Raw genomic sequence first — 136954 nt, forward strand, 5'->3', positions numbered from 1 at the left:
AAAATGCCCATCAGTAGAAGACTGCATTAAGAAACTGTGGTACATTTATACAATGGTGTATTACACAGCCATAAAGAAGATTGAAATCTTACTGTTTGCAACAATATGGATGGACCTAGAGAACATTATGCTAAGTGAAATAAGTCAGACAGAGAAAGATAAATACCATGTGATTTCACTTATATGTGGAATCTAAAGAAAAGAATAAATGAACAAACTAATCAGAAACAGTCTCAGAGATATAGAGGAAAAACTGAGGGTTGCTAGATGGGAGGGCGGGTGCAGGTGAAGAAGAAGGTGAGGGGATTAGAAAGCACAATCAGTAACCACAAGATTGCCACTCAGTTTGGGGAATACAATCAATAATTCTGTAAAGATTTTGTAGGGTATCCGATGGACACTTGTCTTATTAGGGAGACCACCTCAGGGTTGATGTACATGCCTGATCACTGCACCGTATACCTGAAGCTGAAGAATAATGAATGTAAACTATAATTTTATACATATATATGTATGTATATATATATATATATATATATGTATATATATATATATATATATATATATATATATATATATACATACATACATACATACATATATATTCACAAGAAGTCGAGTACAGCATTAGGAATAGAGACAGTGGAAATGCAACGGCTGGATGCAATGTCAGAGGGGTAGTAGATTGGGGGCAAGGGGTTATTACTTTGTGAGGGACATAAATGATAAATGTCTAACTATTACATTGTTTTGTATACCTGAAACTAATATTAATTAATTAATTAAAGTTGGTGGCAAAAATACTTTTCAGGAACCTAAAGAGAGGATGCATATCTACCATGTTTCCCCGAAAATAAGACCTAGCCAGACAATCAGCTCTAATGCATCTTTTGGAGCAAAAATTAATACAAGATGCAGTATATTATAAATATTATATCATATCATATCATATCATATCATATCATATCATATCATATCATATTATAAGACCCGGTCTTATTTTACTATAAATTTTTGCTCCTAAAGACACATTAAAGCTCATTGTCCAGCTAGGTCTTATTTATGGCGAAATACGGTATATCCACTTACATGGAGAGAAAGTCCAGGATATATTACTGAGAAAAATAAAATGAGTCATAGATTGCATGTGTATATAAAGCCATTTACATAAAATTATATATTGAATGCTTTGTATGTATACAGAGGGTGCCAAAAAAATGTATACACATTTTAAGAAAGGAAAAACTATTAAAATTGTAATACTCAATATATACTGATAACAAAAGATGAATACAAGTCACGTTTGACTTCTGTAATTACAAGAGGTGCTCAAAGTGGTTACCATCAGCTCTAGATACTTCTGATTATGTCGAACTACTGATTGCTCAACATTGACCAAAGTGTCCACTTGTATACATTTTTTTGGCAGCCCGATATATGTATAAAAAGAAGAATGAAACAATGTTTGTTAAAACAGTAATTATTATTTCTAGTTGGTGGAATTTTAGATATTTACTTTCTCCTTTATACTTTCTTGGATAGTTTTTTAAAGTTAGAAAGTATCTGATTTTTTGCTATAATAGAAGTTATTTGTATAAATAAAAAATAAGAATAAAAACAATTATGAATATTACAAAACAACCTGGAAAAATGTGTATGATGTTTTATGAAAAAAAATCACAATCGAGTTAAAGCTGCGCTATGATTACATCTTCAAAATAGGTGGGCTTACTGGCAAGGAATAGAAAGGAATAAAAAATGGAAGGAAATAACTGGTATGTTGTTTAACTGACACAGTTGATTTTTCCTTTCTTATAAAAATGTCAGCTATTGTTATGTTACTTGCTAAGTAAACATTTTAACAGAATTTAAGTATTTTAACAAACAGATAGGACCAACAAAGGAAGAACAGCAGATTAGTAGTAGGAGCTAGTGGTTTCATTGGTGAAAAAGAAAAGCAATCAGAACAAGGTTGCAAACTGCAGGAAATTTGGAAGAGATGTGGCATAGTCACAAATTGTATAACCTCCAGCACAGCCCCACAAATGTGTCTATAGGGTTATTTCTTCCTAGGAGTATTTAGAATAGCATTAACATAGAGCTGAAATGGTGAAAGAAAATATCTACTAATTTTGTAACTTTTATCTAACCCTCTTAGTGGAAAATATTTCCAATAATGAAGACCATAGAAAAAACACTACATATGCTCATTTAAATTTGTCAACACTAAGCTCTTCAACATAGCCTCGATCTCACAAGGTTTCTTACAAATCAGTTATAACTCACAATGGATTTTTTTCAGCCTAATTAAACAAACTCTGCTAGACCAGCCCCTGTGTATGTCCATACCTAGAAACTCTGTTAATGAATTACCCATTAAATATCTACATATTATCTAATAGTGTCATGAATGCCCTATGACGAAAGTCCCCTTGGGACGGAACGAAGAGCTTCCAGATCCTAGGTGAGAAGATTATCCTGGAGCTTAACAGACACAGCCTTCAGAAAAGTCTTTGTATCGGGCATAATTTCTCCGCATTTCAATCTTCTGAGCCTAGGAGGGTCTCTGAGGCTTCATCAGAAGGAATCCCAGATTCCTGACCCAGAAAGATACCTCATAGTCTGCCACTGTGAGATGCTAGCAAAATGCATTCCTCTCTGACAGCTCAACCTTTTGCCTACAAAAGGGGAGAATCAGGAAATTGCAGAATGTTAGCTGTACAAGCAAGGAGAGATCACAGCCCTAGAAACTTCCTGAAGGGTGGTTATAGGGGAATTTTTTTGAATTTTTGGTGGGTGATTGAGGCAAATTAATAGGAGCTCTCTGCTCTCCCACTGCTTTTGTCAAAGCAGCCATGCTGTGACCGGTTTTACACAATGGACTTCCTGTAGGATTTGGTTTGAGGTGTGGGGGAAAATTGTGAAAGACTTTGAATTGGATCAAATAATCACTGGAAATAGTTAATGCAAAAGAAAGCCTTGTCTAACACATCCTGAATTATCTAATTCTATGGGGACTTTGGGACTTTACTGGACTTTTGAGCTATTTTACAACTCTGATAGCAGTATAAACAGCACTTGTCCACAGGCATGCAAATTCTCTCCAGTGGAGGGACAACTGATCCACTCTCCCCCCAAAAAGACAAGTTTTGCATCTATTTGTAAATCAATTTCCACATACCTGATTCAACAATAAATGTGTGGTATTTCCAATTATCTGTACCAGTTGTAACATCTTACTGGTTCTCTCATTACGTAATCAATTAAATAGTATCTTTGACATGTGTTCATTTTATATTTGTATGACAGCCATGATTTTGTACTTTTAAAAATACTTTAAAAGAAAAAGAAGGATAATATTGAAACTGAGTCTAGCCGAAATCCCCATATTTCGTATGCAAAGGAATTGAGGCCCTGAGAGGTGAAGTGATGAGCAGAGATAGTATCTAGTTTTTTCTCACCAAAGAAATCCTCCTTATTAAATGAACAAAATGAACAGATAATGCTGTTTACTCACTTATGCTGAAAAGTGATTGTTTTTAGTAAATCTCCATATTTTATGATATATGCGAGTATATACAAGTATTAGGGCTGAATTACCAGTGAAAGATTCTGGTGTCACATGAATTGAGTTTAATTCTCAACTCTCCTACTTCCAAGCATATGAATGACTCAAGCAAGTTACCTTTTCTTCGCCTCAGCTTCCTTACCTGGAAAATGGAGACAATAATAGTAGTTTTCTCTTAAGTTTGGTACAGCATTAAATTGGATAATAATTAAGCTCTTGAAACTGTGCCAGGAACATAAAAAGTGTTCTACAAAGATTGTATGCTATTATCATCCATGCTCGTCTAAGGCACAGTTTGCTTATAGAGGAGTTATCATTTTGAAATACTCTAATATAAAATGTAATGATACCTGGATTTATTCTTTAGGTGTCATTATGAAAACTCGCAAATAAAGTGTTATACGTTGAATTCTATTTTAGTTTAGTAAGTCACCTCTTTTTTACAGCAATTATGTAGTGAATTACTTGGTAAAATTTAAAATAATTTTGTAAAATTTAAAATAATTTTTATTTATTACAGATTTTAATAAATAGTTTTAAGATAGACCTCATCTGTAAACAGTACATTGTTATTGGCTAAAAACAACACTTCTAGGAATGTCTACATATGGTTACTATGGATTATGTGGCCCAATAGGCAGTTTCAAATGTAATTTGGGAACAATTTAACAAAATCAAAAATATTTTATTAATATCAGTAATGAATGTTTATTTAATACGTAATAAGGAATAACATACTGTCGCCTTTCACATAAGATTGATATTTAATCATTACATATTTGATTCCATTAGTTTCTCAACAGCATTTTACTCAATACTTCAATATTCGCTACATGCATCCACCACAACATTTATACATAGTAGGTGTTCAATAAATGTAAAATAATCTATAAACTAGTATACATTATAGTTTATGCCCCGATAACCTTATGCAGCTGTGACCTGAAAATAAGAATAGGAGCTGAGCATTTTCCTGTGCACAGGGCTGCCTCTTGTTCATTTTCATTTTTCATTATTATTCTCCCCTCTATGCTCCCTTTTCCTCTGCAGTTCTAGGATGCTCTATAATTAGAAGCCAGCCAGGCATCAACTACTTCCTCTGGGCAAGTGTGTGCCTTAACACCTCTTAGTGACCTTCCATGCTAATTAAACTACCGTGTGAGAATAAAGAACATTGGTACTTAACTGAAATAAAAAGCAATTAAGTGGAAACATTTGGAGATGATTGTATGTTAATAAGAAATCTTAATCAATGTGTATACCTATGAGACTAACAGAAGCACCTTTGAAGAATTCACATTGTCTAATCAAACAAAATACAAACTTTCTTGTTTCCTAAGATGTGCACAAGCTCAGAAAAATCCTTGATTTGTTTCATAGACAGAGGGAAAAAATTACTTTCTCTGTTATTCTCTTTGCAGTTTTCTGGAAATATCCCTGAAGCAAAATTTACTTTCTCTAATATATTAACTGAGAATACTCTAAATTTTAACCAAGAAATCTAAACTTGGGCTTTTTATCTTTCTAAATCTTGGGAGTACATTAGTTATTTGTCTTGTAAGTGCAGATAACAATAGATTAAATGCAGCAAGTTCAGGTCAGGGGTTAGGAAACTATAATCACAGGCCGTACCTTTTTCTGTACAGTCCAACAGCTAGGAATGGTTTTTACATTTTTAAGCGGTTGTTAAAAAAAAAAAAAGAAAGAAGGAAGGAAGGAAGGAAGGAAGGAAGGAAGGAAGGAAGGAAGGAAGGAAGGAAGGAAGGAAGGAAGGAAAGAAAGAAAGAAAGAAAGAAAGAAAGAAAGAAAGAAAGAAAGAAAGAAAGAAAGAAAGAAAGAAAGAAAGAAAGAACATGAGACAGGGAGTATAGGTAACCCACAAAACCTAAAATATTTACTATCTAGCTTTTCAACAGAAAAAATTTTCCAACTCCTCATTTGGATGACAGTCTGAACTGGAAATCTTAGTACAACCCATGTATATAAAATCATCCTAATTACAAATAAAATACAGTTAAAAGTCTAGATTAAGGCAGTTAAAATTTAATTTACTCATTGTATAATAAAATGAATTCAATAAATATTTATTTCATTCCAACCATGTTCCAAAGAATGTTCATACAATTAGCTCATTTACTTCTCACAAATGCCTAAGGAGGTACTCGTCATCTCTGTTTTCATCTGAGGAATGAGAACCAGGGCTAGTTAAGTACGTTACCCTATGTCACCCTTGACTGAAGCTGATGTGTCTCTGATGCCAAAGACTGAAAGATTTTAATTATATCATACCAACTTTGTTACTGTAAAGAACATGCAGGCATACTTTTAATGACCACTGGTGTTTAAGAACGTGTTTTGATTAATAAATAAAAATGATTTGAATAAAACATGAAATTTTAGTACAAAATGTTTTTCACATTTTGAAAAATAATTTCTTTCTTAAATAAGAGAACTTCCCACAAGTTTTATGCACTGTGAATTGTCCTTTCAAATCTTCTTCCTCTTCTATTCCCCAAACAAATAGGATACACTTAAAAGCATTTGACAAGGTTCAAATTAATATATTCTCTGAATTATTCAGTCCAAATTAGTGAGGTTGCTCATACCAACCACAAGAATTTCAGCATGTTTTATCCAGTCTATTCAGGGCATATCATTCTGTGTAGAGTAACTATAACAGTGTTCCTGACCCATAAATGAAAATTTCCACAGCTACAAATATAAAAAGAGGACTTAATAACAATCAAAATTCTCTGAGATTTCTGCAATAGTTTTGCTAGAAAAGTTTGCAAACCCCAGGATATTACACAGAAAACTCTTAGAATTAACTCTCATTCAATTAAATAAAGGAAGACTTGTTTCTTGACAGGAGAAAGTCAGTAGAGTGCCAACTGTGCTCAGATAAACTGAATCTACTATGTTCTACAATCCTGTATTTTAGATACACATGGACCCCTCATATGTATTTGCAGACCCTGTAGAAAAACAAAGAATATTGCATATGACATGCCTAAAGATAAATCTTGGCTGATCTGATAAAGGATAATATTGGTCAGTAAAATTATGCATTACTCTCCCTTTTCACTTTAATTAAACGTTTTTATTCCCAATTTTTATGAAATGTTGACTACATGCCTATCTTCTATTTGCACAGTGGTATTCTAGAATTATACCAAACAGCATGGAAGGAATACTTCGGGCCCTCTGGGACCTTAAGATCTACTTCTGGAGGCAAGTACTTTAATATTTTGTTGATTCTAAGATTTATATTTTTTTCAGTGTTAAACATCTCAAATTGAGATATGTCAACCCCAAATTATAAGGAACTTTATTCCAATTATTGTATTATTATTATTATTATTATTATTATTATTATTACAAAGAGTAATGTGTGTTTCCATGATAAATAAAATTACCCTTTTGGCAGAAGGAATAGGAATGAACACTCATTAATATCCCTTATTTCCCAAATCTTCCCCTAAAATCTGTGCATTGGGGGAAATATTTTTGCTCTACACCTTATGTTTCCTTCACATGAAGAAAGTTCACATAGCCAAACTCCTCGTCTTCTGCTCCTTCCTTCATTCCACCTTCTGGGGGGATGCTGAAGGCGACTACACTGATGGCTAAATTTAACAATAACATCTGGGTATTCTCAGCTCAGCACTGCTCCTCTTCCTCTTGGTAATGAGCCTCCTGGCAGAGAGCCTAAGTCCTCCCTGTTCCTCTACACGATGCGTCTCTCCTGGGCCAGCCACCTCCACCAAGGGAGACCTGCAACCACACAGTACTAGGCTACCTCATTCTGAATTTATTGATCAAGCTAGTCTGTCAATTTTTTATCATGAAGATGATATTTTGACCTTTATCTTCATTCTCATATTTCTCAAATTGTTTAGAACCTGTGCTGGGAAAATGGGCACTATTCACTTAGAAATGTATGTGTTATACAATCCAATATCTCCCCATTTCCACTGCATTATAAAATGCACATATACTTCCACAGTCCCTGTTTCTTTTATGCCCTGCCCTTTAAATATGAACAAACAACATGAGTTTGCGCCCTTTCTTTCCAATGATTACTAGTTAGCTTGAATAACAAATTAAGAATGCCTCCAGAATTTTCAGCTGTGCTTTAGAGACTGTTCTGAATAGGGTATGCGGTTGGGGGATGGCAATATTGAAGAAAGTAAAGTAAGAAAATTAAGACTTCGAGACCCTCACCACAGATTCAAAAAGGACAGTACAAATTTTACTGTTTAAGACACTGGTTTGCCATAAAAACATATGTCTGAAGAAAGTTTCCATTAAAAAAAATATATATGGCAGGTTAAAAACTACTATCTCCTATAATCTTTTATGATTAGGTAAATATTTAGCAGAATATTACTGAAAAATCATGTTATACGTCACAAAAATCTGTCTTCTCTGGAGAATTTTCCCCATTGTGTTTAGTATGGGAGCAGTAAGCGAAGAAACTCGATTAAGAGTTCTAAAATGTCAAGTCTGGAACTAGAATCTTAGGAACAGAGTACTTTTAGACATAGATGTTCAGTTTACAAATTCTACCTTTTAGTTACCTTTCCTTTTAGTCATCTTAGAGCTACTGAAGTCGGGTCACGAAAGATTCTGGGAGTCAGTCTCTTGCCCCTGAATTGTAATGCGTAAAGAGATTTTTAAAGACTTAAATTGGATCTAATGATATATAAATAATTATAGGGCAAATGCTGAGTGAAAATCTGAATGACTGAAAACTCTTACTCAGCAGGAACATGTTTGCTCTGTGTGAGCCTTCTCAGAAGTTACCTTTACCAGATTTCAGACACAATAAACTCCAGTTGCCGATCTGCTGACTAAAAACTGTCGCACATATTTTCTAATCTCCGACAGGTCAGATATGATGTTTTAAATCCTACTCTCCTGTGTCATACATAGCAAAAAAAGACCCTTTTGGCTTCTTACTGGCAGCCAAAATTGTAAAGTCTACAAGTTTACTATCCTGTTAAACCAAAGAGGCAGTTTGAAAGAAAAAATAAAGTTTGTGGCCAACTATCTCCAGGAAGCTTGCCAAAGGAAATGTTAATTACCAAGGGACTTTGTCCTAATTGCAAGGAAGAGCTAAGTTTCATTTAGCAACCATGGCTTCTTCCTGTAATCCACTCATATCATACAAAACCAATATCTAAGAATTAAAAGGTATTTTTACTTTAATGTTTGGTGAATACTATTTAACAACAACAAAAAAAGCCCAAGTATCGTATATTTACATTCAGGACTAGCTACATAATTTGCAAGGCATAGCACAATGTGAAATTGATGGGCCCCTGGCTACACTCACATGCATGAGAAAAACATCCGAGACCACTGAAGAACCATAGTGAAATAATTTTCACCGCCTTTTACCAGGCCTGTCCCTGAAACAGTCATGCTGAAAAGGTTTTCCCATCTCATTTTCTTACTTTCATGTCTGGTATTTGAGTGAACTCCTTCATAATCTCCATCTTAGCCACTGCCAAATTAGATATTTTATCCTTAATTTATCCAAAACTTCTATTTTGCATGGGTCTCTTCATGCCAGTCATGAGAACTAGCATTTGGCTCACTTCTCAGGTCCAGCCACAAACAGGAAGGCTCTTTGTTCTCAAGGACAAGTTGGCGGGTTTGAGGAAGCGGGACTGAAGTTAAATCTGACATGAGTACAAATGTTCTACATAAAAGAGGGAGAAGAATTTTATGTTCAAGGAAGAATTTAGGAAGGGTAGAACAAGAAGAAAAAGGATAGGGCCGGCCTGGTGGTTCAGGCGGTTGGAGCTCTGTGCTCCTAACTCTGAAGGCTGCCGGTTCGATTCCCACGTGGGCCAGTAGGCTCTCAACCACAAGGTTGCTGGTTCAAACTCCTTGAGTCCCGCAAGGGATGGTGGGCTCCACCCCCTGCAACTAAGATTGAACACGGCACCTTGAGCTGAGCTGCCTCCTGAATGGCTCAATTGGTTGGAGCATGGGCTCTCAACCACAAGGTTCCCAGTTTGATTCCTCAAGTCCCACAAGGGATGGTGGGCAGCGCCGCCTGCAACTAAGACTGAACATGGCACCTTGAGCTAAGCTGCTGCTGAGCTCCCAGATGGCTCAGTTGGTTGGAGAGCGTCCTCTCAACCACAAGGTTGCCGATTCGATTCCCGCATGGGATGGTGGGCTGTGCCCTCCACAACGAAGATTGAAAAGACAAAAGACAACAACTTGACTTGGAAAAAAAGTCCTGGAAGTGCACACTGTTCCCCAATAAAGTCCTATTCCTTTTACCCAATAAAATCTTTAAAAAAAAGAAAAAAAGAAGAGAAAGGGTAGATGCAGGAAACAAACTTTATCATGTGCAATATAATTCTTTTTCTTAACCCCCAAAATGATCCACAAGATCTGTGTGGATGTTTGTGGACTCAGACAAAAAAAAGTGGAGTGCCACCTTGGATCTCTGTGGCACAGAGCAGAGACTACTAACACAAAAGAAACTGAAGGATAACTAAAGAATCTTGAGAGCATGAGAAACCTCAGAAATTAGTCTAACTCTTAGAAGGAGGAATGGGGACTTTGGACTTCCACAGGCCATGGAATTAGCAGACTTGAGCCACATTTTCTAGTTCCAGAGGCAATGAGTGCTCTGAGTTCCCAAGTGACTCTCACATTAATAATTATGAGAGCTTTAGCATGTGCCAGCCCTCATGGTCACCACTCCCCATGCATCAGCTCATGTAATCATCCCAAAAAGCCTATGAAATAGGGATTATTTTCAGATGATGAGAATAAGATACAAAGAGATTACCGGATTTTCCCAGGATCAGACGTTTACTAAGTATTGGAGGTATAAGGACTGGAAACCAGGCAGTTAGCTTCCAAAACCACTACTTGACCTTGACTACTCTAAAACTCTATTTCCTGTAATGTCTCCAGTGGTCCAGGAAAGTAGATGCTATCATTCAGAGTTTATAAGTGACGTAAATGAATTCAGAAACATTAAGTAACTTATCTGAGGAAAGATAGTACGTGGCAGAACTGGGATCAAACAGGATGTGGTTGATTCCACCTCTTTGTTTTTCATCTAAGCCCTTTTGGCTCATATGCTCATAGAGCTTAGGTTCAGATTCTAGCTCTGCTCTTCACTGTCTATGCAATCTGAGCAAATTACTTAACCTGCTGGATTCTTAGTTCTCTTATTGGCAATGTTACAATTATAAATACTTGGAAGTGTAGTTTTAATGGAATATGAAACAACACACATGTGAGCTGGGATGCATTATGCAAATATGAGGCATATTTACTGCTGTTGTTTTGGAATGCAAGGACAGTTCTTCCTATGATGCTATTCACTCCCCCATTGCTCACTGTACACAAAGCAGAAAAGAAAGAGATATACCTTTTGAACAATGTTAATTTCATTCCACGGTGTTTTGATTATTCATCCCTCTGAGTGATCCAGTCTCATCACATTAAGTCATTCGCTCTAAATGCTTGGCAGGCATCCAAACAGTTATTTGTTCAACTTAATAATCTAAGTTTATTGTGTTAAATAAATCACACCTGACAAATAATGTATGCTTCCAAATGATCTTTAAAAGTGTGTGCTAAAGTGACATTGTCAATTCCAAAAATCATGGATGATTTTACGGCTTTTAACAAAACTACTTAAAATCTTGACATTTTAATTTATTGCTGTACTGCTTCTTGTAACTGTACTTTGATTGGTTTCCACTACTTACTAAAGCAATAATTTTTTCATGTGAAATATAATTTATACTTTTAGACGAGAGCAGCTATGAGCAGAGTAGGCAGGGGCAATGTAAATATAAAACTCTTCTTGGAGATCCAATGCTTTGCTACATTTAATTTTCACATTTTTAACATGTTATAATAGTATCAGTGGCCACAAACATATAAAGAGCTGGATATATTTAATTTCCACAAAAAGATACTAGAAACTCATTTGTATAATTGTGGAAGCACACTGAGGAGTGTGAAAAATAAATTTTGCATTATATGTTATAAAAATGAAAAGAAAGTAGATTAATAATATGATCCTGTCATAAATGCTAGACTTCAGAAGCTATACTGAAAAGAGATAAAGTAATATAACATTTAATCAACATATTTGAATAATGTAAGATTGAAATCAATTAATAAGTACTCAGTAACGTTTATCATTTCAACAAAGGCAGACTTATATGTTTTAATGGAGGACAGTATTAGCATGAACAACCCAGAGGAGTATATCATTAAAACAATTTATATTAAATGTGTGAGTACTTTGCTCTTTATTTTGAATATAAATTTTGGGAGCAACTCAATCTTGTATATTCATGATATTATAATTAAATATATGCTGAGTATATGCTAAAAATATCCAATTAAGGAGAATTTATAAAACTGATGCAATTTCCTGTTGTTTTTCTCCAGCTCTTTACTCAGTTTCCTCCGTTATAATAGGACAGAGAATGTGGTATGATTAATCCAAAGTACCGGCTTAAAACTAACCTGGCTTCTCCCCTAAATGGCTTGTTAACCTCTTCCTTAACTGATCAGAAGTCAATATAAAAATAGGTAGGTTTATTGATTTTTAATTATTTTTTAAGATTAAATACTTTAATCAACTATAATAAATCAATTATATATTATATAAAAATCCTGATTCATGCATCAGATTACATAAATTTTACAATTGCTACATTATGCAATGCTTACATACTTTTGAATTTGTACCACAGGTGATTCACAGGCCTAGTTCCCTCTCTGGGTAGGTTAGTTTAAATGCTTCTCTTTTTGATCTGCCCTCAAATAATCATCAACCTCATGTCCAGAAAAGATAGAAAGTAAGCAAATTAAATTGCAATGTAAATACATTGGAAACAAAATATGCAGTAGTTTATGTGCCCGCAGATAATTGAGAACAGAATGCGATATAATTAAATATAACACATGCCATATGATCAGTGTTATGTTTCAGTAACCAGACTTCTAGAATAGAAGGACTAGCTATAGTAGTCCCCCTTTATCCGCGGTTTTGCTTTCCGTAGTTTCATTTACCCAGTCAACCATGGTCTGAAAATATTAAATGGAAAATTATAGAAATAAAAAATTCATAAGTTTTAAATTGCATGCCATTCTGAGTAGTGTAATAAAATCTTGCACCACGCTTTTCCATCCCTCCTGGGACTTAAATCATCCCTTTGTCCAGGGTATCTATGCTGTATATTCTCCCCATCTTTTAGTCATTAGCAGCCTTCTGCGTTATCAGATCAACTGTCCAGGTATCACAGTGCTTATGTTCAAGTAACACTTATTTTACTTAATAATGGCCCCGAAGAACAAGAGGAGTCTTCCTAGCAATTTTGTCTGGCCAAAAAGAAGTGTTGAAATGCTTCCTTTAAGTGGAAGGGTGAGTAGAGTACAATAAGATATTTTGAGAGAGAGAGACCACATTCACTTAACTTTTATTACAATATAATTACTTTTACTTTATTAGTTATTGCTGTTAATCTCTTACTGTGCCTAATATATAAATTAAATTTTATCATGCATATATAGAAAAAAACATAGTTTACATAGAGTTTGGTACTATCCACACTTTCAGGCATCCACTGGGGTCTTGTATCCTCTGTGGATAAGGGGGGATGATTGTACAAAAATAAAGCCACTAAGTTACTTAGAAACCCATTAACAATATTGAACATTCCTATCAGGATTCAGATTGTGATAAATTGACTTATAATTTACATTATTAGTTAAAAATAAAATATTGATAAAAAAGGTTTTCAAACATTTTTGTCCATCAATATTTGCCTATAATAACTAAAGTACTAAATTGTACTTCTATCACAAAAATAAGTACTTATATCATAAAAATAACAATTCAATATTATTTTTAATACCTTATTGATTGTTTAATTTGTTTTCTTATTCAATCACCTACAGGGATTCCTGCGTTTCTTTAGAATAAATGCCTTTATTCTACATAAAGGTATTTCAGGTCATCCTTAAGAAGTAAGACTTTATCAGATGACACAGTTACCTGGTAGTTTGGGGACCATCCACCCAGAAAAATCCAAGCAAGGTATGTTTTTTTCTTTAACTTGAAATTATAGGGTCAGCTGAGTGCAAGGTCCTAAAGGCATCGGCTAATTAAACAATGTTCTGCTACCTTGGGGCTACCTAGCAATTGCATTTGAAAAGTAACCTATGGATCAAATTGCAAAGAACTTTCCACACACTCACACAAACATGCATGCAGACACACACAGAGATACATGAGTGCAAGTAAAGACTGATAAAAAATGAAGAAGATCTGGAATCTAGTTAACAATTGCTGTATTAATGTTAATTTCCCCATTTTGATATTGCACTGCAGTTACATAAGACGTCATTAGTAGAGAAAAGGTTATTGAAGGGCCTGTGGGACTCTATGTACTATTTTTACAACTCCCTGTGAGTTGATAATTATTCCAAAATAAGTTTTTTGTTTGTTTGTTTGTTTGTCTTTGTTTTTAGTAACCTTTTCAATAATTATGCCTCAGTGAACTGATGCATTGCTATATGTAGAATGCTGGATCAGTACCACAGAAAAAAGATCTATAAGAAAATTAGTTTAAAACTAGGCAATAATTTATTATCATTTCCATAATTTTTCATCTAAAGCTTTAAAAAGAAAACAACTAAGTTTAGATTAGAATCAGGGTCATAGTTATCGGTGTGCTGGTAAATGTTTAACAACCAGCTCTTGAGTAGCAAGCGCTTTGCCATTTTCCAGAGTGTAAATAGTCCACTATGGCCAATTTCAAACTACAAATGTAATAACTGGCTCACAAAATTCCTGAAAATTCAGCATAAATTCTCATGTGAAACTCTTTCACCAAGAAAGAGAATGGACTCTGAGTGGGTATATATCCTCTTGGCCCATTTGACTCATCCCATGGGGAGTGGACAGCAAGGCAAGGGCCAGAGTTGGGTCGCTACAACTGAGGTCCTCTATGTCTAGATCTATATCATCATCCTATATGCCAACTTTGTCCACCCAATTTTCTTTTGTTCATTCACTTTATAACTAAACCAGATTCAACCAAGTTCAGAAATATTTGATAAAAATTGGAGAGGACATGCTTATTACACATCCCTTTGTGGGATAATTTCTATATCAGTGGTTTCCCTCCACATCACATACCTGAATCACGCTCTGGGCTATTACCAACTTGCTTATCACTGATTTTAGAGAATCAAAACACCTTCTTCTGTTAGTACCCTGTTTCCCCGAAAATAAGACCTAGCCAGACAATTAGCTCTAATGCATCTTTTGGAGCAAAAATTAATATAAGACCCGGTATTATGTTATATTATATTACATTATATTATATTATATTGTGCTGGGCTGGGCTGGGCTGGGCTGTGCAGTGCTGTGCTGTACTGTACTGTACTGTACTGTACTGTACTATACTGTACTATACTATACTATACTATATTATATTATAAAGACCCAGTCTTATATTATAGTAAAATAAGACTTGGTCTTATATTAATTTTTGCTCCAAAAGACGCATTAGAGCTGATTGTCCGGCTAGGTATTATTTTCGGGGGAAACACAGTACATAGTATATTCCAGTAATCACTCCTGCAAATGAATGATGAGAGCTTCTCTGAAGATTCTGTGCTCTTGACTAAAAATTCATTTCTCTTCTATTGGAGAATCATGCTCTTTGATAAAACATGTGTCTTTGTGGGATAGGACTGCAATGTAGCAGCGGGAAAATAAAAGGATACTTAGCTAGGCAACCAGATTCTTGTTAATATTGATAGGTGGTGATTGATGCCAGCCATCAACCCAGTCATAGCTGACTGGTCCAGTATAGAAAGTTCACTACAAAATAAAATAACAGCTTAAAATATAATATAGGTCACAAAGACTGATTTAATAGCACATTTTAAACAATGACTGAATTTTAAGACAAAAAAATTCCAGGAAAACTAAGACAGACAAAATTAATTTTAGATTACTTGGAGTCCTGATTTGCTTTTTTATTCTTTCTAGACAACATTCACTAGACAAACTATGAGTGTCCTTATTCCCAAAGAAGTGATCCTACTCATTTCCATAATCTGCCTAATCATTTTGGAATCAATCAAACTTGCCAAAAGTGTGATTTTGGCTTAAAATAACAATAGAAGTTTTATGTTACTCGTTATTCAATTCATCTCTTCCTATGATTTTCCTATTAGATTAAAATAAAATTTAAACCCATTTCCATGGCCTACAAATTACACACTCATTTGTTTTTCAGACTGTAGATAAAATTAATTTACTGAATTGTAACTGACATATTTTAAGGAAAGGAATGGAATAGAGTAGCATAGAATAGGATAGAATATCCGTTTTTCAAGTACTGCGTGGAAACTATCACCCATAGTTGCAATCTTAAATTTATTTTTTGTATAATACTAGTAATAACTTAAAAAGTAAACTGCACAGCTGTAATTTTGGTACCCTCCTCTCTGACTTCATTTTATATTTTGTTCTATTCTTTACATTCATTTTCTTTTTTAAATTTAAGACCTTTATTAACAGGTGCTTGCAGTTTGTTGACTTTTTTGGGAAAAAAAATCAAGTTGTAAAGTTTTATTACAAATTAAAAATAAAGTTCTTAAAAATTTCACCTGGACCAGATGAAACAATTTAAAAACCTTTTTAAAGGCTTTTTTAAAAAACATGTTTGTCATTAGCAAAAAGAAACATCTTTAAGTAATAATAATAAACTTGCTGCATATATAATGCAGTTATTTCTAGTTTTAACAAGCACTTAAAGTCTTCAGCTCCAATCTTTCATTCATTTATTATTTGCTGGCATTTCATATTCATTTCTTCTTGTTGAATGACTACCCTGGATGATGGTAGAGATGCTAAGCAGGCATTTACTCAGCCCTGCCCTGCTCAGCCTCAAGATCAGACAAATTCTCAGCTGGTGTAGCCGCTGCTTGTGTCTCCTTGCCATCTTGCGGTTTAGGGTCTTCTTGGCATCTGTGTTGGTGATGGAAGTTATGGCAGTACCGACACTGAGGTGGCTGTTGACCTTAGGTCTCATCTTCTTAATTTTCCTTACCTTCTTCATTGCCGTCCTCTCTAAGGTGTCCTGTCTAGGCTGTGTGTATAGCCCCATACATACTCTGTCTCACTGTACCTTGTTGTCAGCACCCTCCATCACTTCTCCCTGTACAAGAGGATTGAAATACGGTGACCAACACCCATAGGGTCTCTACAGGAAGTAAGGTGGGAATCTTCACCTGCGGTACGGCAGGGGCTGTTGGGCATGGCCTTAGGGAGCACTCTCCAGTCCTTCATTCATTTTCCCATTCTTACCATTCGATAATTTTGCTGATAATTTCTTGGAGGACCCCTGTTATATGGATAAATCCATAATGGTTACACTGGGCTGCATATTTACTGCCTTGCACTGGAACTCCATCAGGGCCTGTAACATTTGCTGCCCCTGCACCCTTTTCTCCTTCAACAGCATCAGACTCCGCAGTCTCTCCATCTCCTATACAGCGGAAGTACTGTGGTTGTTCTTTACGGCAGTCTGGTGTACAAATACATCTTCCTTGGTGTCATTCCTGTTGAAGAAACCATATCCCTTTCTTACACTGAACCATTTAATTGCTCCCCAAACTCTCATTGAGAGGACCTTCTTGTCCCTGCACACAGGCACTGCCTATGTGAGGCCCCCTGGGCAGCGGATTCCTGTGCCCCTGCAGGTGGTGCTGGGCCTAGTGTCTACAGCGCTGAGGGTGGCGGTGGCGAGAGGCTGCTGGGTCTCTGACTCACCACTTACGGTTGTGGTGATGGTGACTGAGGCCGGCTGCAGAAGCTAGGGCTCCGACCGTGGTGTGATGGTAACTAGGCGGGCGACGGCGGTGGGGCTGGCTGCTCAGGGCTCTCTGGGGTCTGCTCTCCCCTCCCGCTACCATTCAAACTCTCTTTGCATTCCTTTTATCTTGTTGTAGTTCCCTCTGGATATTTCCTGATGACTAGCTTGCATTTGCTTAACCTGTTTTCTGCTCTGCCTAATCTGCTCTTAAACCCACCCAATAGCTCTTAATATTACAAATAATGCTTTTCCGCTTTTAACATACGGTTTTTTGCTGTGGATTCCAACTCTCTTTCAAAATTCTCCAAATTTTCATCCATTTTATGTTTTCCTCTATTGTCTTTAACATATACTTAATAGCTATTTTACAACACTTGTCTGCGAACTCCAAGATTTAAATCATCTTCCATTGCTTGTTTTTTTATCAGTCATATTTTTCATCCTTTTTTATACCTAGTCATTTTTGTACTTATATGCAAGAAATTGTGACTAAAGGAATTGTGAAGACTGATGTTAATGTTATTTTCCTCCAGAGATATTTCATTCTTAACTCTATTGGGCATATGGAGTGGGGAGCTATTTATCTTAATCCAATGAGGAGCTGAGCTGAGTTTACAGATGGGCATCAGATAGACTCTCTCCATGTCTGGTCTCAAGTATCTTAAGCATGAGATCAGTCTTGGTTGCAGGCCTCTCTATCTAGTGGACAAGGAGACTGTGGGATATTTGACTTAGCCCATTTAGCCTTGCATCCAGCACCCTATCATATCCCAGAACTAAGCAAATTTTACACAGAGAAAATCAGCCAAATGTTTAGGGATCCTTTAGATTCTAGTTCATAATGCCAGTCCACATAACAGTCCACATAAAAATATTTACTGGTTTCCTTCTCCCATTAGAGCCTCTATGCCAACGGCAAACTCAATCCTCAACCTGTGCCCAGACCAGCAATTGCCTCTAGATATGCATATCTCAACCCATCAGAAAACAGCTCTTCAAAAAACCCAACTGAAAAACACGGACAAAGGACTTGAATACATATTTCTCCAAAAAATATATACACATGGCCAACAAGCACATGAAAATATTCTCAATATCATTAGTCACTAGAGAAACGCAAATCAAAACCACAAAGTGATAGTACTTCATACCTCTTGGATGGCTATAGTTTTTTTAATAAATGAAAATTACAAGTATTAGTGAGGATGTGGAGAAACTGGAACCCTCTTACATGGCTGGTGAGAATATAAAATGATCTAGCTACTGTGGAAAACAGTTTTGTGGTTCCTCAAAAAATTAAACATAGAATTAACAGCAATTCCTCTCCTAGGTATATACCCAAAAGAATTGAAAACAAACAAATACATGCACAAGCATGTTTATAGCAGCACTATTCACAATAGCCCAAATATAAAAACAGCCCAAATGTGCACCAGCTGATGAATGGATAAACAAATTGTGGTATATGTATACAATGGAATATTATTCAGCCTTAAAAAAGATTTAACTACTGATGCATGCTACAATGCAAGTGAACCTATTATGCTAAGTGAAAGAAAGCAGATACAAAAGGACAAATATTATGTAATTCCTTTTATGTGAAATACCAGAATAAGTAAGTCTGTAGAAACAGAACACAGATTGATTGTATCTGCTGGTTAGGGGAAACAGAGGAATAAAGAGGAACTCCCTAACGGGTATGGGATTTTCATTGGGGATGATGAAAACGCTCTGGAACTAGATAGAAGTGGTAGTTGCACAACATTGAAAATGTAGTAAATGCCACTGAATTATTCCTTTTTAAATGTATAATTTTATGTTTTATGAATTTCACCTCAAAAAAAGAGAGCTTTCGCCTAGGGGAGTTTAGTTCATATACTCCTCTATGCTTTCATAGCTCTACAATGCATTTTTAAAAATGATTTTTAAATTTCTCCACTTCTTTCTAGTTGTTACAGTGAAAAGAATGTCCTAACCAGAAGCGAATTCTGCACATTAAATTTTTAATTTTTAAATCATTTACTACTTTTCGAAATTATTTTGTTGATTTACTAATTTCCTTCTTTGCTATCTGCTTGCAGTGATCCTTAGACCCCATTCCCAGATTCCCCTGCAGACTCTAGCAGAGCAGGGACCTTGTCTATTTTCTTCACTGCTATATCCACACATCTAGCACAGGGCTCAGTTCACAGCAGGCACTCAACAAATAATTCCCGCATACATTAAATGTTTTCAGGAGAAACAGTGCAGTTCTCTTTTAATATTATTTCATATAAAACTCCCATCTATCTTTGTCCCTGAATTAATTGATAAATCTATGTTTACTGGGTAAATCTATGTTTACTGGGGTAGTGGCGGGAGGTGTCATATTTCTATTGTCTCTAAAGTAAAATTGGGAGGAAGGAATGGAGAATAAAATTTTCAATTCAGTAACACCAAAGATTCACAAACAAGTAAGCTGAACAGCTTTCAGATGCAATTTCAGTGAAGACAATTTGCTATTATAATCCTAGAGTATCATAAAATCCTTGCAACCTGGGAGGCTCTATAAAAACGATTGCTCTGGTGACTAGACCCCAGTATGAAGTGGCACAAATTAAAGAAGTCATATCAGTTGCCATCTTGTCAAGCAGTTCTTGAGATCAGAGGGTGATAGAAAATATTTGCTTACCTGATCTCAGCTGACTGACCAAGGTCTGAAGTACCAAAAAAAGACCATCCCAATCAATGAACCTGCTCTGAGCAGTGGCTTTCAAGGGCTTCTCAGCTCTCCTTTAGATCAAACTGCAACATAAAAACAGCACCAATGATATTCACCCAGCCTTCCTTCATTAAACGTTATCGCCAAATTTAGCTCTCACTTCAAGTGCATGGGCTCTTAGGTTTCCAACCGCCTTGACAATTTTGGAATTTATGTAATAAGTACCATTGACTTCGTGGGAAGTCAGACTTAATATTTCTGAATAAATAGGACTTAACAGACGAGAAAACGGCTAGTGAGTCTTCTTGGAAATCAAATAGCCCTTTTGGAAAATGGACACAGCTTGCATGGACACCCTTGAAAAGTGTCTGCAATAAAAAAACAAAATTCCAGTTCCTTATGCTTACTCATTCCTCTCTTGTACAGTCTATGAAAGCTTAACAAGGAAGCTAAGAATATGAAATTGTAACTGTTTCTTCCAAGATTCGACTTCTATGTGGCTTGCACCAAATAATTTTTTATTTTCTCATGCTTTTAGGTATATATTTTACCATTACCTATGCCAAACTCACTCGGTTCAGGTTTATTGTACCACAGATAGCGAGCAACACATTCAGAACAGTCTATAAATAGATTTCATGTGGTTACTTCAATCTGTAACTATTCTTTTAGAATATGTGCTTGTGTGTGACTTATATGTAGTATTTTATATGTGAAGTACCTTCAGGTGACCAAATGAAAATGTATATTAAAGCGTGACAATGTGTTTACCTTACCATCTTAATATCATTAATTTCTTTGGAGAGTACTAATTCTAGATAAAACTGGGATTTTGGCACATTTATAACATTCTGACAATTATATCAGTTTCAATTCAGTGAGACTAAGTTTATTTCTGTAAAAGCTATGGGCCTTGCAGGCAATAAGCTCTTGGAATCTTAAAATTAATAATAATAATAATAATAATAATCATTTAGCTTGGGTTTTTTCCTCTTCTCAAGAGAGCCACATTTCATTGTTTCCCAAAATGACCCTCAAGTCTTGACATCAACATCTCAAAACCTCATTCTACAAAATAAAAATTACTTCCTGAACAGTGGTGTGAGAGTTCTCTTTTCATTCCCATTCTTGCCTGGTAATCTTCACTAGGTTAGTAAAAGAGGTATTGATTTTATCTACAGCTTCAAAAAGAATTGTTTGTAGAGTCCTCAGTTTAACCCCCATTGGCATACCTTCCTCATTTTATTTACGAATGGCCTCTGCATGTATACGCATTTAGAAAAAACTGATCCCAAACTTGGAATATTTTGCTACTGTAGAAACAGGTAACAAAATTATCCTCTCCATCCTTTACAGGACATTAATCCTCTGACCAAGGGGACCTACATGAAACTAGCTCACAGCCTCAGATTGACATCAACTCCCAGCTACAGCATTGAGTAGTTTCTCTGACATCCAGCGGATCTGGAGAACAGTGCCCAGGAGAGGTGTTTGCACTTCAGGTTGTTCCTAGGTGAGCAGATGCTGCCGGGCAGGAGTTGGTGAGTCCACCATCTACCCAGAGGGCCACCAAGAGGCCACTGGGACAGAAGGCACAACAATTTCTGCAAAAGAACATGGCAATGTGGGGGTGGGGGTGGGGGTGGGGGTGTATCATTGACCCAGTCAGTAATTTTCTCAGTTGAACCTGGTGGTTTGTAAGTCAATGTGTCCTCTCTTGTACAAAGCAAAACTGACTTCTTAAGTGCTGGGGGCAGTAGGTGCTGCAACTATAGACCATGGTACCTGAGCGCCCCAGTCATGAGCCTTTCTATGACATAAGCTGCTGGAAATTACTGCCTTTTGAACACATGCTGGCTTTTTCTGTGCCTTTAGTTCGTCTATGGAGACAGTTCCTTCTAGTTCTTTTTTTTTTTTTTTTTTTTTAATGAGGTTGATCTAGAAACAACTTCTATTCTTCCTTCAAAGTTTAAACTTTTTATTGTAATTTCACTTACATAAGCTCTTTTCCTCATTTCTGATTATCTATTTTTTGTGGCTTTTTATCTTTCAATGCAGAAATAACAGTATGTTTGATAATCAGGTGCTTCCCCAGATTTCCCTGGAGGTAGTGGGTAATATACGTTGCATTATCTATCTAAAATTGGAAAAATGATGAATTCCAAGAGTTTAAGACTAGCAGAGCCTTCTGCTGGCCTGTTTTTGCCATGTAGCTTGAGCAATAAGTAAACCTTTGCTGTGTGCACTTAACTTCGGAGTGTTTATTTATATATCCCATCCTGGCATATATGGGCCCCAACCCAAAAGCTTCATATGTCAAAATAAAGCATCCTTTTCCATACATTATTAATTCATATAAATTAAATGGTATGTGTTACTTGTTAAATAGGACAAATGTTAAATCTACCTGTAAGTTATCTTTATTAAATGTATTTTAAATACAGCTTAAAGTGAGTTATTTGAAATATGCTGATCCAAAATACTTTTAATTAAAATGGTTAGGTGATTTTTTTTTTTTTTTATCTCAAGGAGGATTCTCCGGGTTGTGTATAACTGGAAAAGAGATTTAAAGGTCAGTCCATGGTCCCAAACTTTCCTAACAACCCTGGTTTCCGGGATGCTGCTCTTTGAAGAAGGTCAGGGCAGAGGCCTCTTGTAGCTGCCACAGTGGCCTCTAACATAGGGATGTAAATGAAAGCAAGCCCTCATCAGTTTGGTTGAATCCTGATAATTTTCACTTCAGTAACCTGCCAGTGCTGTAGAGTAATTCTTATGAAAATTACTACCTGCCTCTGCTTACAGTGCACAGAAAATTCAGTAGTAGACGCATTCAAAGAAAGTTCTCTGTGTAAAGATTTCATTGCTAGTACAAGATATATTTATTAAGAAACATTATCACTGTTCAAGTTTAACTACTTCCTTTTAAAAGTGACTACCATGATTTAGGGTTCCAGCATTAGACTGCTTGATCAGCAAGACAAGGTGTGTGGGAAGGTTCTTTGTACAAACACAGTGAAGAACTATGAGATCAAAGGGGGGTTTCAAGGCTCAGAAATGTTGGCCCACTAATTTCCTTTCCCCTGGAATCCCCACCACCAGAGTTAAGTGAAGTTCTCATGTGTTGCATCAGCTCCTACAACTTGCCCAGCCCTAAGTTAGTTGTTATGGGCATTGCCAAAAAACATTTAGAAGGCAAATTTTACTAAAGGTATCAACAGTCATGAAATATTCAGAACTCTACAATTCTACTGCTAGGAATTTATTCAAATGAAATAATCATAGTTGTGCCCAAAAATATTTCTATCAGTTTTGTTTTCTTTTTAATAACATCACTGAAAAAGCTGGGTATAACCTAAGTTTCCAAGAACAGGAAATTGTTTAAATTAATTTCCATATAAAACAGAGTCAATAATAAGTTAAGAGCAAGGCTTTGGAGCCACATGTAGTAGGATCAGAATCAGTGCTTCACTCCTTTCTATTTGTTCAATCTTGGGCAAAATACTTAACTTTTCTAACAACTATTTCCTCATCTGTAAAATAGGAATAACACCTACATTATAAAAAAACAATGTGGAGGAGTTGAATTATGCAATTTAGACATAATATGTAGCACAGAGTCAACCACATAGTAAGTATTCATCATATAATTATCATTTTTGTAACAATAAAACTATATGTAAGGATCAAAGTTATGCTGTGAAACAAGATTTTGATATGAGAAAATGCTCACAATTTATTGTTAAATCAGAAAAACTAGTAATAAAACAAGATATAGGGAATTATCTTAATTTTTTAAAAATATTAAGAAACGTGTTTGGGTATAAAATAACGGGAAAGATACAACATATTTTAATAATGTTTACTCCTAATAATGATAGAATTATGGGTGATTTTTGCTTTTTTCTTGATGTTTTGCTTAATTGATATATTATGCATTGCAAATTGAATACACATGTTTTTTGCAACATGTAAAAAGGTGACTGCTGCCATAAAAGATAATAATAATTTTCTATAAAAAGCAGGAGAGATTGCGTCCATCTAGGGGGATCAGGGAAAGCTACAGGGAGGACATTGCACATAAAATGAACTCCAAAGTATATGCAGGATTTGGTCAGGCATGGACAAGGAAAGTATCTGAGGGAATATAATAGAAAGAAAGGAAATGCAAAGGTATAAATATTTTAAGCTTATTTAGGGAACAGCTCATGCAGTTCAGTTTATATGAAGTACAGGAAAGGGTTTCAAACATCCAGATCTGAAAAAAATTTAAAGGCTAAGTCTGAAAATTTGGGCTTTGTTCTAAGTCCAACAAAATGTTAATAGAACTCTTAGAAAAAGATCTGTAGTTATATAAGTTAAGGAAAAGCTTAATGTTTTACCCTCTTCAGATAGTCCCAGTGTGATTTTAGTATATTAAAGTCTTTGCCAAATTGCACCTTTAAAAGACAGAAAAACAAACTATATTTAACTTTGTTTAACCCAGTATTTGTAGATGGTCTAAAACATTATTTCCCTATGCTACCTTAAGAATGACATGACGTGTAGATGAACTTCATAAAAAGAAGGAAATGAGAGAAGGTTCAAAGTTTCAGAGTTCTGTCCACGTAGAAAAATTGTGAATAAAACATTTCAGGGAGGTTTTTAGGACCTAAGAAGCGGAATGTTAGCAAGAAGCACACCAAGGGATGGAAGGGAGAATGCAAAAGAAAAACTTTATCTCCCTCCCAGTCCTACCTGAGCTGACTTAGTCTGCAATATACTTACCCAAATGCTCCACTGTGAAGCAGCAGGCGGGAAATCTTCATGAATAAGATGCAATGGGAGGTCTCCAGGAGGGGAGTCTAGGAAGAACCAAACACTTTGTCTCAGCCTAACCCATCATTTACAATCCCTCACTAAACACAATGAAAAAAGGAAGGTCAAGTTCTTCCACTGCTGACCAAGTGAAAAGGAGAAACTATTGTTGTAACATACTACTTAGCTCTCCATGTCCTCTTCCAACCTGACCTTCTTGTATACCATTACCATTACTTGTATGGCACTTTTCACACATGTCATTTCATTAATAAAAATAACTCAGTTGAAGCCAGTAGAGCAGATAACCCCAGTTTACAAATGAAGCTTATTAAAGTTAAGACTATAATGAATATAATACTAAGGAGACCTTTATCACACATAACCACAAGGCAACTATTTAGACCACAAAGTTCTACAAACATTTACTAATGATGATTAATAAATACTATCAAATATAAACACACAACATAAAAATACAAAAAAAATGCTAGCAAATATAAGCTATAAGATGAAAATACTAGCATTATATGTGTAAAATGTTCAGAAACAGTGTGAAAAATACGGTCAAGTTTGACACACAATGGAAGAAAGAAAACGTTCATCCATCATATCAAAATCAATTGATTTCTAAAATGTGCTTAGTTATATCTTAAATAACAAAAGAAACAGTAAATCTAAATAGACTTATACAATGTCAGAGGGGCAATAGATTGGGGGGATTACTACTTTGTGAGGGGTGAAATGTCTATTACATTGTTTTGTACACCTGAAACTAGCACAATAAATAAATAAACAGACAAACAAAAGAAACAGTAAGAAGGATTGCCTTATGGTTATCCCACATTATTCAAACACTTCATACATTTTAGTTTTTTTGTTTGTTTTTTTTAATTACAGCAAGTACCAGTGTTCTAACAAATCCATCTGGTTTCTTTCCCATTGCATGACTCTACAGTGTCAAAATCTATTTTACAGACAAAACGGGAAAAATGGTCTGAGAAACAACACAGCAAACTCTTGCATCCCATGCAATTTCCTTCTCTAGAGATAAACACAATTTGTCAGCCTCGTATGTAAACTAGAACTATACAGATCCTCAAAGATTCATTGTTGAAATTTTTCTGGAATGAAATTGAGGCAATATTTTGACTAAGTCTTAGGGGAAAAGAGAGTTTAGACTTCGAACTCGGATTTAAATTATTATATAATTGTTCATTGTTCCACAGAAATTATAAAATAATTTGAATTGCAGCCAATTACAAATTAATTTTGCCAAATGTACTTCTAAAACACTATATATACTGGTCCAGGGCAAGTAACTATAAACCAGAAACACTTTAGTAATGCTTAACGATGGGGAAATCAAATTTATTAGGCCTCATCATAAGCGCATTAAGCACATTTTACAATGATTCTTCTAAAAAATCCACTGCAGTTTAATGTACACTTCAGAATGTGAGTAATTAACTTCAGGTATCAGAAACAAAGAAAATGGAAAGCTCTCCACAGCTAAAATGAGATTCAGATTTCTAAATTTTATCTAATCTCTAGGGAGATTTGTGTGTGTGTGTGTGTGTGTGTGTGTGTGTGTGTGTACACATACCCACACCCATGTATATGAAGAAATGGAGAGAGAACTAAGGAGGGATCACTGTAAGCTGAAAAACTGGTGGGAACATAGGAGATGGCAATTACAAGTATTTCCCCTCAAGATATTAACAAAAATCATAAATATATTTTAACATATCAGTCATTATTCTAAATTTACTCCAACAATACTTGAAAACAGTCCCTTAAGTTGGAATATTATAGTATCCTTTTTTGTCTGAGTTCATAGAATCTCATGAGGTTTTAAAAACTCATTAGCTAATAGAATTGCTCTAGATCTGGAGGTTCACTAATAAAATTAAATTCTCTAGTGTTTAACTAGCAAATTGTACTTGCTAATTGGTTCTTTGTAAATTGCATTTTGATGCAAATTGTCCACAGTTTTTTTGATGGAGGGGAAAACAATATGTATACGGGTATATATAAAATTCAGTGTCCATATATTTATAACATGAAATAGCTAAAATACTGTTTCCCAGATACAATAACTTAATAAAACAAACAAAAAAACAAACAAAATACAAGGCTATATATAGCACTCAAGTTTGCATCTTATATATAAATATGTCCTTTAAATACTTGGATGTCATGTATTTCTTCTCTTGATATAAATTTGGATGATTTACATAGTCAATACTTTTAATAAGAGCCAAATGCAATGGACTGGATCACTTTAAATGGAGTGACTAGTTTTTCTCCAGGATACATCTAATCCTCTCGTGAAATCTAGAGATGACTTCTAGAGATTTAACAAATCTGTTGACCTGGAAGGAATAAAGCTACAGTTGTGTTATTATAGAAGACTCATGAGTCCCACCCACCTGGAAAGTTCTTGTCTTCGACCTTGATTGTTTGAGAGGTGAACAAATCATTTCTGTTTTTTTATTTCATGTAATGCATTCTATGTTAACCTGACTAATTTATACAACTTTACCATCAAACATCGTTAATCTGCTTATTAAGGATACAGTTTTCTGATCATGAAAAAGGAGGGTGTATTCCCTAGAACGTGGACATTTTATGAAATTCATTTTCCTTATTTCCAAGTGATTTAAGGAAATCCATTTGGAGAGAATACAACTTATGCGAAAATCCTATACTTAGAAAAATCTGGTAGGATTGTCTTCTCTCAGATATGAATAAATGTAAATATTTATACTGTAATATTTATATACATGCGCATAAATGTATATAAATGTATGTACAATAACAAAATGTACTTTCATTAATTTATCAGCAATAACTATGTTTATTTTTAAAACTTCGGCAATTTAAAACTTAGTCAGAGAAAATGACCAGCCAACAATGACATTTGTTTTGTAGTTCTCGTTTTTATTTCCTGTGTGCAGGTGGCAATAGTAGATTTAGTTTGGGAAAGAGAAGATTATGAGATGGAGGCATTCAATATATATATTGAATTCAATTCAACAAGTAGTCATTGAATTCCATTCACAATCAGTGTAGTAATAAGCTTTATTGTTGTGGAATATACAAAGGAGATAATATAAAGATTGGCTATGCAAAAATACTTAGGGAAATAGATCATTCTTGACATTTAGGATGGCTATAGTTTTACTTGTTTAAGCTTACAAATATATTAACTTTGATCATTTCCATTTTACAATAAATATGAAATTTAAAATTTTAGTTAATTTATGAACACACTATGTTGTAATTAAAGTGATGCTTTCAGGACTTTTTGATGCATTCTGAATTACGTGGCTCTAAATTAAATAGCCCAAGCCCTCTGCAGTGTGTGTGTGTGTGTGTGTGTGTGTGTGTTGTGTGTGTGTGTGTTGCTGTCTCCATTCTCGCTTTCAGCCTTTTGATTACCGTCTCTTACTTTTGTGAATATGTCTGCCTATAGCAGTCCTTACCTGCCTTCTACTTTACTCCTATCAACCTATGTGGCCTTGGAGACCATACAATCTGACTTGCTAAAGGTGTTTATAAAGTAAAGGCAAATAAGATCCAAGTAAGAGACCAAAAATCTGTTTTGTGAATAGTGTGAGTGTTAGCATACAGGTTTTGAATCAATTATTTTGATTGGTCTTAATAGTTTTTTCATATACTTAATGGCCCTCAGCTCTGCTCTGGAGAGGTAAGGCTGCCAATGGGTTCAGGTCTTTTCCAGTGAAATACAAGGTGTCTCAGTCTCGGTGCAGTTTTAGGTTTTAAGAACTTTATAATGATAAATGCTGATATCTTATTTTTAAATCACTTAAAAGTTTAATTATTTACATTTCTTTCATATTTGTTGAGTTTTGAGAATTTTTAATAATATGCTTTTAATTATTGTTTTGTCTCAGTCAATCTTTCCTATATTCAATAAGCAGGAATAAAATAAAAACAAATTAAAAATGTAATGTTGAAAATTCCCAAAGCTATAGTATAAAAATCATTTAAATAACTAAGTGTTTAAATAATTTGTACAAGGTTTACTAACTATACTTCTGAATTTATTAAAGCTTAACTCTGACTAAAACTTTTGGGACATTCTATATTATTTTATATAACAATAACAATGACCTAGAGAAAATTAATCTATTCTTTTCCTGGTGGTGGAAGATGTGAATTTCAGAGGGCATTTTGATCAAATCCCTCTATTAGAATGTTTTAAGAAAAAGGAGATACTGAAGGGATAGAAGAAATGTAACTGTTTTGAATGCTTACTATGGTAAATTAATTACAAAAATGGCTCAAGCTTTCTACTTTGCATTTCTTACATAAAACAATATCTCATATAGATAGATAGATAGATAGATAGATAGATAGATAGATAGATAGATAGATAGATAGATAGATAGATAGATAGATATACATATATATATATATGAGTGAATTTCAATCATTTAGTCTGTTCTTATTTCTCTATCCTTACACCAATATTATGCTGCATTACTTACTAAAGTTTCATAATAATCTTTTGATATCTGATAGGACAGGTTACTCTTCATTATTGTTCATATTCAAATTGACTTTATGTATTTTAAACATATACCCCTTCATATGAATTTTAAAGTTGTTTTCACAACTTCTGTATAAAAAATTATTGGAGATTTTGATTGGGATTGCACTACATTTATAGAATAATTTTTGAAAAATTGACCTCTACTAAAAATTAAAAATTTTGTCCATGAATATGGTATATATCCTCGTATATTCAAGTTTTATTTTGTGTTCTTCAATAAAATTTTATTGCTTTCTCATGACGTCTTGTATGTGGCTGTAAAACCTTTCTTAATGTTCTTAATATTTTAAGATCTCTGAAATGTTTAAAGTATTGCTTAATAGATATTTTCAACCATACAAAAGGGTTTCCAGGAGTCTTAAGTCTATTATGAACAAAACAGTCTGACATACCCAAAGTAATAGTAACTAAGTCTACATAGAGAGGTATATCTCAAAATGAATTGTGGATGTGGTTTCAGCACATGGAATGAAATGGATCCAAATATATTAAAAACCCACAATCTTTGAGATATCTCTTGGTAAAAGAGTTGCCATCCTGTGGTAAAACGACTTAGGCTGTTTTATAATGTAGAAAAGTCCTCTGTGCTCTCCATGTCCTATAGGCAGGAAGATAGTTGGAAAAAAAAGTTGCTCAAAAGGTATATTTTCTAAGGCCTTCTTCAGAAGAGACGAAAGGAGTAATAGAAAAGTAAGATTTTCCAGAGAGCAAAGATAGTAAGTATGGACAACAATAGACTAAGAAGCCAAAGTCAGTAAGCCAAACTGGAGACTAATTAAAGAATATTCTCCATCCCAGAACAGAAAGACCCAGAACAGAACAATATTTGACCAGTGGAATTTCAAACTTCTTAGGCGCCTCACATGTTTCAAACATGAGGGTTTACTTGGTTATGTTTTTCCTGTTTTATTATTATATGTTGGATGTGTGGTAGTAGATAACTAACCTTTTTAGTTCAAAGATACCTGAATCAAGAGGAGTCACATATGGACCTGATACAGATCATGATATTCTGGACTTTGAGCCAATTGGCTTGATTGAATTCTTTTGGGGGATCTGAGATAAAGAAGAGAATATTTTGCATTTGGATGAACTGAGAATACTTGTGGCCATAGGAACAGACAGTGATAAATTTTGTTGATGGTTTCTATTCTTTATCTTCCATGTATCCTTACATTTTGCCAAGTAACTTCAGTACTTTAACTCCATGTGAGGGGTGGTCTACCATATCCCTTTTCATGGGGCTCAATCGTTTGACTTGCTTTGGCCAATGAAGTATTAGCAGATATGTATGACATAAGCAGCAACTAGAAAGCAGCTTACTAACTCAGGCTTGCTGTCTTGTATCTTTGCTGTAAGCACAATAATAAACCCAAGCCATCCTGTTGGCTGGATAATGAAAATCATGTGGAGCAGAGATGAGTTGCCTCAGACTTCCTGGCTGAGTCCAGCCTAAATCAGCTGAGAGTTAGTGGATTACCTAGACATGTTAATGAGCCCAGCCAATTTCAGCCTAGTTGCCTAGCAAAACCACCAGCTGACCCCACATATATGCACCACAATTGTTTAATGATTTTGCCACTGAAATGTTTGTGATATGGCATCTCTGAAATATTTGTGATAATAAAGGCATTATTACGGGATGATGCCTTTAAAAATTTGTATAATTCCCCTACTAGACATTAACGTATTGAGGTAAAGGCCTAGTCTAATTAACCTTTGAATATGCTACTAGCAGAGTGTCTCATACACTTTTGTAAATAGTAAATTAATCTCAGTGTGTTTAGTAAAGTAATAAATTGTAGAAAATGTGGATTATATTGAATTGGATTATTATTTAGAAGAACCTCAAAGAGTGCTGCTAATCAGTTACCTAGCCAAAAGGAAAAACAAAATAAAACAAATATTGCTACAAGCTAACGAGGCTATTAGAACCATGGCAGAATGTAACTGTGGGTGCTCCAAAGGAGAAAAGGTAAAATAACACCCACTCACACAAATTGTTCAGTGCAATTAAACTTTGAATGGGATTTGTTAGTTATGGGCTGAAAAAAACAAATATAATTACATTTCCTTCTACTCAGCAACACAGCAAGAGCCTTTATCATCATAGAATAAGCATTACCAATATCCCTATACTAGCCCTTAAAATTATGCTATATATTTTACATATTTTTAACTACTCTATCTCAAATAAGAAAAGCCTTACTATCAATCTGACTATCAAATGTTACTGGTGGAAAAACATTAGAAAGAGTACAACGTTCCTAACCACAAAGCCAAAAGCTCCGTCATCTGATCATAGAACTTCCACATCTTGTGTTACTTTTCTTATATCCCATTTTATACAATCTTGGACTTTTTATTATGGCCAAGTAAAACTATGGCTTGTGATTTACTTTCTCTTAAGAATAAGCCTCCTCTCAGGACCTCACTTATGTTTTTCTTACTAAGACACTTCAACAGATTGACTGTGTGAATCTTTATATAATGCCAGAAAACTCATTTTGTATTTCAATAACTTAAAAATGGGTATGGCCTACCAACAAACACATTTAAAAATTTGGTACATGGACTACCACTTCCAGGTATGAATGACTTTGTCAATCCAAAATATTATCTAGAGATAAAATAGCCTTCATTTGTTTCCAGCACACCTGCACTACAAAACAAACAAACAAGCAAAAATGCCAAAGGCCATTGTTCTAGTTTAAGGGAATAAATGCCAGAGAGAAACTTGAACCTATGGAAAGTAATGAACAACAATAGAAAAGCTAAATAAGTGGGTAAGTTAAAAAGACTGTTTCTTTTATCCTTATCAAAAATTGCATTAAATGTAAATGTACAAAACATTCCAATTGAGGTAAATTTTGAGACAGAAATAACACAGCAAGACCCAACTACATGTTCCCTACAAAAAAAAAAAAAAAAAAACCATACAATTTTAAATATAAAGACATAGGGTGAAAATAAAAGGAAGGAAAAAGATACAGCATGAAACCTGTATGTATAGCTGGTATGGCTGTATTAATATAGGATAGAACAGACTTCAAGTTCAAGAATATTACTAGACATAAGAATATTTCATAATGATAAAAGTGGCAATTCATCAGTAACAAACCATAGTCCTAAATGTACATACACCTAAGTAATGGGTCTCTAAATAAATGAAAAAAAAACTGACAGTGCTAAAGGGAAAAAAATCAACATATCCAAAATCATATGTGCAGATATTTAACAACCTTCTCTTAACAATTGACAAAACAAATAAACAAAAACTTAGTAAAGGTGTAGACAATCTGAACAACCATATCACCTAAGTTGACATGACATTAGTAGAACACAACCTCCAGTACCTGCAAAATATACCTTTTTTTCAAGTGTACTTGAAATACTGACATAGATCATATGCTAGCCAATAAAACAAGTCTCAATAAACCCCAATGATGGAAATTTGGCAAAGCATGTCCTCTGATTACAAGGGAATTAAATTCAAAATCAACAATATGGTATAATGTTAGTAATTTCCAAACATTTTGAAATTAAATAACAGAACACTAAATAAGCCATAGATCAAAGAGGAAATCATCATGGAAATTAGAACTATTTTATAATAAAAACACAGTATGTCAAAATTTGTGGGATGAAGCTAAAACATTGTGTGAGAGAATATTTATAATCTTAAAACATAAAGTCTATAAATAAGTAACATTTACACTTTAGGAAGCTAGAAAAATAAAAGCAAATTAAACGAAACAATTAGAAGGAAGAACTTAATAAATATAAGAACAGAAATCAATAAAATAAAAATTACAAACAGAAGAAATAAGAAAGGCAATGCTGGTTCGTTGAAAATGTTAAGGAAATTGATAAAAACTTTAAAACATCAATCAAGAAAAAAGAAAACAAATTATCAGAATAAGTAATGAAAGACGGGATATCGTTATAGATCCTAATTATGCTAAAAGGGTAATAAATGAACAAAATGAACAACTATATGCCAATAAACTTGATAACTTAGATAAAATGAAGAGTCTTTGAACTATTTACTAAAGTTAGCTCAAGAATAAACAGAATGGCAAATAGTCATATATTTATTAAGAATATTGAATTCATAATAAAAAGAAAAATTCTCCAAATAAATAAAACTCCAGTGCTAGATGGTTTTACTAGGGAATTACATCAAATATTTAAGAAGGAATTAGTACCAATTTTACACAGAATCTTTCAGATACTAGAGAAGGGAATGCTTCTCAATTTATTTTATGAAGGCAACATAGCACTGATAACAAAATCAGACAAAGATATCACAAGAAAATAATATTACAGACTATTATCCATCACAAACATATGCAAAAATTCTCAACAAAATGTTAGCAAATAGAATTCAACAACATATGCCAAAGATAATACTTCATGACTAATTTGGGTTTAATCACATGAATGCAAGGTTATTGAAACAATCAGAAATCGATCAGTCTAGTTCACCATACTAACAGAACAAAGCAGAATAATTAAATGAACATCTCAGCACTTTCAGAAAAAGCACGGACAAACTTTAAACACCTATGTATAATAAAATCTCAGAATTCCAGAAATAAAATAAACTTTTCTTAACTTGATAAAGGGCAATCATAAAAAACTTATAGCTAATCATATTTAATAATCAGATATTGAACACTAAGAGCAGGAATAAGGCAAGAACTCTCGTGGTTTCTATTTAATACTGCGCTGAAGGTCTAGACAGGGCAATGAGACAATAAAAAAAAACACAAAGATTTTTAAAGAGTAAAATGGTCTGTATTCTCTGATGACATGTTTATCTTACTGGAAATACCAAGGAATACATTTTTAAAAATATATTAGAGGGGCCGGCCCGGTGGCTCAGGCAGTTAGAGCTCCATGCTCCTGACTCTGAAGGCTGCCAGTTCGATTCCCACATGGGCCAGTGAGTTCTCAACCACAAAGTTGCCAGTTCAATTCCTCGAGTCCCACAACGGATGGTGGGCAGCACCCCCTGCAACTAAGATTGAACGCGGCACCTTGAGCTGAGCTGCTGCTGAGCTCCTGGATGGATCAGTTGGTTGGAGCACGTCCTCTCAACCACAAGGTTGCCAGTTCAACTCCCGCAAGGGAATGGTGGGCTGCGCCCCCTGCAACTAGCAACGACAATTGGACCTGGACCTGAGCTGCGCCCTCCACAACTAAGATTGAAAGGACAACAACTTGACTTGGAAAAAAGTCCTGGAAGTATACACTATTCCTCAATAAAAGTCCTGTTCCCCTTAAAAAATAAAAATAAAAAATAAAAAATTCAGGAAAAATTCCTATTCAAAAAAATATATACTAGAATTAGTAAGTGAAATTAGCAAGACCACAAGATACAAAATTAATATATAGAAAACATTTGTAAATTGGACATCATCAAAATTTGACTTCTTGTTTTCAAGAGGTATTAAGAACATAAAAAGCCATGCCACAGCCACTGGAATAAAATATTCACAAACTATGTATGTATATAAAATAACCAAATATAGACATGAGACTTATACAGACATTTCACAAAAGAAGACACATGTGGCTAATAAGCACATGAAATGATGCACAATCGTTACTCATCATAAAAACGCACATTAGAAACCGAAGTGAGATATCATTTCACACCCATTAAATTGACCAAAATTAAAAGCATGACAATTCTAATTGTTGACAAGGATGTGGAGCAAATTGAACTCTCACACATTCCTGGCGGGATCGTAAAATGATGTAATCACTGTGGAAATGAGTTTGTCAGCTTTTATAAAGTTAAATATACAATTGTCACATGATTTGGCAGTTCCACTCCTAGGTATTTACCCAAGAGAAATGAAACTATGTGTCTATAAAAAAAAAAAAGTTCAAAAATGTTCATAACATCTTGGTCTTTAAGAGCCCCAAACTAGACATAACCAAGATGTACACTAAGGGGGGAGTAGATAAAAGCATCATAGAATGATCATCCATTGGCATTGTAGTCAATAAGAAAAAGAAAAAGAAACACAATTTTCTAAAATGTGTTGATCAAAAGAAGTCAGACAAGATTTAGAACTGGTAAAACAAGTTCTAGAGAAAAAATATCAATGGTTGGTGCCAAGAGGGAGATGGAGTGACTGCAAAGGGATACAGGGAACTTCAACAGAAATAAATGTCACAAGTGATGTGGTGGTAATCTGGGTGCATACATTTGTCAAAATTCATCAAACTATTCACTTAAATGTTCACAATTTATATGTAAATTATAGTTCCATAAAGTTGGTTTTAAAAAAGGAACGCTCTGGCAGGTATGTTGAAAATAGTAAGAGGTAAGAGAAGAGAAAAAAATACCATGAGGTACATACAATAAGATGTAACTTAGTTTACCTCTTTGACTGGAGAAAGGAAAATGTTCCTGTTACTTCAGTACTGACTCTCCATCCCCAGATAAAGACTGATGCAAATAAAGACCATTTCCAAGAATTCAATCCAACCCTTGGTAGAACAGGCATTTTTAATTTAAATAAGGAAAGAGGCCTTAAAGGGTAATGGGCCCAGTCTTATTCCAGTAGACACCCAAGTGGAAGCAGGAAAGAAGCAAATCCCTACTATTCAGAACATTAACATAACCCATTGGTTTCATGGGAGTGGAAGGCTATTTCCTGCTTAAGATTTACTGGGCTGTACTGATATATTTTCTTTCTTCAATGAGTTTAGACTGAATTGTCCTGGAGAATGAATGTTTGTTTTGGGAAGAGGTCTGAACATATGTGTTTCATTTTAAAGAAATAGATATTCTTGCATCTCAAGCTGGAGGAACACGGGACCCTTGGAGGACCCCTAACCTGGGGACCCTGCAGTTCTCTCTCAGTGGTTTTCCTACTTCCATTACTCCCCTCTGCTGTGCGTAGTAAGAGTTCCTAGACACCAATGATCCTTTCTACCAAAATCCAGACCCAATGACCTAGATTTCAATCTAGGTAATTTAAATATGGGATAAGGAATATTTCCAAGTATTTAATGTCCTGTGGGTTTTAGCATGAGGACCCCAGAAGGATGGGTTAAGAGTGTGAGGAGATGAGAAAAAAACTCTTTAAAGACACAATCCTTGCATCAGAGGAGCGGGTTAGCAAATGGCTTGATGTCATATAGGCAGCTCCCTGTGAACTCCCAGGTAAGGAATGTTCAGTAAGAATTTTTAACTTGTCCCCCATACACTGTAATTCCCATTGCAAATGGCTGCAACACTTAGGTGAATAACTATGCAATGTCGTACAAAGCATGATGAGGTGATCTTGGGGAAGCTGAAGGCACAAGTAATAAAGGAGAAGTCTGCTTCTTGTGAACTTCACGTGGCCTCTGATAGGGGCTTAGCTTAGATCTGGTAGAGTGTGCTGCATATAACCATGGATACCATTGCTAGTTTAGAGCCTGCAAGGAAATATGAATAAAGGGGAAGAAGGAGAAGCATGGAAGCAAAACGCTAGAATGATAAGAAAAGAAAAAAGAAAGAAAGATATTCTTGGGCAATAAAAAGGAAGGATGACAAATATTTATTGTGTACTGCAATGTACCTGGTACTGTACCAAGGCCCTAGGACATAAAGGCTCTTTCAGCTTCATAGTCACCTTAGAAATAGGTATCAGTATTTTACCAATGAGGAAACTGATGTTCAGAGGATTGTAATAAAATGCCAGAGTCTATATAGCTAGTAAATGGTTACATGGGGCCAGAATTAAAATTCAAGTCTCTATGACTCAGAAATAAGAATTAGAACAAAGGACAGAGGAAGCCACAGAATGGGGAAGAGAAAAGAACCAAAACTCACGTAGCTGGAAGAGGGTAGGCAATTCCTGTGATATTCACACAGCGCTACATGGAAACTGCAGAGAGGAGTAGGTGCTCCTTCTTTGACGTTGGAGTTAGCTAATTAGCTAGTAGTCACAACTCTTCTATGAGATCCTTCATTTAAATCTTCAGACTAACTGAAGCTTTTTTTAAAATCTAGGTTCTTCAAATGTGGCCACAGGTTGATAACACAGCATTATCTTCACCTGGAAATTTGTGAGAAATGCACATTCTTGGGCCCACTCCAGACCAGAAACTCAGAAACACTGAGGGTAGAGTTCAGCAAATACGTTTTTTTAGTTTAATTTTGTTTTGTTTTGGCATAAAACAACACAGATTCATTATTTTACAGTTCTGTAGATTAAAAATCCAACACAGGTCTCACTTGGCTATAGTCAGTGTGTCGGCGGAGCTGAGTTCTTTTCTGAGGACTCTCGGGAAGTATCCATTTCCCTGCTTTTTCCAGCTTCTAGAAGCCACCTGCTTACCTTGGCTCCTAGCCTGCTCCTCCATCTTTAAAGCCAGCAGCAGTAAGTTGAGTCCTTCTCACAAAGCATCACTCTGACCTCCTATCTGCCTCCCTCTTTCACTTTGAGTTATCCTTGTGATTATATTGGGCCCACCCAGATAAACCCCCAGGACAGTCTCTCTAGTTTACAGTCAACGTTCTCAAACTTGATTCCGTCTGCAACTTTATTCCCCTTGGCCATGTATATTCACTGGTTCTGGGGATTGAGATACTGACATCTTCAGCAATTATGTTTAACAAACCCTACAGATACTGCTGACCGTTTACAGCTGGGGAGCCAGCACTCTAGGCTTCAGCATTTGCCAAGGGCTTGGTCCCCAGGTCTCCACATACCACATTCTTAGAGCCGCAGGTCCCAGAATTGGAAAGAAATTCAGCCACAGCTAAAAAGCCTGTGTACAAATAATAATTCTATCAGGGTGAAATCATAACCACCAGAGACTGCAATGAACTTTTCCAAGCTATTGAAGCTTGTCACCTTCAGAAATATCATCATTAAGGACCTGGATGGTATTCAAGAGCTAATATAATTTACCAAGAATCTATTAAACAAGCCAGGCCTGTGGAGTTGTTCTGCCACATGCACATTTTTCACCTTAATGATTAGGCGGCACAGAAAAGGAACCAGCTCTCCTATCCAGACAGGCTGGCTGAGAGGACTTTTCTCAGACAACTTACCTATACCTATGACAAAAGCCTCAGACTTAAAAATAATGAGAGTCTCAGAAAAGAATAATATCGTTAATTAAAAATCACAATAAAATATATCAAAAGTATAAAAGGTGGATGCTGTGTACATTTTCTCAATGAGATTTTTCTCTTAAATTCCTTTGTACTTCCCCTCCTCCCCCAACTTGAACCTGACCTTATGTTCACCTTGATATTTAGTTGATGCTGACTGGCTTTTTTTCTTTCTTCTTTTCTTTCTTTTTTAATATGCAGTGTTCATAAGAACGTGTTGTAAGAGTTACACGTGGGTAAAAAGGTTAGTAGAGCCAAATTAAACCAAATTACAATAAGTAACAAAAGAGAAAATAAAATATTTCATTAAAATGATACATTCTTATTATGTATTATCGTGTATTTAACACAGGACTTGCTATACATCACAAGTGTGTTATTGCTATGCATATTTGGGGTAGGAAAGTAATGAAAATAATATTTCATTCTGTAATAGTAATGTGGTTTTATGGGCAAAATTTGAATGGAAAGCAGTAAAATCAAAAAGTAAACCTGATAATCTCTGCAATAAGGTTAGGCTGGGAGGGTAAGTGGAGGGAGAAGGTGTTTGAAGGAGATGAGGAAGCAAATAGATAAGAGGGAGAAAAAAATAAAGAAATTCCAATTTCTTGGCAATAAATCTGAGTTTGTGAGAGTGGAAGTCAGCCAGAGGTTTTGTGTTGTAGTAAACCAAAGCTTTAGTTCAATGGCAGAAGCAAGAAACAATAGCATACCATGGTCAAGACATTCACTACTGTTTCTTAGGCAGAAGGAGGCAGTTGCAGACAGAAAATGTGCTAAAATAAAGCAAGAAGGAAGTGGTAACAGTCTTAAAGGGAATGAGAAGAAGTATGGCAGCCAGAAACTCCAGACCAAATGAATGTGCTGCAGTATATTTACCCCAAACAAAGGCATCTAGGCAAAGCCCATTTTTCCTTCTCTTATAAAGGTTTTCTTTTCTCTGTGCATGCTGGAATAGCCTGGAAAGTCTATACCTCTGTAGTGGTTCCTGCAGATTGCTTTTCACTCTTGAGTTGAAGCAAAAGAGTACACACTTAAAAGTATACACAGTTAAGGAAGCCATGACCCAGCCATGGTAAAGATGTTTAGGAGTTCTGGGATGTGTGTGTAACTTGCATAAACACACACGATGTCCATGCATCTTAACTAAAATCTGGCGGTGGGTGAATCCCACCTTAAGCCCAGGGAAGGTATATTGCGTTCATCTGTTCACCCTAAACGACTAGAGTATAATTCACTCTGAAGTGAAGAAGAGGATAGATTAACCTTTCGGTGCCACACCTGGTCTCCGGATTTCCCAACATGTTAATGAATTTTCTGAGATGGGAGTGTCAGACCTGCTGGCAGTACATTAATCTGAGAGAGCACGAAGAAATACATCCTCTAAACTCAAAGGTGGGTGAACCAATTTAGAAAATGTTAAATCAAATCCAAGCCATTCCGTAAAGACTGTACCAACCTGCAAAGCCCAAAGACATCTGGAAAAGTCACTGTAGTACAGCTCACTCAGTTGTGGTTAGGTTTCTAGCCTCCTTTTCTTTATCCAGAAAATAAGGGATCTGGCTCTGCACCTCTCTGAAATTCCTTCCGAGTAAAGACACTTGTAATATTAACAACAGGCTATCTCTCAAATGTACCCACCCATAGGTCAGCACCTATTCTGCTCAGTATTTCCGCAGAGATAAATATTTTTGAAATGAAACGAATGGCAACAGAGACAAATATACATTTTTAAAAAAAGTTGTTTAGTCATTGGGGTAACACCCTGAGGAGGAGAATCTACTGGGAAGTGCACCTTTTAAAAATAATTTTAGGAGCTATTTTTACTGCTAAGTTTCAAAAACATATTTAAGATGGGTTGGTGAAACTAATATGTAGACAAGGAGGAAGAGGGAAATATAAAGGAATCTCATTCTAAAAAGCTTTTACTAAATTTAAACATCTGAGGTCAAATCCAGTGTGGTACAACTGGCCTAATGGGGCCACGTTCTGGAAGAGTGGGGCTGGGGACTGCTTCCTAGATACCCAGCGGTGCAGAAGGTGCCTGCAGGGTAGGAGCAGGAAGAGTGACAGGAGCCTGGGGACTTGGGGTTCAGACAGAAGTGTACGTAAAGCCACGTAACGGAAAGAATGGCAAAGAACATGCAGCCAGGTCAGGGGAAGAAGGAAACGAAATGTAGCTGCCTCAGCACCATTGAGGAACAGGGACAGCAAGCCAAGCGGAGTACAGACCTGGACCTGTCCCTACTCCAAATGATGCAGTGCTCCAAAGTCTCACTTCCTGGGGAAAGGGAAGGAAAAGGGCTGTTTTTCTTTGTTACTCTCTTCCTAAAATCAAGCAGGACAGCTGGCATACATCAGAGGGTTGATAACGGTGCAGACTAAACCAATATGACAACCATTCAACATACTGGGAAATGTTAAGTGGTGGGAACACATCCCCCAATTTTAATCTCGGTGCTTCCTTGCGTTTCCTGCCCCACGTTGCCCTAACACTTGTACCCTGAGGGCCTGGCTTTCTCCAGGAGCCCACATGGCCTCGTGAAAGTTACCCATTATGTGAGCAGCAACAGACTATAAGACTGTAGCTTTAATTTCAGGAGGTACTGTCAAATTACTTTCCAAAAAAAAGTCTATAGCAATTCACATTTCACCAGAAGTTTATGAGAATGCACTTTTCCTTGTTTCCCTACCTAAAATTATTATTCTCATTTATTTTAATTTTTGACAATCCGATAGGTAGAAAGTGAAAAATGAACGGCTGCTTTAATTTCTATTTTACTCACTACTCGTGAACATGAGCATATTTTCATATGTTTATCGGTCATTTGTATTTGTTCAACTGTGAAATACTTATTCATTTTTAAATCTATTTTTCTATTACATTGTTTGTCTCTCTGTTTTTACCAATTTGTAAAAGCCCAATTCACATGATGCATATTAGCTCTATTACATATGTTCCTAATTTGTTTCCATTTATAAATCCTGTTAATTTTGCTTATGTTAATTTTGCTTTTGTGTGTCCTCTCTGGTTTTTTTCGCAGTATTTCGCAGAGAAAAATGTTAATAAACGATGTTAGCTATTTCACATACTTATGAGTGGAGAAACGGACTCAAGACTAAATTCTGAGGGCGGCCTCCAATCCACACAGCAGAACTGGCCTGAGAGGAACATGCCAGCAACTTGCTTTTCTGTAACCACTGTCATTGCCATTGTCACGGTCAGGGAGCCGGCCGCTTTCTTTTCTGTGGGACATAATAGGAAAGCATGTTGTCCTGACCACAATTGGCAGCTCTCTCAAGATCTGAGAGGGTCACCAGTGTCAGGATGAGGCTGAACAAGAGGATGGCAGAACAGGCCGACAGAAGGAAGCATGACACCATTAAACCATTGCCTGAAACAATCTTAAGGCCCATGCACAGTACCGCTAAATTTCCTGTTCGATGAGATAATACTTTTCTGTATCGTTTAAGCTTGTTTGAGTCAGAGTTTTTGATACTTGAGCTGAAAGTGTTCTAAGAGATATGGAAACCATCATGTTCTGATACACTTCTTCACTGTAGATCTTTAAAAACATCTTCTGTTTCTATGATCTAGGAAACCATCCATTCTGTTTAGGTTTTCTAACTTATGCCAGAGGCAGCAAGTAGAATTCTCTTAAATGAATTCTATATTGTCCAATATTTTCAGATATAATTTAAATCAGCAGTGCTATTCTTTCAAATGGAAACATACACAGTGCTGTTTTCATTGAAAATGTTGAAGAACAGTCTAGAGTTCCACATTGCTCAGATTTTTGGGGGGACCCAAAGCACTAAAGTTTCACAGAGCACCATGTGAAAAACGTTGCTCTAATTCCAATACCACAGTCTAAGAATAAATCAAAGAATAGAAAGTTTACTATAATTCTGTTTTGCAGATTTAAATAAAATTTGGACAAATAATATATCTGCATGGTTCAAATACCAAAAATATAAAATGGTATTCAGTAAAACACATCACTCTGTTCCTATATTGTATTTACTCAGTTTCTTCCCTCACCACAATGTTTAATATTTCTATTTCTAGGTAATCTTTAAGTATATGAATAGAAAAATTATACATACTACACATATTCACATACACTTACAGATTTATAATTTTTGTACTGTTTTAGACAAACAGTAGCATGCTATATACATGTATGCATGTGTATATATGTATGTATATGTGTCCTTATGCTTGCGAATATGTTTATATTTTTCTGCCATCCTTTTCTTTCCCTGACAATGTATACTAGTGATCTTTGTCAGTTTATGGATAGCTTTTTCATATAGTAATAGTAATATAATGTTCCAGTATAGGCGTATAGCATAACTAATGGAATCAATCCCTTATAGATGGCATTAAGATGTTTCTGTTTTCTGCTATTACAAATAGCACTACTGTGAATAATCTTGTACATAAGTCATTTAGAGTGTATAGGAGTATATCTACAGGATACTTGCTGAGAAGTGGAATTTCCAGGTGACAGGGTAAATACATTTGTAATTTTGATATATACTGCCAGATTGGCCTCTATAGTAGTTGCATTAATTTGCATTCCCACCAGTAATCAATGTATCTTTTTCCCACTGTCTCACCAACATCTTGTGCTACCAGATTTTTTTTTATTTTCAGCAATACTATAGGGAAAGATGACATCTCTATCTATTTTTTAATTCTGGTGTTTCTTCTTATGAATGAGATTGAGCATCATTCTATGTGTGTAAGAGCCATTGCAATGTCATTTTCTGTGAACCTTCTGTTCTCCTTCTTTGCCTACTTTTCTTTTGGTTTGTTTTACTTTTTCTTACCAACTACTAGAAACTCTATATTTGGAGTGATTAGCCACTTGTCAGTGATGTGATTTGCAAGTGTTCTTGGTGCAGCATTTGTGTTTTAACTTATAGCTTTTTTTTTTTTTTTTTTTTGCCATGTAGAAGATTGTTTTAATTTTATACAGTCATCTTTATCCTTTACAAAGCTGTTTAATTTTGTGTCACCTAGAAATGTCTTACACATTCCAAAGTTAAACAGAAATTCTGCTTTGCTTTTCTTCTATTATTTTTATGGGTTTCACTTTTGATAGTTACATTTTTATCAGTTCTGTATTATTCATGCTGAATTTTGTGAAATATACTAGGATACTCACCTATCCAAATATTAGTTCCTGACTAAAACCTTTTCCACATTGATTTGAGATTAAACCTTTATCATACATAAACAATATAACTAGTAGGCAAAGCTAAAAGCTGATTCTCTGAAAAGTATTAAACTCGCCAGTCATGTTTTCAAAAAATAAAGGACGAAAAACACAAGAGTAAATAATCCAGATTGTAGGGCAATTCAAGGGATTATAAGAAACTAATTTACTTAACTCTAATAAATTTGAAAACATGGACACAATAGACAGTGTTAAAGTGAAATATAATTAGTCAAAACATACCTAAAATTAATGTTTTTGTTGTTGGGATTGTATGTCTAAGAACACAGTATGCCTATATACCTGTTTAAGTTTTTGGGGGTTCCTGCAGAGATGTTTTAAGTTTTCTTCACATAGATGTTTATTTAAATCTTAATATTTTGTGTGTTTTATCATTTTCTTATTAATGATGACACTTTTGTTTTGGGTCTTCTTTTTCTATCTTGTAGCTCTATATATTTTTAAATCTTTTAAACTCACTTTATATGAGTATTTCAATTATATTTTCTCTGTTCTCTCTTCTATGTATCTTACTGTGTTTTCTACAGTGCATGTCAGACTAGCCTTCTTCCAATTTTGTCTTATTCCATGATAGTTTATTTTTTCTTCTACTTACCTCCTGAATTCCACCAGCTCATATTTTATTTTCTCTTACTGCCTCATATCTCATCCCTGAATTTTTGCTTTAATTCTTTGTGGATTTACTTCAAAAAAGCAACCTTGTTTATAAGGTTTTTAGTTTATGAGTATGTTGAAATATTTTTTTTAACAAATTTCACCTGTCCCACAGTAACATTTTTCTGGTGAATAATGTTTGTCAATAAATTTTGATACTAATTCCTTCTTTGTTATATTTCTTAATAAATACTGTGTAAGTTCCTTTGGTGTTGCTCATTATTGAATGAGACGGGATTTTAGGGATCAACTACTTCAAGTAATTTCCGTAGGTGGGAAGGAGCAAGGATAACATTCCAGGGGAAATGGTTTTCACATTGCAGAGAGTTCTCTTCCCTTTAGTTTCCTCAAAGTAAGACAGCTTTTTGCAAAAATAACTGGTCTGTGGGATTTTTTTTTGTAGCAGAATCTCTTCTGCTTCTCTGAACCTAATTGCTTCTCTAGGGTGTGTTTTCTCTATATATATTTATATTTCTGTCTCTCTCTACCTCTAACATCTCTCTCACCCACTTCTCTTGACTCATTTCCAAATGTCTCCTGCATTAAACTAAACTTATTTTGGCCCCACTTACAGATTATTTCACATTCTCCTTTTTTCAGTTTCTCAGAAATGGAGTTTGTGTTTTTGCTTTCACATCTCTTTGTTATTTGCCTTTGTTTGATTTTCTGGAGAAGCTGGAGATTGTTAAATGTATCCAGCGTTCATCTTAAAAATCTTCCACTAGAAATTATGCCATTTTTAATTAGGAGAGACCATATAGATTATATAAACCAGTCCCTCAATTGATGACTGAATCCAGTGCTTGTTGATTTATTTCTAAAACTTTGATACTGCAGAAATGTGACAGCTTAGGAAATGATTCGACTTGCAACTGAAAGAGCCCCAGGTCAAGAATATAAGAGACCTGTTCAATCCTTCCTCTCCCACCTTCTGAGGTAGAGTGAGACAATCATCTGTGTGGGCCTCCAATTCTCCAACTGAATTGGATGAGATGATCACCACTAGCCCTCCTCTCTTGAAAGGTCAGCAGCTTTTGTAAAACTTATGACAAATTCGGGAACACGTCAGACATCAGGACATAATAACCCAGATTATTTAGTATTGTATACTGAAAATATTGATACATTGTCAAATTTCTGAAGGTATCCTCAACCACGACACGTCCCTCTCTTCATTATATCTCTTTTTAGGCCAAAACTTTTTCAATTTGGCTTTTCCAACAAACATAATTTGAAAGTGTTTTACCTTTTCTCTGCACTTGGCATTTTAATTGTTAAATGTTGTTCTAAATTAAGTTTTGACTGCGCAAGCCATGCCACTGCTAATAATTTAATTTGGAAAACAAATTATATATCATTTTCCCAACAATCTGAAATCTGTAAACCACTAAAAGGGAGTCAAGTTTGAGTGGCATGATAATTAATGCTCATAATAAAATAATTATATTTTACATTGTAAATGTCTACAAAGTCACAGTAATTCTTTAAATCTCTTTCTGCTTATTGACATTAGGAAAATAGAACAAGTTTGCTTCACTTCAAAACAATCACTGAAATTTTTTCGTAGTGGTTAAAGCCCACTGAAAAACTGAAGGTTCTTAGATAAAATCTACAAAAAGCATTGTCTTTATTAATAAAACTGTGGAAGGTCAGATAGTTGTAAATGTTCTAGGTCAAAATGTGACTCTCCCAAATGTAACCTAGAGATTTGGGAAGGTGGTAAGTCCAGTTACTATGACAAGTTAATAAGTATACATGAACTGGGCATTAGCTACTAAATCCTGTTAACATCCGGTTTACATTTGGTTACCAGCTTATTAAAGTCAGATGTAACTTGTTAGGAAATAAAAGACTGTTTACTTTTGCTTTGGTTTTAATAAATAAAGTGCTATTTAGATTCTCCTTACAAAAAACAGTTCTCATGTTAGACTTTAAAATGGAAACATACTTGTTAAGTATTCTTATCATGACTAACAACTTACCCTAAAACTGCAAATGCAAATTTTCTCAGCCTTCTTTTCCTATAGTTCATTTTAAAATTTCAACTTAAATTCATCTGTTTGATCACTTTGCTTGACAAAGCAGGTATGTAACATAAACTACTGTGTCGGAGTTTCTCAACATTGTTTCTAGTGCTTTCCAAGGTGTTCTGGACTAAATGTTTGTGTCCTCCACAAAATTCACATGTTGAAATCCTAGCTCCCAATGTGATGGTATTAGGAGGTAAGATCTTTGGTAGGTGATTAGGTCATAAGAATGGAACCCTCATGAGTGGGATTAGTGTCCTTATAGAAGAGGTCCCCAAAAATTATCTGTTCTTTTCCATATGATGAGGGCACATCCATGAACCAGGAAGTAGGCCCCCACCAGACAATGAATCTGCAAGCCCCCTGATCTTAGACTTCTCAGCCTCCACAACTGATAAATAAATGTTTGTTGTTCAAGCCACCCCGTCTATGGTATTTTTGTTATAGCAGCTCAAAAAGACTAAAATGCAATATAAATATAATTATTTCATTTCACAGAAGTGGAATTCCAGAGTCAAAGAGATGGGGCGTGAGATAGGAATAGTGGGGCACATAGTTTACTCTAGGTAAAATTCACTACTCTAGGTAAAAGTAGAGGAGCACAGATTTGCCTGACTGGGTCCAAGGCCCTGATCTTTCTACCCTTCTTCAAATGCACATATTTAAGCATTCTTCTAGGAGATCTGGGAAGTTAACAAGCAATTAGATAGGGAATCTGATGAATCACACACATTTCTGCCAGAAGTAACACAGGCCACTTCCTCTCACGTGTTTATTCACCAAAGCAAATCACATGATCACACTTAACTACCAAGCATTCAGAAAGAGGAGAGATGAACGTTTTTGGTAGGCAGCACTGATGACTGTGGCATTTACTTTGGAGATTCTATCTGTGGGTTATAAGGCTAATAAAGTCAGTTTGTATGTAATACTGAAGGACTTTGAACTCCATACTCTAGGACTTCAGGAGCCACTGAAGGTTTTGAGCAAGCATATGACACTATAATGGTTTGAGCAGCGGTCTGAATTTACTAAATAGACATGGGCTGCTACAAGACCTGCTCTTCAATTACTGTTCCAAACCAACCCAGTTCTTGATTTTCTCACTCACCAAAGCAGAACTTCCTCAGGCCAGCTTTTCCCTCTCAAGATTTGCAGCAGGATGTGATCTTTTAACACTAAAAGGAGGAACTATTATCTGGTGCTGGGTGAAAAGTCCTACCGACACCATTTCAGGTGAATTGTAGTTGTATCTGGCAGGAAGGTGCTCAAAGGCTCTCAGAGAAGACTAGCCTGCCTCCAGGGATAGGTACAATCACACAGCTGTGTCACTGAACGTGTTCCCTTTATTTAGTGGAAAAATTTATAAGCTCCCTCTCTGAAAATGAAAATGTATACAGAGACACAAAAATGTAACCCTTTACCATGTATGACTTATCTTGTTACTTTGGGGACATTCCAAACCTTATGCTCATCACTGCAGAGGCAGTTGTGCTGATTTTCTTGAGTCTAGTCAACAATATGTAGCCCTGTTGCTGTCATTTTATGTACTTTGGACTGACATTATTTTCAAACTGGTTCTACATGTGGTTGTTTTATAATGTCTAAGACAGAACCATGTAAAATTTGATATTTAATACTATAAGAAAATATATATGAATATATATCTGGCAAAAAAAATTGTATATAGAACATATAAAAGTCATACAACTCAAAAAAATGTTAAATACAATAAAATGGACAAAAGACTTAGGCACTCTATAGAAGAAAATATATGAATAGCCAACAATACATGAAAAATGCTCAATATCATTGTTATCAGAGAAATGTAAATTAAAACTCCAGTGAGATCCAGTCATACCTACTAGAATAGATAAAATTAAAAAGACTGATGATACCAATTGAACAACTGGAATTTTCATCCACTGTGACAAGAGTGTAAAATTGTACAACTATTCTGGAATTCTCCGTGGTTTCTGATAAAGTTACATTTTTATCTACCCTATCATTGAAACATTTCACTGTCAAGGGATTACCCTAGAAAAATTAAAAACAAAAAGACGTATGCAAAAATGTTCTACCTGCTTCATTCAAAAGAGCCCAAAACTGGAAACTACCCCATGTCCATCAAGAGGTGAATGAATAAATAAATAATAATATATTTATACAATGGAAAACTACTCAGCATTGTAAAAGAAAAAACAATTGGTTCCAACAACATGGATGAATCTGACAAGCATTATGCTGAAAGAAAGAAGTTGGACCCAAAAAGTTCATACTGTCCGATTCAATTTATATAAAGTGTTAAAGTAGACAATTAATGTATAGCAATAAAACTTTCATCAGTGGTTATGTATGGGTGGAGGAAGCTACTATTGACTAGAGAAGGTGCAAGGGACATTTCTGGGGTAATGGAAATGTCCAACATCTTCATGAGCATGTCAGTAATGCAGGAAATAGGTGTTTGTCAAAATTCATTATGTAAGGTTCACACTTAAGAAATCAATATCTTAGCCTATAGCTTGATTCACCTCACAGTTTACTATTCAGCTGTTTTCTTTTTTCTCCCCCCTCACTGCTTGACTTAATGACTCTGCTTTGTTCTCTTCCTCAAAGGCTAACATACTTTGCTAATTCAGTTAATTAGCACAGAGCTACAACAGAAAGGAACTAATTCTTTAGTCCTCAGGTATCCAGGCATGGGAATCCATTTTGCAAGTTCTTGCAGTTTTTACTGGTAACACATAAAGCCCCTGGCCTTAGTGGTCTAGTCCGGAGATAACATTACCTTAAAACAGACCAGACCTCAGGAAGCCATGTTTGCCCTGGGACCTGCCTGATAGACTCCCCGATTTATCTTTGTTCTTTCCTACCTGCCTGCCTGTGAAACCTCTTGATCATTCTCAGTTCAGGGAAGGTGGTTTTTTTTCTAGACATTAGCCTGCTATCTTCCCTAGCTGCCGGCATCTAGAATAAAGAATACTCTTCTACTCACCAACTCACCAACTCTTGCCTCTAGAATTTTTGGGTATCGTGCAGCAAGCAGCAATGAACCTGGGTTTGGTAACAATCTATATTTAATGTCTGTGCAATTCCCTGTATGTTACTTATATCTCAAAATATTAAAAATAGGTGTTTAATAACCTGGTCTGAATAATGACAGCTGGGATTTCTTAGGAAAGTATGAACTCTGTTACATCTGCAATACTTACTCCGATGTATTTTGGAAATTTCCAACATACAGCCTGGTATAATACAGGAATCACAAAATCAGAAAATCTGCAGTAGACAATAACCAACATAAATCAGTCAAATAGTCTGAATATAACAGTAAGGAGTGGTGGGGCCCATGGTGAACTGCAGAGACAATGACTCATCTTGTAGAAGCCTCAGGTATGGCTCCAGCCAATATTAGCTTCTAGGATATGCTGACCCAGAGTGGCTAGATCTCCTGGTTTTTCAAAGGAAATCAGAAATCTGTATATTTGTGTGAAATATATTGATATTTACATTTCGGTAATTATTTTTTAATGTAAACACCAAGCGAGCCAAATATGTTTGATATATGAGTATATTTCAAATAATTTAAAATGACACAGGTTTCCTCAGCCCTACCTAGACTCCAGCTATTTCACTACAGCATTGCTTTCCAAGATCAAAGGCTGCATGAGGAAAAAAAATCAGTGCTCACAAACTAAATGACAAGGCACATTGCAGGGCATGCTGTCTTAATCCAAACAAGCCCAGGTGCTTTCTGGTCATGGAGAGAGAATATCAATGCAAAAGGGTGCCTGGATCCCTTTTCCAACCCTTATCTTTCAAAAGTTTCCTTCTGCTTGCTAATAGTTCCTGCCACCTCCTTATGCCAGTCCTAGGAGGCACTGTATCCAATTGAAATCTCTATGCCATGTTTCTCTGTGTCTCTGTGTCTCTGTCTCTCTCTGTCTCTGTCTCTCTCTCTGTCTCTCTCTGTCTCTCTCTCTCTCTCTCTCTCTCTCTCTCTCTCATACACACACACAGACACAAACACTGCCCCCTCCACCCCCACCCCATCAAAAATAGCTGAGACCAGGGCAGCTAGTTAGCTCAGCTGGTTAGAGTACAGTGCTCTTAACAACAAGGTTGCTGGTTTGATTCCCTACTTGGGCCACTGTGAGCTGCACCCTCCACAGCTAGATTGAAACAACTACTTGACTTGGAGCTGATGGGTCCTGGAAAACACACTTAAATAAATGCAAGGTAAAAAAAAAAGTAGCTGAGGCCTGGCTTAAATCTTTAAACCCAACTTCTCTAACATTTCTAAAGAAAAAAAAAGAACATACAAAAAGATAATCTAGTTAATAAGATTCAGTTATCTGAATCTATTCTGTTATCTTCTTCAGTTTATGATGCCTGCAGACTGCTACATCTTTGAGTAGATGCTAGCCTGTGTCCATGGATCAAAGGTACAATGATTCTGATGGTGAAACTGACCTAAAATGGGTCTCTGCCACATGAAACTGACCTAAAATGGTGGCCCAAGCGGAGAGAGAAGTCCCCAGACTAAGCCCCAGCCCACTTCCACATAAACCCCTCCAAGCCACACCCTGAGCCAATCACCAGACGGCACCTACCCCTTCCCCAACTCAAGGAAGTCCCCAATCCATAAAAACCTGCTCAAAACCTTGCTAGGGGCTCAGCCTTCGGGAAGGATCCCACTGACCTAATAAAGCTGACTCTCCTAACTCTCTGAGTGCCGCTTGGGTTCTTTCCAATCCTGGTCTACTCCCTGTTGTTCTTGGGATAGTCTTGGGGTCTGCTTATTTTCATGTCATAATTACGAATACCTTCCTGTTTCACTCTGAGAAATGCTCTGGTTTGAAAGACGAATGTTATGGTCACCTTAGTCAAAATGTATCTTTTGCTTAAAGTTGGAGTAACTATCATATCTACACTCTGGGAGTTTATAACCAGGAAGGAAGCAAAGTTATTTTCTTGTCTCTTCATGGCTGATCCTTTAAGTCCTAGTTTCCTAGCCACACACATACAAATAACAAAAAATTCCACTTCATTTCTGAAATTATTTAAAAATTCATAATAAAGAAAATAAATACAGACATACCTCAGAGAAAGTGCGGGTTTGGTTCCAGATTACTGCCACAAAGTGAGCCTCTTAAAAAAGCAAGTGTCGTAACAAAGCAGTGTCATAACAAAGCAAGTCTTAATCCTTTTGCTGGTGAACCATCTTGCCTTCAATTTGCAAAACAGGCAACATCTGTGAAGCTCAATAAAGCCATGTGCAATAAAACGAGGTACGTCTGTATTTGTTTTCTTCCTGTCTCAGACTATCAATAACCAATGTGGAGGTAGGACTGGCCCTGGTGGTTCTTATTATGAATGCAAGATGCCCTTCAACGATAACCACTAGGAAACTTTGAAAAAATAAAGGCTTATTACTCACAGAACCTGAAAATTATACAATACACCTGGGGCCACACAGCCAAGTGAAGGCTGGGTAGAAAGAGAGCATGTGCCAGGGCCTGGCGTTCTGCTTTTATTGAGGTCGAGGGTGCAGGCCTAGGGTTTCATGGACTTACTCTTTATGGGTGAATGTAAAACATAAAAAGAGGAGTTTGAAACACCAGAAGAGAAAATACAAGTGGCCCAAATGGTCAGTTCTTGAATTCAAGCAAGATCTCTAAAACAAAGGAGCCTCAGTGGGGGGAGATGGCCTAGGTATTTACCTAGTCTTGTGACAAGCAATATGTTTATTTGAGATAGCCCTCTTTGAAGTGGATGCCTCTTTGAAATGGATGCCTAGGTAATCAAAGCTTAAGTCATGCATTTGCATTACAAAAAAGAATAAAAATCTGTCAGGGCTTACACTACTTTATTGAAAACCAAAGGATGTGTGGTTTGCCCAAGCTAGCCATTATAAAAAAGATTATCTGAGTCCCCAAATCTTTGATTTTAAAAGGACTGTAGTACATAGAATTAATGAGACAGGTTAGTTAGCATGTTGTTAGGTAGACAGGGAGGTCCCTAGTGGAATAAACAAAAGACAGCCATATCCTGAAACTTCAGGTTTTGAAATCACTCCTTCACTCCTGAACAAAATGTAATAGAGCCTTGAGGTTAATCATAAAATTCCTTTTGGCCTGACAAACAGAGTAGATCTGATAGATAGGAGTGGGTTATTTTGTTAATACTCTAAGGATGGGCAAACAGAACAAACTGGTTGACGAATTTCGAATTTCGTTAGAAGGTGCCAGTTCCCTTCTTCAAACAGGCAAGAGAAGATATAAGAAGAAGAGCCTTTGCCCCATGCTGGGCACCCCATTCAAGACCTCATCCCACTCTGGAGCTCTGACCCTTTGCTTTCAATAAACTATCCTCTTTTTTAAAAAAAACTCCTGCCTCTCCTTGGTCTGTACTTCCATTCTTCTGTCTCAGGAGACAAAATCATGGCACTCACTCATTAATAACAAAGATAACAGATTTGAGAAGAAGGCTTTGTGGTGTAAAAGCAAGTTTCTGACACAAAAGGAAACGAGGTAGATAACATGAGGAGGAGGGCTGGGGAAAAGAGGTCACATCCACCTACAAAGTCAAAATCTTGGATAAAGGTAGTTACAAGTTAGTGAAAACCTTCTATAGGTTTAGAGAGATACCATATCATATCTCAGGGTATAGCTGAAGGGAAAGTGTAAATCTTAGAGAGAAACCTGTACCCTTGAAGCTGTACATTGTCAAAGGCTAAGTGAGGGGTCCAGGCAGGCAGGTGTGGGCAACCTTTAAAGTCATAGGCAACCCAGGAAGTTAGTGTAAACAAAACATCAGAAAATCTCTAGGACCCCACAAGAGGGGCTTATATATGGCTGAAAGATGGCTAGTGGATCAGCAAGACCTCAAAAAGGCAACAGATGGCCTGACATGTTAACCGGAGGCCATGACAGATGGGTGGGTTATCACAGTGGGTCCAAGTTGGTGATAGAAGACAACGAGCAAATGACTAGCCAAGAAGAGACACGCCTTTATGGATCCCAACAGGGGACAGAGGACAATCATGGACTGAGCATCTCCTTCCCTCAATACCATGAAGTCCAAAAGCCCCTGAGAACTTAGTTGTTACACTGGGGAGAAAGACTAGGAGGGTAAGAACACTGGTTTAACTATGCTTATCTTGAAATGTCTGAAAAATAAAGTTGATTGAGTTTATCTTGAACCAGAGAGGCTAAGTTTTCTGCTTTGAAGCCAAAAAGGAGTGTGAAATAGAAGCTAGGTTTCATTTTTGCACATTTGAGTCTGTGGCCTGTGAAATTCATACCCACTCCATTGTATTTCCCCAGGTGCGCTACAGCTTCTTATTGTTGCTTTCTACCTGATAACATAAAAAGCAGAAAAATCTTAAGGAAAAGTAAGTTTGGTGACTAGATTTCACTGAAAAAAAAAAAAAAAATGTATTCCAATTCCATAGAATACCTGAGAAGCCATAAATCTGGCCTGTGTGTGGCATTTCAAGTAGTTGACTCATTATCCATAACAATATTGCCACAATCAGAAAATCTAATTTTTTTCATTTGTTTCGAACTCTGTCCTCACCACAATATGAACCTGAACTGCCAAGAATAACAAAATTTACAGATTTGTAATTCAACTCTCCATTTCCCCTTTCTGTTTGTTTGATGGATGTGTAGATTAGCAGTGAAATGGCCCAAGACTAGCAAGAAAATGAGAGAAAAATATCTGGTCGTGGTCTCATAACAGAACTTTACCACTACACCTTGCCAACATCCTGCATCTATGTCTTTGCTTTAAAAACACATGTGCATGCATGCATGCACGTGCACACACACACACACACACACACACTCACACTCACACTCTCTCTCCCTCCATAAAGATACTATTATCTTACCTGTCTAATATTTTTAGATCAAATACATTCTCAACTTTAAAATAAGAATAAATTATTTATACCTTTAACCTTTTTTTATTTACATCCATCTGCTTGTATTTTATTAAGAAGACTTGTCCTTGGCCTCTAAAAGCTTTTCAACTATGCCCCACACTTTTCTCATAAACGCAACAGATAGAACAACTTCCAAGCCCTCTACCTTCACAAAACAACCTTCCATCCTTTATAGGTTTCCCATCCAATTAGCCATCATCTTTCTTTCCAACCACCCATGTCAAGTACCAGCCTCAGATCTTTGCCACTGCCCTTTGCACATGACGGTGGATCTTGGAAGGCAAAGGCCTCAAATATCTCAGCTGCCAAGACACAGGTCCACTCCACTTTAACCAACCACCTGCTTCCATGGCCACATCTTACCATAATTCCTGGACGTTGCGCCCTTCCAAAGTCTGCATTTCCAGACATTAGTTTTCTCTGACCATAGCTCATCTCTTTCCACTTTTTCCTAATTTCCACACTTCCAATGACTATTTCTTATGATCATTATCACCTCCAGATCCTTGAACTCTACCATGCCTCTTAGATGGCCAACGGCCCTCTTCTGGACTCATTCAACTCTCTAACTGGCCTAGCCAGTCATTTTATCGCAATCATAGAATAATCCCTTCTATAATGTTCTACCACCTTACCTTCACAGACACCCCTACCTTTCCCTCATAATATATTCCCAGTACCAGCTGCCACAGACTTCATGAAATGCATTTCTACATATAAAACTTAACCTGAAGTGAGCTTTCCATGTTGGATCTTTTGCATATTCCTTGAGCAGAGGTTTCAAAACTTTTTCAGTCTCCTAAATCCCCACCTCCAACTCCAACTAGGACCTCTCAATTTCACCCTTACCAATGTCAATTCAATAAAATAGAAGCTTTTTCAACTTCCCTCCACCTGATCTGAAATATTTTTCTATTTAATTCCACCCCTTCCTGTTTTGCTCCAGAATTTTTCCGTTTCTCATTTTCAACCTCTCTGTCTCTCTCTGTCTCTTTCTGTCTCTCTCTGTCTCTCTCTCTCTCTCTGTCTCTCTCTCTTTCTCTCCACCTCCCGCCCTGCACCAAGCCCTTTTCAACTAAGTTAAGCATAATGCTTAATTTTTCCACATCCTAAAACATTTGCCTCCACTCTGACCAGACAAAGATCATCATTTGATGTCTCTCTTTTCTTCCCTTTTACCCTCTCTTTTCAGTAACAACTTATTTAATAAGTGTGTTACTTTCATTCTTCCCTCTGGCTCCTCACCCCCTGTCTGATCAATCTCTGCCCCATTTTTAGCTCCACTTTCTCCTCCTGCTCTCCCAAGTATAGGCAGCTTCATGACTATCCTCAGCCCAGGAATTTTCTGTTTATACCTTTTTCTTCAGTGATTTCATCCCTCTTAACATTTCCAATAGCCTCCTAGATATCTTCATTTCAACATCCCATTTATATCTCAAAATTAGTAGTTGCAAACTCAACATGTCTTCTTTCCCACATATACCACTTTCTGCAGAATTTTCTATCTTTTGTTAATATTCTTTATCATCCTTTAAGTCATGCAGAGCTAAATTTCAAAGTAATAGCCAAACCATACACCATCCTTTGCTTCTATATCCAAGCTTCATCTAACAGCCAATATCTTCAAAATTCTATGGTTTTATCTGAAGTAACACTTGTCATCACTCACTTTACATTATAGTTCAAAAGTTTACTACCTCACATTGTAACTATTCAAATAGTTAAATTGCCTCCCCTCTCATTTCTTCTCTAAGTTATCCCAGATACTTCTGTCGGACTAATCTCTTTAAAGCACAGCTTTAATAATAAAACTTCTACTCAAAACAGTCAATGGTGTCCAATGTCAACCTGATTAACTACAAACTCTGCACTCGGTACTCAAGGACTTCTACAATATGGCCCCAGACTGTTTCCCAGACATCTATTCTACTGATCCTCATGCTTTAATCATTTGAAGAAGCTAGAAGAAAAATACTGAGATTGGTTAAAACTGAAAAAGGTCTTTTTCTCCCCTCCTTTCTTCTCCCTTTGTACTAAGATTTACTTTATTACTTAAAATTACCAACTTAAATGTCTGTCTACTCTAGTAAACTATTTTATCTTTAATTTCCTATTGTTCTGAAGGTAGATTTTGATGAAGGAGGACAAAAAAACACATTTCTCAAGAAGCGAACGATTTGTGTTCCTAAATAACATTGGAACAAAACTATGTTATAGAAGAAACAGTTGGGTTTAAAAAATTCTAACACAATAGTAGCACTAAGTAAATGCTATTTATTGTTATGGCTATACTTATTCTAAACTTAGCACTTCATAACTATAGAGATTAAGCTTAACTTTTATAAACTAATAGCAATGTAAAGAATTATTGTTCATAGACATGAAATTAATTTAAAGTCCCCAACCCAGTTTTGTATCCATTTGCTAATTCATTTCAGTATCCTTGATCTATAAATGCATCTGTTCATTGGATTCTCCTTTAAACTGGTCCTAACATCTTATTAGTTCCCTCATTTAATTAATGAATCAAAGTCTTTGAAATATATGAGGTCAGACAATTAAGTTCATGAACTCATCTTAGAAAAAGTGCTACATACCTCATTGCTGAATATCACCATGGTCACCTTCAAAGTACTCCCCTTGGGAAGCTATGCACCAATGCAAGAGTCTAGTCCACCCTTCAAAGCAATTTTGGAACTCTTTTTCTGGGATGACCAGCAGAGCTGTCATCGTATTACCCTTAAGCCCTTTGGGTCCTCAATGTCATCAAAATGTCCTACTTTCAATATTTCTTTTATCTTTGGGTAAAGAAAGAAGTCATTGGGAGCCAGATCAGGTGAGTAAGGAGGGTGTTCCAATACAGTTATTTGTTTACTGGCTAAAAATTCCCTCACAGGCAGTGCCATGTGAGCTGGTGTATTGTCGTGATGCAAGAGTCATGAATTGTTCATGAAAAGTTCAGGTCGTCTGACTTTTTCATGTAGTCTTTTCAGCACTTCCAAATAGTAAACTTGGTTAACTGTTTGTCCAGTTGGTACAAATTCATAGTGAATAATCCCTCTGATATCAAAAAAAATGTTAGCAACATCATTGCAACATGTTTGTGAACTTAATTGTCAGACCTCATTCACTTCAGATAGGTATGAGAATCATGTTTCACCTCTTTATGAAAAGCATTCTTTAACAGGTACCTTCATCTCTCTGACTACAACTCCCACCAGAGAAAAAGAGCATCGACTCTGCCTGCCATCCTCAGAGAACATTAGCAGTCACTATGGAATTATAAGCATACAGCCTTGCTTAGCTTTCTGGTACCCCTCATGTTTGCAAATAAAGCTTCTATACCCACACTCATCTTTCCTTGCGGGTTATGGTAGGGTAACATTAAGTTATCCTGGGGGTAAATACAATATCTAGGAGCACCCTCACAACACCCTAAAAGCTACATCAATGTCCCATAAATTATCATATTCTATTCCTGAAGCCTATACACATAGGTATCAAGGGAGTGATTTAGGCTCTGGAAAATATCGGGCACAATATAAAGAAAGATTTTACAGATAAGGAAAATTGAATTGCAATAATAAAAAGGTGAGTCTTGCCAACACTAAATAGCAAGTTATTGTGAGAAATGGGGTGGCAGCCTGTGGCTAGAAAGGCCCAGCATCATTGGAGTCTTGCTGAGTGTACAGGCCACATGCTCTACCTGAACTCTCCCCTAGTCCCACCAAAGCTAGCAAAGGACAGACACACATGCAGAATCATCCGTCTTTCCTGGAATAGAAATCTGCTAAGAAAAGCCACTGCTGCAGCCGTGCAGAAAACTAGGAAGTCTCACTCTGTCAAGCCTGAGCAAAGGACAGTCTCGATTTAAGTGCTTCTCATTTATCAGTCAGTCCATTATCACTGCCATCCTTGCCGTGAGAAGCTGGGGATGGGGAGATCTCTGCATATGTCCCCTGTACGTCTCCAACATTTCCTAAATACTTGGCTAGAAATGGACAGAAGAGAGCGCCATGTGATGGCCACTAACTGCCTTAATCCTTACCCTTACTAGTACAGCAATGTTCTGAGTACAGACTACACACATGCCTCCTTCTAGCCTTGGACAGCCACCAAGGATGATGTCAGCAAGCCTAGTTTGAGTGGTTACCCCAAAATGATGAAATCTGACTCTTCTCCCATTGTGTCTCTCAAAGTCACTTAATTTCACCCTTTTCTCTATTAACTTTATAAATTCACATTATAAAAATATTGTTCTATTGGTGGAATTTTTTCTGCTTCATTACACTTGCTTTTCTTTCTTTCTTTCTTTTTTTTGTTTTTTTTTGTTTTTTGGACTTCCCTCCCCTATATCTGCAATGAGTGCACACCACCTCCCTTACAGCCTCTCTGCTTTTAGCAATAATTTGCACATAATGGAACAGCCAGAGGGGGTTTGATCAATGACCTCTGTCTCAGAGATGCTGTTCCTAGGGAAACACATCTGCCAACATAAAGTATTGGAGCAATCACAGCTCAGTGAACGCAGTAATAAGCAACTGTTACTCTGGCGCCATCAGTCATGTTCAGTTACAGACCTGAAAGGAAATGGCACCTCAGGGAGCAATGTCCTTCCATAAATTTGGGCAACAATGAAGAATGATTTGCAATCAAGTAATAAAAGGCCCAAAAAAGGTCCACCATGCATACTAACATCCAGTACAGCTGACAAAGGAAATAAAAAACCTTGGCATTGTTTGCTCGTTATGTAAACTACACAGCTGTCCAAGCAATTAAGATATGATTTTGGGAATTCTCTCGTAAAAATTTGCTAACAGTGCTTCCACTTGTGAAAGTGACATTCTTCTTTATCAGTAAAGTGCATTTCATTAAGGTAATGCAATTTCATCAAGCTTAATAGTAGGAATTGCTTAACCTTATGGCAAGAGTACGTAAACAACATAAAATTAATGTCGCTCCTCATGTGGGAAAATAGATTTGCATTAGTGACAGTGCTGATCAAGTAATAAAGAAAGCCGATGGAGGAGCCTTCAGGGCCAGGGGCTCTAGGGGCAAACAGCTGCATCCAAACCCACACTTTAGGAATCTGTGCCAGCAAGAAAACAGTTACATGTTAAATGTCCACGCAAAGCATTGAGCTGGAAGGAAAGAGCAGATCAAACTAGTGAACATTTGCTAGGAAAGGAGTTGACGTTAGGATACAATAGGACACCCATCTTTTATACTGAGAAGGACCACAGGCCTGATAAGCAAGAAAAAATAAAATGAATAGGAAAGTAACACTCTGGATCCAAGCATGGAGTTGTGTTGGCCCAAGAGACAAGTGTCCCCTTCAACCTATTCTACACCACATAACCCTTGTCTATTATACTTGAGGTCTTCTCCGGAACCTAGGTAGTAGCTAGTAGTAAAAAGAAGTTCTCTCTAATCAGAGCTCCATTGGAACTCTTCATTTCCATCAAATCAAGCTAAGTCGAATTTTCCCTCACAAAGCAAATATTATAGAGTTCACACAGGAGAATTAGTGCTTGAAAATCCTTGTCAATGGAAGAAAGAGCCCTTCATCTGCTATGTCAAGTCTAAAAAATATGGTTATCCTTGAAAAGTTTCAGCCTTCTTCTCAATATTGCTTTCATCAAAAGTGTTCTTGATAAACACAATCGATTCATTTCAAATCTCCTCCTGCAATCTTCCATCCATAGCAAAAGAGTGGGTGAGTGAAACAAAAGCAAATAGACTAGGTTATTCCCAGATTACATTATTAACCACCAAATGATTGCATTTTTGTCCTGCAAGCAAGCCCACTCCTTATCAGTTGAACTGCAGAGTCACTGCTTACTGTGGACTGATTTCCAATTGTGAGAAGGGTGGAGGCCCTGAGCTCAGGGAGCAAGTGGCCTGATGAGGAAGACGAGCATGCAGATAAGAGGAGAGGAGATGAATGAAATGAGCAATACTTAGACATGTGATTTGCTACCAGGAACCAAAAGGAAGATGGGTTTAATTTTGACTATGGGGTGAGATAGTGAATCCTTGTGAAGAGGGCAGCATTTGTTGATGAGTAGGCCCATCCAGAATATGACTCCATTGTGAGATCTTTTGAGGTCTTATGAATGAGACACATTGACAGACATGGCTAGACTGAGTTTAGAGCCAGATCACGGAGGGCTTTGAATGACTCAGGGTTCTTTGAGAGCCAAATGGCAAGTTCAAATGAGGTAATCAAGGAAAGCTTAATGGTGGGATATTTTTAAAGGTGTGGGCGGGATTAAGGGAAACTAACAAGGGATAGTGAAATAGTCTATGGCTAGCGACAGCAGAGTCCTTATCACCCTAGAGATTAGGGATGGAGAGCCACCTAAAGAAAAAGTGGCTGCTGGAGCTGTAGGTTTGCATCACCCAGAATGAGATACGGTCTTAGAGGGATATAGTCATTAGCAACCAAGAGGGATACAGTCCAGCAGGGCAGAAGGCAAAGGAACAAATATTTTGATCTCCCTCTGCCAAAGGTCATAACCAACCAGAAGTCAGAAATCAAGGGGACCCATTGTTCCAGTCAATAAATGTCAGAGTCAAGACAGAGCAGAGGACAAAAGGATGGAGTGCAAGGGGCAAATAGAAAATATCCAGCAAAGCCTAATCACCATGATAAGAAATTCAGACCTGGTTTACCTTTTCGGTTATATTTCTAGTAACAATTCTATATAAATTGGACTGTAAGATTCCCGTTTCAGATTGAGCTATTGCAAGCAAGGACTCTGTCTTTATCATTGTTTTATTCACTGTGACTAGCACAGGTAGGGCACAAGTTTCAATGTGAGAATATAAGTGTCTAGCAATTAAACAAGATTGATATGGGCAAGCCTCAAATGCCATGAAGAATTGTTGATTATGGTCTTTGGAAACCTACAATTGTCCCTTCACAAGAGTAGCAGTAGGTGGATGTCACAATGCATGTCATAATATTTCTGACATCAATACAATTTTAGGTCAGCCCTGAGTATTTGCACCAAATCTGGAATGAGGCTGGAGTTTCACCCCAGTCACAAGCCATCTATTGCAAAAGTCAAGCTGAACATGAGTTTCTGGGCTCTAGGGCCACTGTAACTTTAAAATACATTCTATGGTGTGCTTAATGTAGGCTGAATCCACAGAGGGAGAATAATAACACACACCCTGGCTTCTTCTGCCTGCAAAGAGCTGGAGACCCAGGCCACTTTTCCCCAGGGAGAAAAAGGGAAGATGCACGGTAGCAACTTATAGTACAAAGAATCCTGGGCTTAGCATGAGCGAATCTGGGTTTCAGGCCCAGACACCCTGCATAGGCCTAATGTGACTGTCAACAACTCTCTGAGTCTCACTGAGCCTGAGCTCTCCATAGGTCGGGTGAAGATAATCCCTGTACTCCAGCATTGTCCTGGATATAAATGAAATAGTATGTGGGAAAGCGCGTTATGAACTGCAACACAATATACAAGTAGAAGAAGCAGAAGTTATTGTTCTGGATGTTGCTGCCTGGCATTCAAAAATTATCCAATCAATTTTAATTAAAAAAAAAATTATTCAGCCTGCAAACCCCATGCTAGCCTCTGAAAATGCATTCTGTATAACTCTCCTTGCCCCAACAAGAAATAAAAGGGTAAAACTGAACAATTTGTGGGGGTGATAACAAGGTATTCTTGGACATATATTTATGTCCATATATGGAATATATTTATTACAGTGTAAGGGGAGAGTAACAAGATTTTTAAATTTTATTTTATTTGTTTATTTTACCTCTAACGAAACCTAAAAAAGATTTTGCTTGATTTCTTCAGGTTACCATGTCAGCTTTGCTAAATTTTCTATCAAATGCACGTGGTCACTGAATGTCTACAGAATGTAGTGGCTCAACATCCTATACTAGGATCCTCAAGGAAGTCAAACGTTGGAGGTGGATAGTAAAGATTTAGCTGGGAGATAATTACTCTCTAGAAAGTTTCATCAAGTATGCTGAAGAGAAGGTGCACTAGAATGCTAAAGCAGTGGTAGTTCTTTATCAGAAATCTTCAGTCAACAGTTTTCTATTTTTGTTTTTAATGAGATGCAATTGACATATAACATTATATTACTTTGAGGTGTACAACATAATGATTCAATATTTGCATATATTGAAAAATGATCACCCCCCAATAAGTCTAGTTAACATCCATCACCATAGTTACAAAATGTCTTTTTCATGTGTATGTGATGCGAACTCTTAAGACCTACTCTCTTCGCAACTTTCACATGTGCACTACAGTATGATTAATTATAGTCACCACATTGTACCTTACGGACCCAGGACTAACTTACTTTATAACTGGAAGTTGTACCTTTTGACCTCTTACCCATTTTGCCTACACACATCCCCCACCTCTGGCAACCACTAATCTGTTTTCTATATCTATAAGCTCAGTTATTTGGGTGTTTGTTTTTAAATATATCATATGGTATTGTCTTTCTCTCTCTGACTTATCCCACTTAGCATAATGCTAAGATTCAAGGTTCATCATGCTGTTGCAAATAACAAGATTTTCTTCTTTTTTATGGTTGAGTAATATTCCAATATATATGTATACATATGTCATATATTAGGTGATATACATATATATCGTGTATATTAGGTGGTTTGCATGTCTTGGCTATTGTAAATAATGCTGTAATGGGGGTACACATATCTTTCCAAGTTAGTGTTTCATTTTCTTCAGATAAATACCCAGAAGTGTTTTAAATTCTCTCCCTTTCATATACTTTCACCATTACCATGACCACAACGGGCAACCTTTGATAATAGCCAAATCTGTTGGATTAGCTTTCTTCTTGGTATCTATCTTGAAGTGGCAGCATAATGTAGTTTTAATTATCATGCTCCCTGAAGCCAGATGGCATGGGTTCAAATCCTAGCTTTGCCATTACAAACTGCATGACCACAGAGAAAAGTTATGTAGTCCCCGTAAATTTTGAGATTCTTTGCTATAGTTTGGTGAAAAATTGGTATTTTGATAGGGGTTACACTGAATCTATAGATTGGTTTGGGTAGTATACACATTGTAATGATGTTAATTCTTCTTAACCATGAGCACAGTATATGCTTCCATTTACTTTTATCACTTCATTTTCTTTCTTCAGTGTCTTATATTATAGTTTTCTGAGTACCGGTCTTTTACCTCCTTGGTTAAATTTATTCCTAGGTATTTTTTTGATGCAATTGTAAATGGGACTGTTTTCTTAATTTCTCTTTGTGATAGTTCATTATTGGTATATAAAAATGCAACTGATTTCCGAATATTACATTTGTATCCTGCTACTGAATTCATTTATCAGTTCTAATAGTTTTTTGTTTGTTTGTTTGTTTGTTTTTTGGTGAAATCTTTAGGGTTCTACATATAGTATCATGTCATCTGCAAAAATGACAGTTTTGTTCTTCCTTTTCAATTTGAATGTCTTTTGTTTCTTTTTCTTGTCTTATTTCTGTGGCTAGGACTTCCAATACTATGTTGAATACCTGCAGACTCTTCTTCATGCCTCAGTGAGCAATGGGATATTATTCACTATGAAATAGACATGATGCTCCTCTCTGGGGATCCCTACAAAGTAAAAGGACAGAGAAGATACCAAGAATACTACAACTGCCTTTAATGACAGAAGCACTAATGTGGAAGGATGCTAAATTCCAAAGCTGAGGTTATCTGCTCATTTAAGAGAGCAGCACTTAAGATAGCTATCACCATAGGCTTTTGCTCCAGTCCACTTAGTAGCAACCATAATATAATAGAAAAGCACTGGACAAAGACTCAGAAAATTAGGATTTGAGGCTAGTCTGATAAATATACATAACAGAAAAGAGTATTCATTCTTTATAATGAAATTTGGAGTATGAAAAAAATGGATGGATAGACTCAGATATGAAGGTTATGTATCTGCTTAGTTCACAAATACACCTGAGGGTCTGTGATTCATGCAGGCTTAAATTTATTCTGAGGAATTTATAGTATAGCTGTTTCCAGTTCTTAATTAAAGGTGAGAGAGGCACATCAATGAGGCACAAAAATGGCTGGCCTATTCAAGGGTTTGAAGATTAGGATATACATATCTTTTCGGGACCATTATCCTATCATACCAGTAGTGCTTTAGGGTGAGGGAGGCATTTAATGGCCTTTCACAGAAGATATCTGAGCACCACCCAGTGGAGTTCTTTCTGCGAGTCAGTCTACAAGCTATAAATGACTCTCCTACACAAAGAGATACCAAGGAGCCCTCCCATTCTCACACTCAGGACACTCAGAACCCTACTCATGACCAGTAACACCAAGGCAAAACAGAAAGATTCAGAGAGCTCAATGTCCTGGAGATGATAAATCAGGCAACTAGCCTTAAGAGTGCATATTGAGCTAAGAATCCATAGGAACTAACTAACTTAAAGAGCGTCTCATAGGAAATACATTAGACAAGGGAATTGAGGAACATAAGCTAGCCTATAATGGGGAAAATTAAAAACTAGTCCCTTGGCCACACTGTGTCAGTGCTATCATCCGTTGCCTTAGTCAACAGAAACTTTAAAGTGATATCAAATCAATGATCTCCTGTAAGGCCATTACAATGCCAGAACTCAATACCCAATGTACGTACAATAGATGTTCAACAAGCACACAAATGTTGTTGAATGAATGGATAAATGGATGGATGGATGGATGGATGGATGGATGGATGGATGGATGGATGAATGAATGAATGCTATTCTGGAGACTTTTCTCTCATAGTTATACAACTATTATAACATTTTATTTTATATGCAACATTTAAAAATTTTTTAAATGAGAAATTGATTTCAATGAAGATCAGCAGTCATTACGATGAACATATGCTATATATCAATAAAGTTATATGTTCATGTCATGGGATAATGTATATATGTGCCTGGGAGTGTGTGTGTGTGTCTGTGTGTGTGTGTACATATATGGTATTTTAGAGTGTCTTTATTAGACACTAAGGAATGCCTAATTCCTGCTCTGCTCTGTAATAAATGACAAACATATCTGCATATAGTCCAGAAGATTTAAAACCACACACACACAGAGGGCAGATAAGCAACAAATGCAGGAACCCGGCAGGATGGAAAGCAAAGTTACTGAGTGCTTGTTTTGCAACCATCACCAGGCTGGTCTCCAAAAGCACTTACTTCACAAAATTGCCAAAAAGGCACATAACTGTTTAAAACACTCTGCTAGCCAACCAAAATAGCCAATAGAACACCTCCACAGACTCTATAAATGATATGCAGTTTCCTTTACCCAGATCAGGAAGGGGTTGTTGTCTGGGGTCTCCCCAGACATTCTGTGATTCTAAAAAGTAAAGAGCTCCTTCAAAGTGGAAGCCAGCAGAGTTACAAGGGAAGCTATAAGACAGGTGATTAATTCTTTTAAAAGCAGTAAACCAACAAATCTAGGGGGAAACAATCCAATCTGTATTGCCTAATGGCCCACCGCAAAACAGTAGTGATCTATTTTATGGGAGTAGAAGTGGAAAATAATGAAACGTGTTTTAATTATGACAATATAATTTCTACAAGGTAATAAAGACCATCAGATAAAACAATTATTGAGGAGTAGTGCATGCATGCGTGTGGACGCGCACACAGTGTCATTAATTTATATAATGATACAGCAATAAGAGTTATACTTTTGTTTTCTGAGAGAAGAGGCATGTAAGTGTTTATTTCTTTCTTATAATTTTGCAATTTAGGATGTTTACAATCTAAGTTTAGGGTTAAGTTTTTAAATAACAGTCAATGTTACTGTAAATTTTTCTATGCCGTACAAATCATAAAATAAGATATTGACTACTTTAGAAAATATGCAACTAAAGATCAAAGTCTCCTAGGTCTGTGTATCTAATGAAAGATGGAGCTGAATATTGGAGGGCTTTTATTGACACAAATTTGCCCCCAAATCATTTATTCACTTAATTTTTGAGTTCCTACTGTGCTTAAAGAAGTGAATTAAACCAAAAAATTGATGTATTTGCTCTCTCTAGTATTCCCCCCACTGTCTTTTCATCAAAGACAAATTAGACTATAGAAAAACAGAGACCACTTTTCTTAAATATTTGACCTTTCCACAATGCAGATTAGTTTCCAGAGGACTCTCCATTAGGGGTACAATGCTGTGATTTCAACTAATTTGGTATCTACAGAAATTTGGGGACTGTCCATTGATTTCCCTATGATAAAATAGCAAAGCTTTAAATACCAAAGTTATTGGGCTTAGACTCCATTGCATATAATAGTCCCTAATGTTCCCAGCCTTTGATATGCCATTACCTCAAACACATAACTATGCACAGCATTTGCTAACATTTAAAAAATTATTTTTAAAACATTTTTCCACCAGTAACCACTCCTGACCTTCCTGACCCATGAAAAATGGCTTATTATGAAAGAAAACAAAAATCACACAAAAAAACACAAAAAACAGGAGTAGTGTGTTAGAAGAGGCAGTTTCAAAGACTGAAGTTAAACACAGACACACACACACTCACACACACACATGCACGCACAAAACAAAACAATTAATACATCAGAGAATTCTGCTAGGGTTTTGTAGCATTACAGGGCTTCTCAGCTATAAAGAAACATATTGAATGTTTAGAGCACAGCCCATCCTTCACTGCTTCAGTTGTTTCCTTTTGTTTACAAGTCCCTGCCATCCTTCTTTGTGAATTGAATGCTAAACTATCTCTGGAGAGATGTTATATTGCTTACAGAATGCTTCAGCAGATGGTGCGTCCTGTTGCAACAGAAGGCTGTGATTATACCTGAACTCTTCAAGAACTCTAACACTGAAAAACAAGATAAATGAAAGTCTTGGAAAGTTTTATCTCTTCCCTTACTAGCTATCTAGAGTCTTAACCACCACTGGCCCCACTCTGTCACTTCACCAAATAGAAGTAACTTCCCATACCCCATCTCATCTCCTCCAAACCATGTAAATGCCCCCTCTGTTTTTAATGGCTTACACATCCTATCAGCAGAGTTTGTTTAAGAATTACTGAGAGTATTGCTCATTTGGATGCCTGGTCACTGTGCATTCGGATATTTGTATGACCCATTATAAACAATGAAGAAAAGAGAATAGGTCTTCATCAGAAAGTGTCTATAAAAATAAATTGAAATACTGAGATGGCCACCTGGTGCCAAAAGTTCAGGGCTATAGAGAAATTTATCTCCACACATTTTGAGAGAAATTGTCCTTTTCAAAAGACTCTTACATGCATCCTTCGCAGCACTGCCGTCATCTTTGAAGCTGAACAACACTTCTTGGTGAGTTTCAAGGACCTGTCACTTTATCCTTGAAGCTCTTTTCTATTTTTCTCCTCCTAAATGTCTTTCATGAATTTTCTGCCATGATCCATTTAGTTCACCATCCAAAGCAAAGGGTAAATCCTAATTTGTGCTATTCTCCCACTGTATACAAAGGGACAGTGTTACGATATAGTAGAAACAAGAGGGGGAGACCACATACATATACACACATAGTTACTTCATAAATATAGATTGGAAAATATCAGAGTCCCTCTTTAGAATCCCACTCCCTACACAGCATCCTGAAGCTTCAAGCCCTTTCTTTGTATGATCCTCCAATCTAGCCTTCCATTATCCCAGTGATTGACCAGTGAGCCCAAAACGACTCCTCTGCTTTAATACTTCTCTCAGGGCTCTGTCCTCTCCTGTAACATTGGATGAGAAAGACTCAGGTAGTTAGTAGCTAAAGGGAAACCCAACCTTCTGGTGAAGTCCATAACATGGAATTTCGGAGCTGAAGAGGATTCCAGCAATCATTTCATTCAAAACCCTCACTTTAGAGATGAAACTAAACCATCAGATTTGATTGACATACCCAAAGCCATAAATAGAGCCAAGATAATCCTTGAACTTGGGTCTATTTCTTAAACATATTATCAGCCCTGGTCTTAAATATGCAAATCTTATAAGCACTCAAATAAGTAAAACATTCAAAATTTCAATTTATCTCTGGATTTGGCTGCATCAATATGTCCAGCCACAATCTAATACACAGGGGGTAGAAAATCAATTGACAGGCATTTATGAAGTGACTTTACTACCTGCTGTGCATCCATGGTCACTGTCAAGGTTAGGCACTGGGAACACAGTGATAATCGATTTATTTATTTGTTTATTTTCACACAGAATAATTATTAATATTTTGATGTATCTATTTCTAGTACTTCTGTCTAAACTTATACATAGACTTTCTTCCACAAAATTGGGGTTACATTATTTTTGGTCTATATCCTTTCTTTTTCTCTTTTAGCATTATATTGTGAGCATTTCCCACATCTTAAAATTGCTATTCAGCTTTATTGAGGTATAACTGAAAAATAAAATCTGTACACATTTAAAGTGTACAACATAATGATTTGATACACATATATTATGAAATGATTACAACAATCTAGCTAATTAACACATCCATGTCTATTCAGGTCCTCTGCCCATTTGTAAATTAGATTATTATTTTGTTATTTCCTGTACAGTTGTATGAGTTCCTTATATATTTTGGATATTATATATATCCTTATCAGATATAGTGATAATCAACTTTGATACTGCTCTTGTCCTCATGTAGCTTACAGTTTAGTAGGGAAGAGAGAAAATAAACTAGAAAATAAGCAAGATAATTTCTGGTAACAGTAAGTGTTACAAAAAAAGTAAAATTGTGAAAGAATGATTGGGGAATGGGGCAAAGGCAGCATTGAGGCTGTTTAGCTGGAGTATTAAGGGAAACTTCTACAAGGAATGGCCTTGGCATGGAGAGGAGAATGACAAGATAGGGCTGCCCACACAAAGATCTGGGAACAAGACAGGTCAAAGAGTCATTCAGTCATCTATCCTCCAGAGAGACAGCAATTTCTGGAGCAAACATGCAAGCCACCTCACCCAAACTCTCAGCATTTTCTCCAACTTTCAACTTTCAGAGCTGTCTCTATCACCATTGTCCAAGAGAAGAAATGTGATATACTCATATATATGCAATTTTAAATTTTCTAGTAGCTGCATTAAAAATTCCAAGGAATCAAGTGAAACTAATATTAACAACATAATTTATTTAATCCAATATATCAAAGGATGGATATTTCAACATGCAACAATATAAAAATTATTAGTGAGATATTTACCTTTTTTTTTTTTTTACTAAATCTCCAAAATCTAGTGTGATTTTTATGCTTATGTCAAATCTCAGTTCAGACTAGTTACATTTGTCTAGTGGCTCTTGTGTTGGCACAGGTCTATAGAATCTGAACAACATAGTATCTAAAATTTACAATGTTTCTTTATAATGAATTTCTTAGTTAATGAGAAATACACCAAAATAACAATGTGTCTGATTTTTTTTTTCTTCTCCCAATATGTCCTGGCCTTATGCCACCTCATGGTTTAATACCATACTGAGAGCATTTAGAAATTAAATCTTTTATTTTGTGATGCAGAAATTTTGCCTCCTCCTTATTCCTTTTATCATCTCCATAAAGTAAAACGCTTTACATTTCTATGCCCACACATATTACATATTCTATCCTCTAAAAATGTATAGGTCCAGTGTGTGCATGTTGTCAGATTCTGTGTTATTAGAGACTGATCAATTAAAAGGAAGTTTGTTAATAATAAAAGGCAACATGGCAGATGGGAGAGTCTAGGTTCATCCAACTTGGAAACTGAAGACCAAAAGGAATGTCTTATGGGGTGGGTTATATTGGAAAAATGTCTCCAAACTACACCAGCTGACTTCCTTCTGCTCCACAGTTCACCTGCACTACTGACTGAACATGAAAACTCAAGACTTACACATTAGTGAGGAAGAGCTCAAGCTAAAACATCTGTATTCATCAAAACTGCAGGATTCTAGAAGAAGATACTGTTAAATAGTCATGAAATGAAGAGGGAGAAAGGGTATTGAAGAATAGTGACAAAGAGAAGGAAAGAGAGTAAAAGAGAAAGAAAGACGAAAAAAAGGAGGGAAAAGAAGGGATGTAGAAGAACTTATATAATATGAAAGAAATACCTCTAACTTAATCCAGGAAAAAAAAAATTATCTTTCCAATACTGCCACCAGACAACTTGGGGGCCTGCACTAAGCCCTGGGTAATTAGAGGTCCCTGATCTGCCACCCTTCCAGCTGTACCATTCCTACAGGAAAATAAGCTGTGGGTGCAAAAAGACAGCCCGGCTGGAGCCTGTGCCTCCTTTTTCCTTCTAGACTATGCTGTGCATCCCTGGGAGTCTAGAATTTCCTGCCAATAAGACCCTCCCTTGCCTGCGGGTCTTGTGAGAGCCTTTTCTTGTGTCTATACACGTGCTGCATCACTGGATCACCTGAGGGGTGGCCAAAGAGCAGCTGTTTGGGATGGAGGAATGTTAAAGGTGGTTGACAATTGCAGGCTGGGGAGCCCATCAACCTGCATGCACCCTGAGGTTTGGGAGGGAGTCAAACGTGGGAAGAGAAGGGATCTTCTTGTTCTAGGCTACACAAACGTTAGGGCTTAGTAGCCTTTCCCATGTAAGGCAGTGAGTTCAATCACATGGTAATTCTTTATTTCACATTGGGTGACATGCTAGATTAGGTCCTCTTGTAATATTTTTCCTTCACAGAAGGGCCTTCTTTTCATTTATGGCACCTTATAATTAGCGATTGTCCACTTAGGTCTGTTAGTCTTAACTTCAATACACCAAAGGAAGAGTGTGCATGAACATCCTTACTTTTCTATTCATTGTTACTGCCATCGTTTATGCAGGAAGGGTGAACCAAGCCAGGAAGCTTTTGTGGTTTGAGAGCCTGACATAATCAAAATGCTATCTGAAGTCCACACGAGTCCAATCACAGTAGTCAATTTACTATACAGTTCCCCTCAGAATTGAGCTGGAGAGGAAGAAAAGTCAGAATTTTGTGAGGCAAACCTGTAGAACCCCCTTAAGACATTCAAAAAGAGAAGAGCTATCTGAGTCAGACTAAGAAAGCTTAAAAACGATTTTTAGTTGGTAAGATACTTTGGCTTTGGGGATACAAAGGTAATCAGAAAAAGATGGAGCCTTGATGATTTAAGCATATGGAATTCTGAGACATATATTCATTTTAGGTTTCTTTTTTCCCTCCCCCACAGTTTTGGAAAATTTATCTTTGCAATTGCTTTCTTGATGGAGACATGAATTATGGTTCCTGAATAGTGATGAGTAAATTTGAAAGAGTTCAGGGCTGAATGCATGAATACTCAGATAATCAGCTTCTTCTTCCTAACTCATAATTCCAGCCTTCCCAACCATTAAAATCAAATGGGTAAGCTTGTAAGGAGAGACTTGCATAAAATATAGTCATGACTTTAGTCCAATTTGGGTGAGGCCAGGTATATCACAAAGTAGCATAATAAAAGAAAGAATCAAAGCAAAAGAGAACCTCAAAAATATCTCAAGTTAATTAAGTTAAGATCATTGGTTAAATTATCTTAAAATAGGGCTGTTAATCTCTAAGAAATAGTAGTTAATTTGATCAGCATGGTATTTAGTATGAAACAACTGAATATTGTTCTGCTTTATTTTCACTCATTTACTTATTTTTCTCCTTTAAGTTTTATACGAAGTATAGAATATACTATACATGAAATGTTATAGTATACAATATAGTAGTATATTGTACTATTATATACAAGAAGTACAAAGAAAGTAAGAGATCCCAATCTTTTTAAATAACTTAAATTTTTCAAACCAGCTAACATTCAATTCAAATTGTCTCTATCTACAAAAGAAAACAAGTTTATCATTTATTGGCAGACTAAGGGGGAAAAAAGAGTATCATTTATTGCTTGTCTCTTTTATTTTCTGGTAGTGTGTGTGTGTGTGTGTGTGTGTGTGTGTGTGTGTAATACTACTTTGGTGTTTCCTTGTTTCCTTTTTAGAATAAACTCTCCAAGAAGGCAAGGACCCATCACTGTAATCAATGGGCATTGTAGATTGTACTTCTTATCCTTACACTTATATAAAGATAATTTCCATTAATCACTAAGTGCCCAAACAATGAACTTGAGTTCCATCTGTATTAACTCCAGGTAACTAAATGTAGACAAATGAGTATTATTGTATGTGTTAAATGACTGACTCTAGTCAGAAAGAAAAGAGAAGTACATGATTTAGAGAACAGGGACAGAATTAAGTAGGCATTACACACTTCATGGAGTTTATTTGGTTTCATTATGCAGTATCTACAGTTAGTCACACAGGGAGAAAGAAATAAAGGAGGAGTGTGAGTCAGGTGTTTAAATTTGTTCAAGTATTACAATAATGAGTTCCACAATTTACCCAAAAAAGTACAGTAAAACACTGCTCTAATAGCACAGCAAGCCCCATTAGTCACTGTGGGAAAAGCAAAGTGCTTTAATTCCTTCTAAACTGTCAAGAAGACAGGAAGGGATGGAGTAGTTGACAGTGCCTTTGTCAAGGATGTTACTGTTACCCCAACCAGAAATAAAGGTGGTGGTGGGCTGGAACGGGGGACGTAAAAAAGAATCCCTTCTTTGTACATCGTGTAACTCTTCCAGTTGGGACACCCTTAGTTTCCTATGGCAGTTACAGCAAATTCTCACAAACTTGGTGACTTAAAAGAGCATTCATTTCTCCCCTACAATTCTGGGGTTCAGAAGTGCAAAGTCATTTTCACTGAAAATGGGCTGAAATCAAGGTCTCAGCAGGGCGCAACTCCCTGCAGAGGCTTTTAGGGGAGAATCCATTCCTTTCCTCTTGCAGCTTCCGGGAGGGAACTGCTAGTATTCACATGGCTTGGGCTGTATCAGTCCATTCTCTGCCTCCATGGTCACATGACCTCCTCCTCTCTTCCATGTGTGAGTGTGTGTAGTCCAACCACTCTTGGCCTATCTCTTACATGGACATGTGTAATTGCATGTAGGGTCCACCTAGATAATCCAGGATACTCTCCCATATCAAGATCGTTAACTGAATGACATCTGCAAAGACCCTGGTTTGTTTGTTTGTTTGTTTGTTTGTTTTGTCATGCAAGGAAATATTCACAGCACCCAGGAATTAGGTTGTGGATATTTTATGGGGAGCCATTTTGGGGCCTACACAGACACCATTGGAATGAGTGGAAAATATCTCATGTCCTTAAAGGTACCTTCCATCAGTCATCACCAAACTATGAAAGGTGATGGAGAACAATTCCCTTATCCCATAGTAATTCTAAGGAAAGGATATCATGGGAGAAGTAATAAACACAGGTCCCTACCCCCCCGCCCCCCGCCGCCGAACTACCCTACTTGGCCCAGTATAAGAATGTGACTCTAAAGGGCTATCCAGACAAGATCAGGTTTTCCTTATCTTAACAAACCATCTCTTGCAATGATTCCCTTCATACTGTCATATTATTTCAATCATCATTTTCAGGGTCTGCATTTTATCACCACCAATCACTTATAATTTTCTAAATGTGTCTTCCATTTGTCTCCATTCCTCAACTACTTCCTCACAGCACTTCACACTTTCTTCCTTACACGGTTCTGGTCCCTCCCGCTCTCAATGCTTCTCTTGCATTTTCCCAAACTCCTCCCCTCTGGTCTTCCTCTTTAGAGTGAGTTTGGATCTCACACTCCTCTTGGTACACTCATCCCCCTCTGAGCACTCATAACCTTTTGTGGCTCTTGAATTGACATCATCAGCTGCTGGCCCTCAAGTTCTCATCCAATGATCCTTGAGTATCTCCTAGAAAACTTGATAAGGTGTAAATTCCTGGGTCCCCTCAGAGTTTCCAGCTCAATAGATCTGGAGAGTAACCCAGGAAGTTCCATTTTACAAGCACCCAAGTGATTCTAATGCATGTGGTCTGTAAACCAGATTTTGAGAAATGCTGTTCTGGAACCATATTAATAGTAGCCTCATGAACTTATTGAAATATTTCTCCTCCACCAAAAACTAAACTTGCATAAATTCAAGCACAGCCTTGCCAGACTTTGACTTTCCTGTTTCCTTTAATGCACGATCATACTTCCAGGTATGCAGGCGGACACCTTTAACTTTCCCTTCTCCTACTGTGCCCAGATTCCAATTTCACATCTAGACTACTCATTAAACACTCTCTAGGATACCTCTTACAGACCATAGAATGGTAGGATTCCAGAGACAAGAGGATTTAAGAGATAATCTAGCCATACCAGCCCTTTCAACTATCAAGAAACTGAAGCCCAAAGAGGTTATAGCAGCTGAAAAACACCTGAAGGTAACTCTAGGGGCTAGAAGGAGGGGTTCACAAAACAGATATTACAGTTCAGTGGTTCCAAATAAGCAGGGTCTCTGGAGCCACACTGCTTGGGTTTAAATCCCCAGCTCTGCCACTTACCAGCTGAATGACCTTAGAAAAGTAACCTATCATCTCTGTGCCACCACTGAAAAATGGAGATAATAGACTGTCCTACTTCAATGGTTGGATGGGGGAATTAATGGGTCAACATATAGAAAGTGCATAGAACAGTTTATAGGTAATGCTAGGTGAGTTTTAGCTCTAATAAAAGTTCATTAAAGTTACCAGGATTACCTAATAAAAGCCACCAGGAGTATCCCATAAATTAAAGCTTGACTTCTGACTCTGATACCTTTCTGCTAACTCCTTAAGTTTGCATCACAGACACACGTCTTTAGCTCTAAAGGACATCATTTGACTGAGAGAAAGTTTGCAGACTCCCAGCTGTCACAATATTTATAGAAATGAAGACCATGCAAGCCACAAGTGTCAAAAAAACTGAGGTGTATTTCCACTATTTGCCTGAAAATAAAGGTTATGTATGACACGTACTATATAGCTGGCACACAGGTATTATTATGAAATATTTATTAGGTACTAAAAAATGCTGCAGGCATTGCACAAAATATAGAATAACAGTCTCTCCGGGCCTTAATTGATTACGGACCATATATTTTTAAGGGAAGATGCTACTGAGTTACTTAACACAGAATAAAAGATTCCAGGCTTTCAAGCAAAGGAAAAATCGTAGTCTTCAGGGAGAGCAATGACTGATGGTGCGTTTAGAGGGTCTGTCTGTGTTTCTTTATCAGCAGCACCGTGTCTGAATTTTCCACGGCCTCAATACGAAGCAAGTGCAGTGCTGATCTTCACACTGACCCAAGCATGTCTTCCAATGATAGAAGTGCTTCCTACACTAAAGATCTCTCTTATTTGAGGTCAGGCCCCAAGATATGCAATTGTGTGCTGCAAATATCAGACCACAGCCACAGAGTCCATAAAAGTTTCAATTATGTTTGCATGGGATGGGTTGGAGGGAAGGAAAATTTGCAACTGAAATGAAATTTCATTGGATATTTCATAATGAGTTGCCATTTTTTGATTTAAAAGCAAAGTATTTTTATACATTGTGTCATTAGTATCTATCTAGGAGGATAACTCCCTTTGTTTCCTCTAAAAGGGGGCAATGCCCTTAAGATGACAATTTGAATAATAATATGATAAGACTCAGAACAAAACATTCAAGGCTTAATTGTTTAAAAATAAAATCTCATATCTCTTTCTACTAGACCCCTGAACACATTGCGAACAGGGTTCCTTTTAGCTATCCTGATAGGACAAAAATCTCCAAAGTCAGAGAAGGACACTTAGTTGGACAACCTAGCTATTCAATAATGAGTATATACATGTGTTCCATAATCTTAAAAGTGGCTGATACTAAAAAGAAATAAATGGGGAGAACAATGTTGAATATAAAACAGTGTTTGCATATTGAAATATTCTCACTTTTTTTCTCTTTTCCTCTTCTAGTCCATCTTTCATTCAGTAGAAGTTCACACAGTGACACCTAGTGCAACTCGGGTGGCTATGACAGCCTAGAAAAGTCAGACAAGAAGCCTGGCTAATTCCAGTTTCATTTCAGCTAAAATAACTAATTCAGGAAAACGGAAAGGCTCGCCTTTTGTTTCAGACCCCAATGTGCATGCGTATCCTAATTATCATTTGAATCTATTTAAAAATGTATCTTGCTTATGGACTATAATTCCAGCTCAGTTCATTTCCTAACCGTTAGAAACACTGGATCATTAATATCCATAATGAAGTAGAACTGCAATTAAGGGACTAAGCGAAACAGCTCCCCTCTTTCCAAGAGACTTGCCAAGATAGGCTCGGTCATTTTTGAGCTACTCTTCCTAAGCATTTCTCTGGTGTTTCTACTTTAAAATGACACCTAAAAGGTCTCCTAGCCTCCCTTCCTCTGAGTTCTGTTTCAAGAAACCTGCCAGCGACCTGCAGAGACTGCATGCCACTTTTTGCTAAGCATCCTTTTTAAGATGTTCTAGTCAAATGATTTCCAAAGAAAAGATTGCGAGGGTTGCAGAATTGACTGAAGAAGGAGAGATGAGAATCAGAGGTGCAGCTGCCTGCAGCCCAACCTGATGTCAGTGAGAACTTGTGGGAGGGTCAGACGCATGTCCTCTGAAGCGCTGGTTGCAGTGGACACAGAAAGTGGTTCTGAGTCTGGTGGACAGATTTCTGCAGGAGGGGGTGCCTACTGGAGTGGCACAGTTGGTAAGGCTTCAAGGGCCCGAGGTACAACCACTCAGGGAAGAAAACAGGGCAATGCTACAAATACAGTTCTCTGTGGCCGTTGGGGAGTACAAAAGACATACTCATCAATTTCCACGGCTCTTTGTCAAGGGGCATCAAGATCTGGGAAGGGACTGGGCTCTTGGGAAATAGGAGGCTTATCCAACAGAAGACACCAAAGGCCCATGCAGAAGCTAAACATGGCTGTCCCTCAAAGAGGGCCTCCAGTGACATAGGGGGTCAGAATGAAGCTGAACACCACTCTGAGAAAACCATGCATGGCGCCCAGTCAAGATAAGCACATCCATCAACATCAGATGGAACTAGAAAGAAGTAGAATGAGGTGGGACCGTCTCCTCACCATGTATCTGGGGCCAGTTACTCCCTGCCCCTGACACTGGAGGTGACAGGCTGAGAACAGGGAGAAGACACCGAGCAGAGCCAGGTCATTCCTCCCCGCACCACCTCCAGCTCCCCAACTCCCAGCTCCAGCGTCATAGAGATACACTGTTCTGGGAAATAAAAAGAGCCCAGCTTTGCAACTTCAAGTATTAAAATGAGACACACTCAGCCTGAAAGAAACAAACCAAAAAAATGGGACTATGGTAGTAAGAGAAAGTGATTGGAAAGGTGGGGAATCTGACAAGGGTGTCATTAAGAGCTGACACCCCAGGAGGAAAAAGGAGTGTCCGTTGAAAACTGACTGGGAAGCTAAAACTGTTTTTGCATGTATACCTTTAAAAACTAAGACTATTCAATCCACCAGTTACCTTTATGAAAAATGCACCCTGCTATGGCAAAATACTTATGATGTATACAGCAAAATAAAACAAATATTAAGTAAGAAAGGATGAGAGGGAGAAAAAGAGAGAGAGTGAGAAAGAGAGGAGATGAGGCGATAGACAGATTGGTAAAGAAGGAAACAATACACTTTCAATGTGAACCAAAGTCACCTCTGAGAGGAGTTACAGGTGATTTATTGTCTTTATAATACTCGATTGTCTGTAAGTTACTTAAGGCGAAATATGTGTAACTTCTGAAATTTAAAAAAAATAGATACTGTTATAGAAGGATACAAAGCAAACAAAATAAATGCTAATGTACGGTTTACTTTTAAAAATATGAACTTCGGTGCATGCTCCTCACCCGACTTGCAAACCGGTCCCTGCCCAGGATTGCCAACACCCTGAAGAATGCTCTTGTCCTCTGCTCGTCTTTTTAAACATCAGAATAATACAATTTTCACAGGGGTCTCCATTCTATTACTCTGTCATGTGTATTAAATAAAAGATTAAAAACAATAAGCTAGTGAGAAAAGAGCATTAAAGGAAAATTCCTTAACTTTACCCTGCATTATGTAAATCATGTTTTGTTAATAGAGCCCGTCCTGTGAGGGAGAAAGGAATGAGACAGCAGGCCATTTGGGGAAGGCCTCTGTTGAACAATATGTTTCAAACCACTGTGTCACAAAGACAAATTCCTTTTGTGTTTTTGAGAAAAATTGGGGACCTTGAATCCCTCAGTGCTAGATATGACATTGAGGTTGAATAGTGGAGTGGTTATGGACAGTGCTCTGGAGGCAGGTCAGCCTGGGTTCTGATCCAGCTCTGCCACTTCCTGGCTGTGTGATCTTAGGTAAATTACTTAACCCCTCTGTGCCTCAGTTTCCTGGTCTATAAGATGGGGCTAATCATGGTTTCTATTCAGGTTTGTCGTGAGGTTTAAATAAGTCAACATATGTAAAGTTCTTGGAAGAACTGCTACAGTCACCGCTAGAAATGATCCTCATGGATATAATTGAGCCAAGGACTCCTGATTAATAAATGATAGTCTTCATTCATTCAGGAGTGTATCATTCAGAAAACTTTCCAGGTTCTTCTCTTTGTCCATCTTTAGGAAGTTCCATGGCTTTAGCACCTTTACCCAGGAAACTGTGACTTGGATTCCTCATCACAAAATGACTATTGTCACTTGCCCCACTGATTTCACAAGATTGTCAAGAGAAGCAGATGAGAAAATGTATGTAAAAAATGCATTGAAAAAGTAAAAAGCACTATATGAGTAATTTTAAATAGACCAATAATTAAAATATGAAGATAAGACTCAAATTGGTCCATCCTATTCCTTGGGAAGAACTCTTTTAAAAGGTTAGAATCTAAATTATGTGTGGAATTCATCACTCCATGCTCTCCTAGGCCATTATAGCTATAGATAAATACATATACTGTGTTTCCCCAAAAATAAGACCAGGTCTTATATTAAGTTTTGCTCCAAAAGACACATTAGGGCTTATGTTCAGGGGGATGTCCTCCTGAAATTTTATGCTAGGGCTTATTTTCTGGTTAGGCCTTAATTTCGGGGAAACAGGGTGTATATATACTATATGCTTCAATGCCTTAGACCAGCACTGTTCCACTAGCCTCCTGTAGCCATTGAGCATTTGAAATATGGCCAGTCTAAATTGAGATGTGCTGTAGGTGTCAGACACATGTCAGATTTTGAAGACAGTAGAAAAGAAACAATATAAACTATCTCATTAATAAGTTTATAGAGAGTACATGTTGGTCCGTTTATGCTGATCACATGTCATATTGATTACTTGTTGGATATACTGAGTTAAACCAAATATATTATTAAAATTAATCTCATGTGTTTGTTTTTACTTTTTAACGTGGCTAATAGAAAATATTAAATTACATACATAGCTCACAGTATATTTCTATTGGGCAGTGCTGCCTTAGACCATAACGGATCCATTTTTAAGAAGGACTTGGAAACACAATCTCAGTAAATGAAGCCCCTGGAGGCATGTGAGATGGGAAACAGTACATAGGTTCCTTGCACTTATGTTTTTGTACCTCATCTTCCCATTGTTACAAGTTGCTTCAGCATTAAAGCATACCAGTAAGGTACATAAAACCTCTAGCAGGCCAAAAAGAAAGATTAAATTATATGACCTTTTTTAGACAAACAGTTACTGTGAAAGGATCACACCTGAAGTCATGAGCAGGTGCTTGTGGTTCCAGATAAGTACTTGTAATGAGCCTAAGTAAGACCACAGAGCCCCCAGGGGAGTCCACTGTTTGTCTCAACTGCCTCAAAGCATGTTTGAAAAGACACAGAAGGACATTTGAGCCAGACATCCAGAGACTACAAAAATCACTAGCCTATGTGATGTCTTTTATAGGCAGTGTGGTCTAAGAGATGTCAACTTCATCAAACAGAATGAGGAAGAGGCATGCCATGTGTTCGGTTCTGAAAGAACACTTTGGAAGGACAAGACAGCAGCAGGAAAGGTCTTTTCTTACCTATTCAACTCTGCCTATGCCAACATTTCTAGAGTTTCTGGATCACAACTTAACAGAACATAAAAATAGCTTGGCTCTAGCCATCAAAGACTGTGGCCAAATAACCAGCCACTTCTCCATGTGGGGTACGGTTGATGTCTTGTGCCAGTCACTAGAGTTCAAGGCACGACCAAGAAATACACTGTAGAAGGCTTAGCTATTTGCATTGGAGGCATTTGAGGCCAACTGCATGATACACTGAAGAGAAAAAGAGAAAATGTTTCATTACAGGAGTAGTCTATTTTATAATATTTAATGTTCTGTTGGTTTCACAAAAGCATCAAGGGGACCCAGAATTAGTAATGAATGCATGTTTCTGAATAGTGGAGGTTGAAAGAGAAGATTCTAACAATTAAATGAGAAGGAAATATCAAGTGTTAGTCCAGCATTTTGAGCAGGAAAAAAAAAATGAAATAATTCACAGAGCAACTACAAATATAAATTCAGAAAAATGTGTGCTTTAAATGTTCAGTCACAAGAGGCAATTTTTAAAATTTATCAAGATAATATCCCTTTCTTAAGGTATGATCAAAACATACAGCGAATGGTTAAATAAAAACTTTATTGCAATAAAAGACACATTGCCATTAATCCCCCTCAAAATACTCCCCCTCACTTCAAACACACTTATCCCATCGTTCTTGCCACTTTCGGAAGCAGCTCTGGAAGTCCTCTTTTGTAAGTGTCTTTACTTCATCCTCCATCACCACAACGTTCCATATCACACATCACTTCTGGTATGGCAATTTCTGTCAAATAAAAACATTACAGTGTGTCCTCATCCACCTTATTCACCAGATCTGGCACCGTGGGACTCCTGGCTCTTCCCCAAAGTCAAAGTGACCATGAAAAGAAAACATTTTGGATCGATTCAGGACATCGAGGCAGCCATGACAGCGCAACTAAAGAGACTCACGAAAGAGGACTGACAGAACTGCTTCAGAAAGAGGCAAGAACAATGGGATAAGTGTGTTCCAAGTGAGGGGGAGTATTTTGAGGGGGATTAATGGCAATGTGCCTTTTACTGTAATAATCTTTTTTTAAATTTAAACACTGTATTGTTTGATCATACCTCATATGACGAAGCAGACAAGAAAATCTAAATAGAATTTAATGGTACAGATTTTAGTAAGTTTTGCCAAATAGGTACAAGCATTTACAATTAAAGCTCCAAGTATTTACAATTCAAACAAAAAATAAGTGACTATTGAAAGATATATCTGGTCCTCAGGACACTAAAGATAAAAGTTTTGACTACCTTTTAAAGAAAACCCAAATGGAATTTCTTTCAGTGTTCTTCTTTCTCAAATTTTTAAGTTTGCATAAAAAGCAGATGAAAATAAATTGCATATACTAGAGTACACAGGATGTCAATGTTGTAGAACTTGTGGGAAGACCACGAATACACAGAAAGACTATGGGAAATTCATTTGAATTAGATTTTTATTGAAAAGCTATTCAGCAAATTGAGCCAGCCAAATTACCAGTTTGCCACAATCTTTTTCAGAGTGTCTCAGCTCAGGATGTTGGCAAGATTAGCAAATGGGTTTCCTCCCAGATGCTGCCCAAGCTCTAGGCTGAGAAGGACCCTGAGGTCATGTCTGTGCCATGGCTCAGCAGGAAAAAGTGCTGCCATTGATTAGTGATGTCTGACTACGAGAGGCCATGACTCTCCTTATGCTATGTCTATGCTTTCCCTACAATGGAAAGTGTAGCTGTGGCAACCCCTTCCCTACCATTCTGCTCTAGTGCCAGTTCATTTAGAAGAGATCATTTCACAAGCCATTGATTACAGTGTCAGACTGATATACTTCAAAAGCAGAGTTTAGGAGGTATTTCCTGATCTCACCTCTTCCTATTCCTCTGACCCTCTCTTCTTTACATATGATGCTTGTACTTGCTCATCAATCCTCTTTTATGGGCACATTAACCTCTTTTTTCCACCTCCAAAGCAAAATGTTCTCTCCAACATGTGAAAATGTCTCTGCTATGCATAAACTATAGAATGATGGAAATTCTGCAAAAACAAAACTCTTTTGAATCAAAAGGAATCCCATTTACCACTGAAAGGAATAATATAATGTTCTCTTTTTAAACTATTCAGACCTAATTTTTGGACTTAATGAATGCCAACCCTGCCCTTTTGCTTGCTGCCATCTGCCAGGAGTCATCTCCCAGGCAGACAGGTCACAGTGCTGAGTGTGACACAGGCACCAGTGGACAGGCGGATTCAGGCTTCCCTCCTCGATGTCATTCACCTCTCCTGCACCAACGCCAGGCAGCATCAATTGCTGCTGTCAATGTCAGACAGTCACAGATCATCAATTAGAGATGGCAAAAGCTCAACTCCATCGGAGCTTGCCTTAAAAAAGTGTCCAGATGCTTGTACCTATTTGGCATAACTTACTAAAATCTGTACAAAGTGAAGCCCATCTTTTCCAAATAGAATTATATCTGTTAATGCCAACAGCAAAATAATAAGTCAAACCACATGAAAATGCCATTTTTCTAGGCCACAGACAGTCAATTACCAGCAATTCCATATGGTTGAAACTAAGAGTATAAACAGTGGTTTGCACCAGAATTGGCACCTACTTAGCTAGGACCTGAACAATGAGTTTGTCCCTTGAGACGTGTGTAACAAGAGAACCCAATATCTTGTTTCAGAAACATGTCAGACTGTGGCAATTTCCTTATGAAAGGAAATGTAACTCTATGTCACATATTTCTTTCCTTTCTTTTTGAGGTGTAATGCAACTTCATCATTTAATTCAAATCTTCAACACAGTCTTTATTCTACATTTTTAGTATGAAAAAAAATCCACACATTAAATGGCATATTTCTTTTCTTGTATTGCCTTTTGGCATCCATTTATCAAACACCTATGTCAACTTCTTCCATGGGTATCCAATGAGGCCCATGTTCTAGTGGAAGAGATAGATGTGTGATGAGGGCTCTGTGAGACGGAAGCCAGAGTTCATAAATATATCAGAGGCCCACCCAGCCTCGACTGGAGGGGTCCAGTCAGACTCTCAGAGGAGACAGCATCTTGGCTGAGTTTTCAAGCATTTGTAGGGGAGCCAATCTGAAGTACAAGAGTCAGTGCAGTGAGACAACGGGATGGTAAGGGCAGGGTCAACTTCTAGGTAGTCCTGGTTCCAAATAAGTTCGGCACAAAGTTTTTCATTCACAGCATCTCTGGCTCTTTCCTGCTTTTCTGATTCCTTATAACCTTGTCTTTTCCAGCATTAACTATTGGTCGAAATGAATAAATAGCAACATTAAAATACCATCAGGAGAGATGAATCATATTCAACTTCTAACTGGGGAGGGAAAATGTCTTGAAGGTGTTTCTCTTTAGTCTGGGGACCCATGTCATATTAACTAACTAAATAAATACTTCAGGAGCTCGCATCTTGCTGCTAACATTTTAATTCCTTTCAGTTCCATTCAAATTCTGCCTAATCTCAGGTCACTAAGAATAATATGAAACAGGTCTAAAATTCACTTTCAGAAAAAAAAAAAAAGATAAGTGCAAGGCATGAGGTCCCACTGTTGCAATAACTTCTTGTGTGGGGGGATGCCATTTGAGATTGCTCAAATTAGCATTTGATTCTCCCAGCATGCGGAGCCTGCCCTCTTGATAATTTATCTGCAGGTCAGCCCGCAATCTGTTCTAGAACAGCATTAAGGGAATTGTCTTCTCTGGCTGGGAAGAGCATTGTAATCTGGAGAAAGAAACCAAAAGGCATCCTCCTCTGAGAAGCTGCCAAATGCTCAGACCTTTTATGTTGAATTACACTTGTTACCTTAAGACGTGCGTTGCTGGCATCTCCCACCTCCCCACTCAGAATCCATGTGAGTATTCAATGGCTGCAACCCAGGGAGAAAATCAAATCCTTTTCTACATCCCATTATTAAAGCAAAAATGGAACAGTAACTGCCCAACTCTGCTTATATAAGACAGTCAATGAATTACCTTGCCATGAACTTTTTAAAAAAATTTAAATGTTAGCATCTGTGGGACTGAGGCGGCAATGATAGAGTTTTCTTGGCCAGTATCGCAGACCTTTGCAGTTGGAGCCCAGACTCAGAGTCCAAATGGTCATAACGAGGATCTTCTCTATCGTTCCTTTCTTTCTCACGTTTCCTTTTGCGGGCCTTTCTGTCTTGAGGACTTTGATCAAGGAGTACTATCAGTTCTACTTTGTCAGCTAAAATGAACCAAAATGTTATGAGCTAAGACATCTACGCACTCCTCCTTCTACATAAAGATATTATTTTGATGAGGAGTGTGGAAGTTCAGGGAGTGATGGGCAGTGTATAATGGTATTTGCCAACTGGGACACACACACACAAATCTTTTTATTGAAGCATAACACACAGAGAGGGACACAAAGCAGATGCACAGTGACTATCCCTGGGGAACCAGCACCCAGATAAAGAAGCATTGCCCCCGAACTCCCTCCCTGTGCCCATATCCTGCTCCTCTCACACCAAGGGAAACCACTATCCTGACGTCTAATGCCACAGATTCATTTGACCTCAAACTGGGACACTTTTAAGAGTCCCAGTAATTATGTTGGGTCAACAGGCATAAACCAGGAGTCTCCACGGCAAACCAGATGTATGTTACTGTAAATATTAGTCACATTTGGTCTGTTTCCCAAGGCACGTTGCACTGATTCCTGTTCCAACACTTGTCACATTCTGTATATTTGCTAAATATACAACAAACTCCCTGCTACTAGAGGTCAATGTCAAGTCTGATTCTTCATGTCTTTTTCCAGTACCATTCAGTGACTGTCTCATGCCATCAGGAGCTAGAGGGAGTATTCAACAAGCCTACTGGCCAACACTTTTGTTTCCAAATTCCCTGTCTATCAGTCATTATCAGACTGGGCAGAGGAGGCACTGCTTTTTCTCTATCCCAGCCTGATGGTGGGATTCTCTGCAGAAAGCTTTTGCCTGAGGAAAGTCTCCCGGCAGCCAAGAGTTGGCCCAGCCCTTTCCCACCTGACCTGTAGCTTTCAGCTAGTTTCTGTGAATGCCTTCCCACCACTGCGCTTGCGTGCATGCATGTGTGTGTGTGTAGGGGGAATGACAGAGACTCTCTCCTTGACTCCCATCAGGCTTCTCTATACCCTCTAGGCCTCGACAGTCCATGCCCATATTTGTCAGGCCAGCATCATCCAATTTTAGCAAGAATCTTGATAAGTCTATTTAGAAGGAACCCCCACCCTTGATATCTGACGACCCCTGGTATCTGATCGAATTCCTCACCCGCCTCCCTTGGTATCTGATCAGCCTGGCCTGCCTTCAGCAAGAATCCTATCAGGCCCATTGAGCCACAATGCCCCCTTACTCCTGACGTTTTCTCTTAGTAATTTTCCATCCACAGCCCCCCACCCTGCTTCTGGCATTAAATCTCCACTGGTCCACACTGTACTTGGAATGGAGCCCAGCTCTACACTGAGGTCTCTTTTCTCCAACTGCCGCTGTTCCTAGGTAAAATCTGTTTTCATGCTTTAACTGCTGTCAGATTTTGGTTTTCTTTGGGAGGAAGGGCACACACATGCATGCGTACACGTGTGTTTTCTTTTTCTCGAGTTGGCTACCGCTGGTCTATGTTAAAACCAAAAGATTCCTTTCCAGCCCCCATCCCCCTCCCTTCCTTGTACCCACCATTTGACCCGAAGGCAAATGAAGCCATTCAAATATTTGTTCATTGTGTCATCTGTTCCCATCCGACCTTGCCATTCCTGTCATGTCCCACATGTCAGTTTGAAGCATCACGTCATTAATACCTCCACTGCACTAATGGATGCTTCACACATGAACGCATTAATGAAATGTGTTATTGTTTCCCCTCACAGGACATTAACAATCTACCTCACGCTGCGGCCTGAAGCCCCGCGGAGCTGCTGAAAACCACTAGCTATCAAATGAACCCTCAGTTCCGCCTCAGTGACTTTAAGTTCAAGTTTATCACTGAAGCGTCATTCATGTGAGAAGAAGATACAAGCCTCCGAGGGCTTTGGGGCCCATCTTCAATTACCATAAAGAGTAACAGGAGGCGATAGCGGCAGGAAGGGTGGGGGATCGAGCACCGGCATGGAAACAACCCCTGTCAAGATGAAATAGGAAAGATCTGGGTGTCACTGGGATGATTTGTTTCTTGTTTCGCCCCTTTGTCTATGGGCTGATGGTTTGAATAATGAAGACGGTATTGGTTTTCTTCTCATCTATGCCCGCACAGGAGGTCTGCTTTTCTGACGGAACAGCTGACATATTAAGAGGGATTAAAGTTTCTGTACACAGGCAATGTTTAAATTAGCTTCCTTAAGCCCCAAAGAAATCTTTCCAGCTGATTTGCAAAATGAAGCCAGCACGGCCTGCAGCCACCCTGCACAGGTTGCCTAAACAGAGCTGCAGTGTTCTGTTTGGCCAGCTGTTTTGCAAAATCAGAAGAAAAGGAAAGGTAATTCCCTTTCAACATTGCCTCAGCCAGTATTTCTTCTGTAATTAAAATTGAAAGCTTTCCCCAACAGGTTCTCAGAGGTTCTCCCGGAGTAACAGATTTCGCTTTTCCTGTATAATTAAGCACAAATTGTAAGGTGCACGGCTTTGCCGTAGAGGAGAAATGAATGGTCAAAGGTGTTCTATCCAAGGCTGGGGGAAGCTTTTGTGTCTGGTTAGCTGTTAGGAAATGCTAATTGCTTTTCCTCTTGCCATTAGGCACTCATCCCCGCTGTGTCAGAAATTTTTCGCAAGCTGGGGCCAGAAAGGTGAAGGGAGATGCACGACACAAATGCCACACACAGAATCACCTGTATTGGGGAATTGTCACAAGGCCAGGAAGACGATTGTTTGCCCGGCATTTGTGCCAACAATGCACCTACAACTCCTTTTATTACAATCCTAGGAGCAGGATGAAGAGCAGTTACTAAATGCCATCTCCGAATGTCTCAGGTCACTAAGTGCGTACCCTAAACAGAAGCTTCCAATCACAATTAAGCATCTCATCAAAACTCCTGGCACAGGAACTAAAGTCAAGGCTTAACTTTTTCCTGGGCTGCAAACTACGAGGGGACTTTGCTTGCCTGTGAGAGCCATGTACCTACACTCACTTGTTGAGGAAGCCCACATGGCAAGAACTGCTGGGGGCCTGTAGAGCCTGAGGTGGCCTCCCACTGACAGCTAGCAAACAGTTGAGGCCCTCAGTCATAGAACTGCCAGGAAATGACCTCTCCCAACAACCTGAATAAGCATGAAAGTGAATTCTTCCCCAGTTCATCACTCAGATGAAAATGTGGTCTGGCCAACACATTGATTGGAGCCTGGTAAAACCCTAAGTAGAAGACGCCGTGCCTGGACTCCTGACCCGTGGAACTTGTGAGATAAAACCTCTTATTTTAAGCCACTAACTCTGTAGTAATTTGTTATATAGCAATAGATAACTAATATAATCTCTAAGCATTCAGATCTTCCATTTTTAAATTACTGGTGATTCAGCTCTATTGCATTCATGGTCTTCATCATTGATGTGTTTAAATCACCAGCCAATTAATATACTCCTTCAATGCTCTGTCCTTTGGGTCCATGGTGCATATTTTTTGAGACAACTAGTTGAGATTTTCTGTCAATCATCTCTCATTTCTTCTCAACTTTGCCTTCTTTGTCACGGAGACAGCCCATATTGCAAAGAAAGGTCTTAAAGTGAGTGGAAAACTACATTAATCAGAGATATGGGTCCTGTGCTTGACACAAAAATATTACAAAGATATATTCTTTTCCTTTCAATCAAGCTTTCTACAGTCTACTAAAAACACATGTACAAGTAAGGAGAAAAACATGTTTCATTTCTGTGTTTCTTAAGCTTCAGGCTCATGTAGTCTTCAGTTCCTAAACTCTCAGAAAACTTTCAAAGTTCTCAAAAAATATGGCTTGTAGTTGAGATCATTTTAGAAATCAACTGCCATATGCTAATAGGATTTTTCCCCCTATGCAGTTTCCCCCTAGGCTGAATCTATTTATAAGAGCAGGCCAAGAAAGGCCAGGAAACTTTTAAATATTCCAAACACCAAATATGAAGAGTTATTACAAAGCGATGCTAATTAAGACTGGTTTTTAGAATAACAAACCAACAGGTAAAAGGAGATGCTCAGCACGGCCTCATCCATGCATGAAAATCTGGTATATGGAAGATATGACATTACAAATCGGAGGGAAACAATGTTCTATGTAGTAAATGGTACCCCACAATAGGTTCCCAATGAAAGGGTGGGAGATAGCTAAATTCCCAAATAATGCTTTCTTCAGTTTTCTTTTATTTAACTACAAAGCAAAGTAAAAGAGTGATATAAATAAAGGTACAAATCAGTATTTTTAAACTAAAGCACAATAAATAGTTATAAAAATCACATGACTTCATTGTATTTTGCAATCATTCCTTTATCATTTTAAGGTAACTTAGGGTTAAATGGGGCTGACTGACCTTTTAAAAAAATATATCCATTCCTGTTCATGATTCAACTCTTAAACATATATTCTCAGTTTGTGATTGAAAAAAAGCGATCCATTAAAAAATAGTTTTAACAGGAGGAGATCCAAGATGGTGGAGTAAACACTGTGCCTGCTTCCTTCCGTGAACACATTAAAATTACAATTAAATTATAAAACAATCAACTGGGAGAACCATCTGAAATCTGGCTGAATGAAAGTTTTATAACTAAAGATGTAAAGAAGAAGCTATATCAAGACTGGTAGGAGGGATGGAAACGCAAAACAGGTTGCCCGAGATGTCCATGTAGTGGTTGAGAATCAAAAGGGATATCTCAGCTGTGGAGGTTCCTCTGTGGAGTGAGAGACCCAAGTCCCGCTTTTGATTCTCCAGCCCAGAGTACTGGTGCCAGGAAGAGGAGCCCCCACGACATTTGGCTATAAAAAGCTTTGGGGATTCCGACCATCCAGGTGGGGCAGAAGGCTGTAGGAAACCCAGATGTCCTCTTAAATGGCCCACTCACAGACTCTTTCCCTCCCAGGCACTCACCCTGGTGTGCCGCAGAGCAACAGTGACTCAGGGTGCATCAGAGGCATACCGGGGGCAGACTGAGGTGTGTCGCTTTGATGCAAGGGCCAGAGGACAGCATCTCTGGTTCTTGACATCTGCAGTGACATGGATGTAACTGGAGAGTATTGTGCTGAATGGAGTGTCAGACAGAGTAAGACAGCTGCAATGTAATTTTGCTTATATATGGAATCTAAAAAACAAAATAAACAGTAATAACAACAAATGAACAAACAAAAACAAAAACAACAAAAAAACAGTTTTAACATGTTTTTGACCTAACAAAAGCCAAACACTGGATAATATGATGTTTGGGATATATCTCAAAATCATAAGGTTGTAGAAATTGGATGCGAGTATGAACAAAACAAGATTGGTCATTAATTAATAAGTATCAAAGCATAATAATTGGCATTTAGGGGGTTGCTATACTATTCTCTCCATTTTGGTATATGTTTGAAATTTTCCATAATAGAGAAAATTTTAAAAGAAAAAGGAAAACACTGGCTCAAATGTCCCTCCAAGCATCTCAAGTAAAAAAGTAAAAGTTATACAAAATTCATGTGCTATTATTTTCAGAAAACACACACACACACACACACACACACACATATATATATATAATGTGTATATACGTATTTAGGCATAATAAAAATATATGTGCATAAAAGTTATTATGTATATATAACATAATTTTCTGGAGCAGAGAAATCTGGATACTCATGGCTCATGTTATAGTTGAAGACCTGATCTTTCATGTGTGGCTATCTTCTGTTTGCCCCTCCAGGTCCACTCTTCACCCTTCGCTGATGACCTGTATGGGTTAAGTCTACAGGACCTTGCCCCTGTGGCTTCTGATTGGGCCTGGAGAATGTAGAGCACCACAGAGATCCAAGGGAGGGAGGAGGAGAGTGCAGTCAGGGGACTTCTTCCCTGGCTATCTGATAAATGGCCTTGGAGTGGGCTGCCTATGATCAACCACTGAAAGTCACCTCTCCAGGAGGCCAATTCTACTAGACCTTCTTCTGCTAGTCTCCTGATAGTGACTGCTCTCTTTTCCCTTTGGGCATAGAGGTCATATCAACTCCACTGATAGTATCTATCTCCAGATTCCTACACAATCCTTGGATGGGGTTGCAGTCACACCTTTAGTAATAGTTGTGTGTACCATCTGTTTTCTATTAGGACCCTAATTACCACCCTCTTCATTAAACAGTAGATGGCACATAGTTATTATAAATAGAGATGGGTAGACTATTATGCTCCCTACATATGTACAAATACTTTTGATGTTGCAGTTTCATCCTAGGTGAATCCCAAGCTGAACATAGCATATACAGTCAGTCATAAAGGAAAAAAAGGGATGTGGAATTGAAGATAACAACTAGATACTTCCTGGTTCACAAACCAGTATCCTTTGCTAACAAACATGAAGGGAACTAAGAAAATAGCTCTCCCTGAAAAGCCCAAATTTTGAGAGTAACTTGGTTCTTCTAAACTTTCCTTCATCCATAGCTAGACTCGATGCTATAGCACTATTGTAGCACACCAAACATTGCACTATAATTACCTGAGTATGTATTTATCTCATCCACTAGGCTGTGAGCAATTTAAGGAAAAGAGTCTGTCTTATACAACTTTATAAACCCACCATCAAGCATAGTACCTGCCACATAACAGATACACAATTGAATGAATAAATGCATGCCTAAATAAATGAATGTCAATGATGCCAATGTGTTCCATAGCAGGGCTCTAAAAAGAGGGTCTTCTCACCTTCTAGTCACCATCTGGTTCCTAAAAGCAACACTAAATCCAAATGTGAACTTGGTACCATAGAAAAAAGAATCTTTCTCATCTGAATCACTCCCATCTGCCTGGCAACAGCCAACATAAGGTCTTGAGACTGAGAAACACCTTCAGTTGTTAAAAGGGGGAGGGGGAGCAGATGGTAAATGAAGGTACTAAAGCTCATTAATTCCTAATGGAGGCTTCCTCCTGGATGTAATTAGAACAAAAAGAAGGAAGAGCCAAAGGAGGAGTGTTCGGAAAATAAAGTAGGCAGCTGGAGGAGGTTTATGAAAGGTATAAACCCTCAGGGAGCTTTCCATTAGAGAAGATAATAACATCCACACTTCACAGTGACATAGTTCTCCACAACCTGGAAAATGCTCCACACACGTGATTTCAATGGAGTCTCAGAAAATGATTGTGAGACACAAAGGAGAGGTTTTTTGTGTTGTTTTTTTTGTCAATTATGTAGATGAAAAAGTGGCTCAGAGAAGTTAAGTGACTTGTCCTGAGTACATGGCTAGAAAGTGATAGAATAAGGATGGAATCAAAATATCCTGACCTCTCCATTTCATAACAATGAATGGAGAGTGACCTTCAGACCAATTCTAAAGAGGAAGTGACAGTCCACCCAACTCAGCTATCTCACAGCACACTGTCTTTTCTTCTACTCACATTACCAATCACTTAAAGACCTTCCAGTTGCTTTCTATTTCTGATAGGCAAGTAGGACATAAATATTCTTATAAGCCTAGAGTTTTTATTTCCTTATAGCCCCATGGAAAACAGTATAATCTATTTCAAAACAGGAGAGAAAGGAACTCTTTCTATAAGACTTGATTAATGGCATTCCATTTCTTTCCACTGTTCCCAACACAAAATAAATATACCGGGGGTGCCAAAAAAATGTATACAAGTGGACACTTTGGTCAACATTGCTCAAGCAGTAGTTCACTGTAATCAGAAGTGTCTGGATGCTGATGGTAACCACTTTGAGCACCTCCTGTAATTGCAGAAGTCAAACGTGACTTGTATTCATCTTTTGTTATCGGTATATATTGAGTATTACAATTTTAGTACAGTTTTCCTTTCTTAAAATGTGTATACATTTTTTGGTACCCTTTGTATATAATTCATATATATAGTTGCGTAGAAATTGAGAATTAAATATTACACTTTGATCTTATAGGAAGTGTGCAGTATAAAGGTGAAATATCAGCTTTAAATGTGGAGACTTCATTAGTAAGGCTTGCAAGTAAGCCGAGGTATTCACATGCAGTGTCAGTCTATCCAAAAAGAAGTAAATTACTTGAAAATTGACTCTGCATTAAAGTAAACTTGCACCTTGAAGCCTTCTTCTTTCTTTCTCAAAGGTACACAGATGACCTACTTGATAAGTGAGTGGGAAAGAGTAAGGAAGATGTTCTGTTTAAACAGCATCAATTGCTTATAGCTTTCCAGTTCTCAATCACTTCCCCGCCCCCCCAAGGAAGCATTCAGCCAACATTTTTACTGGACTGAAGCCCAGATGTGCTCCACTAATTCATGCAACTACCTTTGTTGGAGGGCTCCAGGCATTATTACTCATGAATCCTACAGAGCACAAATATAATTCTAGAAATATTGTCATTTGTATTACATATGACCTTAAACCATCTTCATAAATTATACCTTCAAAGCAAACTAGAGAGCACTGGAGTCTTTCGCTATTTTAGTCATCTTGGTCTCACCAGACACACTGTCTTTTATTTACATATTCATGTAACTAAATCAGTTTTGGTTAGCTGGGTCCTTTGCTTTCATCAATATTATCATAAGGTATTTTTGATGATGTCTGATCTTTAAATCTGTAATGGGTATCTTTCTGATCTGTGGGTTTCATTGGTTCAAACTTATCTTCCAATTGTGTCTTTTCAAGATGTACAATATCTATAATGGGGCTTCTTGGCTGTGGTTTACTTCTGGTATTTTATCTAACAAGTAGCTGAACAAGGGAAAAAAAATGTGCTTTTGCTTCATACATTAGACCATTTAGCATGAAACCTGTCTATTTTTAGATATTTTGGCAACAGAAATACAGTCACAATCATTCAATTAGTAACCTTGTCCTAAAAAACTGTCCATACTTCAGCATGGTAATAAGAAAGACTTTTCTTAAAATAATTACAGTTTGATTTGAAGCTAATAATGAAATGAGCACTGTTTTCTACCCAAAGTTTCAAGGAAATCTTTTAATAAATATTTTTGTTTCATAGTAGGAGTTTGAATAAATAAAGCATTACTTACAGAAAGCAAGGAAGTACTTTGATCTATGAGACTATTTTCTTTCTTTTTTTCTTCTAGTTGTCTAATGTGTTTATTATTATTATTATTAATTTCAGGTGTACAAAACAATGCAATAGTTAGACATTTCACCCCTCACAAAGTGACAACCCCCTCCCCCAATCTATTGCCCCTCTGAAATCACATATTTCTATTACAATTCCGTTGACGCTATTCCCTATGCTATACTCCATATCCCATTACTATATATATATATATTAAATTAGAGTTGACATACAATATTATTCAACTTCAGCTTCCGGTGTACAGTGCAGTGATCAAGCATTTACACTGTCCATGAAGTGGTCTCCATAATAAGACATGTTCCCATCTGACATCCTACAAAATCTTTACAACATTGTTGATTATATTCCCCAAATTGTCTTTCATATCCTTGTGGCAATATTGTAGTTACCAATTTATGCTGTCTAATCCCTTCCCCTTCTTCCTCATACCCACCCCTCTCCCTTCTAGCAACCATCAATTTACTATTTTCAACAGGAAAGTAGAACCATAATGTATTATGATGGACTGAAGATGGGCTGGGACACACAAAATCAGTGTTATCTATGAAACCATGAGCAAAACTCCTCACCTCTGTCTGAAGTAAGAAAGCAACAATGTCATTCAGCTATTGAATATGGCCAAGATACTAATAAGGAACTGTTTCCTGCTTTCTGTGAATGAAAGATGAACTATGAATAAATATCACTAAGGTCATTATCACCTGCACACACATGTAACAGGTAGCTTGCTACAAAATAGTGTAACAAGCAAAATGGATCTGTAGCAGAAATATCTGTCTAAGGCATCACTGGGGGTAGACGATTAACCATGGAAAATATCTGTACTTCCTGGCAAAGCTTGCCAAGTTCCAAGATGAGGAAAGCTCTTGCATGCAGACAAGGAGCTTTCCATGAGAGTTCTAGAAACTTCCAACCCCAGAATATATCTGGCCTGTCCTCTTCTCTTCAACTGACACAATCTTGGAGAAATGAGAGCTAAGCTTACTCTTAGAGATTTTCAGAGAAGAGGAACTTCAGTTTCCTGGGTTAACCATGCTGCTTCTATCTAGTTTATTGTATAAGGCCACATTTGTCATGCCTAAAATTCAGCCCAAGTCCCCCTATTCTTTATTTTAGCAGCATTCATTCAATAATTGTTACTGAGTACTTCTTATAGTCCAGATAAAACTTTAGGAGCTGGCATTCAACAGAGATAAAGAGAGCAAAATTCTTCCTCTTGTGATCTTTATTATTCTATCAATAAGCTGTTTAATTCTCAGTAACATCTTTATTTGTTGTGAGAAATTGGGTCAAATTCTTTGATCAAAGTTAATTTTGTTATAATTTAATTCCTTTAACAAAAAAACTCTACTACATGAATACCAAATTAGCTTTATTCTTACTATTTGACGGCATTTGGGGCTGGTTCTTTTCTACTATTTTTCATTCTCATGTTTCCTAGAAGTATGTACCCTGAATGGAAGAGCAGTTTTCCTCCATCCCGGAAGGACACCCAGTTCAACCCCATTTGCATCCTTGAAGGGACACACATGGAATGTGAAGAAAGAATAGGCAGCCAGACAGCCCAATCCACCCTGGGAAAAAAAGAAATTGTCTTTAAATCACATTTTCCAGGAAGGATACAGGGAAATGTCATACAATAACCACTCCAGCTAACTTGTAACCACTGCTGCCACCACCGCTGTGCTCTGATTTCATACATATTACTAGAATATTTAGTCCTCACATTGAAAGCATGAGGAACAGATGAGAAAACAGGCTGAAAGAGGTAAGTCACTTGTCTACAATTACGAGCTATAGCAAATTGTGGTGCCAGGATTCAAACTTGAGTCTGTCTGATTCCAGTGGTCACTCTTTATGAAAAACATATGATGTTATTTATCTAATGAAACCATAGAGAGAAAAAAAAAACATTAAATTTAACCATCATTATTTCATTGCAGGCTAGGTGCTCAACAAAAGAATAATGGCTTCTTCCAGCACTTTTATCTGGGATAAAGCTGTCTTTCCGGCCCTTGCCCTGAAGCCAGACAATTCTATTTCTCCCTGTATGTGCCGGAGACTTTCAAGCTGCTGCCCCAGAACTGGAGCTCAGAGTGAGTAAGTCTGTCAGCAAGTAAATCCATGCACGGGCCCTTTAATAGCAATGCCTGGGATTCCAGCCACTCTCTGTGTCACTCAGTGACAATTTCTGCTGGTTTTCACACCCAGAAGTTATGGAGACTTCCCTTCCTGGCACTAGAACCCTAGGCTGGGGAACCTGGTGTGGGTAGTATTCTTCAAAACCCCTCAGTCCTGAGGGAGGGCCTTCATACCAGAGACATCTCTCCCCATTTTTAACTACCACACAAGAGTGTAGGACCAGCCTGTTTTGTGTCACCCCTCCTACTAATCTCAACATGGCTTCTTCTGTATATCCTTAGTTATAGGACTTCTATTCAGCTAGACTTCAGGTGATTCTCAATGGTGGTTGTTCTGCAGTTTAATTGCAATTTTGATGTGGTCTGGGAGGAGGGGAGTATAGTGTTTACCTACTTTGCCATCCTGAAGCCCTCATTTTGCTTTTTTTTAATGATTTAATTTGCATTATTATATTATCTTAAACAATTTTAAATTAATACATTAAAAGATTTAAGTAGTTTGTACTTCAACCAACCAGTGACTAGAGTAAGTTTCAAAAAGACTTCATGTCAGCTACATACCTCCAGGAAAGCTACACCTACAGTATCATAGAGAAATGTCCTCACATGTCTATCTTGTCATCTTGTAATTCATTCCACTTGCTCAACTCCTTGCAAAAGTCTATTTTTACATGAAAATGATTTAAAATAATTGTAAAGCTATATTCTTAATATAGTGATTCAGAAATAGTTTTTAATTCCTCCAAATATTGTCTGTACTAGGTAATAAGGATACAAAAATGATTGAAATTGGCTTCTGCTCCTGAGACTAAAGAAGACACCCAAGTAAGAAAAAAGAATCTCCATACAGTATAATGAATACTGGAACAGAGGAAATGCACAGGAACCGTGAGCTAAACACTCCTATTTGCACCTGATCATACTATTAAATATGCTGCCCATTCCCAAGTAATTCCTAACATGTGATCTCTAAAAGTTTATACATTCCGAATTTCTTTGTCATTTCCACTCTTAGGAATCCATTAATTGTACCAAAAGCAAAGAAGATTGTGGTCATATGGACAAACTGCTACAGGCCAATTATTAATAGCAATTTACTACTATCTAAAAGCAAACCAGAGAAACTACTCTTAGCAATGATAACATTACCAGGACCTAAATATTTTTCCTGCTTTGAGGAGCAGTAGGATTGAAATAAATCTAGTCAAGAGTGAAAACAAGAAGATTGAATGTAAACAGTTTGTATAAAAGCATACACTTGACATTTCCCCTCTAGATATACAGATTAAGAGGCTGTCTATCAATGTAAATCAATTCAAAAGTTGAGCCTGACTTTCTGCTCCCTCAAAAAATGATTTGCAGGTATTTGTGGCCTTTCATTTCGGTTTGACTATTATTTCACATTTTACTTGTAATTCTTAAGGAACACTAAGAACACTTATTTATCTTTCAGTCAGTTTTACTGAGGTATAATTTACAGCCAGTAAAAGTCACCCTTTCTAGCACCTAGTTCTAGGAAGTTTGACAAATGGTTATAGTCATGCAACCACCACCATAATAAAAATAGAGAATGGTTTCATCAACCTGAAAATTTTTCTCTGCCCCTTGGAAGCCAAGTTTTAGCCCTTGGTAACCACTAATAACTGTACTGTCCCCACAGTTTTACTTTGTCCAAAAAGGCATATAAATGTAATCAAAGAGTATGGAACAGTTTGAGTTTGGCTTCTTTTACTTAGCACAAGGCATTTGCGATTCATCCATATTGCTGTGTGTCAGCCATTCAGGAAGTGTGGATGGGGATATTTTCCCATTCAGTCTCCTTTATTTTCTATAGCCAAAGTCTATATGCAAAGCCTGGAACTCTCACCATTTACAGCTTTGTCCATGTTTAAGAAGGAATAGATACAGGTATGGCTGTTTGTTCCTCGGTATCCCAGCGTAAGAATAAACACTCTCAGGGGATAATCATAATCTGTGGTTGTTGTAGACACTAAGTCCTAAGTTCATGACATCTAAACTTTGTTAGTCAAATGATTGGGATATAAAATTAATTAGGAGACACAAGCAGAGCATGGTATGGTTTTCATTATTTTTTATCACTGCAAGAGTCATGGTATGCACATTTATAATTTAGGGATACAACACATTAGTTTTCTTATCTGACCCACCTCTTGCCAAATGGAATTACTGTTGAGGTAAGGGGATCAAGAAGATAGACCTCTTAACAGAAGTAGAAGACAAACTTTAGTCAATTAAGTTCTATCTTCATAATTTTGGTTCTATCCACATATCATTATTTGTTTAACAATTTATATTATGTGGTTCGCAAGTTTAGTAAGATAAGTTCATTTTCAAAAGAACTTGTTTCTTACTATTTTTAATGGAAAACCTTTGCCATCAGTAAAACTATGAAAAATATCCAACAATTTAAAAAGCCTACTGATATGAGTCAATGTACCACCCAAATCATACTGAATTCTTGAGTATCAGCAGTGGGGCGCATGTACACACCTACATACACTTTTGGAAACACTGCAGCTACAGTAGCTATCCCATGCTTTAAATGGTTTATCCTTGACCATGTGTTCTCTGCACACTTGGGGCAAAGAGTTAGCATAAGAGCACTAGCAAAGTAAAAATTTAAAACCTACTTAAAATTCCAAAATGTAACATGTCTTTCTGCCTACATCAGGCATTGGAAGCCTACTGCTTATTTGCCAAAGAGGTCACCAAGGCTCATTTTTATGGACATATGGACCAGGTGCACCTTCTTACTCATCTCTTCAAAGTGCTACATGTCAGGCAAGGCCAAGGCCAGTGTGATTCAGTAACCCAACCTGTACCCTGTTAGCTTACAATTGACACATGATCTGTATCTCCTCCCCCTAGGCTAAAAAATGAAACAGAACTTTGGCCCCAAGAGACTTAAAAAATTTATTCACCAAAGGGCATATTCATATATTCATGCTAGTATAATCTTCTTATGTATTTGGGGGTTGCTATGGGAATCTATGCAGGTAAACATCATCTTTTAAAAGGAAACATATTATTAAAATCACTTCTGACCCATGGTCACTACGCCCTTTGACAAGACAGTTGACCTTCACAATGCTAATCATCTCATCTGTTTGAAAGGGACTAAAATGTTCGTCCCGCTTCCTGTTTAATAAAGCTATCAAAAGGATTAATGAGAGAAAACCTCTAGAACACTCCAAGCTCTTTCCAAAAAGGCAGCAGTAAAACAGCAGGTGTGTCTTGTGAACATACATTTGTCTTCTCCCTATAAACTCATCCTGAAGGACATCAGGCTTCCAGCTTATATTTAATTGGCTGATTATGTTGTCATTCTTGAGCTCCTTGCCAAGTTACAGGGAAGAGTTTTCTTGGAAACCATAGTTTCCAAACTTTCTCCAGCTATGCAATTTAATTACATCTAGCAAAATGACAACAGGGCTCATAATTAGCCTGGAGATTAATTACTGCTAAATCAGTCCAAACACCACAGCTACCAAATTCAACACAGGTGCTTAGGCAAAGAGAAAAGAGTTTTCTCAGTACCCAGCAGAAGGTGGACATGGGAGATATGCTTTATGACTCCTTTCCCACAAGTTTAAACCTGTGCAAAATGCCTTGTGTCTTTATAACCAGAATGTCCCAAGATATTTTTAAAATAACTAACATCACAAACATTCCAAATAGTGATACCATATATTCTCACATGTACAATGACTGGAGCAAACTTTCTTTCTATGAAAATTCCTGCAACCTAGAGCTCCCTTTCCCCTTCTCATTTTATTGAGGAGTCTAGAAATCCTACATAATTCATCTGCTGTTTTCTCAACTATGAATGAAAGAATGATACAGAGAAAATTAAAAAGCAAGCAAAAAATCATGCTATACCTCGTGTTCATCCTGTGATCTTTAAAAGTGCCTATAAGCTGGTAGGGGGATCACCATTCCTCCAGAAAGAGTGATAAATTCATTGCCAGATCAAGACTGGGAAGTCGTCACCACCCACTTGGAAGCTCCTATTCTCTACCTGAGAATCACTGAAAGGGGAAAAGGACGCATTAGCTAGACAAAGCAAGGAATTGATGCCATTTACGAATGCTTCCGTTTCTTATTCCCTTTTACCTATAAGTTACTTGAGGTACCGTTAAATATATGCAGACATAGGATCCAACAAAGATGAATTAAATCCCCAAGTGATTATAATGTGCAGCCAGAGTTAACAACTGGTCTGGAGTAACAAAGAGGTTGGCCAGATGGTACAACTGTGTAAGACTAGGAAATGGGCAGAACCCATAGTGTAGGACAAACTAGGTCAGAAAGAATGAAATTACAAATCAAAATTCCAGAAGCTTGTTTCCAAAAAATGTTTAAAGATATGTGGTAATAGATGAACGCTTGATTCTTAAACCATGTAAGAAACAAGCAAACTGTGTCTTAATTAGATGCTGATAGGATCATGGTGAAGAAGCATTTTAATGGGTTTGTAGTACATATGTGTTTGTTGGTTTGATTTTCTGTTTGCTTATTTGTTTGTGTGTTTATAGGAGTTGAGGCTTGGGGTTTAGGTTTGTTTTTTTGTTTTGTTTTTTTTAATAATCCTGATATTGACTAAAAAGAATAACTATTCATATAACCCAAAGGGAAATCCATGGAAAAGGAGGAGGAAATAAACTCTGGAGAGGGCCTTGTGGAAAGATTTAATAAGTGACATGTACGCAAATGTACAGGCCTAATGCTTGTATCCTAGCCTACAGGGACTGGGAAAAGCTGCTGCAAAGCCATTTGCTTGCACAAGACTGGAGGAGAGAGTACATGGCTGCCAGGAGAGGAATGTTGTCAGAGCGGCTTCGGAACGAGCACAGCCGTGCTCTCCAGCACTGGAAGGCCCGACCACTGTGCAACCAGCCGCACCACCATCTGTACAGGGCTGTTCCTCGGTGCTGGGCCAAACCCGAACTGTGCACCCACCCAGCCCCAGGCAAGATCAGAGCAGGTAACACTCTAGAGCACAGCTCTGTTGGCGGGGTTGCAGGAGTATCAGGCCAAGGAGAGAAAGACCTTCCAGGACAGCTTCTGCATGAGGGTGTCCATTGCCATGTCCACACTTGTACTTGCCATGGTAGGAAATTATGTTCAGAGAGGGCATTGCTCAGGTCTGCTTGGTGTAGCTGCAATTTGAAACCTGAAGGCATATATACAAGACTCAATTGTACATCTTACTTCCTCGATGACCATTGGCAAATCATTTCATTTCTGTGAACCTCATTTTCCTCATTTGTAAGTGGAGGAAATACAGACTTTTAGAGTTCATTTAGTCTATCCATATTATTTTACAGCTCAAGAAACTAAGAACCAGAGAACATACAGTGAATTCTCAACTTCATCCAGCTAACTGACGGCTAAGCAGAATTCACACTCAAATTTTCCAGCTCAAGTCAGTTTTCTTACCCAACTGGCCCCTTTTGCCTCAATACTCCCCATAACTCATAGGATGGGTTTAAGAAAGGATCTTAGGAGAAAGTAAGAGCTTCTGATTCAAGATGGTGGACTGATGACACATCACTTTTACTGCCTTCCAAAAGCCCATAGGATTCATGGGAAAGATTTTAAAAAGAAGGGGAAAGAAAAAGAAGAGAATTACAAAGGAAAAAAGGCCCAGCAATGAACCATAATGTGTAAGGGAATCTTGGAAGATTGCAAGCACAATGGGATTATATTGGTGGAGAAAATTTTTTAAAAATAAAAAACCATTTAAGTTAAAAAGGGTTCATCAATAAGAACTTTATTAAATATATATTGTACTTTATATTTAAATAAGGTAACATTAAATTTTAATATTAAATGTATTAAATATATATGATTTATATATATAATATTAAATACATTATTATTCATATGTATGATAGACTATTACTATACAGCCTTTGGAATTCATAAAAGTAGGGAAGATCTACATATACTGACATGGAAAAATGTTATTAATGTAATATCAAATGAACAAAAGCACCAAGAATGTCAAAACTATGTAAATAATACCAGTCTATTTTGTGTGTGCATATAAGATGCTTATATGGTAAAAATGGCAAACACAGTGCTTGTTATGTAAATGCCTACAATGCTGCTATAACACCATTTGTATATAAGGAATTTGAGACACAGAGAGGTTAAGTAATTTGTTCAAGGTCACAGAGCTACAGTAAGTGAAGGGGCTGGGACACAAATCAAGGCCATGTGGCTCCTGAGTCGATGTCTTAACCTGCAACTGTCAGCCTGTCAGAGCAGCAGAAAGGAGCTCTGAAAGATAAACATCCAGGTATGAGTTACAGAGATGAGGAGTGAAGACTTACATTTATTTTTATTTCCCTGTAGTTTAATAGTCCTCAATAATAATGTATTATTTCTTTAAATTTTGTCTCAAAAATTATTACACCATAAAATTGGCTCTTTTTGACATACAGTTTTATGAATTATAATACATGCATGGACCCATGTAACCACCAGCACCACTGGGATACAGAATAGTTCCATTACACCCCAAAACTCCCCTTTGTTCTCACTTTATACTCAAACACTTCCCCCACCCCAAACCCCTGGTAACCACAAATCTACTCTCTACAGTTTTGACTTCTTCAGAATGTTGTACAGTATGTAGTCTTTTGAGATTGGCTTCTTTCACTCAGCGTAATGCCTTTGAGATTTATCCAAGTAGTTGTATTAATCAAATAATTTGTTCCTTTATATAACTAAGTAGTAGTCCATCATATGGCTATAGCAATTTTTTATCCACTTGCCCATTTAAACACATTTAGGTTGTTTCTAGTTGTGGGTGATTCTGACCAGAGCTACTATACACATTTGTATACAGATTTTTGTTTGAACACAAATTTTTATTTTTCTTAGACAAACACCTTGGATTGTATTTGCTAACTCTTCTGGTAAGTATATATTTAATTTTAGATGAAACTGCCAAACTGTTTTCCAAAGTTGCTGCAAATTTTTGAATTCCTAGTAGGAATGGATGAGAGTTCTGTAGCTCCACATTTTTACCAGCATTTGGAATTTTCAGTATTTTTTATTTTAGCGATGGTCATAGATGTGTAATACAAATATATTACTTGTTTTTTTAATTGGGGAATATTGGGGAACAGTGTGTTTTTCCAGGACCCATTAGCTCCAAGTCAAGTCATCATTTTCAATCTAGTTGTAGAGGTCACAGCTCCATGTGGGAATTGAACCGGTGACCTGGGTATTATGAGCACTGTGCTCTAACCAACTGAGCCAACCAGCTACCCCACAAATACATTACTTTTGAATTTAAAAAACGGAATAATAATTGAATGGCATTGGCAAGTATAAGGCAAATAGGTTATTTCCTAAGCTGCTGGTAGGTAGAGATATAAATGTAATTAAGAACTGTTTGGGAAAATTCCATTCATACATTAAATATTTCTTGAGTATTTAATACATCTGCTGTGCTCCTCATATGTGTATTTCAAAACCTTAGGAATGTTCATGTACTTTATAATTTTGCTTTTCATTTTATCATCCTTATTTTTTATTTATTTGTAATACCCACAGTTTGCTTTTGTAGCACAACACTAAAATGTAATTAAAAAGTAAAGATCAAAAAAGATAATATAACAAAAACAAACTCATAGATACAGATAACATTTTGAGGGTTGCTAGATGGGAGGGGGTTTAGGGGTGGGTAAAAAAGGTGAAGGCATTAAGAAATACAAATTGGTAGTTATAAAATAGTCATGGGGATGTAAAGTATAGGGAATATAATCAAGAATATGGTAATAACTATGTATAGTGCCAGGTGGAAACTAGTCAGGGGGATCACTTCTTATATAAGTGTCTAACCACTATGCTGTACACCTGAAATTAATGTAAAAATAATATTGAATGTCAACTGTAATTGAATAATTAAAAAGGAGGGAAAAGATAAAGGGGAGTAAGAGGTTCAAAGTTCCAGGTATAAAACAAATAAGTCTTGGGGATGTAATATACAGCATAGGAAATATAGTCAATAATATTGCAATAGCGTGGGATGGTGCCAGGTGGTTGCTGGTCTTATCGTGGTGATCACTTCTTTAGCCCAGGGAATATAATCAATAATATGGTAATAACTAAGTATAGTGCCAGGGGGGTACTGTGGAATAACTATGATGTATACCTGAAACTAATATAATATTGTATGTTAGCTATATTTTAATAAAAACACTTAAAAAGAGAGAGAAAAGTTGGGGGTAGTGTAGGAATACAGGGGAGTGGGTGGAACACCTGTGTGTTCTTGTGCCTTCATGCTTCTCTTGTAAAGAAAGACCCACATATCCCACTCAGATATCTATCTCCCTGCTTCCTCTCACTTCTGTTCGTACCCCCTTCACTCAGCACCAGTAGGGAAAACTGCTTCCAAAGTATAAAAGTACTGCGGCATGGAACAGAAAAGAGGAAGGGGGTGGGGAGGAAAAAAAGAGTTAAGGAGGGAGAGAGAGAAACTCTTGGAGGAGTCCCGATCCCTCTGAACCTCAAAGCCTCTGTATTAAATGCCTGAAAGTCCTTTACCTTATACAATAATCAATGGCTTTTCCCACTAAGTTCTCACAGCCCTATCTTGTGTTCACAGGGATAGGAGGAAGGGCTGGAATAGGAGACCACCTGTTCCCTTCTCTGTCTCATCATTTGCACACTTTTTCACCTCTCCATAGTCTACATATGAGTGTCATTATTTGCCTTTTCTATGGCTTCTCTTGATCTCCCCTCCGTATTTTCCTCCACGATATGTCCTCCATGCTTTTATGTAAGCAGGGGAGGAGGTGGGAAGAGTACCTTCAGGAGTGGTTATATCCTTGGCTCTGTTCTTCAAGCCAGAGGAAAGGGCTAGAGAGTCATTCATTAATGTGATTACAAAATTGTGTAAAGATTGTTGGGGATACAAAAATGATTAATAGATGCACTAAATAATTGTTATTTATATTAACAACTTGTTACTTAGAAAAACATTGTCTTCTAAGGATATATAAATCAAGAAAACAGGAAGTCCAGACAGAGTGTACTCAGTTATAGAATTTTGCCTATTTGTTCCACCCTGAATCTATCTTTGTTTTGGCATCTACATGTATAAAAAGCACCATAACAGGTAAAGGATTTAGTTTATTTCCTACAAATGCCTTGTGTTTGACAATGAGAAATTAATTTGGGAAACTAAAAGGGCCAACTGATTTTCTGGCTGTCGATTGCCCACTTGCAGATTATATATGGAAGCCAGAAAAAAATGTAGAAACAAGGCAAAGAAGTGTGCCTGGACTGGAAGACAACAAGGGGCGGCCCAAGAATTCAATTACAGTAATCCCTGCTGGCTCAGGACCTCCCTGCATCTTTGCTATATCCTTCTTGTCAAACTTGGGCCACATGGGCCAAGTGACCATGAATGTAATGCACTACCCTCCGAAAGACCTCTTTCTGCTGATTTTGTATGGATTGTCAACATCTTCAGTGATAGAGCAGATGCAAGAAAAATCACTTTCGAAAATAAAAATCTGTATTACCAAAAGGCTGACCAACATGGCCTCAGACTGAAGGAAAATCAGAGAAAGAAATTATCCTCAGAAACTACATTTACCTAAGGCAAGTATTCTATTCAGGGAAAGACTTGCACTTCTCCACAGGGCAGTCTCAGGTTGGTTCCTGACCCCGATCCTCCTAAATCAGGTGAAATTTAACTACGTGGTTAGAAATGCTTTTCTTAATTCCTTTTTGTGCAGGGTCTTCATTGTAGAGGCCTAGAATTGTAAGTTTGGTTGAATATGTGATTATGTATTTTAGTCCAGATTTCACAGATAGGACCCTGACACCTAAAGAAGGGAAATGACAACAACGTCAAAGCAGAATCACAACAGGAAAGAAAGCTTTCAGATACTCAGTCTATAACGTGGTTCAAATTAATTTATTTTACACATTTGCTATGCCTTCTCAAGGAGAGCTGTTCAAATGCATTCCTTTTGGAGATTACTGCCATCACCTATGACAAATTGTGTTTTTATAACATTTCCAGAAATGCCCTTCAGGAAAGAAAAAAACAAAGAGGAAGAGGAGGGGGAGGAGAGAGGAAGGAGGAAGAAAATCTTCAAAATGCACATGAAAAACTACTACAAAGTAGTTGGAGAAAAACACTTTTTCATTAAAGCTATTTTTAAGGATAAACATCTCATCCTTTTAAAGAAGATTTTTATTAAAAATATAGCTAACATGCAATATATGTTTCAGGTGTACACAATAGTTATTCAACATTTATATACCTAAAGAAGTGATCACCATGTTAAGTCCAGAAACTATCTGACACCATATCACGCTATCACAATATTACTGACTATATTCCCTATGCTGTATATTACATCCTGATGACTTATTTGTTTTACACCTGGAAATTTTGACCTCTTATTCCCCTTCACCTCACCCCCTCTTTTTTATTTTTATTTTTCTCGTTTATTTTTTTTGAGTTTTCAATTTAATTTAATTTTTTTAATTAAAGTTTATTGGGGTGACAATTTTTAGTAAAGTTACATAGATTTCAGGTGTACAGTTCTGTAATACATCATCTATATATCACATTGTGTGCTCACCACCCAGAGTCAGTTCTCCTTCCATCACCATATATTTGATCCCCTTTACCCTCTACTACCAACCCCCTCCTCCCTTACTTTGGTAACCACTAAACTATTGTCTATGTCTATTAATTTTTGTTTCTTCATTTGTTTGTCTTGTTCTTTCGTTGTTTTCCATTTTATATACCACACATCAGTGAAATCTTATAGTTCTGTACTTTTTCTATCTGACTTATTTCACTTAACATAATAATCTCAAGATCCATCCATGTTGTCACAAATGGTACTATTTCATCTTTTCTTATGGCAGAATAGTGTTCCATTGTGTATATATGCCACATCTTCTTTATCCAATCACCTATCAAAGGACACTTTAATTTTTCAATTAGAGTTGACATTCATTATTATTTTATATTAATTTCAGATGTACAGCATAGTGGTTAGACATTTATATAATTTTAAAAAAATGATCCCCCTGACTAGTCTAGTATTCACTAGTCTAGTATCTTTATATCCCCATGACTATTTTGTGACTACCAATTTAAACATCTCATTCCTAATGAGTTCCACATAATTCTAAATAATTTACAATTTTCCCATATCTTCATTGTGTTCTAGTTTTCCTGTTATATGGAACATGATGCATAATACAGCTGCAAATTAATTTCAATATCTCAATCAATTTTTTAAAAATGAAGTTCAGCCACACTACTTTTACTATTACTATTTATCCAAGAACTACTGGCCTTCAAAGTGAGTGAGAATAAAAAGGATCCACGAAAATGGATAAGATTTCTGGAAGCAAAGATAAGTAATGGATTTTCTATTTCCGAAGAGCTCAATTTTTTTGCTATATAAAATATATATTTAAATTCATTTATGATTACTTACAATCCTATCTAATTTCCATGTTATTACCCATATTGAAGGTAGGGAGCATCTAAAAATAATAAGTCTGACTGAGATTCTCTCTCCTCTTTGGGTACTAGCAGAGTGACTGCCAATGCTAGTTAAATCCTCCTGGTTAAGCTACCTCTCCTTATAATACCTAAAGGAACACTTTTATTTCAGGGCTTTATAAATAATAATCATAACTAATAATTATTAAGCTTTAACTATGAGGCAGGCATTATTTTAAGCAAGTAACTTAAGCAAGTACTAATGCATTTAATTTCCAAACAAACCAATGAGGTTAGTACTACTATTATCCCCATTTTACAGCTGAAGAAACTGAGGCAGGTGAGGCTAAGATCCAGGTTGTCAAAGTCACACAGCATATAAAAGTAGAGCTGGAAAATGAGGCCATGCTTGTGAAGAAACAAAACCTATTTATGACCAAAGTATGTTGAGTTTATTAAAGAGTTAGTTTAAGTACATGGGAATAGGTAAGGCTACGCAGTAAATAACAAAGAATTAACATGGATAACCATGTTATTCATGGGTTCATTGTTCACTCTACCTCACTAATAGCTTATGCTAAATCAATTAGCAAAAAAATGGTTGGAAGCTGATCTTTACCCTGGGCCACACTCCTGTCTTCCTGCCTGGTGCTGAGGTGTTTCCTCTGCTTCCAGTGGCTCCACATCTGACACTCATCCATGACACCCTTGTCTGGACCACTCAGTGCTTTTTTCATAACGAATACATCTATTATTAGCAAGAGTTTTAACCCCTTTCTACTAGTGCACAAATTTCAGTCATTAAAGGAGAGAACTTTAATGCCTTAACTCAAAAAATTCCGTGTGAATGTCCATCGCTCTACCTTCACCAGCACTGCATAGGCAATTCTTTCAACTGGCAGTTCCTCTGCAAATGCTTTCTGAGAACCTGTGAATATCCTCTGGGTTTTACAGATCTGCCTGCTTTGGGTAGTAACCAGTGCAAGGGCGGTCCATAGACATGAGCTTCTTAAACTCTCAAGTTCACATGAATCAGCTACAGATATCATTCAAGTGCTAATTCCAGCTCAGTGTCTGGGGTAAGGCCTGAGATTCTGCATTTTCAACAAGCTTCCAGGTGATGCTTTTGCTGCTTCAAGGATCACACTGTAAGTAGCAAGGACCTGAGAGACTTGTCATTTCTTCCTTACCAGTTTCTTCTATCCCACTATAGATGTATCCTCGCTCCATCTCCTCCCCCAGCTGCAATACCTGGGTTATAGTCTTTTCACAGGCAACAAATGCTGTCTCGGCAGGATTTGGGTGATTTTTTTCTTTTATGTTTCTATGGTCACTGACATATACATTTCTATGCACTCCTAAGGACATATTTGACAAAATAATCTAGAAATTTTCTAAAGGTAGTAATTCAGGGCAACAGAAAGAATGAGAAAAACACCATAAATAGATAGGCTGTAAAGTTGCCCTCTCCTCAGCTCATATTTATTCTTCTCTAGCAGCTAAAGGTAGAACTAGGAGGAAATGGAAAATAGATGAGAGGAGGGCTTTGCCCCGGAGAGCTTTCATCAGTGAAGTACCAAAGTAATTACTGCACCTGACAAATTCCTACTCCTTGTTTTAGCCCAGTTTTAATAAAAGAAAGATTCAACAATGGTTTATATTACCTTGCGTTGCCTTTAATTTCATCAAGCTCCAATATGAAGACTTGCCACATTTACACTAAACTGCTTTTTGTCCTGAAGTTCATTTGTGAAGGCAGCCGCTGGGGCTTTAATCATCTTTTCTTCAATCTTTCATTTCTAACACACTGTGATTGATAATGGCTCTCCCAGGCTCCCCTGCGAACTGGGCAAATTCTCCTTCGTGTCAGTCCCAGGTAGTCAGTGGCAGAGAAAGCATCCACTAATTAAGAAATGAAAGGCCATTTCAAATGCTCTGGCTATAAAGACTTAGTAGTTCACATTCACAGTGGGCCACATGCAAAGGTAAGGTCCTCCACCCTGCTGGACCAGGCTATATATTTCACCGAGCTTGGGAACAGCAGGCAAATTCTTGGCATTTCAGAAGCTCTGTTGAAATCTGGGGTAGAGAAATGCTGCTCGTGTTTGAGAGCACAAAGCCCTGAGAATAACCTTCTCAGTATTAAGCAGATCACAGGAGTTCAAATCTCAATCACTGAGACACCATTGTGCCAAGGAGCACTTAGGAAAACCTTGAAAATGTTTTATGCTTACAGGATAACGCTTTTAGCATTGCTATTACTTAGAAAGCTCATTTCCTATGACTTTCTCTAAAAACCTGTAGGCAGCAAGCTCACCCCTTTTGCAGGATTTGAAGAGTATTTAAAACTCAGTCTAATTTGTGGGCAAGAAGGTACAAAATTTATAATGCAGACGTATGAGTCAGGAATTGACATGCAATTGAAATATGGTATGCATGATGTCTGTGGAGTAAAAATACTCAAAAGTACCTCATTTCAAAAATGCTGGAACATTTCTAATATAGATCTGTACTTAATATGTTCTTATAGGGCTTTTAAGGATTGTGGCTGATCTCAGTCTTGTGAACCAGGAAGCTGGCCTGGAATCTAAAGCAATGCCTTATACCTCCACGCTCAAAATACTGGCTTCAGAACATTGCACACTAAAAATAGAAATGATCCCAACAAATGCTCAGCCTTGACCAGGCAAAAAATAAACCTCCCTATTCCTGAGATCCGATAACAGGTGTTTTAGTGAAATGCCAAAGAACGAGCCAGAAACCAGACACATCATCTCTGCAAAAGCCTGTGCCAACAAGGAGAGCAAGAGTGTGGAATGGTAGAGAACTGGGGAGTTATCAGAACGAAGAACTGTAAGGCTGATACAGAGGAGGGCAGGGAGTTGCTTTCATGAGACCACTGAGCTTCCTATGACCATACACACATCAGAGAACTATTTGAACGAGGCCAAGGAACTCAACAGTTGGTATTTAACACATCTACTTAGCCAAATGCATCTGTCCATTTAGGAGTGACCTGAATTACCTTAGGTTTCACCTATTTGTGAACATAACAAAAGTTCTAAAAATGTCAGAAAGCAAAAAGTTGCTTGTTTATGGTAGCAGTTTAGTCTCCCTATGTGCACACATACTGAGTCCTCCCCACCCCACCCCGACCCCAGTACTTCCTGGGCATCCTTAGAGGTGTCTTGCATGGGTTCCAGAAACGTGTTCCATTTGTTCTTCCACTTTGGCAGCCACTGGAATGTCAAATAAGATATCCAAGGACGGTTCTACAACACTGACACTGCTGTATGCCCTCCACGACAGAGCTGCCTTTTCTAGTGCTTCGTCCTCCAGGAAACCTGGGAGAGTGGTTTCCACCCTGAAGCTGGCAGGACAGCACTGTGTTATCTTTACTCTTCTCTGGATCATGTTCCATGCAGAAATGCAGAGATGCTCTCTCTTCCCTTAGGACACAAGCCTACTGTGAGGGCTGAGCCGAGGAACTGAGAATTGTTGCTTCCATTTCTCCATCTCTGCAGCCAGGCATTTGAATAAAACTCATTCCAAACTCCAAAAACACTTTTGAAATGCTTATACATAATTTGAGGCTTGATATTGACAAAGTGAATTAAAGGTCTCTTCTAGGAGCTGAAGTTTTCAGAGAGGCCACCAGAACGATAGCTCATGTATAGACTCAATGGCTGTGTTTTCACAATTTAGCAAACAGTTCCTACTTGAAGTAGTCTGCCCCATAAAAATACTCGTCTTCAGACAATGTGAAAACAAAGTGAATGCAATATTGTGTAAAAGGAGCACAGTAAGGCTTACCTGAGTAACATGCATAACGAGGCAGAAATGACAAGTGTCCTGGATTTTTTTTTTTAACCTTTTCTTTTCCTTTCCTTTAGAATTTTTGGGAAAAATAGCTAAAAATGTGAACTTCTAAGTGCTCCTTCAGGCAAAAGTACTGTACATTCTCATGTTTGAATTTGATATTAAATTTCAGCATCTTATGCTTAAATTCTTTCCTAGAGAACTGAATACAACTCCATACCCATAGACAATTAAAGGTGAGAGCAGCTCAAACATAACCTGGGTTAGCCAGGTGTAGCCTTTCTTCCCATGTGCTGACTGGCCTGACATCTAGGAGTGGAAAAGGGGTGGAGGATGCAGGGTAGAGGAGGTGGCAGCTCTCTCTCTTCCCCAAGACAAAGAGGGCTTACTGATGATACAGACTCTTCTACAACAGAAGCCTACATATTTTATAAAAGGTATTTAGTGACTAAAGGAGACATAATCTAAACATTTCTTCTACTCTAATTATATGTATCTATAAACAAATCCCCAAGAAACAAAGCAAGACCCTCCAGAGAGCAAATATCCTCCCCAGTACACTTTATAATCTTCGTTTGAAATGAATTTATTATTCATAGTTTGACTTTATTGTTGATTTGAGAATCTTTGCATAAGAGATTGTAAAAGTAAACAAGATATATCCAATACTTCTCAAGGAGAGAGGCCAGAAGAACCACCTGAGGAGTTTGTAGGAATAGAGATTATTGGCCTTGCTGTAGCTTTAATCACTATTTACAATTATACACAATGTAATTCTATGCATCCATGGCTTTTGCCATGTGACTTGGAATCCGTGCCCCACTGCATTCATGTTGAGCTTGGCCCTGCAATTTGCCAGTGAATGTTGGGTGTAAGAGGCAGTGTGAGAGTTCAGGACTGAGAACTCCAGGTAAATCATTTGTTTCCATTGGCTCTCTTGAGTTCCTGCCATTTGCCATATGAATAGAAGGCTGGTCCAAGGATGAAATGAAACTCGTGGAGAAGATTCAAACCCAACATGAGCCACAGCCTGGAGCCTGGAACCCAGGGTCTAGCCTCACCTATTTCAAGTGCATCAGACCCATAGACCTGTGAGCAAGTTTTGGGGATGCTCAAAATGCAACACTGCTGCAGAAATAGCTGAGCAATGCACTCCTTACCCCTACCTCTACATAAGACATAGATACATATATATAGTCCCTCACCCCAAGTGGCTGACTCCACGGAGTATAATTGGAATCGATTTATAGTCTATCAAAAACAGTCTAGAAGCATCTTTCTCAATTTATGCAGCAGTGGGCAATGCTTAACTACTTTAATTCTACAGCACAAATTTGCAGAGTTGTACAGAAATTTACCGTATGATTGTCTATTTATTTCCACTTTGTGCCAGTTTATAAATTCTCTTCATCTTTCCATTACTTGCTCATCATGAGATTACATGATCACTTAACACATCAATTCTTCAAAGGGGGCAATTTCAATTACATGGAAGCCTCCCAACGTTGTCATTAGGAAGGAAACATAGTAGGCGGCAAAATCCCAGGCGAGATGTTCATACGGAAGAACTAATGATTACCTCCCAAGTCCACATTTCTTTAATTATAGCATCATGTTCAGTAAAGTTAAAGCTTTGTCAGTCATCTGCTGGAATCTCTGAGCTTGAAAGGTTTATGTATTATGCGGGGAAGGGAACTTGTATCATTCAAAATGGATATGTTGTACAAGGGAAGGTTACCGTCAAAATGGAATGAAATAGACGGCACTACAGTCTTCCTTTTTAAAAATAGCAAATTCTCCCAAAAGAGAAAAAATAAATAGAAGAGCAAATCATCTCTGTTGTTACATTATTCTTCTCTCTTGCGATACCCCCAAAGAATTCACTCTACAGAGTACACACTCAAATATGAAAAGCTTGATTGCTAGTCCCTACAATTGCATAAATTAATGACAACTCTCCACCAAGAAAAGATCCATTTCGATGATGCTTCTAAACAACATCTAATTTATTTTTTCAGGGCCCAAATAAAATATAATAAGTTATTTCAGCTAGTGCTTCTTGGGCTAAATATGGCAAACTGTAGCCTAAATGAAAGAATACTCGTTTTCTGTGATTAATTCTTCTCTGATGGATAAAATAAATCTAATCTAGACCTTTTACAAGATACACTAGTAAGCTGGGCTTAGGACTGCTCTATAAACTGCAGAGGTTTGACCCATGGGGTTGGGGGTGGAGGGTGGAGAGAAGAGTGGGAATAAAAAAAGAGAGGAAATACATCCTACTGAAAACAATGGGGACAAGGAAATTATCCAGTCTTTTCTTGTTAGCACCAGACACCCTGTCACTCAACTGACCTACATTTTCCTTTCATGTTTGTGAAAGGAGTGGAGAAGGGGAGAATATTTTCCTGGGAAAGGATTCTGGCTAAAGCAGTATTAAACAATAGTACAGTTCAACGGAAAAGGATATCAGCCTGGGGCTAAGGAATCGTGGTTCCTGTCCTAGCTTCACCACTAATTTTCCCTGTACCTGTAGATATACCAGAGCCCCTCTGGGTCTACATTTTAACACCTGTAAAATGGATAACCCCTAAACTACCTCCTTCCAATGAGTGTAGTTAACCAGCACAGAAGGATTTATAGACAATCTTATGCAAACAATATTATTCTAGCTAAGTGATGCTTACAAAAAAAATGTCTACCTTTCTACTTGTATCAATTTGAATGTATTTTTATTTTTTTATAAATAATGTGGTAGGTAACGTGGCCAAAATGCAAATGAGCCATTCTAAATGAGTCTAGCTAACTTTTATTAGAATTGATTTTTCAAGAATGGACATCAAACAAGTCTTACAATCTGTCTCAATTTACCTTTCTAGAGTCATTATCCCACTGTCTACCACCTTTCTAGTCACAACGAGCCACTGTCATATCTCAACTATGCACTTTCCATTTTGATTCATGCTAGTCTCTCTCTGCCTAGAGCCCTTCTCCATTACAGCCACTGACAAAAAAGCACTAACAAAAGGTCTTTGAAGGATACCTCTGTCACATTCCCACACACACTCCCTGAATATGGTTCCTTATATCTAACTTCCCCTTTCTCCCCCAATTTTTTCCCAGCTTCTCCTGAAGTGTCCTCTTTCAGTTCTTTTCATGGTGTCAGCAGCCCTCCAGTACACACAAAACTATCCCCCACCTTACCACCCACCCACAGAATGACAGACATACAGACTAGCCCATTTCATGTTTTCTATACGTGACTACACTTGGCTTCAGCGGGTACCAGTGGAAGCTTCTACAGACTCAGTCTGGAAGGAAGAATGGAGTCTTCTTTGGGGGAGGGGCACAATTAACTCCCCTCACCTCTCTCTGCCAGCATTGCTGATGCGGGCAGGGCAGCTCCTCCTGGAACCCAGAGGCAAACACAGCTGGTCTCTATTATAAGTCGCCATCTTCTGGAGGTCACCTGGGCCCGTGTATCTGAAGGCTGAACCCTCTACCCACACCTAACCTAGGAAGCAACTCATAGGACTCTGTTATAAGCCCAACTCCAACTCAATGTCTGAATAACTCTCCCTGGCCATATTATCCCGAAAGTGCACTTTTTGCTTTCCTGAGACAGTTTTTACTTGACAGAAACCCATATTAACCCCTGGAGACAACTAAGATGCTGACTGGTGCAAAGTTCATGCCATCTCTCTGATCACCAGGTTTCTACCCTTGTGATGGGGTGGGAGCTTCAGTTCATTCCACCAAGGAAGAATAATTTCAAGTATGAGTGTGTGTGTTTCATAAAGAAGTACATGACTAAAATCACTTGAATGTATAAGCAAAGACCCCCAAAGGCCTAAAGTGGAAAAAAAAAATTAAACCTGCTTGTGAATCCTCACAAGTGCACTTGGTGAATTGCAAGTCCCAGTAGGTTCAATGAGGGTGTAAGTAGAATCTGAGTAATGTGATTCACCTTATCTGACTCTTTCCCATCAAATTAATGGAGGATTTAATTCATATTTCAAAAAACATAATTGAAATAGTCTTATGCACAGAATGATCCAATAAAACAAATTCATTGCTACATCACACAAGTCTGAGACAAGTAAATCTAAAATCTTTCTATAGACCCTGTGTACATTTGTTTATAAAAACAAAGAAGACAAAAAGATTATTTCTGCATCTTTCTCATTGAATGGACACAGATGGTTTATACACAGGCATTTAAAAAGTATTACCTCCTTTACAGATATGTAAATCTAGGCTCAATGGTGACGGGTTAATTATCCTGTTACTATCCCGGTTATATATTTAATTTTCTAACTTCATGATTTTGTCTCTCTTTTTTTTATACTACAAAAGTTGAATCTTTGGAATCTCAAAATACCAGAATCTGTTAGTCAATGATAAGTGTCCTGGATTTTCAGAACTAATTTTTAATGCAGAAAGATAGAGCAAATCTGAGATAAAACCCTCCAACCCAAGCTTGACTGTTAACAACTTTGTCACTGACCCAGCATGTGACCGAGGTCACTTCACTTACCCTCTTGGTGTCTTGTTCCTTCATCTGGAAAATGAAGGTACCGTAATAAGGGCTCACTGCCTCACAGGGCTGCAAGGAAGAGTCATGAATAATTCATTTCCCACACTCAAAACCAGAATCGTAAAGCACAGTAATAAAATACGAGCAATTGAAGACACAGGTGTTTTAGGATTCTTAAGTTAATGAGCTAAAGTATTGCTTAGCTTTCAAATGCAATGGCAGGCATATTTCAAAACTTGGATAATATTAACCCTTAAACTGGGAAGAAGATTTTCAGGGAGAAAGCAGTTGGCGATGCCTCTGACAAATTTTGGGACCTCACATGTATGGCCAACTTATCATGTACTGACTGTCTGAGCTCAGGAAAGGCATTAACCCCACCAATCTTTCCTATTCCCACCTTCAGAAATGATGTGTTGGATTTGCTTTCACTAAGTTCACTGCCAAGCCAGAAGTTCAAAGGTTGCTATCATTGTGAGGCATCTATTCCTTTTTTCCATAAACATCAATAGAAATTACTTCATTTTACTGTATAGCTCTCTTTTAGGTAGTCAGATTTCCAATGGGAGGCCAGAGTTATTTTTATATACACTCAGTTGGGACCTTTTTCAAAAGAAAACATTTACTTTGTTTTCCTTATTATAAATTCCACAATTAAATTATGTGGAAATGTATTTATAAAGAGATAGTAATCCATTATCTTACCCCTTTTGAGAAAACAATTTGGTACAGTTTCCTCCACACTTCTGTGAAAATACAAACATGTATTTTTTTTTACTATTAATATTTTAATAAATATTTACAGGTTTATACTATATATACATTTTTTGAAATTGTCCTTGTTTTTAGAAAAACCTTCCTGATCAGCAAGTACAGATCTAGCTCATTCTTTCTTATCAGCTGTATTAGATTCCTTCATGAATCTGTACCATAATATGGACATCGTTTTGATAAAATTTTTGTCTAATTTGCCCAATAAAAAATGTTCTGTTCAGAATATCCTTATAGAAATAATATCTTGGTCCACATAAATGACTGCTGCAGAACAACTAACCCAAGATGGGAGTGTGCAATCATATTTTAGGATGTGTTTTCGTTTGTTAACAAACCAAAACACATCAGTATTCACCATTTAGTCAAATACGGCCCAGCACTGTCCTGTAAGGCAAATGAGAAGTATACAGAATATAAGTTATGATGTACATGTATGCTATAAACTTAATTAGCCATTTGTCTCAAAATTATTACATCTTTTTTAAAATGTCTGCTTCCTTTGTTTGTTATAAATATTCATCTAGATACATAAAATATACTAAGCAGCATTTTGTCTGCAACCCAGCAAGCAAATTCACTGAGGCATGAGGGCTATATAAGCAGTGGAGCAGAAGAGCATGCTATTACATGGATAAATGCTCTGCAGTTACTGAAGCAGGGCAAAAACAATCACAGGGACATGGATTTCAGAATATGCTGCAGCAACCATATTTGGGGGGATTGGGGAAAAGAAAGGGATTGTTTATAAATAGGAAAAATACAGATCTCATGATACTTCCTAAAATTGAGTGTGTTTAGTCTCATTCAGATAAATTGTTACTGTTATGCTATCTGCCTATCAGATATTTGAAATTCATCAAGAAGCCATGGTCAGTGCACAGACATGTATAATGAAACATTTTATAGGATGATTTCCTTTTAATCACCAAAAGGTCTAACAGGGTGGTTGGCCTGCTTCCCTAATAAAATTTAAATAGCTTTTGCCTCAGGTCAAAGTGAAGTCGGCCATCCTACGAGGAGTTCATCTGTGACATCCATAATCATTGCTGCCCAGTCTCAAGAGACTATTTGAGATTACTGCTTCTGTCAGAAAATAAATAAATAATGAGAGAGAGAAAAAGAGAGAGAGAGAGAGAGAGAGAGAAGCATTGCGTAGTTTTCTAACCCAAACAAATTTTAGTCCATGGTCCATATCTTTGCCTTATTAAGGACTGAGATACCTCATTCTATGTCCTCCTGGCTTGGCACACCTCATAATTCCTTCCTCACCATGGCAGAGGTCAGCATTTCCCTGTGGAAGAGACCACAGCCAGATGCCAGCAGCTCAGAGACTCTCTGTAGGCTCCATTCTGACCCTTTGGGCTGTGGCCTTGAATCTCCAACGTGGTCCTGTGGCTTCTCTCCCATTTCCTACCTCTCTGCTTCATCCATGTCTCTGTTCTTATTTTCTGCTTGACTTTTAGGGGTGGCTTCAGCCTTGAACTATCCCGAATGAATCCCTTAGGCCTATTCTCCAAAGTAAAGCCCATATCCCAGGGCCCAAGGAACTTAGTATCTGGGAGGAGATTGAACCTGAGCCTTTAATTGGTCAATCACACATGGTACACATATGTAAGGATGGGCGTGCACATGCATTTGCGCGTGCACGCACACGCACACAAGCTAATAAATCTCAAGAGACTTCCTCAGGATATGGCCTCTCTCCTTCCACATCTTAGATCCATTTCCTTTATGTGGGTACCTTACTATGCTTATGGCAGTAAGGTAAGATAGCTGGCAGTGCTGTCGTTCTTCAAGTTCAAGCCCAGCAGGAAAATGTATCTGCTCCTGTTTCTGAGTTCTCAGGAACATACTTGACTATATTTTACTAGCTTTCAATCTGTTTCAAGACATTCCCTGAACCAATTGTTTTGGCCAGAAAAATTTAAACACTGATGCCTCCGAAATTCACTTGAAGCACAGGGATTGAGGACGGGAGAGACTCTCCAGGGAAATTCTAGATTTATTGTCGGAAGAAGAGAGAATGAATGTTCAGGTGAATGATCAAGTGCCTGTATATTAATATAACTGGATCAATTGCTTCATATTTATAAAAGTTAAGAAGCAATTCAATCAAGAGTTTCTAAGGACTCACAGAATCAGATTATAGAAAGCCATCATCTAGCTCCTGGCTATTAAAATGTGCTTCATGGACCTGCAACAACAGCATCATCAGGAAGCTTGTTAGAATCGAAGAATCTCAGGCCCCCTGGACCTAATGAATCAGAATCAGCATTTTAACAAGATCTCCAGTATGTACAGTAAAGCTGAAAATTAGTGATCCAAACTTAACTCTCAGTTTACAGATGTGGTACCTGGGATGAAGCAAATGAAGAGCTTTGCCCAAGGTTATACAACCAATAAGTGGTAGAATTAGCACAGGAAATAGAATCCAGGTCTCTTGTCATTCCTAGGAGGTTTTCTCCAGGTTGGCACTACTTTGCATGGTGAACTTTTCAATCAATCATAATTATATTTTTAATTATGGTTTTGTTATTAAAACATACAAATCTTGATGTAAATCACTATAGCATGATGGTTCAGAAGTACAACTCTACAATCGAAGAGGCCTGGATTAGAATCTCAGCTCTAGCTGTTTCTACCTCATAAATTTGTGCAAGTTACTTCACTGCTATAGAATGCAGTTTTCTCATATACCTGCCTCATAGAATTATTCCAGGAATTGAAAGTGACTAGGCCTGTATATATATTATATTTGTTATAAACTTAATATTTTTAGCATATAGAGCTCAAAAATATTATTTTTATCATTATTTCCCATAGAATAACTCTTTCCATCCATTCATTTTTTTCATCCATATCTTTCCAGGCATCAGCAATACAAAGATGGATAAATATGACTATCTGCCATCAGAGACTATACTCTATCAGAGGAGACAGAGCAGCAACAAATTTGGCTGTGACAAATGCAAACCTATCTACGTGAACAAAGTGCCAGCAAGGCACAGAGAAGAAGCAATTAATTTTGCCTGGAAAAGGTAAATGAGGTTCCTCAAAAAAAATAAAATTACATAGCCAGCACCTCAATGGGAGGCTGGGAGTTCTTCAAGGTATTCAATTTAGTTTTTGAGGAATTAACATACATTTGTTACGGACAGTTGAGAGCATTAAAATATAAATAAGACAGCACTCTCAGCATAATCATAAAATGCAGAGCTAAAAGTGAATTTGATGGAGACTGCATTGCTCACCCAATATCTTCCCACTCCTCTGTCATTAAATGGGACCATGTAACTAGTTGTAATCAATGAACGGGGGTCAGACGTGATGTGTGTCCATTCAAGAACAGAATGTATAAGAGAAGGCCCAAAACACATATTCCAGTGGGTGCATTTGCAAGGTGGCAGAGCTTCCATGATAGCACAGAGCAGCCCAAGTGAGACAGGCTGTGTTAGCGAGAAATACATTTTAGTGGTGGCAAATCACTCAGATTTGGGGTTTCTTATTATCACAGCATGACCCAGAACACATAAGTCACACGGGATGATAATATGCATCGAGAGCGACTTTAATTTTAAAGTGGAGGAAACCATGGCGTCAGAAGGGATTGGCCTCAGATAAAGTGGGAGGTGGGGGTTGTTGTTAAACCTGTCCAAATGTTTTACTGTGCAGCACTTTCTCATCATATTTTCCCTGCTCACACAACAGCATTTTTCAGATTTTAATCTTGAAATCCTACTAAGTATACACACTCTTATATGTCCAATGAAGTTGCAATATGTCAATGGGTCATAGTGCATTTCAGTGTCACAAAAACAGTTATGAATTGCCTCAAGCAAACAAATTCATCTGTGCGTCTTTGCATGCTACTTCAAAGCCATTCAACCGTCTAAAATCAAACTTCTTAGCAATAAATAGGCTGCAAGGTTGAGACCTAGAGTGTGTCACATTTAACCTCTAGTAAATTTTCACAGCCAAATGGCAAACTCCTCCCAAACATTTCTAACGGGAGGCTGACAGACTTCTAACTAAAGCAGTTCCAGTGTGCCACTATAATAACCTACTTCTTTTGATTGCATTTATTTTTAATGATTATTTTCCCTGCATGCCAATCCAACCTGAGCTGCCAACTCAGATAGAGGGGGAGGGGAAGAAGCTGAGGACAGAGAAAGTTGTCTTGGGCTGCACTGCCACCTAGAGGTACCACTGAAGAACTGAATCACTGTTATTCAGAGATCCATGGCAGCTGTTTAGTTAAAAGGAGACCTTTCTCCCACTTCAAGGGACGGGGTAAAAGAAATTGAAATGATTCCCAGTTTCACTTAAAATATATTATGAAAAAATCATGACCATGGGTGTGTTCAGTGACAAATTATTATTGGCCCTAACAAGGATTATTTGTTGGACTTTTAATTATTAAAGGACCAATTATTGTTGGTCCTTTGAGAAATACTTCCATTTGGAAAATACTTTTTTCTGCACAGTTCCTTTCATTACAACAGTTAGATTTGAACTACAACTTGAACTGAATTGACATAAAATCATTTGGCAGTGGATTGTTACAAAAGTCTGAATAGGTCCTTAATGTCGGAACTACAATTCAATTTCAAAAATAAAATTTATTCAAAAGTTATTGAGGCTCAACTCAGAGCCAGAAAGTACTGATGAAAACTTGTTGCGTACTTAAGTTCTGCAAATGACAGAACTTGACAGATATATTCTTAATCGTCACTATTTTGAGGGCAAACTCAAAATTCTGTTGTTGTTGTTGTTGTTTACAAGGTCTTTGACTTTCTCCTTAGGCAATGTCAACTTATATACAAATGCAAAGCATTTAAAATAGACATGAAGAACTTGTATTTCATGAGGATGCTATTTCCAAACAATTAATACAATGAACCCATAAGTTCAAGGAAAAGATCATTTTGGCAGGCTTTTGGAAAGGATTCAGTCAACATTATTAATGATACTTGTGATGAGAGATGGGCAAAAATCTGAGAGAATCATTCAAGAGCTAGGGGATTTTCAGCTGCAACCTCTTTATGATATTTTTAGCCAATACCAGTGAGCTCCTCTTTGAATTTAAGGAACACATGCTTATTTGGCAACACAACCCAGGTACTACAGACCATGAGGCTACCTTCATTTGCATCATTTCTCTGAGATCAAAAAACGATGTAGAAAGGACGACAGAGCAAAGCCACGAGAAAGAAATAAAAGTATTTTGCAGCACAAAAATCTTATTACTGATACAAGTACAAAATTCAAAAATAGGCAAATTAACAATTCTACTCATTGGAAGACATGGTCATTTTCAGAAGGGTGAAACTTAGCACAGTTAAAGTAACTGTTTACATATTTGAGTATTTGTGATGGTTCTGACACTATCTTAGCGTTTTAGTCATTTAGTCCTCAAACACTTCTATGTGGTGGGTACTACCATATCCCCATTTTATAGATGAGGACATCAAGGCTCAGAGACCTAAGAAACCTTAGAGGTAGAGCCTGGACCCAAACTCAGTCTGTCTCCAGAGTCTGTACTCTTAAAGGCATACCTCATTTTATTGCTTTTTGTTTTATTGCAGTTCACAGATGTTGGGTTTCTTACAAACTGAAGGCAAGGCCCTTCACCAGGAAAAAGATTAGAACAGGGGTGTCCAAACTGTGGCCCGTGGGCCAACTGCGGCCCATGATCCATTGTTAATTGGCCCGCAGCAAATTCAAAAATATATTTAGATTACTTAAGTAAACCAGGTGAGGCAATATGTACTTTACCTCGAGTGAGTGGCCTGGCTGTTTGTGTATTTTACTGCATATGGCCCTTGGTGAAAAACGCTGAAAAAAGTTTGGACATCCCTGGATTAGAACTTGCTTTATGGTGGTGGTCTGCAACCAAACCCACAACATCTCTGAGGTATGCCTGTATTATGCTAATAAATTACCTCATTAATTAATAATGTTGTAAAGATTTTGTAGGGTATCCTATGGACACTTGTCTCATTAGGGAGACCACCTCAGGGATGATGTAGATGCCTGATCACTGCACCGTACACCTGAAGCTGAAGCTGAACAATAATGAATGTCAACTACAAGTTTATATATATTTACAAGAAGCGGAGTACAACATTAGGAATAGAGACAGTGGAAATGTAATGGCTCTGTGCAACGTCAGAGGGATAGTGGATGGGGGGATGGGGGTTGACACAGTGTGAGGGATATAAATGATAAACCTCTAAGTATTACTTTGTTTTCTGCACCTGAAACTAATTTAAAAAAAAAAAAAAAAAAAAAGAACATTTTCTAAGTCCCAGTCAAGATGGCAGAGTTTGTAAATGCTGTGCATGCCACCTCTCACAATCACATCAAAATTATAACTAAGCTACAGAACAACCATCACTGAGAATCACCAGAAGTCTAACTGAACAGAAGTCCTAGGACACACGGAAGAAACCATCTTGAGACTGGTAGGAGGGGCAGAGATATGAAACAGGCTGGTTCCACACCCAGGTGTGACCATGAAAAATTGGGAGGGATATCTTGGCTGCAGAGCTCCTCCCTGAGGAGCTAGGTGTTCCAGCCCCACACCAGGCTCTCCAGCTCAGGGATCCAGTGCCAAGAAGAGAAATCCCCATAACCTCTGGGTGTAAAAACGAGCAGAGGTTGTGGCTGAGTGTAACAGAGGGTGCCTGCGGTTTAAAGCATTCCTTTAAAGGGCCCATACATAGACTTACTTGCTTATGGACTCACTATCTCTGAGCCCAGTGCTAGAATAGCAGCTTGGGACATATGTGGAGGAACAGAATTGTCTGGCTTCCGAGGGAAGGATGGAGCGGCAGCTTTCTCTCAGACAAAAGTGCTGAAAAGAAGCCATTGTTCCTTTGTTGAGCCCTCCCGCACCCAGTGTGTAGACGCAAGAATCCACCTTATCTGAGTCTCCATCAACCTGGCTAATAGATAGTGCTGCCCTGGTGATTACCTGAGACCCCACCCCACCCAACTTGTGGGCCCACCCAAGCCACTTCCAAATAGCCTGTCTTGGCTCATGCTGCAGACTTTCCTAAAATCTTTCAAAGGCTCACAAAGCTCAAACAAAAAACATCTTACCTTGACATGCCCTGTACCTCTTGCTAAGCATCCCCAAGCTCAGCATTAGCACCAGCCAGCTTCAGTTTGCAGCTTAGGCTTTCCCAGGTACCTCCAAGCCCAGCACAAGTGGCAACCATCTGAAGATCACTTGAAGCTCATACCAAGTTGCACCTGGCAGGGAACAGGCAGCAGCTGACCTTGGCCTGCAACAGAGCCCCTCCTAAGAGGCTCCAGAACCAACACAACCAGTGGCCAGCTTCAGATCACACCAGAGCACCACCCAACCACCTCCTCAAATGATACACCCCTTAAAGGGCAGGTACCAGAGCCCTGCTGAAGCAAATTCTGCTCCATAGGGCCAGCCCCTGCACACAGCTCCTCCATTGTAGGCACAGCCAGTCCTCACAACACATCAGCCCGAGGGTCAATCCTTCTCATTAATGTGCAAACAGCAACCAAGGCTCAACTAAAGTAGGAGGGCACACACAGACACAAGTAACATAACTGGAGCACCAAGCTCAGGTGACCAGAAAGACTGTTATCACTGGGCCTCACAGGATACCTACTACATAAGGTCACTCTACTATGACTGGGAGACATAGCAACCCTATCTAATATATAGAAACAAAAACAGGGAGGCAGCCAAAATGCGGAGACAAAGAAACATGTCCCAAATGAAAGAACAGAACAAAGCTCCAGAAAAAGAACTAAACAAAATGGAGACAAGCAATTTACCAGATGCAGAATTCAAATCATGGGTTATAAGGATGCTCCATGATCTCAGTGAGACCTTCAGCAAAGAGATAGAAAACAAAAATGGAGATAGAAAACATAAAAAGAACCACTCAAAAATAAAGAATACAATAACTGAAATGAAGAATATATTAGAGGGAATCAACAGTAGATAAGATGATGAAGAGAATCAAATCAGTGATTTAGAAGATAGTAGAAAACACCCAATCAGCACAGCAAAAAAGAAAAAAGAATCCAAAAAACTGAGGAGAGTTTAAGGGGCATTTTGGACAAAATCAAGTATATCGATATTTGTATCATAGGGGTACCAGAAGGAGAACAGAAAGAGCAAGGGATTGAAAACCTATTGAAGAAATAATGGTGGAAAACTTCCCTAACCTGGCAAAGGAAATAGATATACAAGCCCAGGGAGCACAGATAGTCACAAACAAGATGAACCCAAAGAGGCCCACACCAAGACATATCATAATTAAAATGTCAAAGGTTAAAGACAAAGAAAGAATCTTAAAAGCAGCAAGAGAAAAGCAGTTAGTTACCTACAATTACTTTAAATGTAAGTGGATTAAATTCTCCAATTAAGACATAGGGTAGCAGAATGGATAAGAAAATAAAACCCTTACATATGCTGAAGAGATTCACATCAGATCAAAAAACACATAGACTGAAAGTAAAGGGATGGAAAAAGATATTTCATGAAAATGGGGGGTAGGGGGGAGAAGCTGGAGGGCAATATCAGACAAAATACACTTATATCAGACAAAATAGACTTCAAAACAGAGGCTATAACAAGAGACATAGAAGGACCCAGTAATCCCACTTTAGTGTATTTATTCAAAGAAATACAAAACACTACTTTGAAGGGATACATGCATCCATATGTTCATTGAAGCATTATTTACAATAGCCAAGATATGGGGCAACCTTTGTGTCCACCAATGGGTGAATGGATAAAGAAGAGGTGGTACATATATACACAATGGAATATTATTTGGCCATAAAAAAGAATGAAATCTTGTCATGTGCAATAACAAGGATGGACCTAGAGGGTATTGTACTGAGTGGAGTAAGTCATACAGAGAAAAACAAATGTCACATGATTTCTCATATCCATGGAATCTAGAGAACAGAATAAACAGACAAATCAAAGAGAAACAAACTCATAGATACAGAGAGCATTTTGGTGGGTGCTGGATTGGGGGGTTGTTGAGGGGATGGGTGAAGGGGTGAGGGGATGAAGAGGTATAAATTGGAAGTTACAAAATAGTCATGGGAATGTACAATATAGCATGGGGTATATAGTCAGTAGTATTGCAATAACTATGTGTGGTGTCAGATTGATACTGGATTTATCAGGGTGATCACTTTGTAAGTTATATAAATGTCTAATCATTATGTTGTACACTTTCTACAGGATAACTCGAAAAACCATACTGCTTTTTCCTGTGGCATTATTCAAGATGGTGCCTCCACTTAATGAAAGTCATTGCCTTCCTGAGAAGCATTCCGGCTGCCTCTATATAGGCTTCCTTACTGCTTGGACGCCCATTCAAGTCAGAGCACCCTGCTCATAACAGGGACCATAAACCCTATCACTATTCTGGGACCTGATGGTTTTTTCCCCTGGATCCTTCTTGGGCTGGAGCTGAGCCAGCCCATTCTTCAGGCACCCTAAGAATTTCCTTTTTCCACCCAGTGTCCTCATGCACCTTCCCCTCCCAGGCCTTGGGAGAAGGTGACTTTTCTGAGGTTAATTAGTATACCATGTCTGAGACAGATGTTCAATAAATATTTGAATAAAATCAATGGCGGTATTTCCAAAGCTTAATCAAGTCAAAGGCATTTTCAATATTGATGAGGTTCCTAGCAGCACTTCTAACTTCACCCAAGATCCCTGGTGGCTGAAAATAGAAAGTGGTTGATTGCCTATAGGCATTCCTTATTCTCCCCAAGATGCCCTCTGGGAGAACTGGAACACTGAAAAGCCTCAATAACAAGGATTTCACTGGTTCAAAAAAAAGATATCAATCAAAGGAAATAAGGCTCATCTGCAAATATTATTAAACTGAACGCCTCTTTGTTGTAGCTTGTAGATCCTTTCTGGTGAGGGTGAAAGGCAGGTCATTTGAAGTTAGTAACTCCCAGAAGCTGCCACTGTTTATGCAACATGTTCAGTTGGTTAATAATAAAGTCTGATGTTATCAGGACATAATAAAACCTAAATTATCTATGGGGTTGGGGAAAAGGAGAGTAGAGATATGAAATCTCCAAGCACACCCCTAATATTAGTCCCGCTGCACCATAGCTTTTGTTTCTCTGATTTAGAAATACTGAATGAATGAGTGAATGAATGAATGAACCAACAATCAACCAGTGAAGAAACAAGTAAATGAAAGAACTAAGATGTCCTGAGGCTAAAGGTAAAATGTCAACAAAGACAGTAGCACTAGTACATCTATACATGGCACAACCACCCAAATAGACCATTCCCACCTTGTCCCCAGGCAGTGTCAGCAGCCAGGAGGCGCATGCTGCCTAGTGACCTGGCTGGCCTGGCCAGGAGTTGGCAGGTTCCAGCAAGCTGAGCTCCACAGAGCCAGAGAGTGTTCATGGCATCATGCCCAAGAGAAGGCATCAGTGATAGAAGCCAGAGGAGCCTGCCTGAAAGAAGTTGTTAAGACAAACAACTGTATTGGGAGTCATGAGAGAAACAAGGTAAGGATCCAAGAGGCCAGTGAGCCAGAGAAGATGAGGCAAGCAGATTAGAGAAGATGGGTGGGAGGGCCGTTTGGCCTGGCTAGGCTTTCTTTTTGCTTTGTGTTTGTTTTTTTAAATAGTTAATACAGTTGATCCTTGAACAACATGGGGGTTAGGGGTGCTGGCCCTCTGCAGAGTCGAAAATTTACATATAACTTAAGACTCCCCGAAATGTAAGTTTCCCCTCGGTATCCACAGGACCCCGACAAATACCAAAGTCCGTGAATGCTGAAGTGTCCTATATAAAATGGTGTAGATCAATGCATACAGTTGGACCTCCACATCTGTGGACACCCAACCATAGACCAAAAATAGTACAGGTATTTATTGAAAAAAATCCTCATATAAGTGGACCCATGCAGTTCAAACGTGTTGTTCAAGGGTCAACTGTATATGTACATGGACCAAATCGCAAAGGGTTCCAAAGGGTACACTGAGTGGTAATCTCATCCTCACACTTCTCACAGTTCCCAAGTTTTCCTCCCCTGAATTTCTTCTGGATCCTTCCACAGGTAGCTTGTACATATATAAACATGCATGTATCTACAACTTTTATATCACAAACCATATCATATTATACTTATCAGTCTATATCTTTCTTTTTCACTTAATGATGCATCTTCAAAATGGTTCCATTATTAAAACAATAATGGTTCCATTGCAGGATATGTACTTATAAAGCTGGTTCATTCTTCTTGATGGCTGCAGAACATTCCACTCTATAGACACATCATGATTTATTTAACTCATTTTAAAAAATATATATTTAGTTCTGTGCAAACTTGGCTACAGCAGATAATACAGTGATGATATGCATTTTGGATGTACGTGAATATATCTGTGAAAGTGAAACGTCTTGGTTAAAGAGTATGAGTATTTTAAATTGTGATAGGTATTGCCAAAGCATTTTCCAAAGAGGTGATACTGATTAATTCTCCAACACAATCTATTATCTATTGAACTTTCTGAGCTAATCACTAGGAAAAGTTCTCATTTAGACCAGGAATCTCAATGTGGTGATATCCTCCCCAGGTGGGAGAAATTGCTTCTTGATGGGGAAGGGAATATTACTTTTTAAACATATGAAGCATAGATATGCATTTAAGCATATAAACAGGTATGTAAGGTATCTGTGGTATTAAAATATCATGCAGAAAGCAATCAAGAAAAATGTCTAAAATGACTTCTTAGTAGGATGATCATTTAAAAATCAGTTGAGAATCACTGATCTTGATACATCCTTGGTGCATGTCTTTGGTGCTTTCCACCATCGCGCTGCCTCCGGTTTGGCCTGTTCGGCATTGGACATAGAAACCTCTTCAAAATTAAGGGTTGCTAAACTTGAAATTATCAATCAGTGGGCAGCTTGCATTAACATTGGAGCAGCCCATGTTATTTTACAAAGCTTAGGCTGGGAAGCATTCAAAAGTCAGCCTCTACCAAGGTGCAAGCACCTCTGCCCTTGTGTCCACTGGGCTGAGCCAGGCTTGACCATCACCGTTTGGACACAAACCATCTCCACATCCAGCTCTTACTGCTCCTTGCTGTTCTACCCTACCTCAAACTTTCCACTTTTTTTCTCCATCTTCTTTCTCCATCCTCTCCAAAGTCCTCACAGGAAATGGTTTGAACCAGGCAGTAGGGGTCAAGGCCAGCCTAGGTAACTTCATTGGCACAAAATGTGGAGTCACTGTGGGTCCCAGCTCAACTTTTTAAATAAAATGAGAACTGAGGAAGTGATCACAGCTTGATTCAAGCCAATCCAGTAGGAACTTGCTCTATGTATGAAAAGAACTGGGAAGGGGTGACACTAGAGAAATGGAAAGTGATGGGGTCTTCAGGAGCTAGGGATTTCCATACCATAATTTCCCCTTGAATCCTGGCTAGAAATATTTTGAGACAGAACTTTCTTCCTTCTTCTGTGTGGTTTCTTCATGTCTCTTCATCTTGGCTCAGGACTCCAAAATAACTCAAAATAGAACCCTCAATATTACCGTTGTTCTTTTAATAATTTAAAACTTTGGTCTCCAGTTCTCTGGGGCCAATCTCAATTACTTCCTGACTCTAAAGACTTATGAACATTTCTTCTCCTCAGTGTTTCCTGTGATCAATCTCTGCAGTGAAACTGTAACACAGAGATATCACCATAGATGTCACCTGTCCTTGATTGCTATTCTGAAAAGTGGATATACCTGTGGGTGGGACAGATGGGGGCCTCACTAAGGTTCCTAACTTAACTGCTAGACTCTTCCTAGAGGGTAAAAAAAATGTGTCACATTGACCTATTGGGTCCTCACTACACACGCTACTCAAAGCTCCTGGCTGTATAAGGAATGCTAGAAATGTTTGATCACTTCATTAGTTTTCTATGGAAACTGTAAGAAATTGCCACAAACTAGGTGGCTTAAACAACAGAAATTTATTCTCTCACAGCTCTGGAGACCAAACATCAAAAATCAAGGTGTTGGTGGGGTCATGCTTTCTCTAAAGCCTTTACGGGAGAATATGTTCCATACCTTTCTCTTAGCTTCTGGTGTTGCTAGCAATTTTTAGCATTCCTTGGCTTGTAGACACATCATTCTAATCTCGGTTTCTGTCATCACTTGGTGTTCTCCCTGTATGTCTGTCTTCTCTTTCTACTTATAAGGACACCAGTCACATTGGATTGGGGCCCACCCTAGTCGAGAATGACTTCACCTTAATTTGAGTACATCTGCAAAGACCCCACTTCAAGTAAGGCCATGTTCACCAGTACCAGAGTTTAGGATTTCAACATCATCTTTTGGAGGGATGTAATTCAACCCACAGCAGTGACAATGGAAAAAGTGAGTGAATGATTAAGTGCATACTTCACAAAAAGAAAGGAGGGAGGGAGGGAGAGAAGAGGGAAGGGAGGGAGGGAGGGAAAGGGAGAAAAGGAAGGAAGGAAGGAAGGAAGGAAGGAAGGAAGGAAGGAAGGAAGGAAGGAAGGAAGTTAGGCAGGAAGGGAGAAAAAAGAAGGAAGGAAAAAACAGGAGGGAAAGAGGGAGGGAAAATAAATGTGGTTTTTCATAAGACTTGAAGTATCATATCAGGAGAAAAAAGCCATCTTATCTAGGCTTTCTGAATTTATGTTCTGATGAGTCATTAGGTAATTTGTATTCCCTCATATAACTGACTCACATGAACAGTTTTGTGTGTTTTTTTCCCTTAAAACCAATGGCTAATTTCCTAAGTCATTTGCTTATTATGTTGCTTATTAAAAAAAAATTACCTGATGGTGAGTGCTTTGCATTAAATACTCAGAGTAGCTTCTGTTAGAGACTTGTTTACTTGCCTGCTTTTGAAGGGGAAAACTTTTACTTCTATGGTTAACAGGGTAGTCACTAGTGACCAGGCCATGTCTCTAATTGTCTTTCTCTCCTTCTGTGCCTTGAAACAGAGCCCCAAGTCACTTGTGCTGTCACCTTTGCACCCAACAGAAGGAAAGAAGGAAGGAAGGAAGGAAGGAAGGAAGGAAGGAAGGAAGGAAGGAAGGAAGGAAGGAAGGAAAGAAGGGAGGAAGGAAGCCAGGAGGGAGCCAGGGAGGGAGCCAGACCACACTCTCAGTTCCCAGTCCTACAAAGCAAGAGGAAGTGTGGTGTCTTAAACTGCTGGCCTGAAGACCGGAGACCTGGGCTCTGGGTCCAGCGCTAAAATCATAAACAATCACAGACTATTTCTGAATATGTTACCTCACCAATTAAGAACAAATTGATCAGAAGAGATAATCTCTAAAGTCCCTCTTAATTCTGGGTATCCATTCAATGGAGTAGGCCCATGGAGAGGAGAGTGTTTCTTCTGCCCACTATCTAGTAGGGAAATCAAGAATCAGTTCTTAGGAGAACTTGAGAGCTTCTAATACTAGAGACTGAGGGAGAAAAATCCTACAAAAACCATAGTCATTCTAAAACAAGAACTCAAAAAAGAGTGCTGGCTGCAAGGGAAAAAGCCATTCAGATGGCTGTCTTGAATTTGAATCAGAACATTAGCCATCCTCTTCTTCCAGGCATGTCAGCCCAGTGAGTCAAGACGTAGAAAGAAAACATGTTTCCTGTGATTTTTCTTTTTTTTTTTTTTAGGTATACTTAGTAATCATCAAGTCTTAGGATATTGTCTTCTCCAAGACCATTTACATTCAATAGATTCGGGTGATCGTTAAGACATACATTGTCTGAGACAAGGTGCTGTAGTGGAAAGACTTAAAGAGACTTGGGTTTGAATCCTAGCTCTGCCATTTAGGCCCAGAAACAATTTAGCTAAGTCACTCAACTTGGTTAAGCCAGTTTCCTCATCTGTTAAAATAGAAATGTTATTGCAAGAATAACATGAGAAAAAAATATAGAAAGCTTGAAGGGCACAGCAAATACTTAGGAAATAATAGTTTTCCTGTTTACAGTAAGAAATGTATATCCTGTGTGCCTTGCCTGAATCTGAGCTAACCACAAGTCTGGGTAATGCTCTATTGGTACTTTCTGGTATATATCTAGCCCCCTTTATGATAAACCATCTGCGTAAGGTCAGGGGTACATGCTGGGATGTATACTTTTAGTAATTCATCTGTGTACTTGCTCAGTGCTCCCACTGAAGTTCCATCGAGTATACAACCTCAGGAGTTACAAACTCCTCAAAGGACTGTATCTGTTTACAGCCATGTAAACAGCCTCTAAAACTCTGAGGCACAGAGTACACATTAACCCAATGACTGTAGGAGAAATCTGTGGGAATGCACATTTTTCCAGTTACCACACAGCTGGAATTCATCAGTGGTTCCATTTTCTCCAGTTGCTGAGGAGAAGACCTCTTTTACGATCTTGTCAACTAAATGATATGTTCTTCAGGAATAGGGAGCATATTTTGTTTTTCTTTCTGCCCAGCCTCTCAGGGAGCACTCCCCCTAATCGGTGCTACACAAATGTTTAGTTGGTCAACTCTATGTCAAGTTGTGGTCATTGAGATAAACTTATGTTTGAAAAGATAAATGATCATTTCCTTTACTCAAGGAGCAATGAGGAATTTTTAAAAATCACCAGCACATCTCACATAGAAAAAAAGTATGAAAATTTTTGGTTGCATACTTACTTTGGTTTACAAAATTAGAAGATTAAAAGTCAAACTAGTAGAATAAAGCATTGTTCCTTTAAATTTAGATCACCTAATAACGGGAATTATGGGGAAAAAAATTAGTGGTACAAAATTATTGGGGATGTTACAGGAGAGAGAATAATGGCCTTCCAGTGTACTAATCCATAGACTCTGTGAATATGTTACCTTATGGCAAAGCGACTTTGCAGCGGTGATAAATGATCTTGAAATAGAGACGGTTTCCTGAATTATTTAGGTCACCTCAATGTACTCACGAGGGTCCTTACAGGGGAAAGAATGAGGGAGGAGAGTCAGAGCCCACCAAGGAGGTGTGAGGGCAGAAACAGAAGCTGGAGTGAGGACACTGCTGGCAGGGGCCCATGAGCCACGGAATGCCGGCAAACTCTAGGAGCTGAAAAACACAGGAAAGCGTTCTCCCCTAGAGCCTCTAAGAGGAACACCATCTTGCCGAAACCTTGATGTTAGCCCATAAGACTCATTTCTCTACATCTGGCCTCCAGAACTGTAGGACAATAAATTTGTATTGTTTAAAGTCATAAAGTTTGTGGTAATTTGTTAGCTCAGCAATAGGAAAATAATACAGATCAAGTAGAAAAACAAGATAATTATGACAACAGTACTAATTATTTTGGGTTTTGATGTCAGAATTAAGAGATGGCATATGTAAACAAACTAGAAAAATCAATGGATTAATTGTATTTTATAGACGTTTTAGCAGAAAATGATCTTATTCAAAGGCCGTGGTTAACTCACAGAATCAGTAAGAAGGCTCAAGAACTCATTGCAGATTACACATGATGAGCAGCCAGCAAAGGAAGTGAGGTCCTGGGGAGTACAGACATGGCAATGCCCCAAAGGGTCTGGGGTCCAATCAAAATGCTGCCACTGCTGCAGCCCCTCTGCCATCATTGTGGTGTGAGTGACTTAATAACTGCCTCCAAGTCTGTATCCCTCCTTTAGAGCTCGGTGCTGGGGAGAAGCCTGTGATGAGCTAAGTCTAGATTGCATACTGCACTCCAGGGTTTAGGGATGGGGAGAGGGCATATTTGTTCCTTTCTGCTTCTCTCAGGACCCATGGAGTTCTGTTCTCCACTAACATTCACATGATATGAGATTCCCCTAAAGAAGAAGGCTGTTTAGATGCCAATAGAAAAGAAAGTGACAAACGTCTACCACAGGGTCTCATAATCTGAATTACCCAGCACAGCATTTAACCAATAAATTTAAAGCACTGTTGTGAAGACCCATTTGTCTGTAGTTATGAAAAAGATAGGCAAGTGATTTGTTTACAAGTTTGTTGTCAACCCCCACCAGAATGTAACCTGTTTACAAGTCTCTTATCCACTCTGTATCCCCCATTTCTACCATTGTACCCAGGACAAAGTAGGGCTTGATAAATGTGACTGAATTAGTGAGTGAACAGTTAGGAGCCAGATCACAGCGGGCCTTAGAGATCATGTTAAGAAGTTTTTGTTTCTTTGTTTGTCTTGTTCCTTTGTTGTTTTCAGTATTATACTCATAGATACAGACAATTGTTTAGTGGTTATCAGAGGGTAAGGGGGAAGATGGGTGGTAAATGAGGGTAAACGGGGTCAAATATATGGTGATGGAATGAGAACTGACTCGGTGGTGAACACACAATGTGATATATAGATGATGTATTACAGAATTGTACACCTGAAACCTATGTAGCTTTACTAACCATTGTCACCCCAATAAATTTTAATTAAAAAAAAAAGTTTGTTTGTTTTTATCTAAAAGGTAAAATATGTGTTACCAGAAGGACTGATCAAGAAGATGTTTGTGGCAAACTAAAGAACATTTATTTTACCATTAAAACCACAGTGGACCTACTCACAAGATTCCCTGAAGGGATCCACACTCACTTCTTGAGTTCTTACCCACCCCCACTGCATAGCAGTGGGAAGAAGTACCAGAAAACCTGGATGGACAGTTTTTCAGAACGCCAAAATCCTAAGAACAGGGAGGAACTCTACAAAAGCTTAAGTCAAATGCTATGAAATGTGACTCATGAACTGCCAACCTGAGATATCACAAGTTCAAGGGCCTTCCAACTAAATTCCCGTTCTATGGAAGTTTAAGAATACAAATTCACAAGTAAACCTGATACACAAATGCAGAAAAAAATAAAGAAAACTAGGTAATTGTTCCTAGAATTTTGCATTTGAAGATTTATCTTACCCTGCAATTTTGAGTTGAAACATTTTTCCTGTTTTCCATTTTCAGCTGTGAAAACGTATCTTAATATCTAGATGTGGAAAGAAAAGATGTTATTTTTATTTGAAAGCTTGAAAAACAATGTGCTTTCCTGGAGATTCATTCCCATCTTGTGGACTTTTGTATATACTGCATATCCACTGGAGCGCCTTCTCCACAGCATACTCGTCATAGTATAAACACAAAGGCTAGCTTCCATTTAATTAGAGAACCACATGACCCCACAACCACTTCAACTGTCATTTAGATTCAACATCCCAGTCAGAGCTCTGGTATTTTCTTCATCCCTTCAACTACTTGATCCAATCAGTCATTAATAAATGGAGATCCTACACCTGTACGGATTCTAGTCACAACTTTCCATTCTAACTTTCAAGCCCTCATTTTTCTCTCAATGATTTCCTTCTCTTTTAATTCATCCTACACAACATCCTATCCTATATGATACCCCAACGTTGTGTCCACCAAAATACCAAGAAGATATGTGGGAGGTAGTCAGTGAACCTACATCAAAGTGAATCCTCAACAATGCCCCATGCTCCGAGCAATGTGGTCAATTTCAGTTCTGTTACTCACTGATGGCAGTACCCAGGGTCCTGAACAAGACCAGCGCAATCAAGGACTTCCAAACGTTTCTTTTTTAATTGAGGGTGATGAAAGTGTCAGGTACTGTTCCAAGCCCTGCATATACATGGACTCATTTAGTCCTTATAACCACCCCATGAGAAAGGTACATTATCATCCCTACTTTACCAACACAGAAGCTGGGGTACACAGAGATTAATCCCCTTGTTCATAGAAACGCTGATAGTAGGTATTTGAAACTGGGTTCAAACCCAGGCAGACTGATTGCAGAGCTCAGACCTGTGGCCACTAAAATATGCTGCCTCTTATTTATACTGTCATGACGTGTGTGTGTGTGTCTGCAGAAACTCTTCATAAAGCCTGCCTTATTGAAAGTGAATTCTTTGGAAGGGAGGCAGAAAACAGGGCTAAGGACATTGTGTCTAGTTAAACCACTGTGAGGGTTTAACTAGATGCTATTCAGTTAAAAGGTGCTACGCAAGTGAGAGCAGGCAGCCTCATCCTAGTTTGGGGGTTCTGAGGGGAAAACTTCCTGAAGTGAAGTTTAAGCGAAAACTGAAGATGAGCAGGAACTAGCTAGGCAGTGTGGGGAGGTGGAGGGAGAGGACGGGTGTCAGAGAAAGCAGCTAACACCACGGGCATGGCAACGGCCAGAGCAAGTCCTGAATTTTTTCTACAAGAGCCTCGCTGTTCTCAGCATCACTCTTCAAGCTGATTGACCTGCTGCCCCACTGGCGAAGATGACCCGGCCATGCCATAGCACCCAACACCATGTGTTCTTTCTTTTCTCCCACTAGCCAGCTAGCTGCCCAGGCTAAAAAGTGTTTTAGTAGCACAGTTTCATGTAGACACCTCCTAGAATTAAAATGACTTCAGGGATGCCTGCAGTATAGTTTAAGGAAAAACACCCAAAAGGCAAAAGAAGCCTGCTTTATTGAATTTACAATGCAGAAAATATGTGTAGTTCCTTAGACATTTGCATTGCTATAAAAATTATACTTTATGGTATAATTATTAATGGTTTGAAGAAAAATAAACAGTATAGACGAAGTATGGCTGATACTATGAAAATGTAAACCATGTAAATCAAAATCATAAAATAATTATTCATACGTAAAGGCCTACTTAATATATACACATGAAATTTCTTACACACATATACAGTAAAAGCCCACAGAAAACCATCACTCTGAAGCTGATCACTGTACAAATATGAAAATAAATCTTTATCTTTAACCTCAATTTTTATCTTCAGCAAGAGGGTTGTGCAACTTGGCTTTATGCAAATCACATTTAGTATTAAATAATCAAGTGTCACATATGTCATGTAAAGCAGCAAGTGGAAAAACTAAATTATGAAAATGCATGAGGCTAAAAGTTAATAGTGAAAAAACGTCTCCTTATCCAACGCTCTTTTCCATGATGAAATTAAAATATTATCCAATGTGTCAGGATACATAAAAAAGGAGCATAGTATAATTGTGATTTTTAAAAGCTCTCAAAGGAAAAATTGAGACAAATGAGTTACTTGCACAGAACTATGCAATTGTATCAAATTAAGTCTAAGTTAAAAACATGAAATACAGTCATGCTTCACATAAGGACAGATCAAATATATGACAGTGGTCCCATAAGATTGTAAAGGATTATGAGCAAAAAGTTTGTTTGCCATGTTGGAAGAAAAGGCTGGCCCCAGCTATGATGGATGTTGAATTTATTGCAGCTCTGAGTGGTTTAAATGGGGGGGGGGGGGGGGCTCAGCATGCTGACCACTTACCCTGTCCCCTCCAGTGGCTGGGCCTCGGAGTTGGGGAGGGAGTGAGAGGAGCCTGCCCACCCCCTCCACACTCCCACACTCCCACACACAAACT

The 136954-nt window shown here is 37.7% G+C and overlaps 1 pseudogene; it reads right to left on the bottom strand.

The window, feature by feature from the left end:
- Positions 1-16510: 16510 nt before the first annotated feature.
- LOC109457297 (Y-box-binding protein 1) lies at positions 16511-117950 on the bottom strand (annotated as a pseudogene).
- Between the last annotated feature and the right edge of the window lie 19004 nt (positions 117951-136954).

The sequence above is a fragment of the Rhinolophus sinicus genome, linkage group LG04, assembly GCF_036562045.2.
Source record: "Rhinolophus sinicus isolate RSC01 linkage group LG04, ASM3656204v1, whole genome shotgun sequence".
NCBI classification, from domain to species: Eukaryota; Metazoa; Chordata; class Mammalia; order Chiroptera; family Rhinolophidae; genus Rhinolophus; species Rhinolophus sinicus.